Source organism: Pinus tabuliformis, chromosome 8 (assembly GCF_031772625.1).
Source record: "Pinus tabuliformis cultivar Carrire ecotype Pingquan chromosome 8, CPIR1, whole genome shotgun sequence".
NCBI classification, from domain to species: domain Eukaryota; kingdom Viridiplantae; phylum Streptophyta; class Pinopsida; order Pinales; family Pinaceae; genus Pinus; species Pinus tabuliformis.
Window position 1 is genome coordinate 1980841390 of NC_142294.1, and position 144179 is coordinate 1980985568.

Genomic DNA, 144179 nt, shown 5'->3' on the forward strand with positions numbered 1-144179 from the left:
GATAATTTCCTGAATGTGGTCAGGATGAACTCTTCCTGGAAGGCATATATCACAATTACTGCTAGGATTTGAGAAAGTACTTCGAGGGAAATTCTTCAAGCTCTCAATCGTTCTTTGAATTTGTCCTACTGATTGATTATCATTGTTTTGCAACATGAATCAGTACACAGGGGTTCTTACAGCACCACAAAAAATCTTTTGTCTTTAAAGAGAGTGAAATTTTAATCTAAGTGAATTAAAACTGTTAATTGCAATAAACATTACCAAACTTGAACTCCTCGCTTACTTGGACATCCATACTTTGGAGTGACCCAAAAGCAAAGTGGATGCGTGGCTCTTCACTCACGTCTTACTGTCATCTCTACCCTTTAGTTTCCCTGCAACCAAGATCACACCAAAAACTTGTGAAAGAAACTATGATCTAATCCCTTTAGCACCTCCCCGACAACAATACCAAAAATGATGGGGAAATTATGTGTTATAATTCCAACATTAAATTATCATCTGGGGACTCATAAGATTCGAGGCATAAGCATAGGTAATGCAAGATCAGAGCATCTAGCCTAAACTAACATCATGAAGTATAGAATAAAGAAACTTATTTTATTGTAATCCAATCTATCTCTAAAACTCGAATCACTATTCTATTTTAACTATGACTTATTTAACTCAAGAACTCACTATAAATAAAATAAGCAACTACTACTACAAATTCTTCTACACCAAACCAACAATAATCCTAATTGAAAATTATTGCATGAGCTGCTAAAAGATCATTGTACTATATCCAAGTTATTGCATACTAGTAACACAAACCACTGTACCAGTGATACAAATACAAATCGATATTCAAATTACAGCACATGTGATGAAAATTTACTGTACAAGCAATATCGATCACTTGCTCAAGAAATCCCCGGGGTTTGTAAACTAATGAAAACTCATAATAACTCAAATTGATTCCTTCTATTCTACGTGATTCACACATTGAATTATGAAAGACTTGAAAACCAAAATAAAACTAAATGACAATTGAAATTGATTCTTCTATGCTACTCTATTTAACACACTTAAATTCAAAAGACTTTAAAAGTAAAAGCTTACATTCTAATTAAAAAATGATCTAAATAAACTCAGAAAATATTATATGAAAAAGAAAAGTAACATGTGATCTAAACACGATTTCACTACAGTTACGTTGAATATTAGAATTATTATACCACTTGTAATATATTAACATATGATCTATATTAATGAATAGCATTCTGTTGATCCAAATGGAAAATGGCATCCACCCATGGTATTCATCCACCCATGGAATTTACCCATGGTATTATAGGTGGTATCCACCCATGGTATTGCAAGTGGCATCCACCCTTGGTATTCATTAACCTATGGTATTTTCCCATGGTATTATGACATCCACCCATGGTATTTATCCACCCATGGAATTTACCTGTGGTGTTGTAACCAAAACAACTATAAGTAACAAGTCCCATTTTGTAAAAGCACAGATTGTCCACCACAATGTATCCTTTATAGTTATTATATATTTTAATAAAAAAAGTTTCTTTATGGTTTTGTTATTTTGTGTTCTTGTATTTTCTTCTGGAATTTTAATTTTTCAGATCTTGAGGGCCTCCCCCCCAAGATCGATTTCAATTTTTTTAGATCTTGGGGGCCTCCCCCAAGATCCAGATCAATGATATCAGATTTAGGTTATGATTCCATGGGAATGAGGGTTTGATGCATATTTCAATTTCAAAATTTTGCAAAAATATTCAACAAACTTTAGGCACGTGTTACGACCACCACAAAGCACTTTCTTGGGCAAAGCATGAAGAATTTTTCTTTTTTCATTTTTTTGCAAGAATTTTTTTGGGCAGCAAGTTTGCAAAATCAGATATGAAACTTTCAGTGCAAAATTTACAAAACTAAATAGCATATCTGGATTCCTTGAAAACAAATACCCAAATTCAAAGAAACAATCGGCTGAATTGGAGTCAGGATGAGGGAGATATCGTTGATTTTAAATCAACTATGTTGTAGAAATGTTTCTGACGACAATTTGCGGATGATGGATCTCCTATCATGTTTTGTAGATTTTGTGAAGAATTTCAGAAAACTTATTGCAGATATGAGATGCTCTTGAAAAATCACCCAATTAAAAAAAAAATTTGGTTGAATCGAAGTTCAGATGAGGGAGATATCGTTGATTTAAAATCAATTATTTTTACAGAACTTTTGTGATGGCGGAAATGTTGCAGCGTGAATCTAGTTTTCAAGAGTGTCCAGATAGGGACTTCAAAAACATGGGAAGATGTAGAATGGTCATTTTGATTCCAAATATAGGCTATAATAGATATTTGAGTTATATGGACCATATTATGTCCATTTTAAATATGGAGCAACATTCAGAGCGGGTTCCCTTTGGAGTTGTGCCCTCCCACCCCAGGTTATGTAGGCATTTGTTATTACATCAACAGTCAACATTATGGTTATGGGTCAACCACACAAAATCCGTGTCATTGAAGTCCATTTGCTAGGTCGCACACTGTCAGTATCATAGTTGGTCACAAGAATTACATGGTATCTCTATTCTCGGATCTTCATTTTTCATGGTTATGGGTCATCCACAAACCCATGCTTTATCAAAGTCCATTTTCTAAGCCGCACACTATCAGCATCACAGTTGGTCACAAGCATTACAGGGTATCTCTATCCTCAGATCTTCATTCATCGTGGTTATGGGTTAACCACACAAAACCCTTCTCTTCAATGGCTCTTCATATTCAAAAAAAGCTTCTTAGGGGGGAAATTCACGCAATGGAGACCATTGCTTCTTAAGGAGGGAGGAATGATCCGAATGGAAAATGGTATCCACCCATGGTATTCATCCACCCATGGTATTTATCCACCCATGGTATTCATTCACCCATGGTATTTACCCACCCATGGAATTTACTTATGGTATTGTAACCAAAAACAATTATACCTAACGAGCCGCATTTTTTAAAAGGGAAGATTGTCCACTACAATGTAGCATTTACAGTTATTATATGTTTTAATAAAAAAAAATTGTCCACTACAATGTAGCATTTACAGTTATTATGTGTTTTAATAAAAAAAAATTATGTATGGTTTTGTTATTTTGTGTTCTCTTATTTTCTTTTGGCATTTTAATTTTTCAGATCTTGAGGGCCTCTCCCCCAAGATCCATTTTAATTTTTTTAGATCTTGGGGGCCTCCCCCCAAGATCTGAATCATATACCTTTTCTGTTTTTGGGTGTTCTATATAAAACACAATGCTATAGAACTTTTTGTTATTGATAAGTGCACATGATTTAAAATTATAAAGGCCGAATCGAATTTGAATCGACAAGTTGAGCTCATAACACAATTATCATTTTCAGAATTCGTTTGAAATTGGAGAGGATTTTTCTGAGTATTCTTAACTGTGGAAATATGACTGGGAAGTCATTCATGCACAAGAAATATTAATTAACGTTGTCATTTTATTCACAAAAGCTTAAAGACAATACGTTTTTCAAGATTCAAGAAAGAAATAGAGCAGTGGTTTAAGTACAGAATGTAAAATATTAAATCTAAGATCTATTTGGAAAAAAACTTTAAAAAGAGATATAAACTTATGAATCACAATATAACACACTTCCTATTATCTATATGATTACAGAACTTGTTTCCAGGTGGTGGTGGGCCCTTGCCACTTCACAAAGCAAGTCTAAACTAGCCCAATGCTTTAAGAACCAAAAATCATAACACTTATAAGAATTTAGATGTCAAATCAAGATTATGTATCAAGGTTCAACAGACCATAAGTACAATCTCTAATATCTCCCGAGCGTATAGCTTCTTGCAACAATATTACTTAACAATAATTCCATCTCTCTTAGATATAGAAAACATCGGGCTTTATATACATTTCCACTGATGAAAAATAGATGTAACTAATTAACTAGAAAAGGTAAACATATAACATCAAGACTAAAATTAAGCTGTATGAAATATTTTCGAACAAATTCAAATGGATCCTAGATGAGCTCATCTTGATCATAGCACGGTTGATGAAACCAACTCCTTATTGGGCATAAGGAGATTAGCTCTGGATTGCCAAAGATTTCACTGATCATCGCTGTCAAATAGAGTAAAGGAACAAATCGAAGCCAAGAAAGGAGAGCAGATCGAATGAAAATATTTCTAGAAGGTGCAAAAAACTGTCCCTATCATGGTCCTCCATGTGGTTGATCCAAAACTAGAAAACCCAGATTTTCTGTACTTAACCTAGAATTTCGGCACTAATTATGTACTTAATATTCCCCTGACCATAACTTCTTCGTGATGAGGAATTTTTCAAAATGGCTTCTATGTTACATAAATGAGGGTATTCTGAATAAAACTCGCATCTCAGAATCCTGACATCTTTCCCCATTTGATCACAAATTTTAGATTTTCACTTACAGGAATTCTGCATTCTATACCTAATCTTGTAGCAATTAGTTTAATTAACATATGAAGAATTTCAGCAATGGATCCCCGTAGTAAATAAACTTGGCAAAACCATCATTAGAAATTCATAGGAAAGTCATCTCTAATCATAAAAAATTCAAGAAAACTAATGATAATCAACAACTAAGTGTAAGATATGAATTGGAGGTAAGTTGTGAAATTATGGTATGAAATGAGTTCAAAATATAGAAATTTAGGTTATGAATAGTGGTATTATACAATGGAAAAATGGGCATATTTGAGGCTGTGGTAGCAGCTACGACCACCCTCCAAAATTTTGGCCTCAACCAATTTTGGAGCCTCCCTTGGAGAGTCTGACTTGATTACTGTACACACTCGAGTTCACTTCGTGAGCTCGTGTGAGTATTTACATCCACCTTGCTTGATTCATTGCATTCAAGTCTGTGCATGTTTTTGTCTAAGTCATGCTTGAGACTGTGTTTTGTTTATGCTCAAAGTCTTCGCTTCGTATGTGCTTGTTGTATTCGCTATGAAAGCATCTGTCGCACTCACACACGGAGCCACATTCACTGTTTCACAACCATCGTCTTGATCAATGAATGATCCATCATGAGTGTCGCACTTATCGCTTACACCATCAGTTAGTCTGGTTGAACATGTGTGTCTAGATGGTTTGGTTGTTTCGTCGTCAATTCATGCAAGTGTGTGTTCGTATAATCATCTATGCATCTTTCGATTTTTCACACACTTAGCCATTTTGGTTGAAGGACCTGACGACCTGACTCCTCTCTAATAGCCAGACCATCACCCTGCCATCAGCTCGATTGACTGTCAACCAGAACAGCACAGAGGCACCAAGCTAGTCTTTTCAAGTTGCACTGCCTGTAAGCAATCCAATCAACTCTCATGCTAGCCACCTGGACAATTGGACCCGACAGTCACCCCAGGACTAAATCCCCTCAGAAATTGCACAGAGGCCACTTACCTCACCTACTCAACTGACTGAGGAAATTGTGTAGATAGGCCGGACAGACACCAAGTGCCCGTCCTTGTCTCCCTCAGAGAATTTCGCAATTTTTCTAGTCAATCACCCTAAAAGTCAACCGACTATTCATCTTAGAAATTGTGCAGTTCTCATGAGTAGGCCTTCTGTTGCCCATTAGTCAACTCAGCTCATAAATTATGCAGAGATGATCAGCAGGCGGACCTCCAGCCTTAGTGCAGTTTTCCTAGCCAGTAGCTCCTAACAGTGGACTACTAGTTCTCTCCAGGAATTGCGCAATTTCTGCTGCCAGTGATCGAGCATCCAACTAGAAGTTCCCTCTGGGAATTGCACAATTCTAGCTACCAATGACCCAGTAGCCAACTGACAATTCCCTTTAGGAATTGCGCAGTTTTGGCTGCCAGTCCCTTGGGCAGTTCCCCATAAAAACTGCGCAATCCCTGCCTACTGACCCTTCATGCAGCCCGAACTGTTCCTTTGGAAAATTTCACAAATCTGGCTATCCATCTCCGCTACCCATTCGTTCTGAAAAATGCGTAGAGCATGCCTACCTTTCCTTCTAGTAGTCCAGACCGTTCCTCCCAAAATTTTCACAAGTTTACCTCCCAGCCGAGCCAGACCTTGCAGACAGTCACTGTTAACTCAGATTTCCTATCTTCATCTCTTAGTGACTCTTGCGCAATTTTCATTAGCAGTTTCCCAGAGCCATCATCCTGCATCACAGCCTTGCTACCTCTCCCAGTCACCTGCACCCGAATGATCATGTGTCATGGTAGACTAGGAGGTTTTGGATTTGATGTCATCTCGTCATGAGTGACTACAGGTATAGGTACACCAATGAACATGGCAAGATGATGAATGGGATGAACAAAGGGAGCACATGTAGAATGACAGGTTCACCAACAGACACACGAAAGAAGCATGCAAAGTGGATGAAAGCAATGAACATGTACCTTCATGAATAGATGAGCTTGTCAAGCCTTCCAACATGCAAGAAAGGAAAAACATGCTAAAGCTTCATCAAGTGAACCAAGAGCCATTGAATACTCTACACACTTCACCATGCATAGGTGAAGCTATGATACACCATGAAGACGTCCACCATCCAGCAACACTATAGCTCTACATGCACTCCAGCAGTAGCACGAATGTACCAGCATTGTCATGTCAAGTCATGTCGAGTCACGTCATGAGCCATGTCGCCCCACATCTCTACTATGGGATTGTTGTCAATCAATGTGATGTAACATGAAAGTCCAAGAGACGGTCATGAGGGTGGTCGAATAACCACAAGGGTCAGTTTCACCCTTGGCTATAAATACCCCCTCATTTGTACATGTAAAAGAATTTTTACCTCAGCTCCTCCCACATAGTCAAGAGAGTCTATAATCTTTTCTTTGAGGAGTAAGTAGTGGCTCCAACGCCCCACTGATGGGGTTAGTGATGTATGGTGGAACGCTGTTTCTTGGAACTTTCGCTTAATTCAGAAGCCTATTGACAGGCCATCGCGTTTTCACACATGTATTGTATCTATTGTAAGACTGATATTTAACACTTGTAATGAATGTTGCTTTAACCTATGTTATACATATAAACTCTTTCATTTGTTGTAATGCATAATCTATTAATGGAAATGTGTTGTATATGTTGTTAATGTTGTCCTATTCATGTTGACTGCTCTGCTGGACATCAGACAAATCTTTCACCTGAACCTTGTTGTAAAAACCGTTGCACTCATTTGGGTTGTTTTGTGAGTGTTGTACATGCTATCTTACCTTCTATGTTGTGACTACCACATCCGAGTGGACTGCTCCACTGGAAGCTATGTATGTCCTTTTGTGATGTGTGTTTCTAGCCGAGTTGGGATTGATCCCTTTCAACCTTGAACTCACCTTCACCTTCCTCCCCTCACAGTGAAAGAACCATTGACACAAGTAAACTTACACTCACCAGGCACGCTAACCTCGAAGACAAAGCGAACCACTCTCCTGTGCTGACAAGGAAGAGTTGAGGCAAATCCTTAAGACAATGGCAACTAGGCCATCATACTAGATGGGACTCCCACACCAATCGGTGTGAGGTCTAGTTGGGACTTCATACTGGGGTGATCCCCTAAATGTTGGCGGGTTCAACACCGTTAACATTTCTGGAACTAGAAGGAGGGAAACCAGTTGTACATGGCTGAAATTCCCCTCACACTCACTCATCAATCATCTGGTCAAGGCAATAACTTTCACTCCCTCTCACGTGACTCTGCAGTTGATCACTCCTCACCTCCCATAATTGAACACAAAATTCCATATCAACACCTTCGCTCTGTCTATCCCATCACTCGCCAATTCGTGAAAGAAGTTGGACTGATCCCAGGAATACAACACCTTCCATACGCATCAAAGAAGTCAAAATCCACTCCCACAGGAGTTTTTGTGTCATCAGTAGAAAAAAGAATTCTTTACTACACTTGAATTTTTGCAGAAGCCATCGAAGACAAAGAGGAACCTTTAGCCTTCTCACAAGGTGAACAAGACACTCTTGTGATCTTGGGATCAGACTCCAGTACAGAAGGCGGAGGGGCAGGCAACAGAGAAGGTGGAGGTCAAGACGAACTAACGGACTCAGAACCAAAGCCATCAGACTTCGAAAGAGAGGAAGAGGATGAAGAAGAAGAAGAGATGGCTAACCCAAATCTTGAATGGATGACTCAGGGACCATTGGCTCTCCCTGTTGTCTTGCACAAGATGTCAAGGCGAGTGAAGAGAATTAACATCAAGTTCGACCCTGACAGCACAGTAAAGGCGGAAGACCACTTCAACAACTTATACCTACAGCTACAGACTCTTGAGGTACGTTATGATGATGTAACATTTAGATGGTTCCCATGTAACTTGGACGGTCGCGCAGCTACCTGGTATCACAGCCTTCCGCCCAACTCCATATAGAACTGGGGTTCTTTCAAATGAATGTTTGTTGAAAATTTTGTTGATGACAAGACCCCAGCCATGCTGCTCAAAGAATTGGGAAGCCTCAAGATGGAGGGAAAGGAGAAATTAAAATATTTCAATCAAAGGTTTATATGTATATTGAATAAGTTCGCAGCAGAAACTAAGCCTCATGACTCCATCACCACTGAGTACTACATGTCCGCACTTCGAACCAGCATCGTGCAGTTCGTCAAGCGAGCTACGAAACCAACACTGTTGGAAAACTTTGAAGAGGTTGTCACTATTGAGAAAGACATGTGTGTAGTTGGAGTCATAAAGGATGATGAGTTAGCGAAAGACTCTAAGGATGCGAGTAGGAAGTCCCAAGCAACGGCGAGCAAGGGTAGAGACAAGGAAGAAACCAAAATTGAGATCCTCACTCATCTTTTCAAGACCTTGTCCACTGAAATGTCTGAACTCAAACAACGTAAGATGAACACATTTGCAAGCAGTCACCCACCTAGGCAGAGACAAAAAAGTAGTGCATAAAGAACAACTAGTTCATTTCAAAAACTACACAGAAGCTTGTGTTCCAACTCGAACAGTGTACCGATCCAAAATTTTGTTCCCTCCATAAAGATAATCATCCTTGAGAACTCTTGTTTGGGATGGAAGTGAGTCATGAATTCTTTTTTCAGTTGTACACTCGAGTTAGGGAGAAATATGTGGGAGAAACTAGAAGACACGGACAATGGCGAAGAGGTTACATCTAATGAGCCATCAAGCTTGGAGCATGTGGTGAACATGTATCAGTGCTCGCAAACAATGGCAAAGACGAACACCGAGAAGCAACCTTGAAAGAAAATTGACCATTAGAATATTAGAAGTAGGGGCTCCCCCCACACTTGGGGAGATGCAAGAAAAGATCAGGCTGTTGATAAGGAAGATCGATCCACCGGCTGGCCCAAAGCAAAAAACACAAAGAAAGTCTGGGAGGACAGCGGCGGACAAAAACACATCCATGAGCAGCAAGCTACAAAACACTCCATCGGATAACATGAACACTCGTTTCACCCTAGACACCTTGATAAGTCTACCACCTCTGGATTACAACATTATTGATGATATGAAGAAAACTCGGGCAAACATCAGTTTGTTCGAGTTGGCTAAGATCCAGAGCCAGCGAGATATCTTGTTGCATGCATTGGGACAGACAACACAGCCTCTACCAGTAGGGAAGCAAGCACACCTCCCAGATCACTTTCCACTATGCTCAATACACTCTGGATGGAAGAAGCACACTCATGTTGCCCCCCATTTCTGATATCTTTTGAAATTTTAAACTGCAATGTTAACCACTGTTTGGTTGATTCTGGCGCGGCATCAAACGTTATGCCACTCTCCATTACCAAGAATATCAATGCATAATGGAGCGAAACATCCATGAGAATCATCCAACTTGATAGAACGTCAGTACTATCCATTGGTGAGCTACAAGATGTGATCATCTGACTACCCCATGACAGTCGAGTCCACCAATGCAACAACATAGTTGTTGTGGACATATCAGAAGCATATGACCTACTACTTAGCAGAGACTGGTCCAACAAGCTAGATGGATATTTTGCTATAGATTGGTCTCACATGTGGCTTCAATACAAGGGCAAGTGCAACCAAATTCGGGTAGAATATGGGAGGTACATGAAGCATAATGTCACTCCCATCAATGGCGAGAATGAACCATTAGCTTTCGCAGAACTCATGTTTGGAAACTGCCTCCTTGAGACAACACTAGGGTGTTATCCTACATGGCCAGCTCCAACCCCACTAGACACACAGTTGGAACTCCTTCCTTGCCCAACTGATTGTAATGAAACATGTACAACACATTGTACGAATAGTAGCAGCATTAGCAACAAAAGTGTAAGAAACAGTACTAGCACATCAAGGGGTCTGTTGTTGTTGGGAAAAGTATCCAATACGGAATGACCCTATCCCACTCTAAGGGTGATAGTACCTCAGTAACAACTGAATGCAAAGCTATTCAAGATTACTTCTTTATGAGATGAGAGAGAGAAGAGAAGGATGATTCACTAACCATTATCTTGCGCTTAGTGGTTGATCCTATCTTCACTCCTTGCTGCTTGCCCCTAGCTCCTTGCTCTTTCACTGGCCCAGCTACACAAAGATCCTGTAAAAGCACAAGAAAAGGAAACTACAAGAAGCATACATCCATAATCGATTCAGGGATTAGCATAAATCAAATATACAAGCATCAATTCACCATAAAGACACATGCATATAGAAGAACCTCAAATGCTTTATTAATGGAAGAAGTAAAGTTCTGAGAGAGTTACAACCATAATAGGCCCAATCCAGCAACACCTCCCAGCAAAAATAAATCTCCTCTTCACCTCCTTCAAGAAATCACCCAATAGTTCTATACACAAACCAACAGCACTTCCTTACTTGCACAAAATTCCAGCCTCCTTAGACCTCATGAGAGAGCTCTATATATAGGATATTTGGAGAAAGGATGAGTCAGCTTGAGCTTGGCATGAAGCTGACTAGTGTCCTCTCCCACTTTAGTTATTCTTCAGTTCTTGAGTCCACTTGGAGATTCTTGCTTCCACTTGGAGATCAAGACCCTCTTACTCATCACAAGGCGAATTCCTTGACCCAAGTGTCAGTTTGGAAGCTTCCTGGGCAATTGACACCTTGCAGAATGACTGTGCCACTTGGCCAATCTCGCCCAGCACAGGTAGCCTTCATTGCTTTTGACATTCAGCGCAGGTATAGAGTGGAGCAGTTGACATGATCCAGAAACAGCTTGTTTTTTAGTGTTTTCAGGTGGAGAACTGATTTTCAGTGCTGTGGTTTGCTGACCTTGTTCCTCTAGGGGTAGGAACAACATGTTTAGGGACTTTGGATCCCTTAGATTATTGACATTTCATGCTTCATGCTGTTAGGAACAAAAATGTCTATAACAGTTGCCCCCTAAAGTATGAGGTCGTTTATCGGGTGAAATGCTTTATCAGGAGGATCCGAAGTTCATTCAATCGCTGAGAGGTGCCATGTAATAAGATAAAATACAATACATTATTTTTCATTCTGCTTTCATGATCTAGCTGAGGCGGGCATTCCCATGCTCAGCTTTATAAATTCATTTTGGTACATAGAACAGACGATCGTCTGGTGATAGATTGATAATTCTCTGCTGAAATTATCATCCTTTGAGTAGGATGATCATCTGCTGCAATAATGTACATATCAAATGTCTTTATATTTCCTGAATATATATCGCAGCCCGGATGGATGAAACTAGATCCGGGGTCTTCAATCTCGTTCGATCTTCACTCTAAGTACAAGTCGATCCATGTGAGAATTACGCTGAAGTCGAACATGGAAAGACATCGCTTGATTATCGGTCAATAATGTAAACCGTTAACAAGCGCGAGAGGAATCACCAATAATGAAAATGACCCTCAAGGTACTGCAGTACAATTCACGTGGTGTGAATAAAGGACTTGGCGTCGAACACCACGCAAAATCTTCTGGTCGAAGGTCATTGATGTATACCTATCGCCGGAAGTGAGAAACTTGCCATTGAGGCATGCAAGCTTCAAAGTATTGGGGGGGTTGTTCCTAGATCAACTTCCTGGATAATGAGCTGAAGTCGAAAAGAAGCGATCCGTCAAAGGAGGGCCTTAATGAATCCCACATCAGTGACACGGAACGGAGATGATGATTTTAGTGGAGGTGAAAACAATCTGTGAAATATGATTCAGGGTGGCGATCATGGGTGGATGAAAGATTATGTATGGCATTGGATGGGACACGGTTGACTCTTTCTGAACACACCTCTTGAACATATAACGACACTGATGTGATGGATCAGTAGCATTACCCCAAATGTGGATGGTTTGGCGAGGACCATGGTGATGAGACCGGTGAATGAAACAACCCAACCCGATGTGATACGGAGGACAAAGTGTCATGTTCAAAAGCGACTTGCTACCATTAAAGCTTCGAGGTTCTCCCAATTTTTCCCCAGTCATTTCTGACCAGTACCTCTTTATTTTTGTCAAGCTTGAGGAGGATAACATATGCTTGTTCTATAACCTGCCCTTTGGGCAAGCCCATCGCTATGTTTTAACGAGCTTAGCGATAGGGAAACTCGTTCTCGTCTAAAGACAAGTTTGTCGCTATTTAATCATTTTAACGAGTCTAACGACAAGGAAAACTCGGTCCTTTTCATTTTTAGAGAGTCTGAAAAGGTACAGAAAGTTAACTCCAAAATTCCTTTTTCGTCATCTAATCCCTTAAGTCCGAAAAAGTATAAAACAATACAGAAGGGATGAGTTTTCGATAATTTTAATGAGCCGAATAAAACAAGCGCTCGACCTTTTTGTGCAATAATCCCTCAGGTCCAAAAAGGTTAAAATCTAGAGGAGGGATAGCTCTTCCGGTCACTTTAACGGGCTGGAAGGCCAAAACTCGGCAAACATTTCATATTTTACGAGTCAGGAGAAAAGAGCTCAAAGAAGACTCGTCTTTTGAGGAACGAGTGATAAACAGGGATAGCAGCAGATTCCAGGTACAGGTTGGAATTTTCCAATCACAGCAGTGTCACAAGGATGGCTAAGTGAAATCACTCTTCGCAGCTGTTCCTCAAAATGGGTAAACAATCATATGGAGGTGAACGATTGGCCAAATAGAATGGAGGTGGCAGGTGCAAAACACGACCAAGGCTTTTATGGCTAATAAATTTATGATCACAATGGTTATTTACCGGTACTGGGTTCATTTTTTAAAGAGCTTGAATGCACCAAAACACTGCTCAAAAGCTTATGTTTATTTTTTAACAAGCATGAACTATGACGCTAAAACTGCTCGGATCTCGCTTTTCTATTTTTTAACGAGCATAAATTCCGCGGTAAAACTGCTCGATATACCAGTCATAAGATAAGAAATGTCTTTTGTGAGATAGCTATTTTTTATGGAGCTTTATCTCACGAAGCTATGCTCCTAATTTGGCAAATTTTGACCTTTGCCCCACATCCTTTCTTTATGTAAGTTAGGAAACGATCAATGACCACTCTTTGCTTACACTCCGAAAGGTTTGCATGCCCCCAGGTATAAAGTACAATTTCAAGGCTGCCCCTACTTATCCGATAAAACATTTGTTTTAAAGGGTGAGGCTTGCCTCTTTCAGGTTATCAAAAAAATGGTTTTATTTGCTGCCGCAAATGAAACTCTTTCTTCGGCGATGTCTATCATTAGGTTACTCAAAGGTGGTTACAATTTGTTGCAGCAAAGGAATCTCTTTCTTTGGAGGCTGCCCCTACTTATCCTTCAAAACATTCGTTTTAATGGGTGAGGCTTGCCTTTTACCCAAAGATGGTTACAATTTGCTGCCGCAAAGGAATCTCTTTCTTTGGTATTGCCTACCTATTTAGACAAAGGTGAATGACTAGAAATCATCAAACACATGACTTTGACAAAAGAATCTTGTTCTAGAACAACCCCTTTTCCTTCCACGGACGGGGTACGGACTAGTCATATTCCTTCGCGGAAATTCTACTTTATACCCAAGGTTTCCTCTGCCTGAAGCAGACCAGGATGCATGCCCCCTGGGTTCCAATCCCATCTTTCCGAATCACTCGCACTCATCGGGAAGGAGGACTGGGGGTGGAGACATTTCTTGGGTGAATAGACCATTGAGGGTTGGTATTTGACTATTTGCGATGCGTGATCCAGGAAATGAAAGTTGGTCTACGAGCTTGACCATTCTTCCTTCGTGTGGAAAACACATTACTCTAAAGAGTGAGGAGACTATAGCTCCCATGCAATATATATAGTCTCGTCCAAGGAGTAGGTTATAATCCAAGGGTCCTTGAACGACCATCACGTTCATTTGAACAGTCTTCCCTTTCAATGTAACAGGCACATTGGGGAGGATCCCTAATGGTCGACTGGTTCCTTTATCAAAACCCGAGAGATTTCTTATCTCAGGCAAAAGCACCGGGGAACCCAGCGCTTTCCAAGCAATAGAGGAAAGGATACTCATAGATGCCCCTTCATCAATGATAGTCCCAACCATTACCATTCTGTAGATTTGGACTATGATTCTGAATGGTATACTGGCTGGTAACCGGGGTCTGCCTAGTTGGCTCCAATCAAAGGACACAACCAGGTTGCTTGGTGGTGGGACCGAATATACGGCCGGATGTGACCCTGACGATGTTCCTTCCTGCGATAAAGGAATGGGCGCATTGCCCTGCTGCTCATCAGAATCTATGTTGATGAAAAGAATCTGGATGGTGTCATCCTTATTCTCTTCAGTGAGGGTGTCATTTGAGGATGAAACCTCTGAAGGAAGAACCGGGTCAACTGCCATATCGACCTTTAGACTTTCGTCTGGTCTGGATTCAGTAGGTTCATTTTCAATGAATGATGCTTCAGCTGATCACTTGAGCAGGCCAGCTGTATTTTCAACCAATGAAGGACTCGGCACGAGTTTTTTGTATCTAGGAGGAAGTATTACCGGTGAAACCGGACGATCTTCCAAAACTCTCTTCGCTTCGTCTAAGAAGGGACAACGTTGGATGGCGTGACCGCCTTCACACAGTCTATAGGGGGATCTTACTCCCCCTCTTTGTCTTGAACCTTCACTTTCGCTGGTTGACGGTACACAATCAACATGGTTATCAGAGGTTGATGCTCCCGAATTGTGCAAACGAGGTGACCAGTCCCTTAGTATCCGGGGAATACAGGGACAATCTCTATGGAAGTGGTCTCCTTTACATATGACACATGGCGATTTAGGCCCGGTCTGTGCTGTGTGTGGGTTTTTGTCAGATGTCTTTTGCTTGCCCCCAGTCGCCTTAGGCTCCTTCTTCTTCCTCTCTCTCTTCTTCTTCTCCTTCTTCTCCATGGGAGCTTGGCTTTTGCCAGCCTCACCTTGTGAAGATGAAGGATTAGAGGAAGAGTTATAAGAAGTAGAAGGCCGGTGGGCAGCTCTAGACTGATCTAACTGTTGACTCGACTGTTCAGGAACCATGGTGTTCTGAACTACATTGGTTGAGAATAGCCAAATAGGCAGGCCAATTGTCAGTCCTGGAAGCGACAATGTGGCCATGTGGGGCGCACCAACTTCTCCCCAAGAGGAGAATGGACTAGGATTTCCATCATGTGGAGTTCCTTGGTTGGGGCGTTCCATGTTCTCAACTTAAGATCAACGCGGGAATAGGAGGTGATTATGTTCCGTTTAAAATAAATTTTATAACGACGCTTAGACACAACTTGCTTTTTCACTTTTTAAGAGTCGAGAAAAAGCTAAAGATGACTCTAGTCTCCTTCGATGTTTTAACGAGCCCGAAGTGACAAATGCTCGGATGGACTTTTTCAGTTATAGAGTTTGAAAAAGGCCAAAAGAAACTGCTCTGGAGTTCTAGGCAGAGGGTGTGCCAAACTTTTCACAAAACCACAGAATACGTTTTACGGTACGAGTGGTCGATCTTCGTAAATGCTGTGTTCACTGCATTGCGATCAGTAGGGCGGCCGACACGGTTTCCTATTGGATAAAGGCTTTGTTCCTATAGGGATCTCCCAATATATACGCGATGGTACGTGGGAGCACAAGTCCGTATTGATACTTATCGCTTCATCGTGGAGGAATCACCCAACCACTCAACGCTAAGATATCACGTTTAACGACGCCGGAACACGTCTCTAGCTTAGACCTCTAGATGTTTGCGTTATGTTTCAATGCGTTGTTATGTAAATTCAATTTATTTTAAGGTTGATCTTGTTTAGCAGTTTGCCTTTATGGATCACCACGAGATGTATAGTAACACTCCTAAATGCAGTCTAAGATGATAAGCAAGCTTTTCAATCTTTCAACTTTGAAAACCTTAACTACTGAGGGAAAAGAAAGATAACACCTTTTCACACAGATCATAGAGCACACACTAATGCATTTTCCTTAAATCAACATGCAAACTGTCATAATGCACATGCACAATGCAAGTATTTCTTTTCTCTTTCTTAATGTTGGTGAAATGCAAAAAGAAAGCTGTTGTATAATTTTGAATTCAATTTCAAGTGAAAGCAAACAAGCTTGTCCAAAATCAAAATACACCTTAAGATTTACTTGTTTCGACACTAGAAATATATAAACTCAAACCAAATGACGAAAGCAAAAGCTCAATCAGCTATGAACAGCAAACAAACTAACTCTTAAGATCAAAACGACACTTTATCACAGGTCTAGATCTAAGAGGCCACAGCAAGACTAGTTCACTTTCGTTATGGGAAACTGTAAATGTACAAGAAATACACAAAGAACAAACACAGTTTCTTTATACAACCGAGGCGGAATAGTGACAAGGAAAGTTGGTTTCAGATAGGCCTATTGACTGGTAACAAACAGCAAAACAAGAGTGAAAACAAGGCAAGAAACAGCAGGAAACCCCAGCAGCACAAGGCAAGACTGGTCCAGCGCAGGTGGAACACACGCCTGTTTGACCTTCAGCGCAGGTAGCCCCTTCGGGAACTGCGCTGAAATGCAAACAGCCTTTGTACAGCCTGCACTGAAGAACGAAACTTTCGTTTCTGGTGGTTTCCGGGTCACAGATTGCTCAAAAATTCACAGTTTTTGCTCAAATCAGAAGCTATCAGTCAAGGACACACTAAGGGATGACAAGGAGGATGAAAAGCTATCACTAAGAGCTTATTAGAGTCCTTGTGGATCAGCTCTTCAAATCATAAACTTGCCCAGAAACTGAGCTAGAGTAGCTGCCCTCTAGTTTGTATTTGAAGGATTCAAATACAGTTCGATTCGGTACTCCCTTTGTTTATGAAATGAATAGCAAAAACACAAAAAACCAACAAGATACGATCCCCAGCGGAGTTTCCAATTTGTTGTTGGGAAAAGTATCCAATACGGAATGACCCTATCCCACTCTAAGGGTGATAGTACCTCAGCAACAACTGAATGCAAAGCTATTCAAGATTACCTCTTTATGAGATGAGAGAGAGAAGAGAAGGATGATTCACTAACCGTTATCTTGCGCTTAGTGGTTGATCCTATCTTCACTCCTTGCTGCTTGCCCCTAGCTCCTTGCTCTTTCACTGGCCCAGCTACACAAAGATCCTGTAAAAGCACAAGAAAAGGAAACTACAAGAAGCATACATCCATAATCGATTAAGGGATTAGCATAAATCAAATATACAAGCATCAATTCACCATAAAGACACATGCATATAGAAGAACCTCAAATGCTTTATTAATGGAAGAAGTAAAGTTCTGAGAGAGTTACAACCACAATAGGCCCAATCCAGCAACACCTCCCAGCAGAAAGAAATCTCCTCTTCACCTCCTTCAAGCAATCACCCAATAGTTCTATACACAAACCAATAGCACTTCCTTACTTGCACAAAATTCCAGCCTCCTTAGACCTCATGAGAGAGCTCTATATATAGGATATTTGGAGAAAGGATGAGTCAGCTTGAGCTTGGCATGAAGCTGACTAGTGTCCTCTCCCACTTTAGTTATTCTTCAGTTCTTGAGTCCACTTGGAGATTCTTGCTTCCACTTGGAGATCAAGACCCTCTTACTCATCACAAGGCGAATTCCTTGACCCAAGTGTCAGTTTGGAAGCTTCCTGGGCAATTGACACTTTGCAGAATGACTGTGCCACTTGGCCAATCTCGCCCAGCGCAGGTAGCCTTCATTTATTTTGACATTCAGCGCAGGTATAGAGTGGAGCAGTTGACATTCAGCGCAGATGCTCAGTGGAGCAGTTGACATGATCCAGAAACAGCTTGTTTTTGAGTGTTTTCAGGTGGAGAACTGATTTTCAGTGCTGTGGTTTGCTGACCTTGTTCCTCTAGGGGTAGGAACAACATGTTTAGGGACTTTGGATCCCTTAGATTATTGACATTTCATGCTTCATGCTGTTAGGCACAAAAATGTCTATAACATCTGTGTATAGATGAGTTTTGGACCATGTACCTTGACGGGTCAAAGATATAGGATGACTCAAGAGCTGGGTGTGCCCTGATTGACCCTTGCAAGAGGAAGCATCTAGTGTCAATCTGTAGGTTTTAACTCCATACAGAAATTACCTGCATACGAATTCTAAAACACAGAAAATAAACAATGCGAGAGCATAACACATAAAACACATATACACAGAGATTTTCCCCTAGATCCAAAAACCGGGACTACCAGCTTGATTTTTCATTATGTTCATTTTAATGTTACAATACATATCTATACATGTCGAAGCATCCAAAACCATGTGTGAAAACCATGCACAAAACCATAGGTAGGTCGCCCAACCTAATATAGCGTCCAAAACAAATTTCCTCGAGGCGTTGCCTCGGACCCCGTAGAGGGGGGCTACCCACCCCCCTCAAATCCCCTCCTCTGACCCCCCAGTTAACTACGTAGGATAGTCGTGGAAATAATATAACACAACCCAACATTTTCCCACTTGTTGTTTTCTTTCCACAAGAGAGCTTAGTCATTTATCCACCCCTGCAACGCCCATTGTTTCTCTACACCAAGAGAACTTCTCAGAGCTCACAAATTTTGTTAATGCATATGCAATATTCTTCAAAGTGTCCACCTTTACCAGCAACACCTTTTTGTCTTCTATCATATCCCTCACAAAGTGATACTGAATATCAATGTGCTTTGTATTTTAATGATAAGCAGGGTTCTTTGCCAAGAAAATTGCACTTTGGCTCTCACAGTTTATCCTTATAGATCCCTGTACTAACCCCATACTTGAACACAATCTCTGCAACCAAACTGATTCCTTGCTTGCATGAGTGGCTTCCATGTATTCTGCCTCTATAGTTGATAGTGCCACTATAAATTTTTTCTTAGTCATCCAACTAACTACACCTCCAAATAGGTTAAACACATACCCACTTGTAGATATTCTTTGATCCAGATCTCCAACCCAATCTGCATCAACAAAGCCATGAATATCCAACACTCTGTCCAATCCTGGTCTTCCTTGGTAGCACAAGCCATAATCACTAGTGCCACGCAAATACCTGAAATCCCGCTTCACTGTTTTCTAGTGCTCCTTCCCTGGTTTTGACATAAACCTACTCAATACTCCCACTACATGTGTAATGTATTGTCTAGTACAAACCATCGAATACATCAGGCTACCGACTGCACTTGAATACGAAACACAGTACATGTCCTCTTCCTCTTCTTATGTCTTGGGATACTGTTCAGCAGATAACTTTACACCTACAAGAATAGGAACCTTCACTGGTTTACTATCCTGCATATTAAACCTCTGCAATATTTTCTCCACATAATTCCTTTGGTTCAACCAGAGCTGCCTCTTTTCTCGATCTCTTTTAATTTCCATGCCCAAAATATAGTTTGCAACACCAAGATCTTTCATGTCAAATTTGGAGCATAATTGGGTCTTCAAATCCTGGATAATTTCTTTGTCATTTCCAGCCAACAACATATCATCCACAAGAAGACCAGATAAATAACACGGTCACCAATTAATTTAAAATACACACAGTGATCTTCTTTGCTTCTGGTGAAGCCAAGTCCGCGTATAAATGTATCAAATTTCTGATACCATATCCTTGGTGATTGTTTTAAACCATACAGAGACTTCTTTAACTTGCATACCAGTTCTTTCTTACTATTCACCGCAAAGCCTTTAGGTTGCTTCATGTAGATATCCTCTTCCAAATCCCCATGAAGAAATGTTTTCTTCACATCCATCTGTTCTACCTCAAAATCAAAAGCAGCAGCAACAGATAAAAGTAATCTAATAGAAGCTACCTTGGCAACAGGAGAAAAAATATCACCAAAATCAATTCTCGACACCTAGGAATAACCTTCTTCTACCAACCGAGCTTTGTATTTATCCACCTTTCCTTCTACATTTGTCTTCTTCTTGAACACCCATTTGTTGCCAATGGGTTTCCTTCCAGCCGGAAATTCCACCAGATCCTTTGCCTCATTTTTGTGCAAAGATGCCATTTCATCAACCATGGCCTCTTTCCAAAGTTTTCCATCCTCTGAAACTATTGCTTCCTTCATAGTTCTGGGATCATCACCAGTAATAGATAAAGCAAAATTTAAATAGAAAGTAGATGGATTATACATTTCTAGTTGCCTTCTTTCTCGAACTGATCTTCTCACACCTGGAGTTTGTGGTTCTTCATCTTCTGATTCCTCTTCTGCTATAGAGTTTGATTCTTCCTCCTTTAGCTCAAACTCTATCTTCTTAGGTTCCTTTGGTTGGAATTCATGTTTACTAACATCTTTAACCTCTCTGAACACCACATCTCAGCTATACAAAACCTTCCTTGTTATTGGGTTCCAAAGCTTATAACCCTTTAAACCATCCTTATACCCAATAAAGATGCACTTTTCAAATTTACTATCCAACTTTGTTATTTTCTTCTTTGGAACATGTACATATGCATCACATCCAAATACCCTAAAATGTGAAAGAGAGGGATTCTTACCAGTCCATACCGCTTGTGGAGTCTTATCCTCCAACGCTGATGAAGGTGACCTGTTGACCAGGTAACATGCAGTCTCCACTGCCTCTGCCCAGAATTCCTGTCCTAGACACCACTAAGCATGCTTCTTGACCTTTCCATCAATGTCTTGTTCATTCTTTTCGCAACTCCATTTTTCTTAGGTGTATATGGAGTAGTCTTCTACCATGCTATACCACACTTCTTATAGAATTATTCAAATTCCTTACTACAAAACTCTCCACCATTATCTGTCCTCAACACCTTTATCTTCTTCTCTATCTAGTTTTCCACCAAAGCCTTAAATTCTTTAGACCTGTCAAAGACTTCAGATTTCTTCTTGAGGAAATATATCCATGTATTCCTTGAGAAGTCATGTATAAATGATACATAACACATAGACTTACCCAGTGATGGAACCTTCATAGGTCCAAACACATCACTGTGCACAAGCTCTAATATTTGTTTCGCCCTCTTACCACCAAAGGGGAAACTCACCTGATTCTGCTTCCCATATACACAATTTTCACAGAAATCAAAATCCAGAGAGCTATTACTCATACCTTATACCATACCTTTACCATGAAGTATTTGAAGGCCCTCCCTCCAATATGTCCAAGCCTTTGATGCCATAGCATGGTCTTCTCTCCAAAAACCACTACATTTTTTGCTCCACTTTCAGGAACCACAGAACTGTTGCACCCATCAACAACAATGCTACCTTCTAGCTTGTACAAAGTTCTAATCTGAAATCCCCGCATCAATACCAGTGTCCCTAAACCATCTTGCAAGTATCCTTCTCGAAGATTGTTTTTACACCTGCATCATCCAGCTTGCTTACAGAAATCAGATTTCTAGCCAATGCATGAATATGCAAAACACTCGAAAGTGTTCTAATTCTTCCACCTTGCAACTTCAACTTTACTTTTCCATGACCAATGATTCTAGCCTTCCTATCATACCCTAAGAAGACATCACCACCATCGTATTTATCATACTCGCAGAACCACTCTATGTGGGGAGTGAAGTGAAAGGTGCACCTGAGTCAATCAACCATGCCTCATGATATACATGTGTACTTGAAGAGTCCAAGCTTTAGAGCCTAGATTTTCCTCAGGATGAAAAGACAAGGTTCTAGGTCCACATCAAACCACGCTCAGCCTCGTAGCTAGCCCTACAAGGACAGGAGAGGGCTCTCTCCGGGTCAATCTCAGCGAAAGATAATCGATGGGGCTGGAGATGAATGATTTAACAACTAATCTTAGGCTAGGTGTGAAGTGCAGGGATTTGATTTGAGTTTTTGAGGGTTTTGTTGGAAAAATGGACAGGAAAATTTTGGGTCCGGGAATGAGGCCAGATTTTTGCAGAGTTTAGGTAGGGGCAAGATAGGCAGTAGTTTTGATGCTTTGGATTGAATGAATGGGTGGATCAGACTGGTGAGGAGCTAAGGAGGGCAAGAGGGTCTCAAGATTCCTCCTCAAATAGCTGAAAACATGAAGAATTAAACAAAATATCAAGGCAAAGCATAGAAGTCCAATGAATTCTACCTTAATCACTCATTTTTTTAATTGCAGAAGACAAGAGAAGGGAAAATGATACACATAAACATCAGTAAACTTACAAATACATAGAGAAACACACCATCAAGACACAGAGCCACATAGATCCCAACAAGTGTTGCAAAACCCTGGTCTTTCCTTTGCCAAAATTGCAGAAATGAAATGTACAATAGAGTACCAAGCAATCCCAAGTATCCAACTCTGAAAATGACTGAGAAATTACATAATATAGACAAGCCTAACTCCTTCCCATGCCTCTAGGGGTTGAGCTCATCATTCTAGGAGCTATTTGAACCAATTCTAAACAAGGAACTGAAATCTAGGTAGTCAAACAACTTACCCCTATATGCTAGGACACTGATTCAATCATTTAATTTTCACCTTTTAGTGAATGAATCTTCTAGAACAAGTAAAAATGTGCCAATATTACATCATGGTTATCAAATTACATCATGCAAGGTCAAGAGTAACATCAAAAAGCAAAACTAGTCAAAACTGGGCGAATTTCTGAGCTGAACAGTGAAAAATAGGCAAAAATCCTCTATGTGCCGCGCCTGATTGTCCATGCATCATGCCACTTTGGAGCTGATTTTGAGGCACTTCCCGAAGTCCAAATTGATCTCACATGTGCTTGTTGGAAAGCTCCACTTGTTTACTTTCTAACCCAAGTGGAATTTCTAGATTTGGATGTCATTTTCTCCTCCAAACCTTCATTCTCCCGAGACTGCTTCCTGTGTCAAAATAGGGGCAGTGAGGTCATTGTTTGAGTGTTTTTGGCCTCTTGAGGACTCAAAACTTGCCCAAATTTCTTGGCCATGCACCAGAAACCATGATTTTTCATGCCAAATCCAGAAATGCAAAGTTTTTGTAATTTGGAGCTCCCTAGCAAAAGCGAGTGCCACGTGGCGCGGTGCATAGGGGGGAAAACCCTGTTTTTTAGTGTAAAAATTTCAAAATGTCAAAAATTGCTCCAAATTTCTTGAAATTTGCGTTGGACCTTATTTATCAAGTATCATGCTGAGATAAAGAGGCTTCAGCCAATATCTGAAGACGATCAAGCTCCTTTTGCCTCTTTTTCTTCCTTATTGCCTTCTTTAATTTTGCCTTTAGATTCCTTATTCGTGCCTTGCAAACCTTGTTCTGCGCCATGTAGTGGAAAGCCATGTGTCTCAATAATGCTTTGTCTTTGTTATCCTTTTCCAGCAGTCTCTCCAAATGGATGTTGACTCTCTCGAGCCAAGACTCTCGGTCGGCATTGATCTCCTGCTCAAGTGAGGTAAACTCCACCCTCCTCCTTTGGGCAGCTTGGCGATTCTCGAATATGTTTTCCACCTCTATGAGGCCTCCTGGGTGCATGTACCTCTGTGGTAGGGTCACTTTGGGTCCCCAATTCATAATCAGATGAATGATCGGATGCCATAACTCCTGATAGACAAATTGGCTTGAGGAAACAGGTGCTGATGTGTCAAACTGTGGTATATTGTTTTTATGATGTGCTTGATCTCTGTCACCAAGGGGAAAACAATGAAACAAGGGACTGTTAGGAGAGGGGAAAACTAGTGGAAAATTTGGGAATGTTGGGATAGACTTAGTTAGGGAAGTATGGGATGTTATGGGAATTTTGTATAGGGTTAGGAGTTTTGTATAGGGTTAGGGTTTGGGGACATTAGGAAATTTGGGAAAGGGAACTTGGGATAGGGGATGAATGAATTTAAAGGGTAGTGGAACTTAGGGAATAATGAAAACAAGGGAAAAATGAGATGAGGGAGTGAACTTGGTGACAAAACAGTGATTTGAAACCCTAGCAGCAAGTTTCCTTGAGGTATTTTAAAAGATAGGGTTTGATGTTTTGTTTTAACCATTACCATCCATCAACCACCATACCCTAGCACAACACTTGGATGAAACACAAAAATGGAGGCTCTACCTACTTGAGGAATGAATAATTTGCAATTTGGAGGAAGATTTCAATGAATTTCAGGCTTTTTAGCCCAATGCGCCGCGTCAGTGTATTTTTGCACTGAGAAATGCAGCCCAATGCGCCGCGCCTTCCCTATGCATAGCGCTTTTTCCAAGAGACTTTTGGAGGTCTTCCCGGTGTCCAAATTAGGCCCAGGATAGCTCGTTGGAAAGGTATTTCAGTCTACTTTCCAATCCAACTAGATTTTTTCAATTTAGAGTTCATTTTCCCTGTAAAAAGACAAATCTCCTAAGACTGGTCAAAATGTGCAAAATGAGGCTGCCTAAAGGCAGAGTGCTGTTGTAGTCAACTTTGAAGGGCTTCCTCAACTCCAAATTGAACTCATGATAGCTCATTGGAAATATTTTTGTGTCTAGTTATCATTTTACTTATCAATCAAATCATTTGGCCAACCAAGCTAGGAGAAAACTTGATTTTACCAAGGTCACTTCAGAGGTGCATTCAATTCTCTTGATGCAACGGTATTTTTGACATTTCTCTAAAACCATGAAACCTGTGTAAAAAATGAAGGATTTTTTTCTTCCTTGGCCTATTTTGGACAAAAACCTCTCTTATTTTCTTGACATTCATCTTTCCTTGCTCAGAAGCATCATTTGAGTAAAATCTACCCCGATGTGTGGAACATGGGATTTGTCGAAATGAAGCGAAATGAAGGGGATAAGGGGCTTCTAAATTCTTGAGAAAATTTTGGAAATTAAGGAGGGATGTTAGGAAGCAGGGGAAAGTGGAATTTCAAATATTGAGTGAGGGGAGGGGGTCCAAAAGGGAAAAACACAGGTCTAGTTTAGAAAATTGCCAAGTTGTAGCAAGAAACTAGGGTTTGTGCAAAAATGAGGAATTTGGGGGATCTCAGTGATGGGAAGTGTTTAATAAGGTACATTAAGGATAGGGGAAGATGTATGAGCATCAGGATACAGGTTTTGCTAATGATTTGACCATCCAAGAGAAATTGCCTTCAAAACCCTAGGAGAGGGAAATGAACCTTACCTAGGTGCAATTGAAGCATGAACAAGGTATAAAATGACCTAGTGGAACTTGACATGATGATGACAACCTCTGAATGGTGACATGGACCGACATTTGGACAACTTTGAAAGGAGTAAAAGAAAACTCTAGACCTAATGCCTAGTGACCAAATTTTGTTTAAAGACTCACTGAAATGACAAAATTTGACCTTGACACCTTAAAATCACTTTGCAAGAGCATGTTTGATCACTGGAGGAAGGCTGCAAATACTGAGACTAACATTGGCTCCAATGGGGATGGTAGCTCCTTGGAGGTGCCAAGAACGACAGATCTTTGGGAGAGCAGACAATTGCCTTCATCCATTGGGCAATGGAGTCAAAAATTCAAGCTGAAATGCATGACTAAAAACTGACGACTTGACGACACAAACTAAGTCTCACTCAACTAAAAACTGACTCGATACTTTAACACAACCAACAAATTGGAAAAGATGCTCAAGGTTGAGCTTATTCATCAAACATACTCTAACAGCTTCATTCATTAGCTGGTCAAGTGAAATGAAACAGCCAATGCAACCATGTAAGCATCCTGGCTGGTATTTGATTTCTTCCCAAATGCTTTCTGATGCGCAGGAAAAGGGAAGAATCGAAAGGCAACTCCCATGGAAACTTGGAATCAAGTTGACTGCTGATAAACTTGCAAAGCATGAATTGACTGGATGACTTCAAGAATACTGTGAAAGGATCTTCATAAACATCACTACTCATTTCCATTAACACATTACTGCTCTGGTCCAAGTAGTCTTCATAGCTGAATATTAAGATTTTCCTCACATCTGTGCTGTCTTTCTTTGGTGATAGCAGCAAGCTGTTAAAAGGATCTTGAATTTCGTGAATAACCAAACTCTGTTGCTGATTCCAAACAGAACAAAAGTCTCCTTTATCAATCTCCTCATATGACTGCAAACCTTGGTATGGGGTATGCAATGAACAATCTGTTAAACAAGACAATGAAGGTGACTTTTGAATCAGATTATTATCAACATTCTCTTCTGTCACATGGTTAGCTAATGGAGAAGAAATTTTACAGCACACATCATCCAACACACGAGAAATAGGATCATCAAAAACTTGAGAAGACTGCTGCGATGTATCTATTGAAACTATATGACATCCTATTGATTGTTCATCTTTTTCTTTAGAGATATTATGAAGATTCTGCCTTATAAACTGAAATGCTTCAAAACAAAAGGGTACAGAATCCTCTTGCATCATTAGATCATGTATTTCGGTTGCCACACCTTCATCTGTAATCTGACCTTCATCTTCAACATTAAAACTGAGAGATTGTTGATTTTCTACAGGCTGCTCATTTGAAGATTTACTATACAATTTACCCTTCAAAAACTGAAATGATTCAAAACAGAAAGGTAGGGAATCTTCTTGTATCATTTGATCATATGTGCCAACTTCCATGTCTTCATGTGCAACTTGACAATCAATGGCATTTGGGGGCTGGAAATCTGAATATGAGAAGTCTTGAACAAGGTTTTTATTGCCCTCAAGATGGTCCAAATCAAGACTTGTTGACAGTTGATTTCTGATTGCATGGAAATTGTCTCTGATGAACTAAAACGAAGCAAAACAAAAAGGCAAATATCCTTCACTTACTTCAAAATTTGTTGTACTTTCCTCATCATTTCCATAGCTGATATGCATTGGCTGATCACTGTACTCAAGCTGCTATAAGTGGACTTCTTCTTCCCACAAACTAGCTGTTGATTTGTCTGCAAGATTAGCTTCTATTTGGAGAACATAATCATCATCATCATACCAATCAAACTGAGGCAAATCGTCAGTATAAAACACATCATCAAGCATACATATCATATCAGCAGATCTCTCTTCTCCAAGATGTTCTATAAAAAAATCATTATCAGATCTATGACAACTGGGATAAGAAACAAAATTTTTTGGATCAACAACTTGTTCTTCTTCAATCAGCGAGCCATGGGCTTGAACGTTATTCTCATTCCTTGTGATGATCCTTTGCATCATCTCTTCCACTTCACTTGCCAAAATGTCAAGCTTTACTTCTAGAGATGTCCATTTCTCTGGATCTATGTTTTTCATCTCTTCTTCTTTCAACCTTGCCCTTCAGATCAGCAAGTGAGCCTCTACATTTACTGCATTGTTCTGCATCTCCTCAAGTGTTGCAAGATTTCTTTCTCTCAGCTGAAACTCCATTTCCGGATCAAAGGCACCCGGATAGTGCAAGAGAGCAGATCTAGGAGGAGGTCTTATATCAACCGACATTGAATAATAAACTTGATTAAATCTAGCAGAAAACTGTTGTACTGTCTCCCCTGGTAGTCTTTTCAGCTCGTTATACTCTTCTATAATCAAGAAAAGGTTTTGTCTAATCTCCCACCTGTTGAGCAAAACTTTGACGAACTGCTGGAAATCTGAGATGCTCGCATCAGGCAGGGCTTTGAACCAACTCTTGACTTTGCCTTGCAAAGAAAGAGAAAAAAGCCTTATACTGACATCTTCGTTATCAACTTCAAAAAGGTCTAGAAAAGACTCAAAATTCTGCACATGTTGCTCAGCATTGACATGGTTACATTCACCATCAAACCTTGGCAAGTATAGATCATAGTTTTTGGGGAAAGCATGAAGAACAGAAGGTAAAACAAGAGGTTTATACCTATCTGGGATTATAAAAGGTGTAGGAGTATATACAAGAGTGACGGGATCAGGTTTGTGTTCTTTAGGCTCCTCACACTAAAGAGAGTCATCATGAGATGTGGAAAAAGTAAGGAGTCTAGGATCAAAGGGAAACTCAGTATTTACACTTTTTGAATAGATCGATTGAAGATTTTGATCACCTTTATCATGCAAAAAATTCTGAAAAACTTTTAGGACAGCTTCAAGAACAACAAAGAAGTAATTTACAAGAAAGCAGAGTAGATCCTGAATTCCATTCCACTTTGGATACCTGAACTTTGTGTAATATCCTTCCATTTTCTCAGATAAAGAGCTAGTCCTCCAGTGGAGTCTCTACATTGAGTTGGAGTCACCAGGTGAATGATTTCAACCTTCTTATGTCTGATCATTGTCCACCATCAACCATCAGATCTAACTTGATACATGTACTGGGGTGATCGTTTAGATCAGATGTTCAGTTTATAAACTAGACCAAAGATTGACTGAAGCAGCTTTTATCTACTTGTGCTAATGCAAAGAAAAAGCGTTTCAAAGGCTACCTGGCTAATCTTCAGGCTCCGTCTGTAGTCTACAAAGCCAAACAATGAAAATAAACTTTCTTCCCAAGTATGGTCGCCACTATGTTAGAGCCTAGATTTGCCTCAGGCTGGAAAGACAAGGTTCTAGGTCTACATCAAACCACGCTCAGCCTCATAGCTAGCCCTACGAGGACAAGAGAGGGCTCTCTCTAGGTCAATCTCAACGAAAGATAATCGATGGGGCTAGAGATGACTAATTTAACAACTGATATTAGGCTAGGTATGAAGTGCAGGGATTTGATTTGAGTTTTTGAGGGTTTTGTTGGAAAAAGGGACAGACAAATTTTGGGTCCGAGAATGAGGCTAGATTTTTGCAGAGTTCAGGTAGCGGCAAGATAGGCAGTAGTTTTGATGCTTTGGATTGAATGAATGGGTGGATCAGACTGGTGAGGAGCTAAGGAGGGAAAGAGGGTCTCAAGAGTCCTCCTCAAACAGATGAACATGAAGAATTAAACAAAATATCAAGGTAGAGCATAACAGTCCAATGAATTCCACGTTAATCACTCATTTGTTTAATTGCAGAAGACAAGAGAAGGGAAAGTGATATACATAAACATCAGTAAACTTACAAATACATAGAGAAACACACCATCAAGACATAGAGCCACATGTATCCCAAAAAGTGCTACAAAAACCTGGTCTTTCCTTTGCCAAAATTGCAAAAATGAAATGTACAATAGAGTGCCAAGCAATCCCAAGTATCCAACTCTGAAAATGACCGAGAAATTACATAATATAAACAAGCCTAACTCCTTCCCATGCCTCTAGGGGTCGAGCTTATCATTCTAGGAGCTGTTTGAACCAATTCTAAACAAGGAACTGAAATCTAGGTAGTCAAACAACTTACCCCTATATGCTAGGAAACTGATTCATTCATTTAATTTTCACCTTTTAGTGAATGAATCTTCTAGAACAAGTAAAAATGTGCCAATATTACATCATGGTTATAAAATTACATCATTCAAGGTCAAGAGTAACATCAAAAAGAAAAATTGGTCAAAATTGGGCGAATTTCTGAGCTGAACAGTGAAAAATAGGCAAACATCCTCTATGTGTCGCGCCTGATTCTCTATGCGTTGTGCCACTTTGGAGCTGATTTTAAGGCACGTCCTGAAGTCCAAATTGAGCTCAAGTGTGCTTTTTGGAAAGCCCTACCTATCTACTTTCCAACCCAAGTGGAATTTCTAGATTTGGATGTAATTTGCCCCTCCAAAACTTCAATCTCCCAAGACTGCTTCCTGTGTGTCAAAATAGGGGCAGTGAGGTAATTGTTTGAGTGTTTTTGGCCTCTTGAAGAATCAAAACTTGCCCAAATTTCTTGGCCATGCACCAGAAACCATGATTTTTCATGCCAAATCCATAAATGCAAATTTTTTGTTATTTGGAGCTCCATAGCAAAAGTGAGCGCCACGTGGCGCGGCGCATAGGGGGGAAAACCCTGTTTTTTAGTGCAAAAATTTCAAAATGTCAAAAATTGCTCCAAATTTCTTGAAATTTGGGTTGGACCTTCTTTATCAAGTATCATGCTGGGCTAAAGAGGCTTCAGCCAATATATGAAGACGATCAAGCTCCTTTTGCCTCTTTTGCTTCCTTATTCCCTTCTTTAATTTTGCCTTTAGATTCCTTATTCGTGCCTTGCAAACCTTGTTCCACGCCATGTAGTGGAAAGCCATGTGTCTCAGCAATGCTTTGTCTCTATCGGCCTTGTCCAACAGTCTCTCCAAATGGATGTTGACTCTCTTGAGCCAAGACTCTCGGTCGGCATTGATCTCCTGCTTAAGTGAAGTAAACTCCACCCTCCTCCTTTGGGAAGCTTGGAGATTCTCGAATATGTTTGCCACCTCTATGAGGCCTCCTGGGTGCATGTACCTCTATGGGAGGGTCACTTTCAGTCTCCACTTCATAATCAGATGAATGATCGGATGCCATAACTGCTGATGGACAAATTGGCTTGAAGAAACAGGTGCTGATGTATCAAACTATGGTATACTATTTTTATGATGTGCTTGATCTCTGTCACCAAGGGGAAAATAGTGAAACAAGGGACTGTTAGGAGAGGGGAAAACTAGTGGGAAATTTGGGAATGTTGGGATAGACTTAGTTAGGGAAGTATGGGATGTTATGGGAATTTTGTATAGGGTTAGGAGTTTTGTATAGGGTTAGGGTTTGGGGACATTAGGAAATTTTGGAAAGGGAACTTGGGATAGGGTATGAATGAATTTAAAGGGTATTGGAACTTAGGGAATAATGAAAACAAGGGACAAATGAGATGAGGGAGTGAACTTGGTGAAAAAATAATGATTTGAAACCCTAGCAGCAAGTTTCCTTGAGGTATTTTAAAAGATAGGGTTTGATGTTTTTTTTTTAACCATTACCATCTATCAACCACCATACCCTAGCACAAACTTGGATGAAACACAAAAATGGAGGCTCTACCTACTTGTGGAATGAAGAATTTGCAATTTGGAGGAAGATTTCAATGAATTTCAGGCTTTTTAGCCCAATGTGCCGCGCCTTCCCTATGTATAGCGTTTTTTCCAAAAGACTTTTGGAGGCCTTCCCGGTGTCCACATTAGGCATAGGATAGCTTTTTGGAAATGTATTTGATTCTACTTTCCAACCTAACTGGAAGTTTTCAATTTGGAGTTCATTTTCCCTATCAAACATCAAATCTCCCAAGACTGGTCCAAATGTGCAAAATGAGGCTGCCTAAAGGCAGAGTGCTGTTGCAGTCAACTTTTGAAGGGCTTCCTCAACTCCAAATTGAGCTCATGATAGCTCATTGGAAATCGCATTGGGTCGAGTTATCATTTGATGTTTCAAGAAAATCATTTGGCCAACCAAGCTAGGAGAAAACTTGATTTTACCAAGGTCACTTCAGAGGTGCATTCAATTCTCCTAAGGCAACGGTAGTTTTGACATTTCTATAAAACCATGACACCTATGTAAAAAGTGAAGGAGGTTTTTCTTCCTTGGCCTATTTTGGGAAAAACCCTCTCTCATGTTTTCCAAATGCATCTTTCCTTGCTCATAAGCATCATTTGAGTAAAATCTACCCTGATGTGTGGAACAGGGGATTTGTCGAAATGAAGCGAAATGAAGGGGATAAGGGGCTTCTAAATTCTTGAGAAAATTTTGGGAAGTAAGGAGGGATGTTAGGAAGCAGGGGAAAGTGGAATTTCAAATATTGAGTGAGGGGAAGGGGTCCAAAAGGGAAAAACACAGGTCTAGCCTAGAAAATTGCCAAGTTGTAGCAAGAAACTAGGGTTTGTGCAAAAATGAGGAATTTGGGGGATCTTAGTGATGGGAAGTGTTTAATAAGGTACATTAAGGATAGGGGAAGGTTTGAACATTAGGATACAAGTTTTGCTAATGATTTGACCATGTAAGATAAATTGCCTTCAAAACCCTAGGAGAGGGAAATGAACCTTACCTGGGTGCAATTGAAGCATGAACAAGGTATAAAATGACCTAGTGGAACTTGACATGATGATGACAACCTCTGAATGGTGACATGGACCGACATTTGGACAACTTTGAAAGGATTAAAATCAAACCCTAGACCTAATGCCTAGTGACCAAATTTTGTTTGAAGACTCACTGAAATGACAAAATTTGACCTTGACACCTTAAAATCACTTTGTAAGAGCATGTTTTATCACTGGAGTAAGGCTGCAAAGACTGAAACTAACACCAAGTACACATCCCCACCTTCATCTAAGGTGTTTTCCGCCTTTGCAAAAGGAGCATCATCAGATCCCTTTCCTTTGTTAGGAGCTTTAGATTTACAGTCCCTTTTGTAGTGCCCTTCCTTTCCACTTTTCCAACACACCACCTTTACAGGTTTTCCTAGAGATTTAGATCTCCCAATTGATGAATTATTTCTGTTTTTGTTATGGGTTCGTCCTCATACAGACAAGGCATCACCATTCTGGCTCTCCATATTTTTCCGTCTCATCTCCTCTGCCAGCAAGGATGAGACTATTTCATCAAACTGCAAGGAAGTTGCATTGATACCTATTGTAATAACCAGACTATCCCACGAATATAGTAGAGAACACAACAAACTAATGCACTTATCTTCATTTGAAATTTTAATATCAACAGAAAATAATTGACTTACCATAGTATTAAATGTATTCAGATGCTCTATCACTGAGTCTCCACCTTTCATCCTCAGGTTATACAACTTTTTTCGTAGGAACAATTTATTCACCAAAGACTTAGATTGGTACAAAGTCCCTAACTTGTCCCACAAAGCCTTCGCCGTAGATTCCCCTGATACATTCAGCAATACTCAATCTGAGACACACAATCATATTGTGCTCTTTTCCTTCTGATCCAACTTCTTCCATTCTTCATCGAACACTCCCATTGGTTTAGTACCTAGATCTACCACGATCCACTGATCTTTATCCACCAACAGATCCTCCATCTTGAGTTTCCATAACTCAAAACTTTTACCATTAAATTTCTCGATCTCTATCTTTCCATTGCTCGCCATCTTCTTTCACCACCAGAATCGATCCCAGAGATCTCCCACTGAACAAGGTCTACCACAAGCCCGAGTGAAACCCCTCTGCAACAAAGGCATCCCCTTGAAGCCAAAACAACTTTGATACCAAATGTAGGTTTTAACACCGTACAAAAATTACCTGCATACGAATTCCAAAACATAGAAAATAAACAATGCGACAGCATAACACATAAAACACATATACACAGAGATTTTCCCCTGGATCCCAAAACTGGGACTACCAGCTTGATTTTTCATTATGTTCCTTTCAATGTTATAATACATATTTATACATGCCAAAGCATCTAATACCATGGACTAAAAACCATCGCGTCCAAAACCATATGTGAAAACCATGCACAAAACCATAGGTAGGTCCACCCAACCTAATATAGGGTCCAAATAAAATTTCCCCGGGACACTGCCCACCCCCCTGTGACCCCCACGCTGTGCAACCGGCGCAACAAAGGGGGGGCTCCACCCCCCTTCTAACCCCTTGGTTAACTACATAGGCTAGTCGTGGAAAGAATATAACACAACCAAACACAAGTCACTTGGAGTTCGAGTGTATGAACAATGTAGCAGAATATGAAGCACTGGTATTGGGCTTGCAGAAAGCCATCAGCCTCAATGTGGCCATGCTCAAAGTGGTAGGTGATTTAGAGATAGTGGTATAGTAGGTACGTAACACCATTCACTGTTTATCACCGCATATCAAAGGTTACCAAGAAGAGGTATGGTGACTAACCTCAAATTTCCAAGCGTTTAATATCATTGTTGTACCATGTGTGTGTAATGCAACTGCCCAATGCCCTAGCAAATGCAGCCTCGATAATGTCACCGATTAAGGATATATTTACTATTGAAATTTTGTATAAATAATCAATCCCGGACAACATTTCTAACTTATGCATGTTTAATGATGATCAACAGATTCAACATCTTATGGCCAACGCTAAAATTTTCAATGATGCAACAATAGACGATGACGAGCACGAATGCTTTCTGCAAGTAGAAGCTGGCGACATGAAGGGACACATTATCAAAAAAGGTGTGGCATCATTGGAAAAGCTATATGACTTGAAAGAATGGTTCCAAGAGCCAATGAACATTAAGACCCACAGTTCAACCATGAGGCACAAATTGATAAACCTGGGAATAGAACAAGATCCTAAGTTTGTCAATATTGGTACATGTTGTACACAATAAGAATTGAAATCCTTTATCCACTTGTTCAAACAGTACCGAAACGTGTTCACGTGGATGTAGGATGACCTGAAAACTTACGACATGCGGATCATCCAACATATCATTCCAATCAAGGAAGGGGTCAAGCCATATCAACAGAAGCTAAGAAAAGTACATCCATCGCTTGAACCCCTCATATAGAAGGAGCTTACTAAACTGTTGGATGCATGGATCATATACAAAGTTTGGTATTCTACTTGGGTATCCAACCTTGTGCATGTACGAAAGAAGTCAGGGGAAATCTGCTTGTGTGTCGATTTCTGGAATGTAAACCGCACCTCGGACAAAGACAACTACCTCGTGTCATCTATGGACCATATTTTTCAAATAGTATCTGGGGCACATATGTTCTCTCTCCTTGATGGCTTCTCAGGATACAATCAGGGTCTAGTAGTAGAACTTGACATACTCAAAACTACTTTCCATACCAAGTGGGGTACGTTCGCTTATATATGAATGTCATTTGGGCTTGTAAACGTAGGCACAACATTTCAGCCTACTATGGACATTGCCTTCCACGGACTCACTGGGCAGAGCATGGTGGTATACCTCAATGATGTGACTGTGTTCTCCAAAAGACAAGAAGACCACGTATGCCATCTAAAGAAAATTTTTTAGCGTTGCCAAAGATATAGAATTTCCTTGAATCCCAAGAAGAGCGCATTCACTGTGTCAAAAGGAAAACTCCTCAGACACATCGTTACCAAGAGCAAGATCAAGGTGTATCTAGACTCGGTCCAAGCCATCACTTTGATTCCTCACCCAATCCACAAGAAAGCCATGCAGTCCTTCTTAGGCAAGATAAACTTCCTCCGGAAGTTCATCTCGGATTATGTGCAGATAGTCAAGCCCATGCAGGACATGATCAAGAAAGATGTAGTGTACACCTGGGGTAAGAAAGAAAAGCATGCATTCACTTGGATTAAGTAGGCCATTGCCGAAGCACCTGCACTTTACAGCCCAGATTTCAAAAAGGATTTCCTGCTATACACCTTCGCTTCCAATAACTCACTAGCTGTGGTACTCACTCAGAAAGATGAAGCTAATGATGAATGTCCCATCTCTTTCATGAGTGCAAGCATGCAGGGACCAGAGCTTAACTATCTCACCATTGACAAATAATCTTATGCAGTTTACAAGGCGGTAAAACACTTCAAGACCTACTTGCTGAAGAACCACTACATAGTCTTCGTCCCCCACCCAACAGTCCGTACATTTCTAGTACAACAAGAGTTGGGAGAACGACATGCAAACTGGATGGCAAGTTTTCAAGAATATGATCTTGAAATGAAGCCAATGCACATGATCAAATGACATGGGCTCTGCAGACTTGCAGCTAAAGCAGTGCATGCTCTGGAGAACGAAGAAGAGCTTGTCGGTTGGGAGTAGGAGATTGAAATGTACGACATAAGGCGAACAACAACCATGGAAAATGGGACCTCTTGGTACACATATGTATGAAAATACCTTGAGCATGGCACCATACCCTCTCATTTTTCTATCAGACATAAGAGGGAATCACACCTAAAATCCATAGCATATCAATCGATGCATGGAGTACAGTATAGAAAGCACAATAATGGAGTTTTTCTCAAGTGCCTGGAGGCACAGGAATCAGAGAAGGTACTTCAAGATTTGCATGACGAACCCTCTGGGGGTCACTTTGTGGGAAATACCACTGAACACCAGGTTATGCGAGCTGGTTTTTACTGGCCCACATTGTTCAAAGATGCACATACCTATGCCCGCAAGTGCCTGGTTTATTAGCGATGTGTTGGAAGGACACGAAGGTCAGCAACCCCACTGCACCTTGTTGCAGTGACTGAACCATTCCAATAGTGGGGCCTGGACATCATTGGGTAAATTTTCACTCATTCGTCAAAACAGCACTGCTATATCCTAACAACAACTGACTACTTTACGCAGTGGATAGAAGAAATTTTTATCAAACAAGTGAATGACCATGAGGTCATTAGCTTCCTCCAATAGAATATCATCTCACGCTTCGGTGTTCCAGTATCACATATTTTTGATAATGAAAAATATTTTTCTTCCTTAAAACTCTATGACTTTGCATTATAGAATGGTATTGTGCTAAATCATTCTTCAAATTACTAGCTGCGGGGAAATGGTCTATCAGAGTCCACAAATAAAAACCTCATCCATATAATCAAGAAGACCATTTTCTCTGAGTAGCGTAACTGGCATACCACCCTGACGAATGCACTATGGGCTGACCGTGTAACACCTAAACCCTCTCTAAATACCTCGCCATATTTCTTGGTTTACGGTAAAGAAGCCATCCTCCTGCCAAATATCTACTTTCCTGCTCTTCAGCTTTCCCAGGAATCCCAAGGCGAGCCTTTCCAACTAGTTCGGTGTAGGATGGATGCTCTCCATAAGCTTCAGGAAGAAAGGATGAAAGCAAAGGAAAAATTCACACTCCACTAGAACCATATCAAGAGGTGGTTCAATAAGAAGTCTGCAGGGAAAGCTAGCTTCAATGTGGGTGACTTAGTTCTGAAATGGGACAAGCCCCATGAAGACAAAGGCAAGCATACAAATTTCTAGTCCCTGTGAGTTGGCTTGTACACAGTCCATGAGAAGCTTGTCACACACACGTATTGTTTGTGATCACTTGATAGGAGGATTGACAACCTTCCTATCAATGGCCAAGATCTCAAGCATTATTTTTAGTAGGTCGGGCCGTGCCCATGCCATGTACATAGTCTACTTGCTACTTGTTGTTTTCATCATGTTTGCTTTGCTTATTATCATTTTTTTGCTTTGCTTGATCATGCTTACTATTTTTGTTCACGTTCGTTTTGTTTGTTTGGTATATTACTATTTTTGTTTCCGTAAATAAGTGTTTCCAACTACTATGTCATGGTTTTTGAATAGAGTATGTGGCTGAAGTTTTAGGAAAATCATGACACTGCATCACTTGGCCAATCTTGTGTCTACCTTCGCTGTGCTTGGTTGTAACTTTTGGCCGATGAAGTCCTGATAGAAAATACGAAACATCTGCAAGGGAATTTTTGGTCCAACCATGAACCTATTTCCACACAGGGAAGCCCCATGCCTGTACTCAGGCTTTTGCTCTATGTGTTCAAGCTCATCCAACTAATAAAAATAGAGAAGGGGACAATCTAAATGAGCAAACCTATGTTAGAGGTCTTACATGCTTCTCTGAAGGAATAACCTTTTCTGCTCTCAATAAGTTGGGATCCCTCTTCTGCCCCAAAATAAATAAGTGCCTATGCACAATCCTCTTGAAAAAATACAAAGGTGTAAGAAGAGAAAGGCTTCCTACGCAGAGAGGTGAAGCATGCAACTCCACCGGGGTACTGACCAGGCTTGCTAGCAGTGGAGAAATGTATGTGTTCCTACATGACTCCACTGGGGTATTGTCCAGGCCTGCTGGCAGCAGAGCAACACCAAAGATGAAAACTTATACTCTGAAAATCTTCAACTCGTGAGCTAAACTACCCTTCTTGGATTCGAAACACTGAGATCTAAGTTGAACATTTGATTTTGTTTGACTGATTTGGAAAAGGGTGAACCATGTATGCCCATGGGGCAAGTGGGAAGCTAAAGTAACCCATATAGTGATCCAATACTCCTCAAAAGACCAAGGCCCTATGCTAGCAATGAACCAAGACAAAGAAGTTGGAGTTCTACGAGTGCGTCACCAAGTGTTGTAGCGTCTACAATCACCCTACAAAATTTTGGCCTACACCAATTTCGGAGCCTCCCTTCGAGAGTTTCACTTGATGACTGCAAACACTCGAGTTCAATCTGTGAGCTCATGTGAGTCTTTACGTCCACCTTGCTCGATTCATTGCATTAAAGTCTCTACATGCTGATGTCTAATCATGCTTGCAACTATGTTCTGGTTATGCTCAAAGTCTTCAATTCATATGTGCTTGTTGTATTTGCTATGAAAGCATCTATCGCACTCTCACACAGAATCACATTCATTGTTTCGCAAGTGTCGTCTCGATCAATGAACAATCGATCATGAGTTTCACGCTTGTCGCTTACACCGTCAATTAGTCTGGTTGAACATGTGTGTCTGGATGGTTTGGTTGTTTCATCATCAACTCATGCGAATGTGTGTTCGTATGATCGCCTATGCATCTTTCGATTGTTCACATGCTTAGCCATTTTTGTTGAAGTATCTGACGACCTGACTCCCCTCTGACAGCCAAACCAACACCCTACCATCGACTCAATCGACTGTCAACCAGAAGAACGTAGAGACACCAAGCTAGTCTTTTCAAGCTGCGCTACCTGCAAGCAATCCAATCAACTCTCATGTTGGCCACCCGGAAAGTCAAACCCGACAGCCACCCTAAGACTGACTCCCCTAAAAAATTGCGCAGAGGCCACTTAACTCACTTGATCAACTGAATGAGGAAATTGCGCAGATAGGCCAGACAGACACCAAGTTCCCGTCCCTGTCTCCCTCAAAAAATTGAGCAATTTTCGCAGTTAGCCACCCTGACAGTCGACCGACTGTTCATCTCAGAAATTGTGCAGTGATCATGAGCAAGCCTTCCACTGCCCATAAGTTAGCTTAGCTTAGAAATTATGCATAGATGATAAACACATCGGCCTCCTGACCTCAGTGTAGTTTCCCTAGCTAGCAGCTCCTAGCAACGAACTGCTAGTTCCCTCAAGGAATTGTGCAGTTTCTGCTGCCAGTGACTGAGTAGCCAACTAGAAGTTCCCTATAGGAATTGCACAGTTCTGGCTACGAGTGACCCAAAAACCAACTGGCAGTTTCCTCTGGGTATTGCGCAGTTTTGGCTGCCAGTCTCTTGTGGAGTTCCCCAGAAAAACTGCACAAACCCTGCCTGCTGACCCTTCATGCACCCTGGCCCGTTCCTCTAGAAAATTGCACAAATCTGGCTGTCCAATCCTGCTTCTAGTTCATTCTAAAAAATGCACAGAGCATGCCTGCTTTACCTTCCAGTAGCCCGGACTGTTCCTCCCAAAATTTGCGCAATTTTACCTCCAAGCCGAGCCAGACCTTACAGACAGTCGTTATTGACTCAAATTTCCTGTCTCCATCTCTCAGTGACTCTTGCACATTTTTCATCATCTGTTGCTTGGAGCCATCATCCTGCATCACAACCTTGCTGCCTCTCCCAGCCACCTTCATTTGAATTATCATGCGTCATAGTAGACTAGGAGTTTTTGGATTTGATGTCATCTCGTCATGAGCGACTATAGGTACAGGTACACCAATGAACATGGCAATACAATGAATGGGATGAACAAAGGGAGCACATGCAGAATGACAGGTTCACCAATGGACGAATGAACATGCACCTTCACAAATAGGTGAGCTTATCAGGCCTTCCAACATGAAAGCAAGGAACAACATGCTAAAGCTTCATCAAGCGAACCAAGGAGCATTGAAGACTCTGATGAACACCAGTGTTGCGGCAACAATGTTGCAGCTCTTAGGCTACCATCTTTACTTTATCAACCTAGGGTTCTGTTGAGGGCCCCGAAGTCGGGCCGACAACAAGGGGGATACCCACCCGGTCCGGAACCTGGTTGGCGGCTCCTTGCCCGTTTGGAGTAGCGGGTCCGACTGGGGGTAATGGGACCCGTTTCCCAATGTGAAGGGTGTGCGTGTGTGTGTAGAGTTTGATGATATTAATCTAAAAGGTCTCTCTGAACTAGTCTTAATTCTAACAGCTAAACTACTTCTATACTAATGTGATCTAATGAAGAGAAAACAATACATCTAATCTACGCTAACCCGGGGTGTTCTCTTTTGTTATGCGATCTAGAAAGATTTCTAACAACAGCTGGTAATAAAGATCATTCAACTGTTATAAGAATATAAATCGATAAAGATAAACCATTCTGCATAAGAAGTTAGGCAGAGTAGTTTTGAACAGCATATCGCATAATCAGTTTTCTATATGTCAAGCATAAATAAATGACTCCACCGTACAGAAGTGCCAAATGGTGATACAGACATTCATACAGTAACATATAAAGAACTCAGCTACATATCACTTTGGGGATACTAGCAGAATTTAGTCAAGAGATAAAAGTACCATTTATGACTGATTTCACTAATAAACTTCAAGCAATAATGATTTACTTCTACTTGTTCTAATATCTGTTAAGAGTACAAAAGTGCAACATCAGTAATAGACATTAAAATGCAAACATAAATAAATCTCGATCCATCCATTCATCAAAAACCTCCTCTGAGGGTGCAGAATTGCATGTTCTGAGGATAAGTTTTTTGATAGATTTCCGGACCCTTCTCCAAATGCCATGAGAAGGGTTAAATACTACTAGCTAGTTGATATTAATTACACGAATCTAGGGAATCAGCTTCAAATGACCGCCCTTTACTAAAAGCAAATTTATTTCTAAAACTTTAAATCTAATTTCTGACCGTTTCTGTATATTCTCTTTAGTGCTCTCAACTGCGCAACGCTTTCCTGGGAAGAGTCGGCTGACTGCCTTTTTCTTTTGCTCGGGAGATAAAAGTGGAAATAACAAGAGCTGACACCTCCTTCTAACAGACCAGAAGATATTTTCGAAAACCTTTCTCTAGCTGGGTGTATTCGCCGCGTGTATTCTTAGCACAACCCAGGTTCTTCTCGAACTGATTTTGCTGTTGCTGTTTCGGTTTCCTGGTCGTGCGAATGACTGAGCGGGTTAGGAGTCGCACTGTATGGACAACCCTCTGTTTCAAGAATTGTTTCCTCTCTTTGTTCTAGGCTTTTCTGGAGCGTCCTCCTTCTTTTGCGTTTCTCTTTTTGCTTTACCCAGTCTGATCTTTAAGATCTTTCGTGAACACGCTGCTTTTGTGCGCCTTTGACTCTGAGTTCTGGATAGTCTAATTTCATCAGCGCCGGTTGTCTGATAGTCTGGAATCCGCGGTCCTGCTGCATGCGGCATTCGTTTGCGGAGGCATCTTCTCTCTGCTATTTAATTGGCACTTTCCCCTTTCTCTCAGATGTTTCCTGCATATAGATTTATATCAGTTGCGTGTCTTGCAGTCTACGCAAAGAAGAAGGGAAATGAAAAGATTGACATAAAAGCATTGAACTCTAATGAATGCATAATCCTGACATGCATCATGACTTGACTCTTCGATAAATGTGATGCAATCATTCCTTGATACTTAAGCATGCGGTCATTAATTTCCTTTAAGGCGCGCGCTTGACCTTGGGTTTATCGTGTGATGAGTCTTTTCGGATCGCAGATCGCAGATTGCAGTTTACTGATATCGCAGATTGCAGATATCACAGATCGCAGATATCGCAGATCGCAGATTTTAGTCAATGGTTCATGGTGCTATAGCGTGACGTTTGCGATGTGCGAAGTCGCATATCGACGATCGGCGCTTCTTGGAGGTCTTCCTTTTAGAGCGCATGTGAGATGCATGCGACGCGATGAACTTCGCGTCGCTCTTTCATAGTTTTACTTTTCGCGCTTTAAGTAATGCTTTGACCTTTCTTTGCGATGCGATTTAAGCCTTAGGGAGAAAAATACAAAAATTTAACAAAATATTTTTTGGGATTTTTTGTTCAGGGTCCCTCCTTTGCTCAACGTTATTGCTAATATCAAGCAAAGAGGGGGGGTTGTTGGTGACCACAACAATGGCGATTCACTGTGAAGAACCAGTTATCTCTGCTTGTTCTATTGCATTTTCACTTCCAAAACAGAAAAAATTTTCTTATGTCTAAATTTTGTTATGGACGGATAGAGTATTACCCCTTATCCTGTCAATGATGTTTCGTCACAACTTTTTATTTCATTCCGATTGTTTGCTTCCTCTGGGTTATTTCTTGTATTCACACCTAGACATTACTCAGTCTTTTCAAAGACAAAATAAGGTCTTCTCTGCGTACTGGCTTTGTAAAGTATGCTCATTTGTCGTAGGTAGAGCCTCTGCTACCCGCAAGCGTCCATAGCCTCGACAGGGTTACCATATTATCCAGCAATGATCCTTTTTCCTGCTTGAGGTTATCTACAACGTTCCAGAGAAAAATCCTTTTGACACTTTTCTTTCTTTTTTTTTTTTTTTTTTTTTTTCTATTCTCTAAAGAACAATGTCTTGGTTTGATGGCCAAATTATGACACAATCATTCACTTGATTTACACTTTTGCTGAACAAGCTGGCTCGCGATGAGACCCTTGTCTTTTGATTGCAACAATCTTGAGTCCTTGCCCTGTTTTGATAGACAGTAGTGGCAAAGTCAGCAAGTTATAATATCTGTGATCATGATAAGCCGGCTCGTGATGAGACCTCTTATTCTTTGAGATATAGTGTTTTCTTGGATTGTTTCTCTAGATGCTGCGATTTTCCTTAACAGGGAGGAAGTCATTGTTTTTCCTTAAGAAAGCTCTGGAAGACAATAATAGAGTTTAAGAACAGCAGTTTTGCAGAGAATACTTATTTTTCTATTGATGGTACTTTTCATTGTGTTGGCATAAAACAAATTTTGCCAAAAGTTACTTTCATCCCAGATTTCTTTGTGAAGTTGAAACTAACATCATATTCAGGCTAAAGTTAACTCTATTTGTCAATAATAAAAGTCAGATTTTTCGAAAAATTTTACTATTTATACAAGTGAAATGAAAATCTGATAGAGAAATGGTATATTCTTCATAAATACAATTTATGATCACTCACAACCAACCTTATTTATAAAAATAAAACTAAAATAAAACTAAAATTATCCTACAAAAATTAGAAGGATAACCTTCTATGGAAAATACATTTTGAGGATTTGTCCATTCAAAGGCAGAGAATCTCTTCTGCCTGTCAAGGCCTGCAACACAAAAGTCGACGGGCCTATGACCTCTACAATCTGAAAAGGACCAAGCCACAGCTTCTGGAATTTCGTATGCTTGCCCTTTTCTTCATGTGCCTTATCCCACTTCAAAACTAAATCTCCCATCTGAAAGTTTTTTCTGGTCATTATGTTCGAATCAAAAGAGTATTTTATCAGCGCTTGGTGGTGAGCATGGGTTTTCTTGGCCTGTTCTCGTTGTTCTTCTAGCTTGATTATTTCCGTTTGCCTTAGTTGTAAGGGAGAAGTGGATACTTCATCAATGTATTGTACTAAGGACAAGGAGGGAATGACTAAGTGAGTAGGAAGAACTGCTTCTCTCCCGTAAACTAAATTAAAGGGAGAAGTGCCGATAGAGGCTTTCTTTGTAATTCTGTCTGCCCATAGGGCGTTTACTAGCGCTTTATGCCAGTTCTTTTGGCTTTGGTCGACTGTCTTTTTGATAATCATGATTAGGTTCTTGTTCGTTGATTCAGCCAACCCATTACCTTGCGGATAATAGTTGGCAGAATACTTCAGTTTGAACCCTCTTTTGAGCGCGAACTCAGTCATGGTATTTCCAGAAAAATATGAAGCATTATCGAATATTAAGGCCGTTGGCAATCCAAACCTAGTAATGATAAACTGATCTATGAATTCAATAATATTTTCAGAATTAGCTGTCTTGAGAGGAACTGCCTCTACCCATTTAGTAAAATAGTCAGTTTCCGTGAGGATATACCTATGCTGTTTAGAGGAGTGAGGAACGATCTCACTTATTATGTCCAGGCCCCATTGGCTGAACGGTTGTTCGATGTTAACCGGCTGCAGTGGCATGGATGACTTCTTTTGCTTTCTTGCAGCAGTCTGGCAGACTTGGCATTTTCTTACGTGATTGTACGAGTCTTTGAACATCGTGGGCCAGTAGTATCCTGCACGTAAGATTTTATGCGCGGTGGCTTCTCCAGCATAGTGTCCACCCGCTAGTCCATCGTGGAGTTCCTGCAAAACCTTTTCGGCTTCAGTTTTCTCAAGACATCTAAGAAGCACGGAATCATAATTTCTTTTAAACAGGACATCATTCACGAGTTGGTATTGTTTGGCTTTTAATCTCAGGGCTCTCTTTTTGATGTGATCCAGGTGAAATGGAGCATGCTCGTTTTTCAGGAAATAAATGATGTCAGCATATAATGATTCTGCATCGTTTAGGCTTACCTCATACGCGTGTACCTCTTCAGACGATTCTTCGGGGATTTGCGATGCTCCAGCTAACATCTTGCAGAAGCCTTGGCCTCGAACGATGTGTGCCGGCTTGATCTCCAGGTCGTATTCTTGCAAGGCGGTGATCCAATTCGCTCTATTTTTGCCCACATCCTTCTGTATCAGGAGATTTCTTACCACTGGGAACGGTACTATGACCTTGGTATGGGCCTTTAGCAAGAATGGTCTGAAATATTTAATCGCTTTAAAAACGGCATATGCCTGTTTCTCTACGTCCGAATATTTCAGCTCAGCACCTTGTAAGTTTGAGCTAAAGAATGCGATCGGAGCTTCTACCTTTTCTTGATTCGCTTGAGTCAAGATTGCAGCATAAGAATTCTCTGAGGCAAACGTGTATAAGACAAAAGGCTCTGAAAAGTTTGGGGTTGCTAGAGATGGAGCGTTGATGATGGCTTGTTTGATTAAGTTAAACGCTTCGTGCTCATCTAGACCCCATTTAAAGTTTGAATTCTTTTTTTATCATTTTTTGTAAAGGAGAAATAATACGTGAAAAATCTGGGACAAATCTTTTGACAAAATTGATCTATCCTAGGAAAGATTGCATGGTCTTTTTGTTATGGGGCATGGATATCTCGGAAATTTCTTTGATTCTGTCAGGTTCAATGTGAATGCCAGATTTGGACACTATGAATCCTAGCAATTTTCCTTCACTCAACGCGAAAAAAGATTTCTTCGGGTTAAGCGAGATCCCATACCTTAAACATCTTTGAAAGATTTGCTTCAAATCTTTGAGGTGGTCGTTTCGGTTCTTGGAGTACACAGTTATATCATCCAGGTAAATCACTACCGATTTGTTGACTAAACCTTTAAAAGCGATGTCCATGGCCCTTTGAAAAGTAGCGCCGGCGTTGATCAAACCGAACGGCATTTTCCGATACGCGTAGGTACCCCATTTAGTTCGGAAGGTGGTTTTTAACTGATCATCTGGGTGTACCAACACTTGGTTATATCCTGAAAATCCTTCCAGGAAAGACATTAACTCTGAGCCTGCGACTGCCTGTAATATTTGCTCCATAGGTGGGAGGGGAAAATTGTCTTTCTGACAGGCTTTGTTGAGGTTCCGGAAGTCGATGCAGATTCTAATATCTCTGTTTTTCTTCCTAACGGGTACCATATTAGATACCCATTTGGAATGTCTGACCGGGAAGATTATTCTGGCTCTCAACAATTTATTCAGCTCAGTTTTTATCTGACTTTCCAAGTTGGGGTGGATTTTCCTGAGCTTCTGCTGGACAGGTTTCTCGTTGTCAATCATGGGGATAGTGTGTTGAATGATAGAAGTGTTGTAGGTTTTTAGCTCATCATAATTCCAAGAGAAGACGTTTTTGTACTGTCGTAGAAGACGGATATATGCTGATTTTTCTTCAAGAGCCAGGCCTTGGCCTAGATTAACGTTTTGCGGCTTCTCATCGGTTCCTAGGTTCACTGATTCATAGTTCAGAGTCGAACTGTAAAGTTTGGCATTAGCTGACCTTTTGAACCGACTTTTCAAGTCGTATAAGTCTTCTAGTTTGACCACTGATTTGGGTATGCCATTATCAGTGTTATTTTGTTGTATCTGGTGATCATGACAGTCTTCGTCGATTATCTGGTTTGAGTAGGATCCTTCGGAGGTGAGGAAACTTACGATGTCTGGGTCGTCGTTGAATACTCTCCAGTTAGTGATGTTGTCAGGGATAGACGGTTTAAAAATCAATTCTATCGAAAACCTATCTGGACTAAAGTCTTCTGAGGGAATGAGTCTGGAGGCTACATTAGCTAACAGGTCTGCGCTTGCGTTGTGAAGTCTCGGGATTGACGAAATATTGAATGCTATAAAATGTGTAGTGAGACCTTGTACTAAAGATTGATAGTGCTTTTAATGATTAGATAGGCAGTGTATGGTGTTACGTACCTGTTTGACGACGATCTCGAAATCTCCAAAGACTTGAAGATATTTGACGTTGCAGCTGATTGCTTTGTATAGGCCTTGCACCAAGGCTTCGTATTCCGCTGTGTTGTTCGTGCAATCGAACTCCAGTCTGCATGTGAGCATGGTCTTATTTCCGTCAGGGCTAATCAAAACGCATCCTGCTCCCACTCCCTCGTTGGATTTAGAGCCATCAAAATATAATTTCCAAAATAAAGAAGTATTTACAGGGTTATCTAAGAAACTAACACATTTTGAATCATCAGTCTGGGAAAAGTTTTCTACTTGGGACAAAACTGAATTTTCTAAATATGGTGATATGTGAGCATTGAAATTTCCGAGGAAAGAGTCTACCGAGTAGTTGCCTATGATGCTGCTGTTGTATGCTATGGCTTCATTCTCTCCTTCCAAATCCGTCACTATGTATTTTTGGTGCAATTCTCGTTCAACCTTTATTTGATTTGGTTTCCCATTGAAGGGTAACCACATGTGCGACCAGTCGGTTGAAAAGTATCCGTGGAGTTTCTCGGACCAGTCCCTGCTAAGAATCAGGCCATAAAATTCAGGGATGTCAGCCACTAGGATGTCGATAACTTGGCATACCTTGGGGTTAGACGACAGTCTTATGGTCACTTGATTCAGTTCGCCTATTGCTTCGACTTGTGATCAATCAAGTTGAACTATGCGCACTGCGGATTTTTGCGGTTGAATGTTGAGTTTGGCACATATTGACTTGGGTAGAATATTGGTTGAAGCACCAGAATCAACCAAGCAGTTGTGCACGTTTCTGTTAAAGATTTCATAAGTGAGGAGGAAAGGAGGAGTATGAGATCTAGATCTTCCTCCAATCAAAGCGATGTCATTTGGATCGATTTTATTGATCGTGTTGATTGGAGGTCTTCCTATATTATGGGAAGCTACGGCTGTAGGTAAAGGCATGGTAGGTACGGCATGTAACTCTTTCATCATGATTTTCTGTTGGTGTTTCAATTTGCTCAACTCGTACAGGGTGATATTAGCCCTAGTCTTTTTCATGTCATCGATGATGTTATACTCCATTTCATCCGACACTATTAGTGTCTTTGATGGAGGCATTTGTTCTGATTGGACTGGGCTAAAAGAGGTCGCTTTAGCAGTTGTTTTCTTTGGTGTGATCCTTTCTTTTGTTGCAGGGCTTGCGCCCTTCTGTTTTGGAATATTCTGGGGAGGATCAAGCTGATTTCTGCTTCGTGTGCTGACCGGAAGTGCTTCTTGATCTTCCTCTTGTGGGAGGATGAAATCCCACATTCCTTGCAGTTCCACCACTTCTTCATCGTCGGTCTGCGTTTCGATGGTGCTCTCTTCTTCTTCTTCGTCAGATTCCACGTTTGAGACTACGTTGGGTGGCTTCGTCTCCATAGGAGGATTTCTCTTAAAACTCCTAAAAGGCTTTCTTGGGGACGATTCTGCTACTTGTTTCCTTATATCAATCATCTCATTGGACATGGCCTTTAATACCTTTTGTAATCCTTCCATGTCGAAAGGATCTTTCGTTTGCTTCTTCTTGGTGTCTTCTTTGAAAGAGATTTTCTTAGATTTACGCTCTTCGATTGTAGATCTCTTTTCTAGGGCTACTACGCGTCTTTCAACTCCCAACGCCTCAGCCAAATTTTCGACTAAGGTTGTCTTGCTCGCCCTATCTACGAAGATGGCCAAGTTTGAAGGTAAGGCCGTGATGTACCATTCTCATCTTACTTCCTCGCTGGGTTGAGAAGAAGCGGGGATTTTGTTGAGGATCTTGTTGAACCGTAAGTTAAAATCTTTAATGGGTTCTCTAGCCTTAGCTTTGAGATTGGATAAATCGTTGATTAGTGTCGTTGTCGATCTATCATCTCCGAATTTGATGAGAAATTGATTTTGAAAAATGTCCCAGCTGGTGATAGATCCGGAGGGCAGCGAAAAGTACCATGACCCGGCTGTCCCTTGCATTGTATAGGGGAAACGTCGGACCACGGCATCTTCGTTGGTAACTCCGTTGAGATTAACAGAAAGCATGAAATTATTGATATGTTCTTCAGCTAGCATTCCTGTTTCCGGATTGAATTTCGGCAGCCATTTCTCAGGATGGGCAGGTATTGGACTTAGGGGTGGAGGCATTAAAACCGCCCCAGGGTTGTTCCATGGAGATTGGGCCATCGCTGAGTGACTAGTTAACAAAAGTGCAGAAGATGATTTTTGATGTTGAGAAGATGGAGATATTACGACCTTCGACGATTGCGGAGGAAGGGTTGTGGGAGATGGATGAGTGTTCTGAGGTGACGACGTGGGTGGTAGACTTCGCGGAGAGGGAGTTGAGATGGACGAAGTGGATGAAAGAGTCTCTTTGTCAGACTCTGGAAGTGCTTTCCTTGCTCTTTTCCTAGTAGGGAGAGGGGTTTCAGTTGGCTGAATGCCAAACTTTTCACTCTTCAATCGGGTCAGGGGATGAGCAGGGTTGTATTGCGAAGTCAAGCTGCCTTTAGATTTATCAGACTTCTGGGTGAAAATAGAGAATCCCTGGAGTTTACGGATCAAAGTTTGAACTTCAGGGGAATCGATAATAGGACGGTCTGATGTATCGGGGTATATAGCAGCGGTGGATGTCCGAGCGACTTCTAGTTCCGAGTTTAGTCGTATTGGAGAAGTCAGGGAAGTTGGTGAGGGTGATTTGCTCTCAGAATGGTATTTGGATTTTGGATTATGCGCCATTCATAGCTCGAGCCCTCCTTCTAGCGGCAGAAATGTTGAGGGCCCCGAAGTCGGGTCGACAACAAGGAGGATACCCACCCGGTCCGGAACCTGGTTGGCGGCTCCTTGCCCGTTTGGAGTAGCGGGTCCGACTGGGGGTAATGGGACCAGTTTCCCAATGTGAAGGGTGTGCGTGTGTGTGTAGAGTTTGATGATATTAATCTAAAAGGTCTCTCTGAACTAGTCTTAATTCTAACAGCTAAACTACTTCTATACTAATGTGATCTAATGAAGAGAAAACAATACATCTAATCTATGCTAACCTGGGGTGTTCTCTTTTGTTATGCGATCTAGAAAGATTTCTAACAACAACTGGTAATAAAGATCATTCAACTGTTATCAGAATATAAATCGATAAAGATAAACCATTCTGCATAAGAAGTTAGGCAGAGTAGTTGTGAACAGCATATCGCATAATCAGTTTTCTATATGTCAAGCATAAATAAATGACTCCACCGTACAGAAGTGCCAAATGGTAATACAGACATTCATACAGTAACATATAAAGAACTCAGCTGCATATCACTTTGGGGATACTAGCAGAATTTAGTCAAGAGATAAAAGTACCATTTATGACTGATTTCACTAATAAACTTCAAGCAATAATGATTTACTTCTACTTGTTCTAATATCTGTTAAGAGTACAGAAGTGAAACATCAGTAACAGACATTAAAATTCAAACATAAATAAATCTCGATCCATCCATTCATCAAAAACCTCCTCTGAGGGTGCAGAAGTGCATGTTCTGAGGATAAGTTTTTTGACAGATTTCCGGACCCTTCTCCAAATGCCATGAGAAGGGTTAAATACTACTAGCTAGTTGATATTAATTACACGAATCTAGGGAATCGGCTTCAAATGACCACCCTTTACTAAAAGCAAATTTATTTCTAAAACTTTAAATCTAATTTCTGACCGTTTCTGTATATTCTCTTTAGTGCTCTCAACTGCGCAACGCTTTCCTGGGAAGAGTCGGCTGACTGCCTTCTTCTTTTGCTCAGGAGATAAAAGTGGAAATAACAAGAGCTGACACCTCCTTCTGACAGACCAGAAGATATTTTCGAAAACCTTTCTCTAGCTGGGTGTATTCGCCGCGTGTATTCTTAGCACAACCCAGGTTCTTCTCGAACTGATTTTGTTGTTGCTGTTTCGGTTTCCGGTCGTGCGAATGACTGAGTGGGTTAGGAGTCGCGCTGTATGGACAACCCTCTGTTTCGAGAATTGTTTCCGCTCTTTGTTCCAGGCTTTTCTGGAGCGTCCTCCTTCTTTTGCGTTTCTCTTTTTGCTTTACCCAGTCTGAGCTTTAAGATCTTTCGTGAACATGCTACTTTTGTGCACCTTTGACTCTGAGTCCTGGATAGTCTAATTTCATCAGTGTCGGTTGTCTGATAGTCTGGAATCCGTGGTCCTGCTGCATGCGGCATTCGTTTGCGGAGGCATATTCTCTCTGTTATTTAATTGGCGCTTTCCCCTTTCTCTCAGATGTTTCCTGCATATAGATTTATATCAGTTGCGTGTCTTGCAGTCTACGCAAAGAAGAAGGGAAATGAAAATATTGACATAAAAGCATTAAACTCTAATGAATGCATAATCCTGATATGCATTATGACTTGACTCTTCGATAAATGCGATGCAATCATTCCTTGATACTTAAGCATGCAGTCATTAATTTCCTTTAAGGCGCACGCTTGACCTTGGGTTTATCGTGTGATGAGTCTTTTCGGATCGCAGATCGCGGATCGCAGATCGCGGATCGCAGATCGCAGATTGCAGTTTACTGATATCGTAGATCGCAGATATCGCAGATCGCAGATATCGCAGATCACAGATCGCAGATCGCAGATTTTAGTCAATGGTTCATGGTGCTATAGCGTGACGTTTGCGATGTGCGATGTCGCATATCGGCGATCGGCGCTTCTTGGAGGTCTTCCTTTTAGATCGCGTGTGAGATGCATGCAACGCAATGAACTTCACGTCGCTCTTTCGCAGTTTTACTTTTCGTGCTTTAAGTAATGCTTCGACCTTTCTTTGCGATGCGATTTAAGCCTTAGGGAGAAAAATACAAAAATTTAACAAAATAATTTTTGGGATTTTTTGTTCAGGGTCCCCCCTTTGCTCGACGTTATTGCTAATATCAAGCAAAGAGGGGGGGTTGTTGGTGACCACAACAGGTTCATACAAAATTGGAGGTGACAATGCTATATACAAAAGTAAAAATGATGGTTCTGCCTTTTGTCACTTGTTCAGTTGATGAGAGACCATTGGGGGTTTTCAAGCCAGAATTCTATGGATTCAGAAGAAGCTTGGTTTCTTGATGAAAGAAAGGGAAATCTAATCTAAGAGAGAGCTAATCTATTACAATAATGAAGAAGACCGAAATTCAATGCTAAATCACACCATTTCTTAATTAACTGCTAAGAAACTGTGCTTTGCAATAATGCTAAATTAACATGAACCAAATGCTATTTTTTAAGTAGGGGAGTTAAAATCATCAAACATCACTATTGTGCAAGTAAAGGGACTAAAATAACTCTGTTTTGTCTTTTGGTTCTTTTCATGCAAAATCAAATATGCAAACTAATCTCTTGTTGTGACGTGGCAGGTGGTTTAAGGATGGTTGGAAGGTTTAGGAGATGGTTGGATGGTGTGGGAGACCCTTGGATGACCTTTGGGGATTCCTAGAGGTTTTCCCTCAATTCGGCCTCAAAACAGGCCACTACAAGAAAACCTACAAGATGTACTAGAAATCTACAAGATTCCTTGTATTTCTATAGGATGCACCCGTGAGAAAAACGATGGGTGTTTGAGGTGATGGAAAGCTTAGGGAATGTGGTTGATGGGTGGAATGGAGTGAGAAGAGACCTAAGATGACTCAGATGTCAACAACAAGGTTAGGGGATGGTTGGATTGGTTGAATGTTCTTGAAAGAATTTCTACGTAAAATGATGAATTTAGTGAAGGCAATGTTGAAAGCAAGGAATGATTATGGTGGATGAATGATTATTGGTACATGTTGTACACAACAAGAATTGAAAGCCTTTATCCGCTTGTTCAAACAGTACCAAAACGTGTTCACGTGGATGTAGGATGATGTGAAAACTTACGACATGTGGATCACCCAACATATCATCCCAATCAAGCAAGGGGTCAAGCCATATCAACAGAAGCTGAGAAAAGTACATCCGTCACTTGAACCCCTCATAGAGAAGGAGCTTTCTAAATTGTTGGATGCACGGATCATATACAAAGTTCGGTATTCTACTTGGGTATCCAACCTTGTGCTTGTACGAAAGAAGTCAGGGGAAATCTGCTTGTGTGTCGATTTCTGGAATGTAAACCGCACCTTGGACAAAGACAACTACCTCGTGTCATCTATGGACCATATTTTTCAAATAGTATCTGGGGCACATATGTTCTCTCTCCTTGACGGTTTCTCAGGATATAATCAGGTTCTAGTAGTATAACTTGACATACTCAAAACTACTTTCCATACCAATTGGGGTATGTTCACTTATACACGAATGTTGTTTGGGCTTGTAAACGTAGGCACAACATTTCAGCACGCTATGGACATCGCCTTCCACGGACTCACTGGGAAAAGCGTGGTGGTATACCTCGATGATGTGACTGTGTTCTCCAAAAGACAAGAAGACCATGTATGCCATCTAAAGAAAATTTTGGAGCATTGCCGAAGATACAAAATTTCCTTGAATCCCAAGAAGAGCGCATTCGGTGTGTCAGAAGGAAACCTCCTTAGACACATCGTTGCCAAGAGCAGGATCAAAGAGTATCTAGACTCGGTCCAAGCCATCACATTGATTCCTCACCCAATCCACAAGAAAGCCATGCAGTCCTTCTTAGGCAAGATAAACTTCCTCCGGAAGTTCATCTCAGATTATGTGCAGATAGTCAAGCCCATGCAGGACATGATCAACAAAGATGTAGTGTACACCTGTGGTAAGAAAGAAAAGCATGAATTCACCTGGATTAAGTAGGCCATTTCCAAAGCACCTGCACTTTACATCCCATATTTCAAAAAGGATTCCCTGCTACACACCTTCGCTTCCATTAACTCACTAGATGTGGTACTCACTCAGAAAGATGAAGTTAATGATGAATGTCCCATCTCTTTCATGAGTGCAAGTATGCAGGGACTAGAGCTTAACTATCTCTCCATTGACAAATAATCTTATGCAATTTACAAGGTGGTAAAACACTTCAAGACCTACTTGCTGAAGAACCACTATATAGTCTTCGTCCCGCACCCAGCAGTCCGTACATTTCTAGTACAACAAGAGTTGGGAGAATGACATGCGAACTGGATGGCAGGTTTTCAAGAATGTGATCCTAAAATCAAGCCAGTGCACATGATCAAATGACATGGGCTCTGTAGACTTGCAGCTAAAGCAGTGCATGCTCCGGAGAACGAAGAAGAGCTCGTCAGTTGGGAGTAGGAGATTGAAATGTACGACATAAGGCGAGCAACACCCACGAAAAATGGGACCTCTTGGTACACAGATGTATGTTAATACCTTGAGCATGGCACCGTACCCTCTCATTTTTCTATCAGACATAAGAGGGAATTACACCTAAAATCCTTAGCATATCAATTGATGCATGGAGTGCAGTATAGAAAGCATAGTAATGGAGTTTTGCTCAGGTGCCTGGAGGCACAGGAATCAGAGAAGGTACTTCAAGATTTGCATGATGGACCCGTCGGGGGTCACTTTGTGGGAAATACCATTGCACACAAGGTTATGCGAGCTGGTTTTTACTGGCCCACATGCTTTCAAAGATGCACATACCTATGCCCGCAAGTGCCCGGTTTGTCATCGATGTGTTGGAAGGACACGAAGGTCAGCAACCCCACTGCACCTTGTTGCAGTGACTGAACCATTCCAACAGTGGGGCCTGGACATCATTGGGTAAATTTTCTCTCATTCGTCAAAACAACACTGCTATATCCTAACAGCAACTGACTACTTTACGCAATGGATAGAAGAAATTTTTATCAAACAAGTGAATGACCATGAGGTCATCAGCTTCCTCCAACAGAATATCATCTCACGCTTCGGTGTTCCGGTATCACTTATTTTTGATAATTCAAATTATTTTTCGTCCTTGAAACTCTATGACTTTGCATTATAGAATTGTATTGTGCTAAATCATTCTTCAAATTACTATCTGCAAGGAAATGGTCTAGAAAAGTCCACAAATAAAAAACTCATCCATATAATCAAGACGACCATGTTCTCTGAGCAGCGTAACTGGCACACCACCTTGATGAATGCACTATGGGCTGACCATGTAACACATAACCCTCTCTGAATACCTCACCATATTTCTTTGTTTACGATAAAGAAGCCATCCTCCCGCAAAATATCTACTTTCCTGCTCTTCAGCTTTCCCAAGAACCCCAAGGTGAGCCTTTCCAGTTAGTTCGGTGTAGGATGGATTCTCTCCATAAGCTTCAAGAAGAAAGGAAAGCAAAGGAAAAATTCACACTCCACCAGAACCGTATCAAGAGGTGCTTCGATAAGAAGTCTGCAGGGAAAGATAGCTTCAACGTGGGTGACTTAGTTCTGAAATGGGACAAGCCCCATGAATACAAAGGCAAGCATACAAAGTTCCAGTCCCTGTGGGTTGGACCATACACGGTCCATGAGAAGCTTGGCACGCACACGTATTGTTTTTGATCACTTGACAGGAGGATTAACAGCCTTCCTATCAACAGCCAAGTTCTCAAGCATTATTTTTAGTAGGTTGTGCCGTGCCCATGCCATGTACATAGTCTACTTGCTACTAGTTATTTTCATCATGTTTTCTTTGCTTATTATCTTTTTTTTTTCTTTGTTTGATCATGCTTACTATTTTTTTTCAAGTTCGTTTTGTTTGTTTGGTATATTACTTTTCTTGTTTCCGTAAATAAGTGTTTCCAACTACTATGTCCTGGTTTTTGAATAGAGTATGTGGCTGAATTTTGAGGAAAATAATGACACTGCATCACTTGGCCAATCTTGTGTCTACCTTCTCTGTGCTTGGTTGTAACTTTTGGCCGATGAAGTCCTGATAGAAAATACGAAACATCTGCAAGGGAAGTTTTGGTCCAACCATGAACCTATTTCCACACTGGGAAGCCCCATGCTTGTACTCAGGCTTCTGCTCTATGTGTTCAAGCTCATCCAACTAATAAAAATAGAGAAGGGGAAAATCTAAACGAGCAAACCTATGTCAGAGGTCCTACATGCTTCTCTGAAGGAATAACCTTTTCTTCTCTCAATAAGTTGGGATCCCTCTTCTACCCCAAAATAAATAAGTGCCTATGCACAATCCTCTTGAAAAAATACAAAGGTGTAAGAAGAGAAAGGCTTCCTACGCAGAGAGGTGAAGCATGCAACTCCACCGGGGTACTGACCAGGCTTGCTAGTAGTGGAGCAATGTATGTGTTCCTACATGACTCCACTGGGGTATTGTCCAGGCCTGCTGGCAGCAGAGCAACACCAAAGCTGAAAACTTATACTCTGAAAATCTTCAACTCGTGAGCTAAACTACCCTTCTCGGATTCGAAACACTAAGATCTAAGTTGAACATTTGATTTTGTTTGACTGAGTTGGAAAAGGGTGAACCATGTACGCCAATGGGGCAGGTGGGAAGCTAAAATAACCCACATAGTGATTCAATACTCCTCAAAAGACCAAGGCCCTATGCTAGCAATGAACCAAGATAAAGAAGTTGGAGTTATACTAGTGTGTCGCCAAGTGTTGTAGCGTCTACAACCACCCTCCAAAATTTTGGCCTGCACCAATTTCGGAGCCTCCCTTGGAGAGTTTCACTTGATGACTGCAAACACTCGGGTTCAATCTGTGAGCTCATGTGAGTCTTTACATCCACCTTTCTTGATTCATTGCATTAAATTCTCTACATGTTGATCTCTAAGTCATGCTTGTGACTGTGTTCTGGTTATGCTCAAAGTCTTCACTTCATATGTGCTTGTTGAATTTTCTATGAAAGCATCTGTCACACTCACACATGAAATCACATTCACTATTTCTCAAGCATCATCTCGATCAATGAATGATCGATCATGAGTTTCACGCTTGTCTTTTACACCGTCGGTTAGTCTGCTTGAACATGTGTGTCTGGATGGTTTGGTTGTTTCATCGTCAACTCATGCGAATGTGTGTTCATATGATCACCTATGCATCTTTCAATTGTTCACACGCTTAACCATTTTTGTTGAAGGATCTAATGACTTGACTCCCCTCTGATAGACAAACCAACACCCTACCATCGGCTTGATCGACTGTCAACCAGAAGAACGTAGAGACACCAAGCTAGTCTTTTCAAGCTGTGCTACTTGCAAGCAATCCAATCAACTCTCATGTTGGCCACCCAGAAAGTCAAACCCGATAGTCACCCCAAGACTGACTCCCCTAAAAAATTTCGCAGAGGCAACTGACCTCACTTGATCAACTGAATGAGGAAATTTTACAGACAGGCCAGACAGACACCAAGTGCCCGTCCCTGTCTCCCTCAAAAAATTGAGCAATTTTCCCAGTTAGCCACCTCGACAGTCGACCGACTGTTCATCTCAGAAATTGTGCAGTGCTCATGAGAAAGCCTTCCACTGCCCATAAGTTATCTTAGCTTAGAAATTATGCATAGATGATAAACACGTCGGCCTCCTGACCTCAGTGTAGTTTCCCTAGCTAGCAGCTCCTAGCAACGAACTGCTAGTTCCCTCAAGGAATTGTGCAGTTTCTGATGCCAGTGACTGAGTAGCCAACTAGAAGTTCCCTATAGGAATTGCACAGTTCTGGCTACGAGTGACCCAAAAACCAACTGGAAGTTCTCTCTAGGTATTGCGCAATTTTGGCTGCCAGTCCCTTGTGGAGTTCCCCAAAAAAAACTGCACAAACCCTGCCTGCTGACCCTTCATGCAGCCTGGCCTGTTCCTCTAGAAAATTGCGCAAATCTGGCTGTCCAATCTTGCTTCTAGTTCATTCTGAAAAATGTGTAGAGCATGCCTGCTTTACCTTCCAGTAGCCCAGACTGTTCCTCCCAAAATTTGCGTGATTTTACCTCCAAGCCGAGCCAGACCTTGCAGACGGTCATTGTTGACTCAGATTGCCTGTCTCCATCTCTCATTGACTCTTGCACATTTTTCATCATCTATTGCCTGGAGCCATCATCCTGCATCACAGCCTTGCTGCCTCTCCCAGCCACCTTCATTTGAATGATCATGTGTCATAGTAGACAAGGATGTTTTGGATTTGATGTCATCTCGTCATGAGCGACTATAGGTACAGGTACACCAATGAACATGGCAATACAATGAATGGGATGAACAAAGGGAGCACATGCAGAATGACAGGTTCACCAATGGACGAACGAACATGCACCTTCGCAAACAGATGAGTCTGTCAAGCCTTCCAACATGCAAGCAAGGAACAACATGCTAAAGCTTCATCAAGCGAACCAAGGGGCATCGAAGACTCTGATGAACACCAGTGTTGCGGCAACAATGTTGTAGCTGTTAGGCTACCATCTTTACTTTATCAACCTAGGGTTCATACAAACTTGGAGGTGACAGTGCTATATACACAAGTAAAAATGATGGTTCTACCTTTTGTCACTTGTTCAGTTGATGAGAGACCATTGGGGGTTTTCAAGCTAGAATTCTATGGATTCAGAAGAAGCTTGGTTTCTTGATGAAAGAAAGGGAAATATAATCTAAGAGAGAGCTGATCTATTACAATAATGAAGAAGACCGAAATTCAATGCTAAATCACACCATTTCCTAATTAACTGCTAAGAAACTGTGCTTTGCAATAATGCTAAATTAACATGAACCAAATGCTATTGTTTAAGTATGGGAGTTAAAATCATAAAACATCACTATTGTGCAAGTAAAGGGACTAAAATAACTCTGTTTTGTCTTTTTGTTCTTTTCATGCAAAATCAAATATGCAAACTAATCTCTTGTGGTGACGTGGCAGGTGGTTTAAGGATGGTTGGAAGGTTTAGGAGATGGCTGGATGGTGTGGAAGACCCTTGGGTGACCTTTGGGGATTCCTAGAGGTTTTCCCTCAATTCGGCCTCAAAACAGGCCACTACAAGAAAACCTACAAGATGTACTAGAAATCTACAAGATTCCCTGTATTTCTATAGGATGTAGCCGTGAGAAAAACGATGGGTGTTTGAGGTGATGGAAAGCTTAGGGAATGTGGTTGATGGGTGGAATGAAGTGAGAAGATACCTAAGATCACTCAGAAGTCAACAACAAGGTTTGGAGATGGTTGGATTTGTTGAATGTGCTTGAAATAATTTCTATGTAAAATGATGAAATTAATGAAGGCAATGTTGAAAGAAAGGAATTATTATGGTGGATGAAGTGGAAAGTGATTGCTGGCTATGAGGTCTCTATCTTCTCCTGAAGCACCTTCTCTACACCAAACATCTATAATTTCTAAAAATTCATGTAACCAAGAAGCATTCTCATAAGCTAGAAAAGCATAATTAATGAACTAACTGTCTACCTTATACATGAGGAAAGTACTTGAAAGGAATGGAATCAAGGATGAGATCTACTACAAGAATGAAGATAGAAGAGATGGAAATGCAATCCTACTTTGCAAAACTAATCAAATTCTAGCTTAAATACAGTAAACTCTAAAGCTTATGAAAGAAATAGAAATCTGTGTTTTTGGGGCTGCATAAGGGTCCCTTCCTCAAATCATGATCCCATAGGGAAGAAGTGAGGCCAAGACACCTGTTGATAGCCTTTTGGTGCTTCTTTTATCCCTGCCAACCTGCTACTGAAGTAAGGCACAAATGGAAGCAAACTAATAAACAACAAATCAGATCTACACTACTTGCAATGAAAATACCTCTAAAGACAAATTAAGAACGAAGATATGAAACTAAGATAAACATACATATACAAAAAAGAGGAGCCTTGGATGCTAGGGTTGGGCCCTAACCTAAGAGCTTCAGCCCTCTGAGTTAACTCAGTGCTGGCTCAAAACAAAACTCATTCTTATTACCAAAATAGAAAATTACATCAAAATCTTCCACAAGTTTGGAGCTCGAAAATACTTAGAGTTTTACAACAAAATTTCAAATCCTAATGAGGCTCTAGACCTCTCTACTTATAAAATGGAAGTCCCTAATGACTTCCTTAAAATTATGGAGGCTTGGCTCCCAAACTCGATATAAACTAGCTCTTTGTCTCTCACTTGCTCGGCTGCCTTCCAATCCTCATGACTTCGCTGCTTGCACTTCGAGATGGTGCGATAAATGGAGGAATATTTGAATGGGGGAGAAGTAAATGAGGAGAATTTACCTCCTACAATCCCTCTCCCTTGTTCCACTCGAGTTTCAACCTCAGGCTTTGCCAAAATTCCTTGATTTTCTCCTTCAAACCTGCATTCAATGCATATTAGTCTGCTAGGATGATATCCCACTCTAACTCATCTCATAAACAAAATATAATCAAAAACATGTAATAAGTTTTGAGAAAAGTTGGTTTTACTAAGCTAGGAGGTGAATTAAGGCCCATATAATTTCCCAATGATGAGGCTCATCATCACCCCCTACTGAAAGTGTTGCTCATCCTCTAAGAAACTCAATCAATATCCATATCCTTCATGGCTCTATTGGCCTCCTTGACAACCCATGCCTCTACTGTGGTTTCCTCTTCTTGTTCATAGAAACCTACTTTCTTTTCTACCTCCTCCCACTACCTCTTTCCTTATTTTTCCTTCCTTCCTTCTAGCATTCCTAAGAGTAGTGGTGGACTGAGTTTCAAGCCAATCCAATTGACTTTGAGCCTTTGCATAGATTTCTTGTACATGGGTGTTTGGTTCAGTTCTTCTCTCATCCTTTGAGGAGAGTGGTACTCTCTTATCTTTAAGTTGTATGGCAATGTGTTCCATCTCCTCACACAAGCATGTATGCTATCATCCCCTAACAACCTGAACATGTCCTCAAAATGTGAAATTTCTTGCTCTTAGGTAGCAAGATACCTGGGTGAAAGTTGAGGATAATCTGCAATTAAATTATGTGTGTTGATGACAGCCATTGGATTGGACTACTCAGCTCTGATCATAAGAGGTTATGTTTGTTCTCTCACTAATATCCTTTTCATTTCTATAGCTCTTGCTTCCTCATGGTTTATCCATGATGCTAAGACCATCAACTGTAAATATCCTAACTTGGAATTAGGGTTCCTTACATTCATGTTTGTTAAGGCCATATTATGCAAATAAAACTCAGACATCTTGGCCCTATCTTCTAGTGTACTCTAATCACAAAGATCAATGAACTGCCTGTAGTCCTGAAATGGCATAGTGCCCCTCTGTGCTAGGGTCTTAAGTTGGAACTGAAACTGTTGTTCCTTAAGGTATAGGGCATAGGATTTATCTGGCATCCTACACTGAATTTCCTACAAAAAGAGACTGGCCATACATGCCAATTGATTCTCCCTTTCTTGCAGTTGTCCTTTCAACCATGCATTTTATGTCTCTAACTGATTTCTCATTATGGCCTCTCGGTCTCTCAAGCTACCTAATTCGCTGCCCATCTCCTTGAGCTTCTCCTCCATGTGAGCAATGTCTTCCACCCCCTTTGATTTTTCAATCTACATCCATCGATGAGTTCTGGCTCTCTCCCTCTCAAGCTCAAGGAATAGTGGAATAGCAATTTTTTGTCGAATGATCCTGCTCCCTTCAATAAATTTGTAGTAAGAGTCAATTTTAGGTTGGGGGCTAGGTTCCTTTAACTCTGGGTCCTCTTCTCTGGTTACTTGTTGTAGGCTTCCGTCCTTATCCAGTTTTTGAGGCTCCTATAGGTTTAATAGAGTATCCTATAGGACTACTTCAGCTCCTGTAGGTCCTGTAGTGTATCCTGTAGGATTGCTTTTCCTTTGGATGAGGTGGATCTAGTTATAGGCCTTCTCACATAGGTGATAGGAGACTTAGGAGGAGGCATTTTCTCTTGTTGTTTAGGTGAGTCCTCAATCACAATGGGAATTTTGGTTGGTGTTTGGGGTTTCCCCTGCCTTATCCTTGTGCTTTTCCTTGTCCTGAAATATAAGGGGGTCTGCCTCTGTCTTTTTCCTTTCTGTTTGATAGGGGTGCTAAGAGCAGTGAGGGAAGCTGCTACTTCTCTCTCAGTGGCCTCTAGAGACACCCTAGGTGACTCCTCCTTGTCTTTTGCCTCCTCTTTTTCATTGTCCTTTTCCTCTCTATTTTTCCTCTCCTCTTCTCCTTCTAGCTCCTCATCTTGTTTATCAGTCTCTTCTTTGTCATCTTCCTCTATTTCCTCATCATTCTCTTTCTCTTTCTCCTCTTCTTCTTCATCTTCCTCCTCATCTATCTCATCTTCATCCTGCTCTGCTTCTTCTTCCTCTGCTTCAGTCTCTTCCTCATCCTTTTCACTGATAGTAGGACTAACATCATATGTGAGAGCCTTGATGTCCTCCTTTGTCTGCATGTCTCTGAAAATTGATCATTGGATAGGAATTCTGAGGTTTTGGAGGGCATCTTCTATGATGATTCTAATTAACCCATGATGAGCTAATTGTTGGGAATTTCCCTCTTGCACCTTTATGCTTGTGTCTATCAGTGATTGCATAAGGAAGTATGGTATGTTGAGCCTATGGTGAGGAGGTGTTTCTGCTCCAAACCTCAACTCTTCAAGAAGCCTAAAGTGATATCCATAGACCACACCATACCCACCCTCACATGATATGTATTTGATAAGTTGATAGCTCACCTCATTCAATGGATATGGTAGGCTTTCTCTCCTTACTCCATTTTTATCTTCAATGGGTTCCTCAGCTTCTAAAAAGAATTTCCTCTTGGCAATCTTGCTATCTCCCTTGTCTTCCTTCCTCCATGGTACTCCTAGGGGAAGTGCGCTAACTTTGTTGATGATTTCAGGGGTGAGATATATGGAGAGGCCTCTTACCACAATAGTGGCATGGACTCTGGTAAGTGAAATGAGGGAGATATCAAACTCTCGGGCCACTTCATCATCATACCCTCTTAATTTTTCGAAATACCCCATCCAATTATGCCTTGTGAAGTTTTATAGCACCTGAGGGTGTTGTTGAATTCTCATAGTGCTAATGGAATCACTTCTATTAAACCCTCCTATCATCTTGGTTTGTGAAGTTTGAGGAAATAAGAGGGTTGATACAATTGTTAGATGCAGCAGTAAATGACTAAAATGACTGTGTGGACAATTCCCTTACACAACTGCCAAATTCACTCAAACTAGATGATTTCTTGTTCAATTCACTTGGAAAAAGGGAAGTAATTACAAATCCTACCTGTTTTCGGGAAAAGTGTCTATTCAGAATGACCCTATCCCACTGGGTTGTGACAGAGACCTCAGAAACAAATAGGGAAAACTACTCTTGTATTCTCCTTTATGAACTATAAACGAAGATGAATAGGATGAACCAACCTGTGTCTTGCGCTAGTCCTTTGATCCAATCTCTCCTCTCTTTGACAGCTTCCAACTACCTGCTCCCTTACTTGCCCAGTGTCACCAAGTTCCTGCAAGTTCACAGAAGAAGAAACTACACAAAGACATGGATTTATGTTCATAAAAAGCTTAGGATCAGATTTAAGCTAAACATACAAATATAACCAACATCAGTGATATACAAGCATGTAGGAGAAACTCAAGTAGTTTTATTGATAAAACAAGAAGATCCACGAGGAGTTACAACCGATGATTCCTGATCCAGCATCAACCTCCCAGCATAGAATCCCTTCTTCACCTCTAACAAATCATAAATCACCCAATACTCTGATATCTATCACAAAACCAACAACAATTCTCTACAATGTACAAAATTCCAGCCTCCGGATCTCTTGGTGAGGGATCCATATATAGATGTATGCAAAGAGGATGAGTCAGCTCATGAATTGATTAGTGGCTTCTCTCTGTCAGTTCTTGCTTCCACTTGGAGACTGAGAGCCTCTTACTCATCACTGGTCACATTCAGTGAGGCAAGTGTCATTGGAGAAGATTCTGGAAGCTTCCATTGTCTCTCCACCTCGTGGAATGACTCTGCCACTTGTCATTTCCCACTCAACGCACCCTGGTAGTGCATTCAAGTGCGTTGCAACGCACCTAGCTAGTGTATTTGGGTGCTTTGCAACACAGCTAGCTAGTGGAGCATCTGAAATGATCCTGATTTGACTAGTTTTGAGCAGTTTCTGGTGGAGAACTTCTGGTAGAAGCTCTAATTTTTTGACCTTGTTTCTTTAGGAGCTGGAACAACACTTTTAGGGACTTAGGATCCCTTGGTTTATGGACATTTCATGCTTATAGCTGTAAGGCACAAAAATGTCTATCACAGTTTCCCCCTAAAGTATGAGGCCGTTTATCGGGTGAAATGCTTTATTAGGAGGATCTGAAGTTCTTCTAATGGTGGGGAGGAGACCTGTAATAAGATACAATACATTACATTATTTTAATACTGTTTTCATGATCTAGCTGAGGCGGGCATTCCCATGCTCAGCTTTATAAATTCATTTTCATGTACATAGGACAGACAATCGTCTGATGGTAGACCGATGATTCTGATGAAGTCATCATCCTTTTGGTAGGATGATTATCTGTGCTGCAATGCTGTACATTTCAATGTCTTTATTTTTCCTGAATATATATCGCATCCCGGATGGATGAAACTAGATTCAGGGTCTTCAATCTCGTCCGATCTTTACTCGAAGTACAAGTCGATCCATGTGAGAAATGTTTTGAAGTCGAACATGGAAAGACATCGCTTGATTACCAGTCAATGATATAAATTGTTAACAAGCGCGAGAGGAATCACCGATAATGATAATGACCCTCAAGGTACTGCAGTACAATTCACATGGTGTGAATAAAGTACTTGGCATCGAACACCACACAAAATCGTTCGGTCGAAGGTCATTGATGTATACCTGTCGCCAGAAGTGAGAAACTTGCCATTGAGGCATGCAAGCTTCAAAGTACTGAAGGGGTGTTCCTAGATCAACTTCTTGGATAATGAGCTGATGTCGACAAGAAGCGATCCGTCAAAGGAGGGCCTTAATGAATCCCACATCAATGACACGGAACGGAGCAAATGATTTTGATGGAGGTGAAAATGATCTGGTGATATATGGTTCAGGGTGGCGGTCATGAAAGAATGAAGTATACTGTATGGTAGTGGATGGGACACGGGTGACTTCTCTGGATGACTTCTCTTGAACATGTCGGCGACACTTATGTGATGGATTGGTAGCATTTACCCCAAATGTGGATGGTATGGCGTGACCATGGTGATGTGACCGGTGAATGAAACAACCCAACCCGACTCTGGCACGGAGTGGAAGTGTCATGTTCAAGAGCGACTTGCTACCAATAAAGTTTCTTTGAGTTTTCTTCCCAATTTTCCCCAGTCATTGCTGACCAGTACCTCTTTATTTTTGTAAAGCTTGAGGAGGATAACATATGCTTGTTCTATAAATTTCCCTTCGGGCAAACCCATTGCTATGTTTTAACGAGCCTAGCGATAGTGAAACTCGTTCTCGTCTAAAGACAAGTTTGTCGCTATTAATTCTTTTTAACGAGTCTAACGACAAAGATAACTCGGTCCTTTTCATTTTTAGAGAGTCTGAAAAGGTACGTAAAGATAACTCCGGAATTCCTTTTTCGTCATCTAATCCCTTAAGTCCGAAAAAGTATAATACAATACAGAAGGGATGAGTTTTCGATAGTTTTAACGAGCCGAACAAAACAAGCGCTCGATATTTTTGTGCAATAATACCTCAAGTCCAAAAAGATTAAAAGCTAGAGGAGGGATAGCACTTCCGGTCGCTTTAACGAGCTGAAAGGCCAAAACTCAGCAATCTTTTCATATTTTACGAGTCAGATGAAAAGAGCTTAAAGAAGACTCGTCTTTTGAGGAACGAGTGATAAAATGGGTAGCAGCTGATTCCAGGTAAGGTTTGGAATTTTCCAATCACGGCAGTGTCACAAGGATGGCTAGTGAAATCACTCTCCGTAGCTGTTCCTCAAAATGGGTAAACAATCAAATGGAGGTGAATGATCGGCCAATGGAAAAGTGGAGTTGACGGTGCAAACACGACCAAGGCTTTAATGGCTGAAGTACTACATTCACAGCGATTATTTACCAGGGGATAGTTCATATTTTAACGAACTTAAACGCGGGTGGAAACACTTTCTCGGACTTATGTTTATTTTTTAACGAGCTTGAACTATGCGCTAAAACTGCTCGATCTTATGTTTATTTTTTAACGAGCTTGAACTATGCGCTAAAACTGCTCGATTAATCCAGTCATATGATAAGAATGTCTCATATAAAAACGGAAACTTTTAGATTTTTGCCCCACATCCTTTCTTTATGCAAGTTAGATGATGACTAATCCTACGAGTTTAAAGGGTTAGCCTACGGGTTTAAAGGTAGGACCTAAAAATTTAAAAAAAAAAAATAGTCGCCCTTCGCTAGCACTCCAAAAGGTTTGCATGCCCCCAGGTATAAAACAGAGTTTCAAAGTTACCTCTACTTCAGTCCGTTAAAACATTTGTTTTCCCGGGAGAGGCCTACCTCTTACAGGTTACCCAAAGATTTTTCTATTCACGGCGTAAACAAAACACTTCTTCGGCGATGTCTACCGAGATAAACAAAGGTGAGTGGTGAGATCAACCAATTCACATAACTTTGACAAAAGAATCTTATTCTATAATAACCCCTCTTCCATTCACGGACGGGGTACAAACTAGTCATATTCTCCCGCGGAAACCTACCCTATACCCGAAGTTTTCCTTCCGAAGCAGACCAGGACGCATGCCCCCTGGGTTTTAGTCATATCCCTCTGAATTACGCGCACTCATCGGAAGGACAGACTGGGACTTGAGACATTTCTTGCGTGAAGAGACCATTTAGGGACGGTATATGACTATTTTCTATGCGTGATCCGGGAAATGAAAGCTGGTCCACGAGCTTGACCACTCTTCCTTCGTGCGGAAAACACATTACTCTAAAGAGTGAGGAGACGATGGCTCCCATGCAATAAATATAGTCTCATCCAAGGAGTAGGTTATAATCCAAGGGTCCTTGAACGACCATGACATTCATACGAACTGTCTTCCCTCTCAATCTTATGGGCACATCGGGAAGGATCCCTAAAGGTCGACTGGTTCCTTTATCAAAGCCTGTTAGATTTCTCATTTCTGGCAAAAGCGATGGCGAACCAAGCGCTTTCCAAGCAGTAGAGGAAAGGATACTCATAGAAGCCCCCTCATCTATGATGGTACCAGACATGACCATTCTATATATTTGAACGATAATTTGGAACGGTATGCTTGCTGGTAGGCGGGGTCTGCCTAGTTAATTCCAGTCGAAGGAGACAACTAGGTTGCTTGGAGGTGGGACCGAGTAGACGACCAGGTATGGCTCTGACGAACTTCCTTCCTGCGGTAAAGGAATGGGTAGATTGCCCCCATGTTCGTCGGAGTCTGTGTTGATGAAGAGAATTTGGATGGTGTCATCCTTATTCTCTTCAGTAACTGTATCATTCGAAGATAAAACCTCTGAAGGCAAGACCGTGTCAACTGCCGCCTCGACCTTTTGACTTTCGTCTAGTATGGATTCAGTTGGTTTATCTTCAATGATAGGCGCTTCAGCCGACCACCTGAGCGGCCCAACTAGATTCTTAACTAGTGATGGACTTGGCAAGAGTTTTTTATATCCAGGAGGAAATCGTAACGGTGAAACCGGACGATCATCCAAAACTCTTTTAGCTTCGTCTAAGAAGGAACAACGGTGGAGGGCATGGTCGCCTTCGCACAGTTTACAGGGAAATCTAGCTTTCCCTTTTTTTCCTGGGGCTTCACTTTCACTAATTGACGGTGTGCTTTCAACATGATCACCAGAGGTTGATGACACTGGATTGTGCAAACGAGGAGACCAGTCCCTTAGTATCCGGGGGATGTGTTGTTGGGAAAAGTATCCATTCGGAATGCCCCTATCCCACTCTAATGTGTGATAGTGCCTTAGCAACAAATAAGGAAAACTATTTTCGTATTCTTCTTTATGAAATGTAAATAGAGAACAAGGATGTAACTAACCGGTGTCTTCCGCTAGTTTGTCGATCCAATCGCTCTTTCCTTTGTTCGCTTTCCGCTACCTGCTCCTTCACTGGTCCAGCTTCACCAAGTTCCTGCAAAGATCACAAGAGAGGAAAACTACACAAAAGACATAGATTTACATTCATAACTAGTTTAGGATCAGATATAAACTAAATATGCAAATATAACAAAGCATCATTGATATACAAGCATATAGGAGAAACTCAAATAGTTTTATTGATATGATAAGAAAGTCAAAGAGGAGATACAACCAAGTGAGTCCTGATCCAGCATCTACCTCCCAACAAAAGAATCCCTTCCTCTCCTCCAACAAAGCATAAATCACCCAATGTACTAATCTCAATCTCAAACCAACAACAATTCTCTGCAAAGTACAAAATTCTAGCCTCTGGATCTCTGGGATGAGGGATCCATATATAGATGTAAGCAGAGAGGATGAGTCAGCTTATGTTTTGACTTGTGGCTTCTCTCTGTCAGTTCTTGCTTCCACTTGGAGGCTGAGAGCCTCTTACTCATCACTAGTCGAATTCATTGAGGCAAGTGACATTGAGGAAGATTCTGGAAGCTTCCAATGTCTGTACACCTCGCGGAATGACACTGCCATTTGGCATTTCTCGCTCAGCGCACCATGGTAGTGCATTTAGGTGCGTTGCAACGCACCTAGCTAGTGTACTGGGGTGCATTGCAACGCAGGCAGCTAGTAGAGCATCTGAATTGATCCTGAATTGACTGTTTCTGAGTGGTTTTTGGTGGAGAACTTCTGGGAGAAGCTGTCATTGGTTGACCTTGTTCCTTTGGGGGCAGGAAAAACTCTTTTAGGGACTTTGGATCCCTTGGATTATGGACATTTCATGCTCAATGTTGTAAGGCACAAAAATGTCTATAAAAGTTGCCCCCTAAAGTATGAGGCCGTTTATCGGGTGAAATGCTTTATTAGGAGGATCCGAAGTTCTTTCAATGCTGGGAGGAGACCTGTAATAAGATACAATACAATACATTATTTTTCATACTTTTTTCATGATCTAGCTGAGGCGGGCATTCCCATGCTCAGCTTTATAAATTCATTTTTATGTACATAGGACAAACAATCGTCTGATGGTAGACTGATGATTTTGATGAAATCATCATCCTTTTGGTAGGATGATTATCTGTGCTGCAATGCTGTACATGTCAATGTATTTATTTTTCCTGAATATATATCGCAGCCTGGATGGATGAAACTAGATCCGGGGTCTTCAATCTCGTCCGATCTTCACTCTAAGTACAAGTCGATCCATGTGAGAAATGTTCTGAAGTCGAACATGGAAAGACATCGCTTGATTACCAGTCAATGATGTAAATTGTTAGCAAGCGCGAGAGGAATCACCGGTAATGATAATGACCCTCAAGGTACTGCAGTACAATTCACGTGGTGTGAATAAATGACTTGGCGTCGAACACCACGCAAAATCTTTCAGTCGTAGGTCATTGATGTATACCTGTCGCCGGAAGTGAGAAACTTGCCATTGAGGCATGCAAGCTTCAAAGTACTGAAGGGGGTGTTCCTATATCAACTTCTTGGATAATGAGCTGATGTCGACAAGAAGCGATCCATCAAAGGAGGGCCTTGATGTATCCCACATCAGTGACATAGAACGGATCAAATGATTTTGATGGAGGTGAAAACGATCTGATGATATATGGTTCAGGGTGGCGGTCATGAAAGAATGAAGGATAATGTATGGTAGGGGATGGGACACGGTTGAATTCTCTGGATGACTTCTCTTGAACATATCGGCGAAACTTATGTGATGGATTGGTAGCATTTACCCCAAAGATGGATGGTATGGTGAGACCATGGTGATGTGACCGGTGAATGAAACAACCCAACCCAACTCAGGCACGGAGTGGAAGTGTCATGTTCAAGAGCGACTTGCTACCAATAAAAGTTCTTCGAGTTTCTTCCCAATTTTCCCCAGTCATTGCTAACCAGTACCTCTTTATTTTTTTCAAGCTTGAGGAGGATAACATATGCTTGTTCTATAATTTTCCCTTCGGGCAAACCCATCGCTATGTTTTAACGAGCCTAGCGATAGTGAAACTCGTTCTCGTCTAAAGACAAGTTTGTCGCTACTAATCTTTTTAACGAGTCTAACGACAAAGATAACTCGGTCCTTTTCATTTTTAGAGAGTCTGAAAAGATACGTAAAGATAACTCCGGAATTCCTTTTTCGTCATCTAATCCCTTAAGTCTGAAAAATTATAAAACAATACAGAAGGGATGAATTTTCGATAGTTTTAACGAGCCGAATAAAACAAGCGCTTGATCTTTTTGTGCAATAATCCCTCAGGTCCAAAAAGATTAAAATCTAGAGGAGGGATAGCACTTCTGGTCACTTTAACGAGCTGGAAGGCCAAAACTCGGCAATCTTTTCATATTTTACGAGTCAGATGAAAAGAGCTTAAAGAAGACTCGTCTTTTGAGGAACGAGTGATATAACGGGTAGCAGCTGATTCCAGGTAAGGGTTGGAATTTTCCAATCACGGCAGTGTCACAAGGATGGCTAGTGAAATCACTCTTCGCAGCTATTCCTCAAAATGGGTAAACAATCAAATGGATGTGAATGATCGGCCAATGGAAAAGTGGAGGTGACGGTGCAAACACGACCAAGGCTTTAATGGCTGATAAATTTACATTCACGGTGGTTATTTACCGGAGGATAGTTCATTTTTTAACGAGCTTAAACGCGGATTGAAACACTTGCTCAATCTTATGTTTATTTTTTAATGAGCATGAACTATGTGCTAAAACGGCTCGATGAAGTTTGCATGCCCCCAGCATAATAATGCAAATCGAGGTGCATGCCCCCCAAGCTTCATTGCATTCAACTCGGTGGTTGGAATGAAGGTTTACCTTTGAGATTTGAAAAGGGGATTTGTTTCATTTTTTAATGAGGTTGACACAGTAAAAGAACTATCCTCATGACTCCTTGTTTCATTTTTTAATGAGGTTGACATGAGATAAGAACCGTCCTCGGAGTCCAGATCCATTAGATATAGAAGGTTTCATATTCCATTGTGGCCACTTCCGCCAGATTACTCGGAGGCGGTAGGACAAAAGTACCCATTAAGGCAGGGTCTTTTAGGAGACCTACTCTGATATTTTGGAGCGAATGATTGCTTCTATGGATCATTGGAATGCTTCCAGTAACTTGAGAACCATTTGGGAGGAAGTTTTGCTGATCGACGATTGTAATCCCTCCTTGAAAGGGAAATGCAATCTTTTTGAAATAGGTCGACACAACAGCTGCCATGGCATATATCCATGGTCTTCCTAGTAGGATGTTGTAATCAAGATTTCCATCGATGACTTCAACATCTATTTCTACTATTTTTCCCCCTAGTTCAACCTTCAAGCTATTTAGGATACCATATGGGGTATATGTCCTTCCGTCGAATGCTTTTAATGTCATCGAAGATCGCGACAATGTTGGAGATCCTAAAGTTTTCCAACAACTCATCGACATAATACATGTAGATGCCCCCTCATCAATAATTGTTCGATGAATAGTTTTGTTGAGGGCTTTCACTTGGAAAAGGAAAGCTAGTTGAGCTGGTAACTGAGGATCGTATCCTTTGTGGTCGAAGGATACAAGATTGGAATCCTTTGGGTCAACCCCACCAATGGCTGATAACAAAGCCTGCCTTTGGGGTGGGAAATTTTGTAGTACTTCAAGAGTCGACATAGCGGATGGCGATTGGGCCAAATCTTTCACTATGTTATAATGCTGCACCTCTCTAGCGCGAGGATTAAATGTCGACTTGTGTACTACTCCCTTCGGCGGTTTTATTCTTAATTCAGGAATGGTGGGTGGTACAACTTTTGTCGAAGTTGTTGTCGAACTACTTGGTTGATCTTTATCCTTGTTGTTCGACAGATGTGGATTCCCGTAATCTTTGTTCCTCGTCGAAATCAAAGCATCATTCTGTTGTTTTGAAATCGACAACATTAGCACTTGAGACGGGGTTTCCACTTTCAACCAGATTTGTTCCTGGATTCGGAAACGGATCAGTTAACACTGCTGGGGTTTTCGAATTCTTAAAGAATTTTTTAAGCTCAGCTCTGTGTGGACAATCTAAAGTCCGATGATCTTCATCGCATATCATGCATGGATATTTTTGTTTCCTATTTCCAGGAGGGTTTGAAGAAGATTTTTCAGGAGATGACTCATCCTATTTCTTCTTCTTCCCTTTGCTTTGTTTCTTCTTGCTTCCTGGTTGTTTGGTTTCTTTGCCCTTATCTGCTGATACAGCATTTACTTCCGAAGCAAGAATTTTGTCTTTTGCATTTTGATCTGAAATCTTACGGGCTTTCTTGGACGCAGCCTTTGTCGATTTCGCGTTTGTCGTGCCAATCACACCATCGCCGACATGAGAGTCATTGTTTTATTTAGGAGGAGGAGGAATTGAGAATTCCGGTCTAAGGGCGTCAGGTATTTTGTCGTAGAGCGTGCCAGACTGAGTATAGACCAAGTCTAGATATTGCGCACGAGCGATAACTTGCTCTTCTGTTACGACTCCCCCCTTTGCCACATCTTCCATTATAGCAGGAAGTAACAACTTGATAAACCATTCAGCTAATAACTGATCGGGAACGTACGTTTTTACCATCCTACGACGACGCCGCCACTCATGTATATGATCAGATATGTGAGTGGCCGTTGTCTGTTTGAAGTTGGTTAAGATTTTTGTTCCCGTTTCATACCTTATCGGTAATTGAAAATGGGTTAAAAAGGTCGTGGCTAAGGTGCTGAACTTGTCGAACGAAGCTCTAGGAAATTCAATATACCATTTTGCCGCTGGACCCGTTAACGTCCTCTGAAAAAGGCAAAGCCTTATCGAATCATCGTTTAGGGTGTTTGATGAACACCATAGATGAAATGTCATCATGTGATTCGATGGGTCTTCACCTGGATTTCCATTAAATTTAGGAATATCTGATGGAAGTTTATGAGGAATCGCTGGCCACCAAGGGGCGTAAGCAATTGGATCGTTTGTTAACCGGTGTAAATCGGGTAACTCTATAGTTGCCACGAATGGTAATTGTTGATTCAGGTTAGGCGAAGCATACCCAGGGTACGATGGAATTGCCTAAGCAGTTGGCCTTTGCATACCGGCATAATGTAGTTGATGCTGGTACGACTGATACGGCTGGTGGACATGACCATTGTAAAGTGGTTGGTTTTGACCGTTTTGAATGTATGGTTGTCCTCCGTTCGCAAAGATCTGCTGCTCAGAACCTTGGTACACTTGTTGGAATTGTGGTTGTTGGTATTGCACCAGCCACGGTTGTGAAGCCATGTTCTGTTGCGCTATACTAACCGTTGGACCAAGGTGTGGGGTAATTGTACCCGTTTGGACATGTGTCGTCCCACCAGTTGGCGATTGTGGTTGAGTCATAGGGTCAAGGGGTTGTTGCATTACAACCTGAGAAATCTGAGGTTGACATACAACAGGCAGTGTTTGAACTTGTGACACTGTTACAATAGCTAGTGTTGTCGGGATGTTCGACATAGGTACACATTGTTGCATCGAATATACAACCCTTGGTTGTTGGGGTAGTATAGGTACCCAACCACTTGACATAACTCCAGTATAACCTGAATACTGTTGTGAACTCCCGTATGGATATCCCCCTGGAGGGGGTAATGAAAGGGCATACTGCCCCCCATACGGTGGTAATCCGGAACTCAAGGGGATAGTCTGCCCTTGGGGACTGGATTGCCCAAATTGACCCCCAAATGGATCAATTTGTCGAGTTTCAACATAAGAGTTGCTGGATATTATTCCGGAGGAACAAACAGGAACGGACCATACTGTCGAAATAGTCCCTGGATGGAATCCTTCTAGCGGTTGTGAGCTAGTCGGGACAGATGGTACACCGGCAAACATTGTTGGAGTGACGGCAGGGAGTTCTGTTGTCGCTGTGTCAGTTGACACAGTCCTAGATGTTGACGGTTGTTCAGACATTTTGAGTCTATCCAAAAGATTACCTAGCGATTCTACAGGAACTTCCACTGGTGGTAGACTATCTTCTGATGTCGAAGGAAATAGAGTGACCCCGACTCCAAAATGTGTTGGAGTACTTGCTTGCGGATCTTCTACAATTTCCTCTATCGCAATCAAAACAGGTGGAAGGGGAAGACCGTCAGGTCTGTAAAATATTTCTGGTGCCGAAGAAAGGGTTGAATCGACAGCGACAGATGTTTGAGGAGCAAGACTCTCCGAACCGATTGCTGATGGAACTGGTTCAGTCACACAAGTGTTTGCTCTCAGACTAGGATCAGTATCACTGTCCCTCTGTGGCTGTTGAACTTCTTCTGTAGAGGCAGGGTTTCCAGAAATGTTTGGAGTAACCGGAATCTCGGATGTTGTTGGAACACTTGTTCTAACTTTAATGGGAGATTTCGAACCGGTTAAACGAGTTCGCTTTGTCCGTACTGTTTTCGATTCCGGAGACAAAGACGGTTGACTCGTAAGCCTCCGCGAACGATGGGGTTTCAATTGAATTTCTTCCATGATTGCGGATTACTCGATCAACCAAAATACAAAAAGGGGAAATATGTTTCTGAATTAAATGAATTTTAGACGCTTTTAGACACAACTTGCTTTTTCAATTTTAAAGAGTCGAGAAAAAGCAAAAGATGACTCTAGTCTCCTTCGATTTTTAATGAGCCTGAAGTGACAAGTGCTCATATGGACCTTTTCCGTTAAGGAGTCTGAAAAGGAACGAAAGGGACTACTCTGAAGTTCTAGGTAGAGGGTGTGCCAAACTTTTCGCAAAACCGCAGAATACTTTTTAGGGTACGGGCGGTCAATCTTCCCGAATGTTGTGTTCAGTGCATTGTGATCAGTAGGGCGGCCGACACAGCTTCCTATGGATGAAGGTTTTATGCCTATATGGGTCTCCCAATATATAATCGACGGTATGTGAGAGCACAATCCGTACTGGCACTTATCGTCTCTCAGGAGGAATCACCCAACCATCAGTGAGGCGACCAGTGACCAGGTTTTACGACGCCGGAACACGTCACTAGCCTAGACCTCTATGTTGTGCGTTAAGTTACAAAGCGTTGTTAAGTTCATTCAATTTATTTTAGGTTGATCTTTCTTAGAAGTTTGCCTTTTTGGATCACCACGAGATGTAGATACATTTCCTAAATGCAGTCTAAAGATGATAAGCAAGCTTTTATATCTTTTCAACAATGAAAATCCTAGCTACAAGGGGAAAAGAAAGACACAATCTTTTCTCAAAGAGCATAGAGCACACTGTAAATGCACTTTTCCTAAATCAATCCATACAAACTGTCAAAATTCAAATGCACATATGCATGTATTTGTTTTCACTTTCTTAACATTGATTCCTAAAAAGAAAGTTGTTGTACAAATTTGAATTCGATTTCAAGTGAAAAACACAAACAAGCTTCTTTTGAAATCAAAAAGACGATTACGACACTTTATGATTTTGAAGTAAATACTTGTTTCGACACTAGAAATTCATAAATTCAAACCAAAAGGCAAAAGTAAAAGCGTAATCAACTGTCAACAGCAAACAAACTTACTCCTAAGATCAAAACGACACTTACGATAGGTCTAGATCTAAGGGCGACAGTATGACTAGTTTACTTTTGTAATGGGAAACTGCAAATGATGTAACAAATACACAAAAACAAATACAGTTTCTTTTATACAAGTGAGGCAGAATTAAGGCAGAGAAAAGGGGTTTTCAGATAGGTACACACACTGATAACAGGCTGCAAAAACAGAGATAAAACTGAGCAAAAAGAAGCAGAGAACCACAGCTGAACAAGGTAAAGGCTGATCAGCGCACCCCTTGCACAGAGAAACTGAATTTCAGCGTAGGTAGCCCTCTCGGGACCTGCGTTGAAATGCAGAACCTCTTCACAAAGCCTGCGCTGAAGCAGAAACAAGAATTGTCTCTGGGTTCTGGGTCACGGTTTGCAGTTTAATCTACGGTTTTTGGCCGGATAAAAGCTATCAATAAGGTACAATTAGAGGGATGATTTAAAGGAGGACTAAGATCTATCACAAAGGGCTATTAGAGCATTTTTGGATCAGCTGTTCAGATCATAAACAGGCCCAATGAATGGACTAGAGTAGCAGATCTCTACTTTGCATTTGTAAATGGCAAATGCAGTTCGATTCGGCACTCCTGAGTTTATGAGAAGAACAACAAAAGAAACACAAATAAACTAACAAGATATGATCCCCAGCGGAGTCGCCAATTTGTTGTTGGGAAAAGTATCCATTCGGAATGCCCCTATCCCACTCTAAGGTGTGATAGTGCCTTAGCAACAAACAAGGAAAACTATTTTCATATTCTTCTTTATGAAATGTAAATAGAGAAGAAGGATGTAACTAACCAGTGTCTTCCGCTAGTTTGTCGATCCAATCTCTCTTTCCTTTGTTCGCTTTCCGCTACCTGCTCCTTCACTGGTCTAGCTTCACCAAGTTCCTGCAAAGATCACAAGAGAGGAAAACTACACAAAAGACATAGATTTACATTCATAACTAGTTTAGGATCAGATATAAACTAAATATGCAAATATAACAAAGCATCATTGATATACAAGCATATAGGAGAAACTCAAATAGTTTTATTGATATCATAAGAAAGTCCAAGAGGAGATACAACCAAGTGAGTCCCGATCCAGCATCTACCTCCCAGAAAAAGAATCCCTTCCTCTCCTCCAACAAAGCATAAATCACCCAATGTACTAATCTCAATCTCAAACCAACAACAATTCTCTGCAAAGTACAAAATTCCAGCCTCTGGATCTCGAGGATGAGGGATCCATATATAGATGTAAGCAGAGAGGATGAGTCAGCTTATGTTTTGACTTGTGGCTTCTCTCTGTCAGTTCTTGCTTCCACTTGGAGGCTGAGAGCCTCTTACTCATCATTGGTCGAATTCATTGAGGCAAGTGTCATTGAGGAAGATTCTGGAAGCTTCCAGTGTCTGTACACCTCGTGGAATGACACTGCCATTTGGCATTTCTCACTCAGCGCACCCTGGTAGTGCATTTAGGTGCGTTGCAACGCACCTAGCTAGTGTACTGGGGTGCATTTCAACGCAGGCAGCTAGTAGAGCATCTGAATTGATCCTGAATTTACTGTTTCTGAGTGGTTTTTGGTGGAGAACTTCTGGGAGAAGCTGTCATTGGTTGACCTTGTTCCTTTGGGGGCAAGAACAACTCTTTTAGGGACTTTGGATCCCTTGGATTATGGACATTTCATGCTCAATGTTGTAAGGCACAAAAATTTCTATAACAGATGCAAGGACAATCTCTGTGAAAGTGGTCTCCTCTGCAAATGACACATGGAGATTTAGGCCTGGTCAGTGCTGCGTGTGGATTTTCGTTAGACGACGCTCGTTTTCCCCCATTCGCCTTTGGCACCTTCTTCTTTTTCTCTTTCTTCTTCTTTTCCTTCTTCTCCTTAGGAACTTGGCTTTTAGCTTTACCAGTCCCGTCAAGCGAAGAGGAAGGAGGACAGGAAGAATTAGAGGAAGTAGAAGGCTGGTGGGTAACTCTGGACTCGTCTAATTGCTGATTCGATTGTTCAGGAATAGTGGTGTTCTGAACGACATTGGTTGAAAAGAGCCATACTGGCAAGCCAATTGTCAGTCCTGGAAGCGACAATGTGGCCATATGGGGCGCACCAACATCTCCCCAAGAGGAGAAAGGACTAGGATTTCTACCAAGGGGAATTCCTTGGTTGGTAGGCTCCATTTTCTCAACCCAAAGATCAAGGTAGGAAAAGGGGATGAATATTTTGCTTAAAATAAATTTTAACACGCTTTGACACAACTTGTTTTTTCAGTTTTAAAGAGTCAAGAAAAAACAAAATATGACTCTAGTCTCCTTCGATTTTTAATGAGCCTGAAGTGACAAGTGCTCAGATGGACCTTTTCCGTTAAGGAGTCTAAAAAGGAACGAAAGGGACTACTCTGGAGGTCTAGGTAGAGGGAGTACCAAACCAATCGCAAAACTGCAGAATCCTTTTTAGGGTACGGCAGTCAATCTTCCCGAATGCTGTGTTCAGTGCATTGCGATCAGTAGGGCGGCCGACACGGCTTCCTATGGATAAAGGTTTTATGCCTATAGGGGTCTCCCAATATATACTCGACGGTACATGGGAGCACAAATCCATACTGGCACTTATCGTCTCAAAGTGGAGGAATCACCCAACCATCAGTGAGGACAACAGTTACCAGGCTTTACGACGCTGGAACACGTCTCTAGCCTAGACCTCTAAATGTTGTGCGTTAAGTTACAAAGCGTTGTTAAGTTCATTCAATTTATTTTAGGTTGATCTTTCTTATGAAGTTTGCCTTTTGGGTTCACCACGAGATGTAGATGTAATTCCTAAAATGCAATCTAAAGATGATAAGCAAGCTTTTATCTCTTTTCAGCAATGAAAATCCTAGCTACAAGGGGAAAAGAAAGACACAATCTTTTCTCAAAGAGCAAAGAGCACACTGTAAATGCACTTTTCCTAAATCAAGCCAAACAGAGTGTCAATATGCAAATGCACATGTGCATGTATTTGTTTTTCACTTTCTTAATATTGATGCCTAAAAAGAAAGTTGTTGTACAAATTTGAATTCGTTTTCAAGTGAAAAACACAAACAAGCTTCTTTTCGAAATCAAAAGGTAGAGACGACTACGAAACTTTATGATTTAGAAATAAACACTTGTTTCGACACTAGAAATTCACAAATTCAAGCCAAAGGCAAAAGTAAAAGCGTAATCGACTGTCAACAGCAAATAAACTTTCTCCTAACATCGAAATCGACCCTTACGACAGATCTAAATCCAAGGACGACAGTATGACTAGTTTAATTTTGCAATGGGAAACTGTAAATGACGTAACAAACACACAAAAACAAATAAAATTTCTTCTATACAACTGAGGCGGAATTAAGGAAAAGAAAAGGGGCTTTTAAACAGACACACACACTGATCACAGGCTGCAAAAATCAGAGGCAAAACTGGAAAAAGTGAGCAAAGAACCTCAGCTAGACAGGGCTAAGATGATCAACGCACCTGCTACACAGAGAAACTGAATTGCAACGCAAGTAGCCCTCTCGGGAACTGCGCTGAAATGCAGAGTCTCTTCACAGAGCCTGCGCTGGAGCAGAAACGAGAATTCTCTCCGGGTTCTGGGTCACGATTTGCAGTTTAATCTATGGTTTTTGGCCAGGTAAAAGCAATCAGTAATGCACAATCAGAGGGTTGATTTACAAGAGGTTTAAGAGCTATCACAAAGGGTGATCAGATCATTTGTGAATCAGCTGTTCAGATCATAAACATATCCAGTGAATGGACTAGAGTAGCAGATGTCTACTTTGCATTTGTAAATGGCAAATGCAGTTCGATTCGATACTCCTAAGTTTATGAGATGAACAACAATAGAAACACAAACAAACTAACTAGACACGGTCCCCAGCGGAGTCGCCATTTTGTTTTCGGGAAAAGTGTCTATTCAGAATGACCCTATCCCACTGGTTTGTGACAGAGACCTCAGAAACAAACAGGGAAAACTACTCTTGTATTCTCCTTTATGAACTATAAACGAAGATGAATAGGATGAACCAACCTGTGTCTTGCACTAGTCCTTTGATCCAATCTCTCCTCTCTTTGACAGCTTCTAGCTACCTGCTCCCTTACTTGCCCAGCGTCACCAAGTTCCTGCAAGTTCACAGAAGAAAGAAACTACACAAAGACATGGATTTATGTTCATAAAAAGCTTAGGATCAGATTTAAGCTAAACATACAAATATAACCAACATCAGTGATATACAAGCATGTAGGAGAAACTCAAGTAGTTTTATTGATAAAACAAGAAGATCCAGGAGGAGTTACAACCGATGATTCCTAATCCAGCATCAACCTCCCAGCATATAATCCCTTCTTCACCTCTAACAAAGCATAAATCACCCAATACTCTGATATCTATCACAAAACCAACAACAATTCTCTGCAGTGTACAAAATTCCAGCCTCCGGATCTCTTGGTGAGGGATCCATATATAGATGTATTCAAAGAGGATGAGTCAGCTCATGAATTGATTAGTGGCTTCTCTCTGTCAGTTCTTTCTTCCACTTGGAGACTGAGAGCCTCTTACTCATCACTGGTCGAATTCAGTGAGGCAAGTGTCATTGGAGAAGATTCTGGAAGCTTGCATTGTCTCTCCACCTCGTGGAATGACTCTGCCACTTGTCATTTCCCGCTCAACGCACCCTGGTAGTGCATTCAAATGCGTTGCAATGCACCTAGCCAGTGTATTTGGGTGCTTTGCAATGCAGCTAGCTAGTGGGGCATCTGAAATGATCCTGATTTGACTAGTTTTGAGCAGTTTCTGGTGGAAAATTTATGGGAGAAGCTGTAATTTGTTGACCTTGTTTCTTTAGGAGCTGGAACAACACTTTTAAGGACTTAGGATCCCTTGGTTTATGGACATTTCATGCTTATAGCTGTAAGGCACAAAAATGTCTATAACACTACCTCTTCAAAGTGTTTGTTGTGGCCAACCCCCATGTTTTCCCCTATGAAACTCCTCTAAGCCAATCTTGTATATTGTGTCTGTGTATCCTGTAGGAATCTTATGTGAAATCCTATAGGATTTCTTGTGCAATCCTGTAGGAAGTCCTATGCAGAAAAATGATGGATTTTTCCTCTTCGGTAGGTAGCCTGGGTATGAGAGTGACTTTTTCAAGAGTGAGCCTTGAGGAAATGCATGAATGAGTGCATGGGGATCAACAAATATTTCTTCTTATCACCGAGTTATGTGAGGTGGTGTGTTGGCAGTGGAGGTACGTTTTCTATTTTTGGATCATTGGTCCCCACTACCACCTCATCATTTCCCCCTCCTCGTAATCAACTCCCAGTTCATGCCTCCGTAGACTTAACTGTTTTTGTCCTGCTCTTCTCCTTTTTTGACTTGACTATTTCCATGTGTGGGAGGACCAACTGTTTTGTCTTCGTCGACTGAACGAAGGTGGCCAAGTTAACTGGCCACCTTTCGCTTATAAACCAACTTACTCGTAACCTTTACATCTTTTGACTACATTATGCAAATGAGAGAGTGAGCAAGATACTTACCTGTGGTGCTAACCCTTGCTGCAGTTGTTGAAGACTGGAGGTGTTTGTTGTGTGTTGGTTGCATGCTATTTTTTCCTTTTTTATTTTGCTCCCTGATGATTCCTTTGATGTGCAAGTACCTGGTGTTGAAGATGTTGGTGTTGCTGCTGCTTTGGAGCTCCTTCTGCTCTTGGATCATTATGTTGGAAGCTTGTTGCAATCATGATTTGTATTATGTGGGATAGGCTGCTACAGGATTTCCTATAGGATGTCTTGTATCTGCTTCTCCTTCAAAACTCTTAATCATACACTCTATTATGATATTGAGGATGGTGACATGGATTGAGAGGAAGACTAGGAGTAGGTAGAAATGAGACATACTCAGGTGTTGCTCCCTTCTTCTCTCTGGTTCATGCTTTTTCTTTTTCTTTTTATTAAAGACTGTGACAAATTTTATTTTTTTTTTGAAACTAATTTTTTTGATGGTGACTGCAGGGGTGATGAATGTGGACATAGGTCTAGTAATGAAATCTTGAGGTAAGGGTGTTATTTCTTTGACATATCAGGATCATCATGTAGATTTTTAGGGGATCCTGTAGGTTTACAAGGAATCCTGTAGAAAACATAGTCCCCTTGTAAACTGAAGCAAAGTGAAAAAAATGGAAGAAATGGTGGAGTGATGAATGACAATGAGTGGAAAAATAACAATATGATTGAAATAGGTCCCTTTTTTATCCTCCTTTGTTCTCTGATCGTCTTCCTTGTTGACCTGCAAATAGAAATTTTCATGATTTTCTCTCTTTTATTTTTTTTGAAAACAACTAAGTTGCCTCTAAGAGGTTTTCATCCTAGTTGTTTGCCTTGGGCGCCTCAAGAGAGGTTTTCACACAGGGATCTTTTTATTTTCCTGCTTTTTTTTTTTACACCATTGGGTCACCCCAAGAGGTTTTCAACCCAATAGTGGGACTCAGGCGCCTCATGGAGGTTTTCACCTGAGTCCTTATTTTTCTTTTTTCTCAGTGATTTGATGAGGCATGAGCTGAAACTTGCTCCACTACCATCACTGTTTTATTGATACCATCAATGAACTCTTTCTTTGACAATGGTCTTTTGTAAACTTTCAATCGGTGCCCATTAACAAGTAAAGGAATGGCCTCTTCATCTATGGTTTTGATCTGCACTGAACCATTATCATGACATCTCTCTATAACATAAGGTCCTAGCCATCTTGTCCTCAACTTGCCCTTAAATTATTTATATCTGGAATCATATAACAAGGCCCAATCACCTTCTTGAAATTGTTTATCCTTGATGTTTTTATCATGCCATATCTTCCTCTGAAGTTGGGTTACCTCTGTGTGCAGGAGGGCCTGCATTCTGAACTCATCTAAACCATTTAACTGCAACAATCTCTCTTTTTGTGCACTGCTGAGATCTAGATCTAGTTGAGCTACCATCCTTAGTGTGTTATACTCAAACTCAATGGATAGCAGGGCCTTTTTCCCATAGACCAGCTCATAGGGTGTGAATCCAGTGGTGGTCTCCTAGGTGGTATTATAGGCCAAGGCCTCAACTAGTCTATCTACCCAATATTTCTTGTTGTTGTTAACCACTTTGGTCAAGATGACCTCCAACGATCTGTTGGTCACCTCCACTTTCCCATTATCTTGTGGGTGATAGGGGTTTGAGGTCCTATGATTGATCTTGTCCTGGCTGAGTAAGTATTCAATCATGTTGGAGGTAAACTAGTTGTCTTGATCAGTGACCAGTTCTCTAGGGTACCCAAATTTATAAAATACATTCTCCCTTAAGAACTCAGCCACCTTCACCTTTGTTGCTACCTTAATTGCCTAGGTTTCAGCCCACTTAGTCAAATAGTCAGTGCACACAATGATGTACTTCTTTTTCTTGGAAGGAGCATCAATAGGTCCAATGAAGTCCATGCCCCACTTGTCAAATGGCTCGAAAGTCACTTGAGGCTGCAGAGGCATTTCATCCCTTGGAGTAGGCTTTCCCATCCTTTGGCGCATATCACACTGACTGCTATATCTTTTCACATCCTAATGAAGAGTGGGCCAATAATAGCCTTCTTGTAACACTTTGAATGTTGTCCTCTTTGCTGCAAAGTGACCTCCAAAAGGCCCATCATGACAGGTTAGAAGGATGTCAAAGACTTCCTCCTCCCTGACACACCTTCTCAAGATTTGATCTGGGCCAAGTCTGAAGAGATTGCCCCCAATCCAAGTGCAGGGGGTGCTCTTCCTTATAATCTTGGTTTTCTCTTTGGAAGACAAGTTCGGTGGGAACTTTGCAGATACCAAATAGTTTGCTATGTCAGCAAACCATGGAGAGAGAACTAGAATGGAGAACAAGTTCTCATCCAATAACTAGTCATCAACCATTCCCTCTTCACCTGCATACAAAGTTAATCTGGACAAAAAGTATACAACAACATTTTCCTTACCAGGCTTATCAACAATAGTTAGATCAAATTGTTGTAATAAAAGCAACCATCTTATAATACGAGCATTCACATTGGGTTTATTCATTAAATATTTCATTAGAGCATGGTTAGCATGGAAAAATGTTTGATAGCCTGTAATATAATGCATAAATTTGTTCAATGAATGCACAACAGCTGGGAGCTCATTTTCATTCAATGTGTAGTTCAGTTCGGCCTTTGACAGATTCGTACTAATAAAGTAAATGGCATAAGGAAATTTTTCATCTATCTTAGCTAGGGTTGCTCCTATGGCTTTGTGTGAGGCATTAGCATGAATGTGAAAAGGAAGGGCCCAATTTGGGCCTCAGAGAATTGGGGTAGTGGTTAACTTGTTCTTCAGGATGTCCAAGGCCTCTTGACAACTTTTTGACCATATAAACTCAGAGTCCTTGGCCAACAACCCAAATAAAGGAGAGGCCAACTTGCTAAAGTCCTTTATGAACCTTCGGTAGTATCCATCTAATCCTAGGAAACTTATAACATCTCTCTGCTTCTGAGGAGGTGGGACCCTTTGGATAATAGCTATTTTGTTGGGGTCCACCTGCAGTCCTTATTGAGATATTGAATGACCCAGCACAGTCCCTTCAGTCATCAAGAATTCACATTTCTCGGGACTAAGAGATAGGTTCATCTCAATGCATTTATGCAGTACCTTACCTAAGTTGGACAAAGCCTCCTCGAAATCACCCCCATAAGGTGTGAAATCATCCATATAGATTTCTACCACATCATGGACCAACTCAGCAAAGATACTCAAGACTGCTCTCTGAAAGGTGGTAGGAGCATTGCATAGGCCAAAAGGAAGGACCCAATTGGCAAAATTTCCCCAAGGACAAGCGAAGGTGGTTTTATCCTGGTCTTTAGGGCTAATCTGAATTTGGTAATACCCACTGAATCCATCTATGAAAGAGAAAAACTTTTTCCCTACCAGGCCATCTAGCACTTGGTCAATGAAAGGTAGAGGGAAATGGTCCTTCTTTGTGGCTTTTTTCAGTTCCCTGTAATCGACACAAATCCTCCACTTACCATTTTTCTTGGGAACTAACACCAGAGGGGAGACCCACTCACTATAGGAGAAAGGATAAATGAATCCTGCATCTATAAATTTTTGCGGTTCCTCTTTGACTATATCTTTAAGAGTTGGATTCATCCTCCTTTTGGGTTTTTGGACTGGCGTGCAACCTTCCTTGATATAGATATGGTGAGTACACTCTGAGGGGCATACTCCCTTCATTTATTTGTAACTCCAAGTGAAGGCATCCAGATGTTCCTTTAGCATGTTGCACAACTTCCCCTCTTGGAGAACAGAAAGAGATGGATTGATTTTCAAATTTTTCTTACAACCGAATTCTATGGTTTTGACACAGAGAGGATTGGAATCGGCCAAGTACAGATCAATTGGATGGTTGTTTTGGGTTTCCTTTACTACTTCTTCTAGGGACAATGCACTAGGAGTTGAACTTTAGAGTAGGTGTTCAATCAAATTGTCCTCATCCTATGGTCCTCCTCCCATGGTTGTTTCTAAGGTATACAGTTGGGCGGTGTAAACTTCATCTTCTTCCTTCTCTTCCGCCATAAAGGTAAATCATGTTCTAGAGATGCATGAGCAGGAGGGTATAGGACTAACTGCTTGGACATATGCCCATTCTTGATGGTCATATTCCCAGCTCTGCAGCTGATGTAAGCATCGACAGTGGCCAACCAGGGCCTCCCAAGGATGAGAGGGTAACCAGTAAGCTTAGCCTTAGGCTAGAGAACTAGGAAATCTGCAGAGTACTCCCAAGAGTCAATGGAGACCATCACATCCTCCACAATCCCCTCAGGGGTCACTGTGGACTGGTCTGTAAGTTGCAGGACTGTTGTTTTCTTTCTCAATGAACCTTCAAGGTTGAGCTTTAACATGGTGTCCTTGGTCATCACATTAATGTTAACCCCAAGATCGATCAAATTATGTGGGACAATGGTTCCATTGATGTGCACATCTACTATAGGGCTTCCAGGGTCCAAATACTTTTGACTTATTACCTACCCCATCATTAAGTCGGACAATTGTCCAATGACATTAATGGTAGGGGCACCTTTTCTTCGCCTCCCTAGATGCTTGAAGCACTTCTCCTTAACAAAATTATTGTAAATAGGAACATCTTTTATTGCTTGGAGAAGTGGGACCTTTACACAGATTTTTCAATTCTCCCAGAAGTTCAGCCTCTTCTAGGGTAGGCTAGGGTGGTTGAGTTAATCTCTCAGGAAAGGGTGGATTTAATTTAAGAATTCTTTCCTATATTTCTTCTTCGACCTCCCTAGGGGGAGGTGGAGGTTGGTTATCTGGGAGAACTCTCCCAGATCCCAAGTTAATTTCTTGGATCTCCACAACATAAGCTATATGATGTCTCTCCATTGTATACTTGCTAAGCTTTTCTATTGTTCAGGTTTGTATTTGGCAGGCAAGCATCTGGGGTTGCTTAGGTGGATCAGAGTGTAACAACTGTGGTTGGGAAGGTGGTGGAGGCAATAAATCTAGAGCATCGTTGTATTAGGGCCTCCACTCTCGGGGCAGTGCATTCCACTGAGGTTGTGGTGGAGCATATGATTGAAATGACTGGTTGGCTGGTTGGGAATGATACTGAGATGCAAAGGACCGAGGAGGAGGTGTAGACTAGGAAGTATGGGTAAGGGGTCCCCAGGAAGGTATGGATATGGTCTGGTTGGGGTTATAATATGCATGGGATGACCCTTTCATGCCCTGCTGGTATGGCCTAGGCCCATGAGGTCTCCTTTCGTTTATGTAGTAGAGCTGCTCAGTGACCCCTTCAGCTCCTTGATATACAGCTTTGAGTCTAGGCAAAGAATAACACTTGTTTGTTGAGTTGTTTTCTTCATACACTGATCATATTTCAATAGAATTTAATGGACATTCATTCCTAGGGTGCCTCCTTGTGCACCTAGGATAGAAAATAGCCAAGGCTCTCTATGCTTCCTCCTGCTTTCTCTTAATATGCATAGTGTCCATTTGTAAGGAAATGGTTTGCATCATCTCACTCTTGAAATCCTCCAGCATGTTTCCAATTTCACCCTTGATGGATGAGTTGGAAGAGGATGTACTAACCATAGGTTGACTACCCCTACCCTTTTTCCTGGCTACCCTAGAATGGTTTCTAAAGACAGTCTTGATGTCCTCATAGGGTAACTGGTAGATATCTCCTCCTGCTAACAAGTGTAGGGTATCCAGAAGATCTTCCCTTAGTCCCCTACACATGACCAACTTTAGTGACTCAGGTTCAAGTGTGCACCTGGCCCTTTTGTAACTAAGCTGGAACCTCTCTTCATAATCCTTTAGGGATTCATCATTGCCTAAGGTCATCCTAAAAATTTCTTCGTAAGTATCCTTAGACCTACAGTAGTCTCGATACTTATTGTTGAAGTCTTGCTACATTTGAGCCCAAGTTGTGATTCTATCCCTAGGTAAACCCATGAACCAGTGCAAAGCTACATCCTTGAGGGTAGATGGAAATAATTTCAACTTCTGCTCATCATTTGTATAGTCATAGGTTCGTCATATAAAAACAAACTCAAATAGGAAAGTGTCAGGGTATTATGTGGTCAGGCCATGGAAATGATGAAGGGAAGAGGGGCTTATATTTTTCATCTTAGTGTCCCCATTGGTTTCCCTGATGGGGAAGGCACCCTCAACTCTCTCTCTATTCCCTCTATCATTTCTATTTTCAGCCATTGGCTTGGTAGGAATGGGTTCTTCTTCTTCCCCTGTAGGTTCTTCAAATATGTCTGGTTTCTCACCTAAGGGTTCCTCCAGTTCACAACCACCGAAGAAGAGGGAAGGTTGGTTATTGGATGTAGTGGGGGTATTTGGCAAAAATTTCCCTAAGTTATCCCTATTCCTATGAGGCATGAAAGGAAATGTTTTTGGTTTGGTTTTGTGATTTTTTCAAATTTTGAAAGTGCTTTGCAGAACTGAATTTGTAGATTGAATGAAAACTACTAACTGAATGAAAAACTAATTGCTAAATTGAAATCTAACTTGCAGAATTAAAATTGCAGACTGAATGAGAACTACTGACTGAATGAAAATATTAGCTAATTGCTTGAAATCTAACTTGTAGAATGGAAAGGAAAGCAAAGAATTCAAAATGAAAAGCAAACTAAATTACTTTTGTAGAAATGAAACTAATGGCAGAATAGTAGAAACAAGAAGTAGAAGAAAGAAAGAAATAATCACATATTACTCAGACACCTCCCCGACAACGGTGCCAAAAAGTGATGAACACCATTATTGTAGCAATAATTCTGCAACTCCTGGGCTACCAACTTTACTTTATCAACCCGAGGTTCATAAAAACTTGGAGGTGATTGTTATGGGTGAAACCACCCTAGGGCTTTGGGTTGAGAACCCCAACAGAGCAGAGGGAAAACCTCAACAAGAAATTCTCAAACAATCATCAAAAATCCTTATTATACTAAATCGTGTAGGAGTGTCCTTACTTGATGTCCTTCATTTGGGTATATCCTGCAGGGTGAAAACCCTCAGCTTTTCCCAATGATCTTGAAACCTAAAAATTATTCAAATAGAACATACATGACAGTAGAAACATAAAGGATATACATGTTGTTAACCTTAAATCATATGAATGAATGACTAATTATACATCAATATAAGATTCATAAATGAATTACAACATAACTTTGATGCATAAACACATTTCATATCGGAAACAGAACAACATTCCTTTTTATTGAAGTAAGTTACAGATAAGGTGGAGAAATATGACATGAGTCCTTCTCCGGCTCCAAGCAAAACCGTCCTCTGGATCTGTCCTTTCCCGACCTTCAACAATCTTCCTTCATCACCAAAACAAGGATATCTCAAGCAAGATGGGGTATGTCTATAATTAAGGAAACAAGGGTGCCGTGAAAAGCTTTGGGGAGTGCAGGAGGCATAGGGATTCTTTAGACTTGATCATGGATAATCTCACTATAGTGCCAATATCTCTTACTTTCTCCCTTAAGGCCTTCCCATGGAGGTTTATTTATACCTCTCCAAGTTAGTTTTTTTTAGTTGGGAAACAATTGGGCCACGAGAAATAGGAGGTGAGTAATAGGTAAAACCCGTGAACTCCACCCGAAATTAAGGAAATTTAATTTTTTTTTTTAAGTGTTTTAACATATGTGCGCGGGTTTGGTATATGCTGACCCACGTGTACACGATTTTATCACAGGGCAAAGTAGAGTATAGGGAATAAAACACTGTTTTTTAAGATTTTGGACCAAGTCTGGAAGGAGGGGTTTCCATAGGCCATAAACAGAGCATCATATCTACCAAGAATGGTAAATGGTGCTATAATAGATTCCCCCTAATATATGAGGTTAGAAGGGGTACATGATGGGCGAACTGTATTAAGTGTATGGAAAGAATCATGCCTAGACCAAGGAGGAGTTCACCAGAATTCAACCTACCAAGCCATCGAAAGAGATAAAAAAGAAACTGATGTCCGAGGTAGGCACACCCATGCTCAGAAATAGTAAATTATGTCTGCATATCAAGTACAAAAGTGGATCCAATATGTATACAAGTATAAAGGAACTAAAAGTACATAATGGATCAACTGATCATAATCAATAAAGTACATGTCTGAATATCACATATGAAGAGCTAATCAATGATGTTGAAGTATGAAGTTGATCACTGAAGTCAAGAAACTAATCCCAATAGTACCAAGTGAACATGATGGAATAAATGATACTACACCACAACTCGGGTGCCAACATATAAGAGTCGTTGTAAGGAATTGCAACATATAAGGTGGATGGCATCAACTAGTAGATGTAGGAGCAACTGACAAGTGAGCCAAAACATGTTGATGCAAACTTGAGGTCTTCACCGACTGCCGTAGTACGTTTCTACACAATGGGAATGAATGATCTGAAGTCGACCATGTGAGAAATCGTTTGATTATCGATCATTGATGTATATCATTAACGAACACGAGACTACTCACCAATAATGATAATGAGAGTCAAGGTACCTAGTACAATCTAACAAGTGCAAGTAAATGAGCTGTAGTCGAACACTTGAAAGAATCTATAAATCAGGAAACAATGATGTTTTCCCATTGTCGATAGTGAAGGAATCTGCCATTGATGACTGTAAACCCTAAGGTACTGCCAAATGGACTCTAGATCTCTTTCCCAAAGCAATGAGCTGAAGTTGATGGGAAAAGATTCGTTAGAAGGAAGGGATTAAGGCATCCTTCATCAATATAGCACGAGTGTAACCCGTAGGCTAATAATGTGGAAGGAATCGAACGAACAAAGATGTAGTAACCCAACTGAAGCATGTTTGCAGTGTACAGAAGATGTAGCTAACGCACGATAGAAACCCTCTGAACCAACCAATAATGAAAGCTGACACGGAGGTGAGGAATCCACCAATAGGGTCAAATGGAAACCAAGGCACTACACAAACCCTATTGTGTGATAATGAAAGCTGATGTCGAACACAAGGGAAACCACCCAGTCAAATACCCATGATATTGATCGATGCTAAGCACAAGGTGACCTATCAATAATGAAAATAGGGCCAAGGTGTGGCTCTAGATCTGCCCTCAAAGAAATTTTTCATAGTCGATAAGGACAAGATCCATTAGCAAGAAGTCAATGGAGACCTTCTCAAACTTGCACGAGCAAAGGACCAATACAACTGATGTGATAAAAAACATGACGCTAACAACCAAGGATGGCTGACTGAAAAATAGGTCAAGGGACACCACAGAGCGGCTGACTCGGGCTTACTTCCCTTGAACAAAAGCACGACTCAACTGTGAATATATGGCAGCATATGATAACTTTGTATAGGTTTGTCATGCAAAAGGCATAAGAAAACTCTCCATACGATTGGAAGAGGTAACCAATCGGAGGAGAACTGACTCAATAACAAGGTTAAGGCTCTCCTAAGTCAAACTAAAGCCCACCCCAATGGAGGAAAGACTTTCTTTTGAGTGCTTTGTTCAAGGGCGACACAAATGACTCTAGCTACCATCAAAATATGGAAATAATGTCCCGTTCCCGCTCTTTTTGGAATATATAATTTTTTTTGTCTTTTTCTTTTATATGAATATGGAAAAAGAGTAAACGAATGTTATAGTACAGTGGAAAGAACGAGTGTCGAAAAAATAGATGTTCTAGTTCCTGGGAGGGGCACATTCCTATGCTCAATGTAGGGAGGCAAAACTAGTCAAGGACACTCAAAGGGATGTTCTTTCCACGGGTAAAAGGGTGTGTCAAGTTACAAAAGCTAAGTGATTTCATGGTTGATTTTGCAGAAGACATGGTCAAAAAAGTGGCTTAAACACGAGTCCAAGTGAAGCTGGTTCAAGGCCAAAAGGTGCAAGTAGTCAATATGCAATGCAGCAGTACAACTCAACACAAAGGAGCCTCTAGGGTATAAGGCCAAAAAGCAGCGGAGAAGAACGAGAATGAGTCTTCAATGCATAAGTCATGGTGGGACTAAAGAGGACTCCCGAGCCTACTCAATATAGCAGCATGGGTAGCCAATGTCAGCGAGGATCTAACTAAGATTCCCATGTAAAGGTTGGCTCTACCATTGTATCATGACTTTTAAAGTAGGCGAGTGAAAATGGTTTGTGAACCAAGACGCGATGGAGTCGACCCTATGGCCAATGTATTGCAATATGGAGGCTAGTGTGAAAAATGCAGTGGAAAGTGGTATTCCCTAACCTATATGCTAGTAAGAAAATGATACCTACCATGACGGGTCTATGGTCATGGGACCAGAATAATGTCTTGAAGAAGTCTCCAAAATATCCTGTAAAGGCAACCCAGTCTCAACAGTCCAAGCCAAAAGGTCAAAAAATCCATAAGACAAAAATCAATTTTTGAAAAAATATTTTGTATTTTCCAACTTATATAAGGACTTTCGAACTCAAAGTTTTTTCATTTGAGTTTTGAGTAAGGAGCTGTGGAGACAAACTCAAGCAATCTTCCCTTGACCAATTGAACCATTCAAATCACTCCAAAGTTTCCATGTAAACCTTATATCCTGCTTTTAATGATTTGTCATACTTTTCAAATGTTTTTTTCAAGTTTTGACCGTGGGAAAATATGTCAAAAAATTCAACTCTGCATACACACGGGTTGAATATGGGTAACCCACGTATACGACAGCCCTACACGCAACTGTGTGTAAAGGGAACCCGCGTTTGTGCAAATTAAAATTAAAAAAAAAAACTAATGGTTTGAAACATCTTTTTGGATAGGATGACCATCACCTCGAGGGAAAGAGAGCATAGTGCTATAGATAATGAAGGAATGGACAACCCAAATGCTTTGGATGCTTTAAGAGGTTGTAACTTACTAAAATTCTTTAAGATGCTGAATATGAAAGCCAACACACAATTACTTGAGATTTTGATTCATTACTAGAGCGCAAAATATGATGCCTTCATGATCGATTAGATGCCTCTAATGATTGAGATAAAAGATATCTACTTTATTACCGGTCTTTCCTGAAGAGGAGAGGTGGTGCACTCGACTAGTCGGATGAGGGGTAGTCTTTTTATAGAAGACTATGTCCACATATACTGTCCCAGTCATCCAGAGAAGATTGGAAGTCAGATTCCAATCAAACACATAGAGAGCTTGTCCTTAAAGATTTTACTATTTACCATTGCCAAGGTAAATGGCTCAGCTTCTTTACATCCGACCTCATGAGTATCGATGAGCCTAGTAGTAGAATGTCTCACCACAGTGTTTGATTGGTGCACGCCTCTACCGACCAATATCAATAATCAACTGACCTCCATTCAGAAGGGTGAGACAAAGAATTTTGGGTATGCACAATATTATGTTCATTCTTCTTCGAGAAAGTACCTGGGCTTCGACCCAAGGTATTATTGACTATCAGCAGACCTAGAGATCCACGAATGGGTAGATGGGCTGATCTAATGAAGCACCTTGGGGGTGGTGACGTGCCCAGAATGACCCTTGATGATGATTTGTTCTCCTGGTGGGATCAACAAGTCATCACAGTCGATCACTACCTCTATGCTGGTATGGATTTCCGGGGAGATCTAGACTTAGTGTTACCACCAACTGTGGCATGGGGTGCCATAAGTAACAATTTTTTAATTTTTAAGCTTTGTTAATATTTTTTTGGAATTTTAATATAAATGAACTTAAAAATATTTTTTGATGAGACAAGACACTTACGAAATATATTGATCATGTTTTAGAGGTTGGACCAGTGAGACCTGACGGATTTCCAGGACACATGCATCGCCAAAGATATGTTGAAGAAGCTACAGCTGAGATGGAGAGAGTTCTCCATGCTATTCAAAGGAACTTGGTCAGGCTGACTCACCAAGTACTAATGATAGCCATAGAGGATATACCTGAGGAGATGCAAAGTCATGTGTTAGGAATACCACGGGACTAGGTGCAGTTATTCTAGCGTGTAGCCAATGTTGTTGTATATTTTCTAGCTGCTCATCCTGAGCTAGCTAGATAAATGATCAGAGATATTTATGATTGGACATGATGATGGGCATAAGCCCAAATTTGTAGGGAATTTTGTCCCAATTTTGTATATTATTTTTGAACATAAACACTCTATCTATATACAGGCGATTTTATGATATATACAGATTCGATTATTCTTGATGTTTTTTAATTTTATGAATGATTGATATGCCAATCTAATGCTTGATTAACAATAGAATCTACTAATGAATTCTCTGATCGTGGAATGTGAACATATGTGATATAAACAAATGATCGTTGCAATAATCTCACTCTCAAAAATTGGCGATACAAATATGGGTTGTGTACCCAATAAGTGTTATTCAACTGAGATACCACCAGTTGTGAGTCCAAATAAACCACTAACGAATCAATACCACGATATATTTCTTCATATAGCAAATTAATAACGGTAGTATATTCGGAAATATTATTCAAAGCAGGACCGATACATACTCCTCTCGAAACCATCAACTGGCTAGATGGATAATAAATCACCCAAGTCGCAGAAGCAAGGTTCTGGGTATGCCTACTTGCACCATCCGTGAATCCTAGATATACTTAATCGTCCATCAATACCTGTGAAAGCAGATTATAAATATCGATATCACTAAAACCATTAGATATATATGTACAAACATACGATATATACAAACAAGTAAGTGCTCGACCGAAGCCTAAGCAAAGTACTTCTTAAGGTAGAGCCCATTTCTGGGCTCTGCCGACTTGTTTCCTTCAAAGTCAATTAATTCATAAGCCCCATTTTTCAAAACACACTTGACTATAAAGGGACCGTACCACATATATTTGAACTTGCCTACCCCCAGGGCATCTTTGTCTTGATCATAGACCAGGACAAGGTCGCCTTCAGAAAAATTCTGAGGACGGACAACTTTATCGTACTGAGTTTTTATCCTTTTCTTATGGGCTTTGTTTATTATGGCAGCATCTCGACGCTGCTCATCAAGATGCTCCAAATGAATGAGGCATTCCTCGAGACTAGAAGTCTTTGGAAGAAGTTCTACAGCTAGCTTAAGAGAAGGAATTTCACATTTGATAGGAAAGATAGATTCCAACCTATACACTAGTTGAAAAGGAGTAAAACTAGTGGCAGTATTAACTGACGTTCAGTATGCCCAATGTGCTAGATATAACATGATGTGCCAATTGGATCGATCTTTGTCAATCATCCTTTGCAGGATGATTTTAAGGGACTTGTTCACGGCTTCAACCTTCCCATTGGCCTGAGGATAATATGGAGATGAATGATCTTGCCGGAAACCCAACTTAAGAGCCAACTCAGACATCAATTGATTTTGGAAGTGACCATAATGGTTAGTGACAATCGCTTTAGGGATACCAAATCGTGAAATAACCTAATTGAAAAGAAACAAGGTTGTTGTTTCACTGTCGTTTTTTAAATTAGGCATGGCCTTAGCCCACTTAGTAAAGTAGTCTATGGCTACAATGATGTACTTGTGATTTCCTGCCGAAGGCAGATTACAAGTAGTAAAATCAATGCCCCACTTCGTAAAAGGACCGATAGTGATAACAGGGAAAAGCGGAGCTAGATGTGCGCACATTTTCCGAGTATAGACTTGACAAGGATGGCATCTTTTGACCGCTTCAATACAGTCTTTGAAAATCGAAGGCCAAAAGTAGCCTGCTCACAAAATTTTTTGGGCTGTTGCAAGCCCTGATAGATGACCGCCACAAGCTCCACTGTGGCAATCATTAAGAACTGACTCAACTTCCTCCAAAGTTAAACAACGCCTAAGGATTGAATCAATCTCGCGATGATATAATGTGTCACCTATAATAACATAATTCTTAGCGAGGTGACACAACTTTCTACGCTCGTCTTTGGAGAAAGCAGGCAGAAACTTCGAAGTCTGGAGATATATAATGATATCTCCATACCAAGGATCTTGTGAAGAAATGAGGAATAAATTTTCATCGGGAAAATTTTCCTCGTAAATAACTGCTTCTTCACAAGGTAGCTCTAATATCAACTCTGTAAATACTAAATATTTCTTAGATTTAGCTGACATGAATTCCAGATAGAATTCTTGCAAAATAACAATCCATCTATTGTATTTTCCCCCAATCACTCGCCTACTAAGAACAAACTGAAATGGATTGACAGCCACTAAGACAAACATTTTTCGAAGCAGGATGTAATGTCGAAGCCGCTGGATAGCATGGACAACTACCAAAGCCAATTTCGCGACGGGGGAATAGTGTAGTTAAGGACCTACCAAGCCTTGACTTAAGTAGTAGGTTACATGCTCACAGAAAGCATCATCTTCTTGAACCAGAATGATACCAATAGTTGATTCTATAGCAGCGAGATACAAAAGGAATTCTCTGCTATAATCCGGTGGACTCAATAATGGAGCAAAGGTTAATGCTTTTTTCAAAGCATCAAAAGATTGTTGCGTGAAATCATCTCATAAAAATGGGACTCCTTTCTTAAGCAAATGCATAAATCCTTTTTTAATCTCGACATAATTTTCTATGAATCTCCTCAAGAAATTTTCCTTTCCTTGGATACTTTGAAGTTGATAAATGGAAGACAGGGGAGGCAACTAAAGTATTGCCTCAACTGTGAAGGGATCAACTCGAATCCCTTCTGTCAATACGATGAATCCTAAAAATCGATCGGATGTGACGGCGAAAACGCACTTATTTGGATTCAACCAGATTTTATAAAAACGACATTGTTCAAAGATCAACCGAAGGTGTTTAGGATGATCAATTCTCTTTCGAGAACGAGTAGCTAAATCATCCAGATATACTTTGATAACATGTTTGATGTCATAAAAAGCATAAGACATGGCCCACTGAAAAGTGTCTCCAGCATTTTTAAGGCCAAAAGGCATATTTTTGTATGCAAACGTACCCCAAGGATAAATAAAGGTTGTCTTGTGCTGATATTCTAGACAGATAGTAATTTGATTGTAACCAGAGAATCCATTCATGAACGAAAAAATTGCATTGCCCACACATTCATCAATAATTTGATCAATAAAGGGCATGGGGTAATTGTCTTTTCGACAAGCTTTATTAAGGTCCCTAAAGTTGATACATACATGGACCATTCCTTTCTTTTTATCTACGTGGATTGGATTAGAGACCCACTCATTCAGAGGAACGAGGTATATAAAGGCTGCCTTAAGTAGCTTTTCAGCTTCAACTTTAATAGTTGCTGCTTTTCTATGATTAACTGGTCGAAGTTTTTGACGAATAGGTTTATTTTTTTCGTATGTCTTGATCTCATGCTAGACTATACATGGATCTATTCTAGGCATTTCCTCATAAGACCAAGTGAACAAATCACAAAACTCATTGAAAAGATTAGTGTAAATTTGAATTTCCTCAGGGGAATAGTCATCTCTGATGAAGACATTTTCGATTATTTTAGGATTCCTAGAGATGTTCACGAGTACAATTCGTGAGATAACAGACATGTTACCTTCGGCAGAAAACTGTGCTGGAGCCAAAGGGTTTAAAACTGTATGAACATCACTAGTCGACGGACTGGACAAACTTGACTCAATTTCGCGCAAATGAGGGAGGAAATATGAACGATGATGTAAATCATCCCATGGTCTATCAACACCCATCATTACCTCTAGAATTGCTTCCTCAGATGGTAAGACTATATCTAGGCAATCCTGAGCTGAAGTTGAATCGAGGGTCTAGGTCAGAGCCACATCCCCATCTTGTTGAAAATAGCAACAAGAAATGATAAAAATAGAATCTAGAATATTCCAATTTTAATTTGTCCTTGAATTAAAATTGTGAATTAAAATCAAATTTAGTCTCACCAACTGCTTGGAAATAATTAATTAATTCATTATGGATTAATTAGTTGGAGAAATTCAAGTTAGAAGTCTTTTTGAAGTCATGCAAGAGTTATCCCTTAAATTGAGGAGATTATCCCTTAATTAAGGAGATAAGATTGAGTTATATTTGAGTTGTAATTAGTTAACTCAGTTTAGTTAAGTCCAGTTAAATTAGTTCAAAACTCTTTGAGGAACTAATTGTGATTTATCAGTCAGTTGATGCATGCATGCACTCAACTAGTGTACTCTAGATAACTGAAGATTCCCTCATCAGTAACTCATGCATGTCTATTTTGAGAAAGACCCAGTTGAGATTAAAGTCAAGGACAGTGTACTATCAGTTGCATGTATTTTCCTATAAAGGAAACTCATGCATGCAGTGAAATTAAGGTTACTTGAGGATTGCGCAGTTCTAACAGTGTGTTAGAGCAGTGTGTGAAAGTAGTTTTCCACTGGGTGAAGGAGATCATCCCAGAGGAACTGCGCAAGGAAATGGGAGCTTGGAGGGCAGAGAGTAAGGCTTGTGAGAATCCAGTTTTGCCTGTGAGCATCCAGGAGGATTTTACTGAGAGTTGGCTAGCTGTGAGAGCTAAGGCTTTGTATAATTATGATGTATTTCCATCTTGTATGATAATATAAATAGTGGGGTTTTATTTGAGGCTTTCCCCAAAGTATTTTCATGTGTCTCATATGCAGTGATTCTTCTTCTTCTGTTTATATTTTTCAGCTCTGATTCAGCTCGATCTTTAAGATTCTGAAAATTGATAGTAGAAGTAGATTATAGTATTTTGCTTCATTTATATTGCATTATCAAGTTAATCTACAGTCAAATTTTCTACATAGTCTTATAGTGATATGTGTAGAGAATTTGCAGAATTTATACATGGTATCAGAGCTAACTGATCTATAAAGAAATTTCTATATTGTATCAAAGCTAGCTGATCTATAAAGAAATTTCTACATCGTATCAGAGCTAGCTGATCTATAGAGAAATTTCTACATGGTATCAGAGCAAAGTTTATTGGAGCTGTGAACAATATACTGAGAAGAGAATTTCAAGTTTGAAGTTCAGGGTTGTAGGTGAAAATTGAATTCATATCATACTTCAATTGAGATAGGACATTATGCGACTAATTTCCCATCAAAGAAGTCCAAGAAGGGATCCTCAGAAGGATCGGAAGGTGAGGCATTAGCCTCTCAGTTCGAAATGGACTTTACCCTCATCACATGCATGGTGTCATTGATGATAGGTTGTGTTTGGTATTTCGACAGTGGAGCCTCATTTGACATGACCAGTGATAACATTTTATTCAGTACCTTGGAGGAGAAAGACCTTAAGATGCGAATAGAGATGGGTGACGACGAAAGGTATAGTGTTTCAGGAGTGGGCACAGTTGCTTTTCAAAGGGAGCATGGAGCTCCTATCACCTTGACCGATGTGAAGTATGTGCCTGGACTGAAGAAGAACTTGGTATCGGTTGTGATGTTGGAGGAAAAATGCTACGATGTTGTATTTAGTAAAGGAAAGGCGTTCCTTAGACACATCACCATGGGACAGGTGAAACAGATCAGTTCACGAGTTAAGAACCTATATGCTCTTGAGGTTCAAGATGCATGCAAAGCCTTGAGGAGCAAGGAAAATGTTAGAGACTTGGTGGTTGAGAGGGAGAGTAAATTACCTCTCAACATGCAGCCCCAGAATAAGTCTCAGACAATTGTGGAGGAGCCATAATTGGAGTGGGCAGAGGGATCACATGCAGCCATACCTCCAGGTGTGAGGTGGGGTGATGTGAAGTGATAGTCCCAAGAAGGCTGAAATTGGGCAGGGTCCATTGAGAGGTTTTATCTCATGGATTGTACCTTGCTATGGGAGCCCAAAGTACATAGTAGCGGGAGGAATCAGTGGGATTGATGCAGTCAGAGATCAAAGTGATAGAGGCTAGAGCAGTCAAATACTGAAGAGCATAGAGAAGGATTGACAATAGTGCAGAAAGGTTGAGTCAGCAGAAGCGCAAAGTTTTCAGTTGACAGAGGCAATAGCAGTCAAAGACTTTGATGACAGATGCATCATAATGATTTAGGTTGGATGTTTTTTTTTGTTTCTGGAGTTGCTGGAGCAACAACACTAGAGAGAAGTGTTGCATGCATAACATTCCAAAGGTTCATGATTGAGATTGAGTTGAATTCCTTTCTTGTTGAGAGGGAGTGTTGAAAATAGCAACAAGAAATGATAAAAATAGAATCTAGAATATTCCAATTTTAATTTGCCCTTGAATTAAAATTGAATTTAGTCTCACCAACTGTTTGGAAATAATTAATTAATTCATTGTGGATTAATTAGTTGGAGAAATTCAAGTGACAAGTCTTTCTGAAGTCATGCAAGAGTTATCCCTTAAATTAAGGAGAATATCCCTTAATTAAGGAGATAAGATTGAGTTATATTTGAGTTGTAATTAGTAAACTCAGTTTACTGAGTTCAGTCCAGTTAAATTAGTTCTAAATTGTTTGAGGAACTAATTGTGAGTTATCAATCAGTTGATGCATGCATGCACTGAACTAGTGTACTCCGGATAACTGAAGATTCCCTCATCAGTAACTCATGCATGTCTATTTTGAGAAAGACCTAGTTGAGATTAAAGTGAAGGACAGTGTACTATTAGTTGCATGTGTTTTCCTATAAAGGAAACTCATGCATGCAGTCAAGGTAAGGTTTCTTGAGGATTGCATAGTTCTGACAGTGTGTTAAAGCAGTGTGTGAGAGCAGTGTTCCACTGGGTGAAGGAGATCATCCCAGAGGAACTGCACAAGGAAATAAGAGCTTGGAGGGTAGAGAGGAAGGCTTGTGAGAAGCCAGGTTTGCCTGTGAGCATCCAGGAGGATTGTACTGAGAGCTGGCTAGTTGTGAGAGCTAAGGATTTGTATAATTCTGATGTATTTCCACCTTGTATGATAATGCAGATAGTGGGGTTTTTAGCTGAGGCTTTCTCCAAATTATTTTCATGTGTCTCATGTGCATTGATTCTTCTTCTTCTGGTTATATTGTTCAGCTCTGGTTCAACTCGATCTTTAAGCTTCTGCAAATTGATAGTAGAAGTAGATTATAGTATTTTGCTTTGGTTATATTGCATTATTGGGTTAATCTATAGCCAAATTTTCTACATAGTCTTAGAGCGAGATTTGTAGAGAATTTGCAAAATTTCTACACATATAACTCCTTTGGTGAGAAAGGAGTTGGATGGGATTCTGTATATTTAACGATATACCGATAAGTGATTTTTGCTGCATACATGGGGAATGCCATTCCACCTACTTGTCCTCCATCTAATGTGGTAGTAGATGAAGGTAAGGGCCAAGGGTCTGAAAAATAATGAGTTCGAAAGAACTCTCTTTGAGAAGGTCCCCTGGAGGATGAAATAGCATTGATTCTAGCTGAAGGAGCAGGGAGATCAAAAATACCCATTAAATAAGAGTACATCCCAACTCCTAAATTCTCAATAGGTTTCCTGGGATTGTCCACTAATGGAACAGTAGAGTCAAAAGATGTGTGAGAGTCACCTGGAGAATAATCCATCTGATCAACTCTTACAATCCTTCCCTCATGAGGAAAACACAGGATGCAAAATAATGATGAAACTATGGCATCCATCTCGTAAATCCAATTCCTTCCTAAGAGGAGGTTGTAATCCAGGTTCGCATCTATGATTTCTACCTCAATATTTACCACCTTTCCCCCAACACATATGGGAAAGGCTGGAATAATCCCATGCGGCCTATGAGAATGTCCATCAAATGCCATCAATAGAGTTGGTGAAGGAACAACTTGAGGTGATCCAATGGCCTTCCAACATGACATGGACATCACGCACGTGGAAGCTCCCTCATCTATAATGGTTCGAAAGATGTTGGTCTTTCAGTATGTAGACTTTATCTGGAAATCCATATGATGGGGAAGTTTCTTTTTGACATTTGACATATCAAAAGTGAGCACAAGAGAATTTTTAGGATCTACTGCTCCGATTGCCAAGAGCAAAGCACTTCTCTGAGCGAGGCACGACTGGAGTACCTCTAATGCTGACATAGCACAAGGATTTTGAGCCAGATCTTCTACAATCGTTCTAGGTTGCCCTAGCATTAGGGTTAATGGTCGAGCACTTCGCGAAGCCTTTCGGCATCTGAGGTATAGACTCAACAGAGGGCCTCTCAATATGGAGCGGCTCTGAGGCATTGGAAGCAGACTTAGCCTTAGATGATTCTGATTCACCGTAATCATGTGATCATGTAGCGACGTCGATATGTGAGCTCATCATATAAACATTTGACGAATTGTCCCCTTCCTGGTTGCCCCCTGCAGGGGTACCAGCATTAGAATTTGTGCCAGCAAGTAATTGCTGCCCTTGGGGAAAAGGGTTAGTGAGAACAACCTGGGAGCTAGAAGACCCCTGTTGTGCTAATAAGCGTTGAGCGTCTTGGATCTTAGGGCAGAGATGAGTCAAATGATCCCCATTGCATAAATTACATGGGAATTTTACCTTTTTCTTGGACTCTTTCCTACCCTCTTTGACACCATTGTCGGGTTTGTTTGCATTACCCTTGCCATACTGGTTCTTCTTCTTGCCTCGTCCTTTCTTCTTTCCATTGGATTGTTGATTTCCTTTGGGGTTAGAATTTTGGATGACGTTTATAGACATAGGTTGGGAAGGTGTAGATACAGACGGTGATGCCTGCATAGAGGAAGTAGTTTGTAGAGACAACTACTGCAATTGATTCAGCAGGTTCACCGTGTTAACATCTATTGATCTGACTAGACTGTCAACATGGGGACCTAGTTTCGGTTTGGCTATATCCACCTTGGATCTAGGAGCATCAAGTAGAATTTTTTGAAGAACCCCATATTGAGAATAGATCAGTTATAACTGTTGGGCCCTCAAAATAGCCTGCTCTTTAGTGAAAACACTCGAGAGGGACACGTCCTAAGAGATCTCAGGTTGTAATGATTTAAGAAACCATTCAAGAAGGAATTCTTGTGGGATATCAGCTTTGCTGAGCCTCTTCCTTCTCCTCCATTCCTAAATATGATCGGAAATTTTAGTTGCCTCATCTTGTTGGAAATTAACCAAAAGCTCAGTTTCGGTATCATATTAGACATGCAATTGAAACTGGTTCAAAAAGATAGTAGCCAAATCACCAAAAGAAGTAAATGTGCCTCGTGGTATCTCTATGTACCACTTAGCCACATTTCTAGTTAGGGTATGTTGAAATAATATCAACCTGATTGAATTGTCTATCAAGGAGTTGGATGAACACCATAAGTGGAAAGTGGTTACGTGGTCACCCGGATCTTCACCTGTCTTCCCTTTGAATTTTGGGATATTGGAGGGAAGTTTGGTTGGGACCGGAGGCAAAACCGGGTTATACCTAATCGGATCATTAGTCAATTTAGTGAGATCTAGCAAGTTTAACGTTGCCAGAAAAGGGAGTTGTGGCGGACCCTGAGGATTCCACCCGGTGTGGGTGGAACTCCCAATGTTATGAAAAGAATGACCTAGATTTGTGAAGGCACTAGGTTGCCCGAAGTAATTCGTAGACCCAACTGAACCATAAGGAGATCCTTATGATCCAGCAAAATTCAGAGTTTGACCAACTCCTACCGCAAATCCTCCATAACTAGTAAAGTTACCCCCTAACGAAGTGTTAAAAGGAGTAGAAATCCCCTGATAAGGATTCCATGCGTTAGCATAGGGAGAAAAGTTTTGAAAAGAATTGACAGAAGAATACAACATATTCCCTTGTTGACTGAAATAAGATTGATTCCTGGCTCCTAAACCACTAACTGCAGGGTTTGTCCAACTTTGAAATGGATTATTACCTTGACCTGTAAAGGAAAAAGGCATTGATCCTACTGTTGGGTTGGAATGTGGTATATGACCACCCCTAAATGGGAAACCTTGAAAAGAAGTCGATCCACTCGCCATGGATGTGGAATTAGATGAAAAAATACTCAAAGGAATTGAAGGAAACACGTTGGTTGGAATTCCAAAAGGGAAAAAGCCAATGCCGGAGGAAACAGCTTGAGAACTTCCACTCGATGATGGAATTGAAGTAGAACCAAATATAGCAGTGCTAGGAGTAATAGAAGGTATAGAAATTGTTCCTCCTCCTTGTACAGATATGGGAGTCTACATACTCATAACACTTGTCATGGATGCCATGCTTCCAGCAGTGGTCATAAAAGTAATAGAATGGTGTAAACCTGAGCTTAAAGGCATGTTGGTCGGAGTTCTGACATACAAAAGAACGTCTGGATGATCAGGAGGAAGAAGAGAATTAGGAGCCACAATTAACTTAGAAATATCTTCAACCTCAATATTATCTTCTGACTGGAAGAGGACTCGAGAAAGAAATGGATTGTTCCTCTCTAACTCTCTACTTGTGCCAAGGCTGTCTTGTGAATGAATGACTCCAACTGGAGGACCAATCTCTGATGCACCTGCTGCCACTGGTTGAAAACAACTAGCAGTATTGCTCCTATGCCTTCGAGGAGAAGGGTCGAGACTCGTAGCTGATAGCCCACAAAGTCTCCTAGACTAAAGAGCTGGTCGATTAGCCAACTTGAACTATTTTTAAGAAATCTACTTAAAGACTAAAAAAAGTTATAAAGCTAGGCCAACTAGGAGCAAAGAGCACTCTCTAAAAGTCCCTAAAGATACAAATAATCAAACAACTTTTAATTATTTCTGCTCCAGGTGATTATGACCAGACACAAAAATACAAGAAAGCCAAAATAAAGGGCCTTCCAAAAATAGACTAGGGTAATTACGCCCCAAGTCTACTAGCGAAGGTATCAGAAGCAGTTACGCTAACCTCCAAACAACATCCTTTGTCGGTGAAAGCACCCAAGCTTCACAAGGGTATCCTCCAGAAGCACTACTAAACGTGATGCAACGTCAGCCTTAGGTGCCACGAGATTCCCCTCCATAGCCACCTACGTGATTCCTAGGATAGGCAACTATGGATACCAACTCGTATCAAAAGTCGGGCGGAACAGTTGTGAGGTGGGATACAACAAGTTGGAGAGGGGGTATCTCTTTTGCTTGTCTTCACTCTCCCTCGTGCTTAACTCCAAATCACGGAGCTTTCCCAATCTTTCTAACGATATTGGGTTTCGCTCTTTATAGCGGCCTTGGAGAGTTAACTCTCCACTCACCTAATCCAAGGCCCTAATGAACCTAAACTTGTTGGTGTTTGTTTAACGACAAAAATAAAAGTTATAGTTCATTTTATTAACCGCTTGATCTTATATAGTTGTTCTTTAAGTCAGGGGAAATTACGAGAGTGAAACTGATGATGTTTTTATGACGCAAAAGAAATCAATAGAAAACTAACTATATGAATGGAGTCATTTTCTTCGATAAAGAGCGATCTATAGTTGGGTTCTATGAAAACTTTATATAAAGGAAAATATTTTCCTTTTCTTTTCTGAAACAATCTTCACAGCCCCCAAAAAAACTAAGAATGCCTTAAAATGCAATCTATCCTAATGCAAGTTACAATGATGAAGAAAGATCCTAAACAACATTTACAAGAAAATGAAATTCTTTATAGAAACAATGAGTCAACTTAAAACTGAAGAGTACAAAAATTTGACAACAAATCTCTCTTCAAAGCAAGAAGAAAAAATTGTAAAAGATTGCAAGTCATGTTGGAATATTAATTCCTACCTATCTCTAGTGTGACTTTCTATGTAAAGGAGTCTGTTCCTAGCCTATAGGAGTGGTTTCCCTAGTTTGGTGTGTGGTTGAGATATTCTCTCAACCAACAGATTGCATGTCCAAGATAGTTCTCCTATCTCGAGACAATACTCTTGTATATATGTAATTGAATATCTGATTAATAAACATAGATTCCTTTGTGGAATTTTATCATGGTATCAGAGCCCCTGAGGGCCTGGCCCCTCCTAAGCTGAGGGAAATAGTGAATTTGGTCAATGTTTGTTTTTAAACTTATGTCTAATTTGTTTTTCCATCATTTTTTTTAATTACCAGTGTGAATTGGATTTTCAATGGTATTTTTTTGTATGAGTCATGCCTGTGAATGAATTTCTAGAGCTGTTAGAATGCATTTCTAGAGCTTCTGGACTTGTATTACCGCACAAAATTATAGTGGAATGTTGTTGCCTCTGTATGAATGACAGGATGGAGACACGTTGAAGCTACAAAGTATGAGCCAAGAAGATTGTGTTTGATTGAGCGTGGAACTCTGGAGCCAACTAGATTTTCCGAGATACTCAGATTTGTGGAGCTGAGAGCTTGGACCTGTGTGAACATGGAGCTAACTTGTATGGTTCTTGTGGAGTTGACACAGAATGGATTGGGCCAGTGGTGTGCTATGAAGATCTATTCTAAAGTCATGAGTTTGAGGCGTTAAACATCAAGCTTTTCAGAGGAAGAGTGTTCAATTGCTGGATCAGAATGGGGAGTTAGGTCATTGAAGATATCACAGTAGGCTATGGTGGATCAACGTGCTTATCACTGGTGTGGCCGCAATATTTCATCTGAGAGGAGTTGTGGAATGCTACCATGGATCTAGTTATCTGTCGTATTGTGAATCCACCATCCCCTCGAGCTGCACATATTGCAACTACTGTTGAAAACAAGAACTACAACATTAATAATAACAACCACATCAACAATGAAAGCATGCGCAGAGGAAAAAGGGTTCCAAGGGTGATACCAAGAGTGCCTAGTCCCAAGTGGTCCAAGTCCCCAACACAGAGGCCGATGGTGCATTTAAACCCCCTCACCTAAAATATAGGTTAAATCTGGAGCAATGTGAGAAGGAGAATGCTGACATTTCGTCTGACAAGGGTAAACAAGTGGAGGAGTTGAACTCTAGCAGGTCCAATGATCAAGACGTCGAGGAAGTTGGCATGAAGTTAGTTAATCCTGCATGGAAGAAGCCATCTGATGGATTGAGTTCAATGGCTCAGCAAGGGGGAGCGACGGTGGTGACGGACGTAGTGATAGGAGCAAAAGCGGAAGCATGGCTGGCGGTTACTAATGCCCGGACTGGAAAAGGTGCAGATCCTCCAAAGATTGTGATGCAGGGGACTTAGATCATGTCGGTAGCAACATAGGCATCTGTGTTAGAAAAAAACATCAGTATAAACCATACTCAGATCCAACCTGCATCTTTAAATCGACAGAAGTCAGGTGGTAGGCATACGGTTGTTGCAAATGGCATGCCACCAATGGTGCTTACACTACCCATGTTTCCAATTGCATTTCTCATCACTATAAATCACCTTGATATTGAGATATGGATTGTTAAATGCTCTTTATATTGAGGGATTTCGTGTTGGTTGTCGTGCGGCCAGGTAAATTGACTTCACTGCATTATTTTACTGGTGTTGATCATCATTTGGAATGTCCTTGAAGACGGTCTTGAGGAGTAGCTTGTGAAGCAACTTGTGAATCTGAGTTGGGTCATTGAAGAGCAGTGTACAAAAACTCGTCCTATATGGGTGAAAATCGAGAAACCAACTTTTCCACAATGCTCCATACTAGTATTCTTAAATTTTTAGTTTTGTAAGTGAAACATGTTGAGCCTAATCAACTGAACATGTAAATGAAATTGGTTAGAAGTGATCACTCTAAAAATTGCTAATTGAATTTAATTAGATTCAAGATGAAAGAACTAAGTATGATTTTAGAAGAAGATGGTTGATGTAGTGATAAATGGACAAACAAGGTAAATATTGTGTGTTAAAATAAAGCAGATTCATAGTATATGTCACATACATTATTAGTCAAGTCTAAGATGTTTTGTAGTGTCCGTTGTAAAGTATGTACCTGTTAACTCCAAGAGCTGGAGTGTGAAATGTAAGCCTGATAAAAATGTGTACCCCCACAATTCGTGGTAATCTAAGAACCACTTTGTATTTGCAGTGTCAGTTTGTGGTAATCTAGAAACCACATGTAAGAGTGAAGTGGGATAGAGATTCCCGTTGGCATGGTTTAGGGTTACTGAGAAAACACTCAACCCGATTGAGTCTAGTCTTTGGTGAGCCTAGAGTGGTTGGAGTGCCCTAGTGGCAAGTTTGTAGCCCATATTGGCTAGAGTGCCCTAGTGGCAAGTTTGTAGCCCAAATTTGCTGGAGTGCCCTAGTGGTAGATTTGTGGCCCAAAGCAGTTGTGTTGAGCCTTTGTGGCTGAGTTGAGCCTTCATGGTTGTGTTTAGCCTGGATGGATGAGGGCCCTTGGAGGCATGGTTGAGGGTGATCCGATAAAACCCAAAGCATGGTTATGGGTAACTCGATAAAACCCATGATGATATTGGAGGGGGATTTATAGGTACAGGTACAGGTGTGCAATTATAATGGTTGAAATAACCATGTATGCAAAGGAAATCCTACAAGACTGATGGTTGCAGTAGTTAGTAACCATGCATTCTGGTGGATGTTTGCTCCTTTATATTAACATCAACATATTCTTTTATGTTTGACCACAACTAGACTTTGCAGATTGATATTGAGAAAAGTACTCATTAAGGGGGTGTGCTGGAATATTAATTCCTACTTGTCTCTAGTGTGACTTTCTATGTAAAGGATTCTATTCCTAGTCTATAGGAGTGGTTTCCCTAGTTTGGTGTGTGGTTGAGATATTCTCTCAACCAACAGATTGTATGTCCAATATAGTTCTCCTATCTTGAAACAATACCCCTATATATATGTAATTGAATATCTGATTAATAAACATAGATTCCTTTATGGAATTTTATCAATTCACTTTTCAACAATAAAACAAAAGAAACCGTAAACCAAAAACTTGGAAAAAGAAAAACACAAGAAAAGTTTTTTAGGAATTTTCGTTTAAGGAAACAAAACAAATTTTTGAAGTCACAAAAGTTCCACTAAAACTCAAAATATCAATAAATAAGCATAAGGAGTCTTTTAATATTGCAAGTTATAAACTCTAAAATGAACGAAACTTGAACAAGAAAGACTACAACTTGTACAAACTGACCCAAATAGTAGCAAAATATTTTGACAAACTGACCAAAAGTGCAAGAAAGAAAAACTTTCGAACTTGTCAAAAAGAAACTCTCAAAAAGAAAGAAAATAAATAAGGCCACCAAACAAGGGAAAGCAAAGCAAGAGAACTTGAAATTCAGGCTTGAAAACGAAATTGAAAACAATTTCCTGTTCTGGAAGACCAGAAAAACCAAGAACTTCAAAACGAAGCCTTGAACACCAAGATACAAACTACAAACTTGCTTAAGAAGCAAACCTAGTCCAAATCTTTTTAGTGAGAAAGAGATTTTGAAAAATAAATCTTGCAGGAAAATTAAATTCTCCAGACATCCAATGACCATATAACAAAAAAAATCACCAAGCAGCAAACCTAACTGGGTAGAAAGATATGAAAAAATAATCCAAAAACTTGCATATGCGACTATATAAAGATTCAGAACTGTGCACATGCGTTTCTAATATAGGAAACTTGTGTATACACAATTCTTCTTTACAAAAACCTATGTGTATACGCTACTGTAAACAAAGTAAACAACGTATACAAAGCTTTATATGGAAAAACAAAAATCAATGTTTGATTAAGAAGATCAGACTTGATGCCTGGGACACTAATGGAGAAAACAATACTATAAAAGCAAGCAATCAAGAAAGTGAACCTTGATTGAGAACAGACAACCCTAACAAGGAATAACAAGATTGTTATCCCCAATGGAGTCGCCAATTCTGTTACGGGTGAAACCACCCTAGGGCTTTGGGTTGAGAACCCCAACAGAGCAGAGGGCAAACCTCAACGAGAAATTCTCAAACAATCATCAAAAAGCCTTATTCTACTAAATCGCGTAGGAGTGTCCTTACATGATGTCCTTCGTTTTGGTAGATCCCGTAGGGTGCAAACCCTCAGCTTCTCCCAATGTTCTTGAAACCTGAAAATTATTCAAATACAACATACATGACAGTAGAAACATAAAGGATATACATGTGGTTAACCTTAAATCATATGAATGAATGACTAATTACACATCAATATAAGATTCATAAATGAATTACAACATAAATTTGATGCATAAACACATTTCATATCAGAAACAGAACAACATTCCTTTTTATTGAAGTAAGTTATAGATAAGGTGGAGAAATACGACTTGAGTCCTTCTCCGGCTCCAAGCGGAACTGTCCTCCGGATTTGTCCTTTCCCGGCCTTTAGTAATCTTCCTCCATCACCAACACAAGGATATCTCAAGCAAGATGGGGGATATCTATAATTAAGGAAACAAGGGTTTCCTGAAGCTTTGGGGAGTGCAGGAGGCACAAGGATTCTTTAGACTTGATCAGGGATAATCTCACTATAGTATCAATATCTCATACTTTCTCCCTTAAGGCCTTCCCATGGAGGTTTATTTATACCTCTCCAAGTTAGTTTTTTCAGTTGGGAAACAATTGGGCCATGGGCAATAGGAGGTGAGTAATAGGTAAAACCCATGAACTCTGCCCGAAATTAAGGAAATTTAATTTTTTTAAGTGTTTTAACATATGTACGCAGGTTGGGTATATGTTGACCTACGTGTACATGCTTTTATCACAGGGAAAAGTAGCGTATAGGGAATAAAACACTGTTTTTTAAGATTTTGGACCAATTCTAGAAGGAAGGGTTGCCCCAGGCCATAAACAGAGAAACAGATTTACCAAGAGTGGTAAATGGTGTTATAACAGTGACAGTGTTGTATACACAAGTAAAAGTGATGGTTCTACCTTTTGTCACTTGTTCAGCTGGAGAGAGAACACTGGGGGTTTTCAAGCCAGACTTCTATGGACTTAGAAGAAGCTTGGTTTCTTGATGAAAGAAAGTGAAATCAAATCTAAGAGAGAGCTGATCTATTGCAATAATGAAAAAGACCGAAATTCAATGCTAAATCACACCATTTCCTAATTAACTACTAAGAAATTATGCTTTGCAATAATTCTAAATTAACATGAACCAAATGCTACTGTCTAAGTATGGAAGTTAAAATCATCAAACATCACTATTGTGCAAGTAAAGGGACTGAAATAACTCTGTTTTGTCTTTTTGTTCTTTTCATGCAAAATCAAATATGCAAACTAATCTCTTGTGGTGATGTGGCAGGTGGTTTAAGGATGTTTGAGGATGGTTGGAAGGTTTAGGAGATGGATGGATGGTGTGGGAGACCCTTGGGTGACCTTTGGGGGCTTCCTAGAGGTTTTCCCTCAATTCGGCCTCAAAATAGGCCACTACAGGAAAACCTACAGGATGTACTAGAAACCTACAAGATTCCGTATACTTTTATAGGATGCAACCGTGAGAAATACAATGGGTGTTTGAGGTGATGGAAAGATTAGGGAAGGTGTTTGATGTGTGTAATGGAGTGAGAAGAGACCTAGGATCACTCAAAAGTCAACAACAAGGTTAGGAGATGGTTGGATTTGCTCAATGAGCTTGGAATAATTTCTATGTAAAATGATGAAATTAGTGAAGGCAATGGTGAAAGCAAGGAATTATTATGGTGGATGAAGTGGGAAGTGATTGCTGGCTATTAGGTCTTTGTCTTCTCCTGAAGCACCATCTCTACACCAAACATGTATAATTTCCAAAAACTCATGTAACCAAGAAGCATTCTCGTAAGCTAGAAAAGCATAATTAATGAACTAATTGTCTACCTTATGCATGAGGAAAGTACCTGAAAGGAATGGAATCAAGGATGCGATCTACTGCAAGAATGAAGACAAAAGAGATGGCAATGCAATCCTACTTTGTAAAATTGATCAAATGCTAGCTTAGATACAGTAAACTCTAAAGCTTATGAAAGAAATAGAAATCTGTGTTTTTAAGGCTGCATAAGGGTCCCTTCCTCAAATCATGATACCAGAGGGAAGAAGTGAAGCCAAGACACCTGCTAAAAAACTTGTGGTGCTTATTTTATCCCTGCCAACGTACTACTAAAATAAGTCACAAATGGAAGCAAACTAATAAACAACCAATCAGATCTACACTACTTGCAATGAAAATACCTCTAAAGACAAATTAACGATGAAACTATGAAACTAAGCTAAACATACAGATACAAAAAACAGGAGCCTTGGCTGCTAGTCTTGGGACCTAACCCAAGAGCTTCAACCCTCTAAGTTAACTAAGTGCTGGCTCAAAACAAAACTCATTCTTATTACCAAAACAGAAAATTACATCAAAATCTTCCAAAAGTATGGAGCTCTAAAATACTTAGAGTTTTACAACAAAAATTCGAATCCTAATGAGGCTCTAGGCCTCTCTACTTATACAACTGAAGTCCCCAATGAATTCCTTAAAATTAGGGAGGCCCGGCTCCCAAACTTGAGATAAACTAGCTCTTTGTCTCTCACTTGCTCTGTTGCCTTCTAATCCTCATGACTTGGCTACTTGCAGTCTGAGATGGTCTGATAAATGGAGGAATATTCGAATGGGGGAGAAGTAAATGAGGTGGATTTACCTCCTACAATCCTTCTCCCTTGTTCCATTCGAGTTTCAACCTTAGTCTTTGCCAAAATTCCTTGATTTTCTCCTTCAAACCTCCATTCAATGCATATTAGTCCAGTAGGCATGATATCCAACTCTAACTCATCTCATAAACAAAATATAATAAAAAACATGTAATAAGTTGTGAGAAAAGTTGGTTTTGCTAAGCTAGGAGGTGAATTAAGGCCCATATAATTACCCAATGATGAGGCTCATCAGACTCTGCGAACTTTGCCATGTGGAGCTTCAATACACCATGAAGACATCCATCATCTAACAGCACTATAGCTCAACATGCACTCTAGCAACAGCGTGAATGTATGAGCATTGTCATGTCAAGTCACGACGAGTCACGACATGAGTCAGGTCACCCATGTCTTCACTATGGGCGTATTGCCAATCAATGTGATGTAATGTGGAAGTCCAAGAGACCCATTTGTTGAACAAAGAATCATGTAAGTCGAAGAGTCATGGAGGTCAAACGGTCATGAGGGTAGTCGAACAACCACAAGGGTCAATTTCACCCTTGGCTATAAATACCCCCTCATGTGTACATGCATAAGACTTTTCACCTCAACTCCTCCCACATAGACAAGAGAGCCTATAATATTTTCTTTGAGGAGTAAGTAGTGGCTCCAACGCCCCGCTGACGTGGTTAGTGATGTATGGTGTAACGATGTATCTTGGAACTTTGAATTAATTCAGAATCCTGTTAACATGCCATCACATTTTCACACATGTATTGTATATGTTGTAATACTGATCTTTAACACTTGTAATGCATGTTTCTTTAACCTGTGTTCTACATCTGAACTATTTCATTTGTTGTGATGCATAATCTATTAATGGAAATGTGTTGTATATGTTGTTAATGATGCTCTGTCCATGTTGACTACTCTACCATACATCAGACAAACATTTCACCTGAACCTTGCTGTAATTGTTAGGGCCTAAATCTACCTTAGGCTGAGAAAGACAGGTCTAAGATAACATCAAACCACGATTAACTTGGTAGCTAGCCCTACCAGGTCGGGAGAGGGCTCTCTCCTTGTCAATCTGAGGAAAATATAGCAAATGAGGCTTGAGATGATTGATATAAAAACTAATTTTAGGCTAGGTATGTTTGCTCAGAAGAATTTGATTGATTTTAATGGTTGGTTGTTGGATCAAATGGGGAAGGCAGCTTTGGGTCCGGGAAATCAACACAGATTTGCAGAGGTTTCTGTGGGGTGAGGTAGGCAAGTGTTTTAGCACTTTGAAATGAGTGTAATGGTGAGTCTAAAGACTGGTGAGGAGTTAGAGAGGGCATGCAAAAGTCATGAGTCCTCTTCAAATAGTAGAAAACATGTAAAACTAAATAAACCCCAAGGTAGAGCACTAAAACACCAATGAATTCTACCTTTTACACTTGATTCATTTAGCTATGAAGAATAAAAGAGATGATGGCACACATAAACATAAGATCACTGAATAACTGAGAAGGAAACTATGCTAATTCACATTACCACAAGAATCCCACAAAATGCTGCAAAACCCTGGTTTATTTCCTTGCCAAACTACAGAAGTGATGTACAATAGTGCTCAATGCATCCACAAGAGTCCAACCTTCTGCCAAATTCCAACCTCTACACTATGAAATTCATAAAATATATACATTTAGCTCATCCTTGTATTAAGGGAATTGAGCTCAACCATCTTCTTCAAAATAGAATCAGTTAAATTAAACTTGGACCGGATTTCTGAAAATAGGTGTTGAATATGAACTCGTATCTCCTAAACCATAGCACCTGTTACAAAACTGAAAAAGGTTTTTGTAGATAAGATCATGTTGGAGAAAAACATCTCTCAAATTTTGGAAATTCTTTTCCAGTTTCTCACAATATGTGCCACAAAAGCATCTCTAAAACAGAAAATCATTAAAAATTTAAATCTGTGAAAATGAGTTGTAAAGATCTAGTCACATATCCCAATTCATGACACCTGTGAATAAACTGAAAGAGGTTTATAGGTGGTTTCCTTTATCATTTCATCACATTAACAGTAACATCCATTGTACTTGTTCCTTCATCACAATGGAAATGCTTATAGGTGGTTTCCTTTATCATTTCATGGCAGTAATGACTTCATCCTCTAAATAGAATGCTAGGAGAAGACACTATAGAGACTACCTTTATTAATACACCATAAGTATTTTCTTTTACATGATCTTGTAATAAGAGTATAATTCTCTTCTTTATAGTAATGAATGGAAGGAAAACATAAGGATAATGATTTATGAAAGATGAAATGCATGGAATGAGAAGTATCGAATCATTAAGTTTCCTAAACCTTCTAATAAATTAGAGAATTTTAAGCCAAATTTGCCTCAAGTTTTATCATTGATGTGCTTGGTGCCACAAGATGAAGTGGAGGATGGAATGGTTGGAGTTGATGTGACTATTGATATGAACTGAACAGTTGAAGGATGATCAGAAGTTCCCCTTCTCCCTCATGCTTGAGGAGTTGTATGTCCCCAAACAACTGAGGAAAGGTGACTGATGCTGCAAATGAATGGCTAGGATGCTATATGGGAGCCTTTACTAAAATGAATATATCATTGCAAATGAAAATGGAAATGTTGATACAAAGATCCAATCTATTGCAAATTTGTGTTGAGATAACAAAACCATATACTCTACAACCGCTACACACCCATGTGAAATCTTGCATGTGTGAATAAATAGTGTCAATGTCGAACATAAGAAAGAATCAATGGATTACCAACCATATAGGAGGGTTGTTAACCAATGCTAGATATCCCACCTTTGATGTCAATGGGCCTCAAGGCACTAGGTACATTCTACTAGCCATGAATGGATTTATCGAAGTTGAATGGACCACAGAATTCATCCACCAAGAAATATTGATGTATTTCCTTAGTAGATATCAAGGACATCTGCCATTAAGGCATGCACGCTCCCAGGTACCTTATCTAACCCTAAACTTGGTCCCAAATAATTTATCAATGTCGATGGGACAAGGCTTGTTGGAAGGTGGGTCTTAAGGTATCCCACATCAACCAACACAAGTACAAGACATAATGACTTTAAAGATACATGACTTGAAGAACTCATACAAATTTAAAAACTTTATTGGGAACCTTGCCCACTAGTTACCTAGTTTTTAAGCAAAGTCCCTATCCAGTTGCACTAGACAAGCTGGTTTTCACAAAAGGACTTATTTTTGCTTTACTATTTTCATTTATTTATTACTAAGTTTCCTACTCTACTAGAGAAGGGATGTCCTCTTTCAAGTGAAAGAGTACTTCCAATGAAGCCATGTGCAGATCAGGTACAAAGATATATTCATGCCCAGATTTAACATATAAACTTTAGAAGGTACATGAGCATGAAAAATCAACAGTTTTGAAAGATGTGATATAAAGAGTATTTGAAGATGAGAGTGGTACTTTGACTGGATTGTGATTTGGAACCAATGCTCGATGTAATCCTGGTGGTATTGGCCCATTTCCTCATTTTGACTACTTTGAAATTCCTACTCGATCATGCGAGGAAAACATGGATAATTGGTCTCAGGAATGCATACAAGGCTTGTTGTTGGGCATGGTGAAATTTTTGCGATCTTAGGTTCAACTAGATTCTTCCCATTAAATTTGGTACATGATTTATCAATATCCTTGGTAGATAGGCAAGAAGAATCAAGGGAGACTTCCAAATCCTTTTATGGCCGTGGAGAGATAGATAATTTCCTAAATGTGATCAGGATGAACTCTTCGTGAAAGGCATATATCCCAACTACTGCTAGGATTTGCGAAAGCACTTCGAGGGACATTCTTCAATCTCTCAATCTTTCTTTGAATTTCTCCTATTGATTGATTATCCCTGTCTCGCAACATGACTCAGCACACAAGGGTTCTTACAACACTCCAAAAATGTTTTGTCTTTAAAGAGATTGAAATTTTAATCTAAATGAATTAAAATTTCTAATTGCAATAAAACTTACCAAACTTGAACTTCTCGCTTACTTGGAAAGCCATATTTTGGAGTGAACCCAAACGAAAGTGGATGCATGGCTCTTCACTCATGTCTTACCCTCATCTATGCCCTCTCGTTTCCCTGCAACTAAGGTCACACTGAAAACTTGTGAAAGAAACTATGCTCTAAGATCTTTAGCACCTCCCCAACAACATCACCAAAAATGTTGGGGAAATTATATGTGTTATAATTCCAACATGAAATTATCAATCCAGGACTCATAAGCTTCGAGGCACAAGCACAGGTAACGCAGGATCAGAGCAACTAGCCTAAATTAACATCATGAATTACAGAATGAAGAAACCTATTTTACTATAATCCAATCTATCTCAAAAACTCGAATCACTATTCTATTTTAAATAAAACAAACAACTAGTACTACAAATTATTCTAAACCAAACCAACAGTGATCCTAATTATAAATTGCATGAGCTACCAAAACATCATTGCGCAATATCCAAGTTATTGCAACTAGTAACACAAACCACTGTACCAGTGATACAAATACAAATCATTATTCAAATTATTGCACAGGTGATACACGTTTACTATACAAACAATACCAATCACTTGCTTAAGAAATCCCCAGGGTTTGTAAACTATTGAAAACTCATAATAACTCAAATTGATTCCTTCTATTCTACCTCATTCACACATTCAATTATGAAAGACTTGAAAACCAAAAGAAAGATAAATGACAACTCAAATTTGATTCTTCTATGCTACTCTATTTAACACACTTAAATTCAAAAGACTTTAAAAGTCAAATCTTATATTCTAATTCAAAAACGATCTAAATAAAATTAGAAAATATTCTATGGAAAAGAAAACTAACATGTGATCTAAACACGATTTCACTACAGTGACTTTGAATCTTAGAGTTATGCTACCATTCTTAATATATTAATATATGATCTATATTAATGAATAACTTTCTACCTTTTCGGTTTCTGGGTGTTCTATATAAAATTCATTTCTATAGAACTCTTTGTTATTGATAAGTGCACATGATTTAAAATTATAAAGACCAAATTCAATTTGAATCGACAAGTTGAGCTCATAACACAATTATCATTTTCAGAATTCATTTGAAATTGGAGAGCGTTTTTTTGAGTATTCTCAACTATGGAAATATGATTGAGAAATCATTCATGTGCAAGATAATACGTTTTCAAGATTCAAGAAAGAAATAGAGCATTGGTTTAAGTACAGAATGGAAAATAATAAATCTAAGATCTATTTGGCAAACAAATTTAAAATGAGATATAAACTTATGAATCGCATTAAATTACACTCCCTACAATCTATATGATTACAGGACTTGTTTCTAGGAGGTGCTAGGAGGTGGTGATCCCTTGCCACTTCCCGGAGCATGTCTAAACTAGCCCAAGGCTTTAAGAACCAGAAATCACAGCACTTACAGGAATTTAGATGCCAAATCAAGATTATGTATTAAGGTTCAACATACCATAAGTTAAAATAACAAATACATCACAATATCCAATGTCTCCTGAGCATATAGCTTCTTACAACAATATTGCTTAATGATACTCCCATCTCTCTTACATATAGAAAACATTGGGCTTTATATAAAGTTCAGCCAATGAAAAATAGATGTAACTAATTAACTAGAAAAAGTAAACATATAACACCAAGACTAAAATTAAGGTGTATGAAATCTTCTCGAACAGTCCAAAGGGATCGCAGTTGAGCTCATCCTAATCATAGCACGATTGATGAAACCAACTCCTTATTGGGCATAAGGAGATCAACTCTAGAATGCCAAAGATTTGACTGAACGTCCGCTGCCAAATAGAGTAAAGGAACAAATCGAAGCCAATTAAGGAGAGTAGATAAAATTAAAATATTTCTAGAAGGTTCAACAAACTATCCCAATCGTGGTCCTCCACGTAGCTGGTCCGAAACTGGAAAACCTAGATTTTTTGTACTTAACCCAGAATTTTGGCACTAATCTTTTACTTAATATGCCTCTGACCATAACTTCTTTGCGATGACAAATTTTGCCAAACGGTTTATGGGTTACCTGAATGAGGGAATTCTAAACAAAAATTGCATCTCAGAATCGTGATATTATTCCCCATTTGATCACAAATTTTAGATTTTCACGTATAGGAATTCTACATTTTGTACTTAATCTTGTAGCATTTAGTTAAATTAACTTATGAAGAATTTCGCCAATGAATCCCTGCAGTAAATAAACTTGGTAAAACCATCACTATAAAATCATAGCAAAGTCATCTCTAATCATAGAAAAGTCATGAAAACTAATGATAATCAACCACGAAGTATAAGATATGAATTGGAGGCAATTTGTGAAATTATGGTATGAATTGAGTTAAAAATATAGGAATTTAGGTTATGAATAGTGGTATTATATTGTGGAAAAATGGGCATATTTGACGCCCAACATGGAGAAACACAAGCAGGTTACCCATAATGATCACACTGGAAAGGGGAAATTATAGATTGATCATGATCTGTTAGGTCCCTATACTACTAGTGTAACCCCTTATTGTTATTAGTACAACCCCCTTATTATATTTTTATGCCCATGTAGTCCTCATATTGTTATTCTTGTGCCCCATTGAAGCCCACTATTGTCATTATTGTGCCCTTACATTATTATTGTTATTTCAGCTCTGATTATATTATGACCCCTTAGACTCCTATATATAGAAAGGAGGTCTTGTCATTTGTATCATCCAAGAATTGTTCATTTGTGAATGTAAAGGAGGTTGCTCCCTCGAAGAGGCTTATTTCTAAGGCATTCATCTATATTTTCTATGTTTTTGTGAGTTGGTTTCATAACATTTGGTATAAGAGCTTTGGATTCTAGGGTTTCGTTGCTCCAAACAGGTCATCGTGGCATTTTTGCTATACCCTTTTTTCTGTGACATTTCAGAAGCCAAAAAAAAACCCATTTGAGAAGAACTCACGCTGAACCTTGTGTCTAAATGTTAGAGCTTGTCTTACTATATTTTCGGATAAATGATCGAAGGAATGTAGGGTTTTTGCAAGCTCCATATTTTCAACTAAAATAGGCCATCGTGGAGTTTTCACTATAACTCTTTCGCTATGAAGTTTCAGAAGCTAAACAAAAAATAAACCCATTTGAGACGAAATCGGTCTAAACCTCGGCTCTGAATTTTAGATCCTGTCTCACTATAGTTTCAAAGATACAGACTGAGGAATTTGGGGTTTTTGCAAACCCCCGAATTACATTCCAAATAGGTCACCTTGGGAAAATCGTCATAATTGTCTCTCTGAGCATCAAATTGAAATTTCGTAAGAATTTACAGAAAGAGAACGGATGGTAGTTTCCTGTATATGTTTTTTAGATCCAAAGGTCAAAAAAGTGACACGTGGCACTTCATACAAGTTCACTCTTCTGAAAAGGTATATAATCAGGTCATCTTGGGAGATTGTGCATAAATCTTTCTTGGAGAATCCAATTTCGATTGGACTGGTGACATTGGAAAGAGGGATTTTCGCTTTATAGAGTACCCATATAGAATTAGTGAGTTCAGTTGCCTACCTAAGAGTTCCGGCAAAGGGCAAGGATTTGTTTGAGATTGAAAAAGGAGGGCTTTTGCAATGGGGCATGCGGCATCTGTGGTCATTCCCCCACAAGAAACAAAACGAAAGGATGAGGATGTAGAAGAATTGTTTTGTGCTATTTCTATTATCCAACTAGATTGGATAAATGAAGCAAGGGATGAATGGAATAATGACGTTAGAAGTGTGGCCACTGATTCAAAAGTTGCAGAAGGTCCCAGTTCAAACAATATTACCAAAACTTGACGAGGAAGGGAAAATCATACTGGAACCTGGAGTAGTCACAGAAATAAGAACTCAACAACTACGAAATTGATTAATTTCAAAGTCTCGCATCAAGTGGAAGAAATTACCGGCTGAAAATTCCACATCGGAGGACAATAATTTTATAGAGAAGCATCAAGAGCTACTCAAGCGTTGAGGACAACACTTTTTGAAGGAGAGGGGCATGTTATGTCCCTATACTACTAGTGTAACCCCTTATTGTTATTAGTACAACCCCCTTATTATATTGTTGTGCCCATGTAGTCCCCATATTGTTATTATTGTGCCCCATAGAAGCCCACTATTGTTATTATTGTGCCCTTACATTATTATTGTTATATCGGCTCTTATTATATTATGACCCCTTAGACTCCTATATATAGAAATGAGGTCTTATCATTTGTATCATCCAAGAATTTTCCATTTGTGTAATGTAAAGGAGGTTGCCCCCTTGAAGAGGCTTATTTATAAGGCATTCATCTATCTTTTCTATCTTTTTGTGAGCTAGTTTCATAACATGATCCTAAGGGGGTGCCCAAAGAGATAAATAATACTCAAGGAGGGGTTCTTCCTTGACACTTTAATCAGAAAGGGAAAATGGATCATGGTAACTTGAGATCATATGAGAGTAGGAGCGGGAATCACTCTCAAAATGATGAACAAGAGAAGAAGGCAAAGGGGAGGGTGGAGTGTTATATCCAATAGGTTTCTCTTCCCCAAAATCATAATCTAAAGGTTCAAGTGACTTTAGTATAGAATTATAGGTAGGAGCCTTCTCGATTTCTTCACTATTGGCATCAAAATTTTGTTTTTCCCTAAAATGAGAATCAATTACTTCCAATTCCCCTTTTCGTCCCAGGGAAAATAATAATTCAACTTCCGAAGGGTATCGATGGATATGTGATAATAAGTAATTCCCGAGAGAAAGGAAAAACCAATCTTAGCCTCATTCTCTTTGTCGATATCATAAATGGGAGCAAAATCAAACTGAGGCCTAATGATTTTCCATTTCTCCTTTTTGATACGGAAATAATATTCAATGTCATCTTCCAAGTAGCTCATGGGATCAACTTCATCAAGGTTCTCAAAACAAGAGTTATCAGAAGTGATATGCTTGAGAAAGGTAAGGTCAGCCTCAACTATACTTTTCATAGCCTCATCATCCTCAATACATGTTTTCTCAAAATCATCCCGTTCATCGTGCAGACCCAACACGAACTCATATTCCTACCCATCAGCTATATCCTCAAGGGTATCTTCATCTTGGTTAGTTGACAAGCGAGATGACTCTTCTTTCCTCTTCTCTTGAAGAACAAAAACTAAGGTATTTGTTACATGATTTTGGAAATATGCTTCTAGGAGGAGAGAATTAGTGGGTTTCTCTTTATACTCACATTATATCTTATGAAGCTTTACCTCTTCTTCATGTAAATGAAACAAAACTTCATTACAATTACATTCCTTTACTAACCCCTTGCATGACCTACTATATTCATCCATTCTTTCTTGTGTGATTTGGAGGCTCACAGGATCCAACTCTTCGTCATCATCAGAGGAGATTTTCCCCTTCTCATTACCATTGTCTTCCAATTATATTTTCTCATCATCCTCGCTTACATTTGAGATTTCTTTGATGTCACCCTGACCATCCAATTGATTACCCTTTGTGGGACTTTGTACTTGGTTATAGTATTTGTCTTTGATCAGGTTATCCAACATATTCAAAGAATAGGTCATAAGAGCAAAGTCAAGGAGGTGACTAGGATCCCTCTCATATGAACACCTTACTATGTTGAGTTGTTCTTGTTGCGACCTATAAAACCTAAGCATGAATTCCATATCCATACCTTATAATATATTTTGATAAGACTCTGCATATCTATCAACATTCTTTTGCATTTCCTCAATGTCTTGATTATTGAGTTTTGCAAATGCAGGACCAAGATAAATATCTCTTTTCTAATAGTCCATTTTTTATGATTTTTCATATTAGGATTAAAATGGAGCCACCGGGGTGAAATGAAGTGCCTTGATAGATGCTTGCTTCACCCTACAAGCATTAACTTTGGAGTACAATGAATAATTAGGGCTTAGTTCTTCCAATGGAATCTTCAATAATGATATGTCAATATCACGTATGGGGAACAAACACATGTTTCATGTCCCCAACAATGATGCCAAAAATATGACCATTCAAACTAGCAGGGGTCCTAAAAGGGGATCCTTGGAGGGCTACTACCATGTCAAGGGAAACAATGGAGCAATAGCCCACTGTCACCTCGGTTATGGCTCCCTACTCTTTATGGACTTTCACCGATGGGAGGAGGCCCACTATATTAAGGATCACAAAATGAATGGATCAATGATAGTGTGAAGGGGTGATCCTAGGGGTGCTATTCACAAGAGACACTGAAAATCATAGCTTGCTTTGTTTGGAAGGCAGGGTTGAAGGCTTGGATTCCAGGTGATCTTTGAAGAATTATCCTTAATAGTGTGCGGGACCACGCGAGAACAAGCAGACCCGAGGTTAGGTCAAGGGTGTAGTTTTTAGTAACCAATGATATATTTGACCTAATCAGGGAGAAGAAGGGTATCAAGGAAGGAATTTTCAATGAAATATAATGCAATGATCCCAATGAGGTTTCTAGCTTAAGTAAACTAGGGGCAAGAATTGGTCTTCAAGCTAGGGCTTGCGATATCTCAAGGTCCTACTATTAGAATCTCATGAAATTTGGAGAGCTTCTTGTGGACACACCAATGCAGTTGTGGAAAAAAAATAGAAGTGTTTGGATGGATATATTGTGAGATAATTGATTCCGTGGGTGACATATGTAGGTTAGGCCTAGAAAATAAGGGAAGGTGAAAGAAATAAGCTTTGAGGTGATCACCTATGGAGGACTAGTTCCTAATCCTTTTGGGGATATTGGATTCAGGTACAATAATGACTATGGACTTTGGATTTTCTATGTCAAGGAGGACTCAAAGAAAACTTCGCTTAGCATTACTGCAACAACAAAAGCAGCTTCAAGAGCTTTATACTTCGTTTTGAAAAATAGATGGATTATCAAGATGAATTTCAATAATGAAGCATCTTTAGGAGCATTCACTCATAACACATGGCCCATACATGAATAATTACTATCTAGAAACAAAATTTCCACAACGTCGCATAAATGGATGCAATAAAGTAACCCTAGTATAGTGAAATCCCAACAACAATATATGTGATAAAATAGAAAGAAAGAATAACATTAAATTTCACTTACATGTATTAATAGTATATCCAACCATCAAAAAATTTCCACTTAAGAATCTCCAAGACAAGAGAAAATGATCCAAACATCAAAATTCATTCCATGCTCGTCCTTCGAGAAGGATAGTGAAGTTCTCTAAAGAGATACAAGTCCAATCCAAGTGATGATGCTAAAATTAATTCACATCACATGTATTTATACACTTATAATGCATTTAATTTAGCTAATTAGGTCGACATTAGCCCCTAGAATAAAATAATGTGCAAAATAACTAACTTTTGGTCACAAGCCCACCAAACTAGCTCATAAACAATAGAATAAGCCTCTCAAGAGGCCGAATGATCAATAATACAAGTTGTTGGGCCTTTTAAGAGGCCTGATGAAGTCTATAGGTGTCATAATGAGAAATAGGACTCCCAAAAGTAGTGGACAAGGGGTTGGCCCCTGGTTCTCCAAATAAACCTGTGTTTCTCCCAATGGGTGTGGGGGAACACACATAACATCATGGTTATCCAAGTATGTTGAAGATGCCTGTAGATGATATGTAAGGGCTCAAATGATGGTGTAAGTGATACCACATCAGCATACAAGTCATGGGTCATCTTCCAATTGCATGGTACAACTATGGGTTCGATTAGGTATGGTGAACCAAATGCATCTTCCTCATTCAATAGGTGAATCCCGAGCAATCTCTAAACATCTCTGGGGATCCATCGAATGTTGTCTACTGTTGTGGAGGCCCATGGATCTCTACACACACCCTACATGTGATAATGTAGCCCTCTAGAGAGTTAGGACCCCGTATAGGGAGACAAAACTCAAGATGGAAACACCCTGCAATCTTGCATAAGGTCCAATGTGTCCCCTAGTCCTCCAGTACAACAATTCATTTAAAGTAATTGAGTTAAAGAGATTACAAACCATGGACAACCAGTGGGTACTTTATAACGGCCTGCCCTTCCATAGTGGGCTTTCGCATGTGCTAATGTCTCCAAGCTCCAAAGGGGTTATCCAAGTACCTTATTAGGTGGTTTCTACCTTTAGAGGGGATAATATTTCCAAGGTACATCCTTCAAATGGTGGTGGCATGTGATAAAGAGGTGAGTGGAATAGGGAATGAAAGGGGTGATCCTAGGCCACATATCTGCGTACAATGGTAGGTAGTAAAAGGGAAGCCCACACTTGGGTATAGAATGTATAAGAGGGAGAAATTGTGGTGCATGAGGTTCCCTGACATTGATTTTACCACCTTTATTTATATTCCTTTTTCCTTTTATGATTTCTTCTTTGGTTAGATGCTCAGGGCTCAAAGGACAAGCGAATGATATGTAAGATATAGCAATCGATACCCCCTACAAGGTAGGGTGGTTTATTTCCCACCAAGGGTTGGGACAATATGGGTTCTTGAATGATAAAGGGGGCTCATCTAGGGCCTATGGAACCAAGGTGATGGCAATGGGTATGGAGTAGATCTCATGCATTGGCTTTTTCCCACATGCTAAATATGTTTGTCTTGGCCATCCTTTTCATCTTGTGTTACATTTCCCTATTGAGTGTGGCCAATTATTCTTTTAATTTTTTTTATTTTCAACTACTTCAACCTCCAGGGCATATCATTCCAAGCTTGATCCAAGGTGTGGCCATGGTGAAGGGGAGGCTAACCCTATATGGACCCAGTGGAGCAATGTGGACCCGAGTGGGAAAAATGATGGATGGGGTTGTAATAAATGGAAGGGGAGTGATATATGTGGATGGTGAAGTGGGACCATGTAACCAAAATTGGGGTTTCCAATGTTGTACCACCCTAAAACCTAATGGTCATTAAAGGAGATCCCATGGGGCTAAGATCCAATGGCAACATCAAAAGTAGGTCTAGGGGATATAAGCATAGACCTAGCCCACTCTTTCTGCTGAATCCCCCCATTATTCCATGCCTAGAGGTGTTCGTGATAAGAAAAATGAATACTCAATTACCAATGGATACCTTCATGTTCGAGAAGCCCACCTTCAAACATACGATCATGATAGATGGGTGAGTGACCACATGGCTAGCTCAGGTGGTGGAGAAATGGCACAACGAGCTAGTTAGTGGTAGCAAGGGGCTACAGGGTACTGATTGAGGACCATCTTGGAGAAAAAATTTCTCTTGGGGATATCAGCCACAAAGTGGTAGTTAACATGTATCATATGCATGTTAGAGTAGGATGCGTTACATATTTATTTTTGCATAACTAACACCATCATATCATGTTCTCATGTTAGAATCTAGATGTATTTAGATTAGATTTTCAATTTAGCATAGATTTTATTATTTTATGTATGGTTTGATTATTTAATGAAAACATGGGTGATAGAAGTTCACCTAGGACAGATGCTTCCAACAATTATTTGTGATGTGTAGGATAACATGGCTATGGTCCCATGTGATTGTTGGTGTTATCATGACCTCCCCGTTCGAGAACATGGTTTGTGCACTCTACAAAAAACTCGTCATGTACCAGTTGGAGCCAAATGTTACTCACCACCAGTGGGTGACCATATAGGAGAATTTTTCTCCTAGATTTGACTTCAGTCAACAACCAGTAGCCCCTGACAGCCACCAATGTAGTCGATTTGTGCAAGTTGATCTCTATTCTCTGAGCCAATCATATGTCCCCTTGCCCATCTATTGAGAGAATATGTTTGAAGGTAGGTGTTATAGAAATATTTGGGCACATCAACCCCAAACTTATATGTCAATTTATTAGTGCTCATCAACCCCTAAAAGAGTTGTTTCATACCCTAAAGGAACATAGTCATTTGAATACATCATTCCCCAAAAGTTCCATCTGAGAAACCATCCAAAAATTGCATAAATTGAACCATATTGACTGCTCCACTGGAAAAATGCGATGCATACTGAGTGGTACACTACCATGGTGTGATGCATACTATTTAGGCCTTCTATAGGGTGTGATGGGCGAGGATGGACAAATTTCTGGGACAATTTGTTAGTTGGTTGCTCATGGAATCTTCTAGAAACTTCTCCTGTGCCACTTGCCTCTCTGAATTCGCCCAAGGATGAACAAGGGAACTAGGAAACCATCTTCAATCCCTTCTCTTGTGGAACCAATTGTAACAAGTGGAATGACACTAATCAAACCCCATGGATGACTCACACCCTCGCAAAAATCTATAAATTGATCTCCCATCCAAGAGATCAAGGGAGCTGGAATGTTGTGAATTGCAAGTAAGTGTTGATAGTTTGTAATTGAGGAGAGAGCATTGTATTCTTGTTGGAGTGATCTTGCTATTTCATGAGGTGAAGAAGGATTGAAGCTGGGAGGATGGCGCTAGATCAGACAACTGGGTTGTAATTCTCCTTTCTATTAATAAAGCTCTTCAAGTTTTCTCCCATATGATTGTGCAATTGTGAATGTTATCATTTGTGAATGCTATCATTTGTTCATTATATATATGATTCTGTAATGTTTATGTTGTAATAGATCACAATGCTTTGACAATTCTGTGTTGCCGTACTTGTGCAGGTACTCTCCAAGCGTGTTAAGTACGGGGAGGAGTTGCAGGATCTGCCAAAGGAGAGAGAGATCAAGCAAGGGATTAAGTGGAAGCTCCAGGTTGGTTCCACTATCTTTCTCTTATCTGTTACACATAGGAAAAATCATTGATTTGCTTTAAATTGTTGTTTCTAGGGTAGCTGCCAAACCTAGAGGGTTAGTCATTCGACAAGACACTAATTTTCCCAGAAACAAATTGGCGACTCCACTGGGGAATGAACAGATGTTTATTTTTTGTTATTGTTTGTTTTATGTTCAATTTGATAAACTATAGACAAAGTCTAAAGCCAACCAGGTAGCTTTCGAACTGCTCTTGCTTTGCAACTGCATAGTAGATGAATGATGTTTCAATCAATCTCTGGTTTAGTTTATGAATTAAACATTTGACTTGCAAGCACATCTAGATGCCATTTTTGGTAGCTCATTAAACTCTCAAGACATTCCACCATACTTTGCTCATTATTGTTCATCAAAACCAAGCTTGATTTCATTGAAAACTGCTCCACATTTGAGCCAAAAACCTTTTCAGTTGCGCTCCCTGGACCATCGCACTGTCTTCCACTATGACTCAGTATGCATAGCACCTCCCGAGTGTAGAAAGTGTGATGCATCTCAATTTCTGTGAAGCCTAGGTGTGATGATTGACTGAACTCTTTTTCCATCTAGAAATTGAGGGTTTTTTATTTGTTTTCAGTTTTGTTTGGTTGTTTTGCTGCAAATGAACAGTGCCTCTTCATTGAAGCTTACTTGCATCACTTAGATCAGCCTCAATTACATTAGGATTAGTGAATGTTTTTGTGTATTTTTTCCTCATTTACAATCCTTTGTCGAAAAGTTGTTTTAGTCGATTTGTCGCTTTGATACAAAAGTGTTGTAATTGTCGTTTTTTGTCAAAAAGAGAAGTGTCATAAATTCTTCCTTCCCTTGATAATCGATTAAACTTTTCTTGATGCATTTGGTTTGATTTGTTTACATTCAAAGTGTCGAAATCATTTTTATTCAAAATTGAAAGTGTTGTTTTGAGTCTTCATTTCTCTTTTTGAAGAAGAAATTGTCTAAAATGTCATTTTGAGAGAAATATTTCAGATCTTTGCTGCTTTTAATTTTCCTTTTTGCATCTTTCACATTAAGGAAAGCGAAAACAAATACATGCATTTTCATTTAGCATTTTATGATTTGTGTGCGAAAAGATGATTTAGGGAAATGCACTAGTGTGTGCTCTTTGCTCTTTGCTTAAAAGCATTGTTATCTTCTTTCCCTAGTAGCTAGGATTTTCATTGCTCAAATAAACAAAGATTGTTTATCATTGTAGATTTCATCTTAGGAATTTCAAATCATCATTACGTGGTGAACCATTGAAAGGAAAACTCTAAAAAAGATCAACTTTAAAATGAATCTCAATGAACCTAACAATGCTTTGGAACTTAACACAACATATCTAGAGGTCTAGGCTAGTGACATGTTCAAGCGTCGTTAAAACTAGTGGCTATCATTTTCATTGAAGGTTGGGTGATTCCTCCTCCTTGATATGACAAGTGATAGCACGGACTTGTGCTCCCCGTACCGTCACGTATATATTGGGAGACCACAATAGGCTTAAATCCTTTATCCATAGGAAACCGAGCCTATCGCCTTATTGATTGCAATTCACTGAACACAACATTCAGGAAGATTGACTGTCGTACATAAGTCCTTGGTAATTTCTCTTTAATTTATCACTAAGGTGTATATTGCAATTTTACGATTGGTTTGGTAATCCGTTTGTCTAGATTTTCCAGAGTAGTCACTTTCGTTCCTTTTCGACTCTCTAATAGAAAAGGTCCATCTGAGAATTTGTCCTTTCAGGCTTATTAAAAATCGAAGGAGACTAGAGTCATATTTAGCTTTTTCTTGACTCTTAAAAACTGAAAAAGAAAAACTGTGTCCAAGCATCATTAAAATTAATTGAAATCGGAATAAAATCATTTTCCCCTTAATTTTGAGTTGATCAAGTAATCTGAAATCGTGGAAGAAATTCAATCATAACCCCATCGTTCACGGAGATTAGCAAGTCAACCGTCTTTGCCTCCGGAAGTGAAGCCAATCTGGACAAAATGGTCTTGTTTAACTGAGTCTAGTTCATATGGTTTAATTGAAACTTTTGTTTCAACATCGTCAGAGACTCCAGTTACTCCAATTATTTCTGGTACATCTGCCTTCAAAGAAGAAGTTCCGCAGTTACAAGAGGACATTATAACTGATCCTAGTGTAATGATAGGCACTTTTGTATCTGAAACAACTCCATCTAGAGTTGATCCAGAACCCATCTCAATTCAAACCGAGGCTACATTCAAACTAGTAGTTGTTCAAGAACATCCCTTTGAGACTAAAGTTCATTTACCTGAACATCTAGACTTTGAGTTTCAGTATTCAGAAGGTGTCACCCCTCCAGTATCTATCATTGTAGAAGCTATACCTTCTTCAGCTCCAAAATTATTTTACAAACCTGACAGTCTACCTCTTCCACCTGGTTTGATTGCTATAGAGAAGATAGTAGAGGATCCCCCATCTAGTACCCTGTTTCATTTTGGAACTGGGATTCATTTGTATCCTTCTACTCCTGAGTTTTTTCCTTTTAATCCTCTTTCATCGCAAGTTCCTGTCGAATCGCTTGGAGAGGTTTTGGATAGGCTAACCATGTCTGAGCAACCATCAACATCTAGGAATGTTTCATCTGATGCAACTGCATTGGAATCTCCTACTACTATTCCTACAATGTTTTATGGTACACCTGAGTCATATTTATACGGTACACCATCTGTTCCAGCTGGTTATCAATCATTAGTTGTAGTCCACTTAGGGGTTGCTTCGGCACCATGGTATGCTCCCATTTATTCATCTAGAGTCCCATCCAGTTTTTCTTACGTGGAAACTCAACAATTTGATCCTTCATACCAGTATCAATTTAGACAAACCCGTTTTCAAAGACCAATATATCCTTTAAACATTGGACTGCCACCATATGGAGAGCAATATGCCTATTCATTGTTTCCTCCTGGGGAACAACCATATGAGAGTTTCCAACAATATTCAAGTCAAACTGGAATTACATCTAGTGGTTGGATACCAATACTGCCAGAACAACCAAGGGTTATATATCCAACGCAACCGATCCAACCTATGTCGAATATTCCTACTACACCTATTGTTCCAATTCTGTCGCAAACACAAGCACAGCCTGTTGTGTCTCAACCTCAACCTGCTCCTTCTTCCTCGCAACCTCAAGTTTCGAGGTAGAAGACTTAAGTCTCTCAGGTTGTGATACAACAACCACTTGTCTCTACGGCTCAATTTCAATCTCAGGTTAGTAATTTTTTAGCTGAAACGACTCAGGCAAAACGGGTATTGTCAATCCGCAACTTGGTTAATCTTCCGGTATTGGGCAACAGCAAACAGTCCAACAACCGTGGCTAGCACAATACCAACAACCGCAATTCCAGCAAGCCCAACCTTGGTTTGGACTTGGTTCACAAGCTCAGACTGGATTTGGTCAATATCAAGCCTACCGAGGACCTGGGCAACAAGGCTTTGTAGGTTATGGACAGCCACCTTTCCAAACCAGTTATCAACAACCACCCTATACTGGTTATGTCCAACAACCTTATCAAGGTTACCAACAACAGATGCCTTATGTTGGTATGCAAAGACCTACTGCTCAAGTGATTCCATCTTATCCTGGGTATGCTCCACCCAACCTGAATCAGCAGTTGCCTTTTGTAGCAGCTTTAGAACTACCAAATTTGAACCGGCTCACGAATGATCCAATTCCGTACGCCCCTTGGTGGTAGTTGATTCCTCATAAACTCCCCTCTAATATTCCTAAGTTCAATGGAAATCCAAGTGAAGACCCATTGAATCATGTAATGAATTTTCATTTATGGTGTTCATCCAACACTCTGAATGATGATTCGATTAGACTTTACCTTTTTCAGAGAATGCTTACTGGTCCAGCAGCAAAATGGTATATTGAATTGCCTAGAGCTTCGTTTGATAACTTCGCCATCCTTGCCACTACCTTTCTAACCCACTTTCAGTTACCCATCAGGTATGAAACTGGAACAAAACTTCTTACCAACTTTAAACATACCACGTCCACTCACATATCTGATCATATTCATGAGTGGCGGCGTCATCGTTGAATGGTAAAAATGTATGTTCCTGATCAGCTTTTAGCTGAGTGGTTTATTAAGTCCTTATTGCCATCTATCACTGAGGACGTGGCGAAAGGAGGAGTTGTCATAGAAGAGCAAGTCATTGCTCGTGCCCAATATTTAGATTTGATCTATACACAATCTGGCACACTCTACGACAAAATTCCTGACACTCCTAGACCAGCTTTTTCTGTTCCACCTCCTCCTAAATCGAGTAGGGACTCTCATGCCGGTGATGGTGTGATTGATTCCTCAAGCACGCAAACCACAAGAGGTCCATCTGGTCAAGCTCTTGCTATTTCTAGTCAAAATGCAAATGACAATTATCCTGCCTCAGAGATTAATGTCGTGTCATCTAACAAAAGCAAAAATCCAAAGCAACTAGGGGGCAAGAAGAAAGGGGAAAATAATAAGAAGAAACAGGAGAATTCCACTCCTAAAAAATCATCTGAAAACCCTACTACGGAAAGGAAACCTCCTTGTTATACATGTTTGATATGTAATGAGGAGAATTTTATGAGAGATTGTCCACATCGATCTGAGGTTTCAAAACTTTTGAAGGCTTCAAATACCTCAGCAGTGTTGATTGATCCGTTTCTGAACCTAGAAACTCATATGGTTGCTACCGATAATGCTTCCACATCCCAAGTGCTTATGCTATCCATCGCAAACAAGCAAAATGATGCTTTGGTATCAACAAGGAATAAATATTATGGGAATCCATCATCATCGAACAACCAGGCTACTGATCAACTTAGTGCTTCGACAACGACTTTGCCAGAAGTTGTTCCACCCATTATTCCTGAATTAACCATTAAGCCGCCAAAGGGAGTCGTACATAAATCGACATTTAATCCTCATGCTTGAGTTGCTCAGAATTATAATATAGTGGAGGATCTGGCTCAATCACCATCCGCTATGTCAACACTTGAGGTATTGCAAAATTGTCCCTCCCAAAAGCAGGCTTTGTTATCAGCGATAGGTGGGATCGATCCAACAGATTCCAATCTTGTGGTCTTTAATCATACTAGATATACACCACAGTTACCAACTCAACTCGCTTTCCTTATATAGGTAAAAGCCCTCAATAAAAATGTTCATCAAACCATCATTGATGAGGGGGCATCTACCTGTATTATGTCAATGAGTTGCTGGAAAACTCTTGGTTCACCACCCTTGTCACGATCACCAACAACACTAAAAGCGTTCGATGGAAGAACGTACACTCCATATGGGATTTTAAGTAGCTTGCAAGTTGAACTGGGGGGAAAAACAATAGATATTGAAGTCGAGGTCGTTGATGGACTCCTTGATTACAATATTTTACTGGGAAGGCCCTGGGTTTATGCTATGGTTGTCGTTGTGTCTACATATTTTCGAAAGATTGCATTTCCCTTCAAAGGTGGAATCACAATCGTTGACCAACTAGCCTTTTTTGCTAATAGTTCACAAGCTACTGGAAGCATTCCATTGATCCATGGAAGTTCACAATCACTTCAAAATGTTGGAGTAGATCTCCTAAAAGATCCTTCCTTGATGGGTACTTTTTCCCTCTCGTCTCCACCAGGTTTCGCGAAAGTAGCCACAGTGGAAACCTGCCACATGATCTCTTCTACATCATCTGAGTTTAAGAAGAGTTCTGACTATTTTGAAAGTGATGATCATCGCGAGGCATTGCTGCCAAGCCCCATCAAATCTTTGTAGCAATCAATCTTTTGGGCTTGTGCGGAAAACCTGAATTTGCACTCAACAAGTGTTTGGGTAGATAGGTCTTTAGAATATGGTACCTCTTCTGATCCTTGGTCTCGTATACATTCTACAGATGAAGGAATCATCCAATCAATGATGATAGAAGAGTTGTCATGGGAAGATTATCATCATCATTCCCACCTTCGAGCTGATAATGAAGATTATTCAAACGACCTCAATCACCCTTCAATTGTTGATTTTTTATTAAATTTTGTAAATACAGTAGATTCTGGGTGAAATCTATCCAACATTGAAGAAACTATCTCCATTAATATTTCGACCAAACCTAATATTGTAGAGAATATTCACGTCGGCAAATCTTGTTCTCCATCAGAACTAAATAGCTACTGTGCTCTTTTTCGTGAATTCAGAGATGTCCTTGCATGGTCCTATGAAGAAATGCTAGGCATTGACTCGAGAATTGTTGAACATGAGATCAAGATGTATCCTGATGTCAAACTAGTATGACAACGGCTTTGACCTGTTCATCCAAAGAAAGCCACTGCCATTAAAGCAGAGGTTGAAAAACTTTTGTGTGCTGGCTTCATTTACCCTGTACCTCTCACTGATTGGGTATCAAATATTGTTCCTGTGATGAAAAAAAAAGGAACGATAAGAGTGTGCGTCGATTATAGGGATGTAAATCAAGCATGTCCAAAGGACAACTATCCTACACCCTTCATCAACAAGATAATTGATGAATGTGCCGGATGTAAAATATTTTCATTCATAGATGGATTTTTTGGATACAATTAAATCAATATCTGCCCACAGGACCAGTCAAAAACTGAATTTATATATCCATGGGGCACATTCACATATCATAAATTACCTTTCGGTCTGAAGAACGCAAGGGTAGCATTTCAGAGGGCAATGAATTATGCTTTCCATGACATCAAACACATTGTTCAACCATATCTTGACGATCTGCCTCTCATTTGCGAAAACGGACTGATCATCTACAACATTTGAGAGCCATATTTTTACGTTTCCGACACTACAAGATACGACTCAATCCACACAAATGTGTGTTTTGTGTTGGTTCTGGTCAACTGCTTGGTTTTGTAGTTTCTAAGGACGGAATTCGACTTGATCCATTAAATTTTCAGGCAATACTTGACATGCCTCCACCTTAAAATTTACTTCAGATTCAGAGACTCCAAGGGAAAGCTAACTTTTTGAGGAGGTTCATTCCAAATTATGCTGAGCTCGCTAAAGGTTATACACATCTTTTAAAGAAAGTGGTACCCTTACATTGGGATCAGGTCATGAAAGCTTCCTTTGATGCTCTCAAAGATTCCCTGATAAATGCCATTAATGTATGCTCCTGACTATAAAAAAGACTTCAACCTGTATCTCGTTGCTGCAAATACAACCATCAGTATGGTTTTAGTGCAAGAAGATGATGGAATTGAAAATCCTATATATTATCTAAGTCGTAATCTTAATGATACAGAAAGCAATTACTCTTATGTTGAAAAGTTTTCTTTAGCAGCCGTTCAAGCAGTACAAAGATTTCAACACTATATACTCCTTCGCAAAACTACCATTGTGTCAGATTGTAACCCTATGACATACATTCTGTCACGTCAATTGCTGGGGGGGAAATATTCCAAATGGATAGTCATCTTGCAGGAGTTTGATCTAGAATTCATCAAATCCAAATCAAAGAAGTCTCTCATCTTTGCAGAGTTACTTTGCGACCTTCCCTCATCCTCCAACGATTTAACATCAGAAGCATCAATCATGGATGAGACTCTATTTCTGATATCGTCAAGTGATCCATGGTATGGGGATATACTGATCTATCTCTAGACCCAAGCTTTTAGGCCTAACACCTCTCGCTTTGAACAACGACGTACTCGATACCAAGCCAAAGATTATTTGATCATTGGTGATACACTTTATCGTCGTGGTGTTGATACGGTTTCGCAAAGGTGCCTCACGCATTAGGAGGCAGAAAAAGTTTTGAATGATTGCCATTCAAGTGCTTGTGGGGGGCATCTATCTGGTTACGCTACTGCACAAAAGATCTTACGAGCTGGTTACTTCTGGCCCACCATATTCAAAGATTGCATACTTGCAGTCAGAAGTTGCCATGCTTGTCAGATTTTCGATCGCAAAACCATATTACCACCTGCACCACTGCATCCAGTCGTTGTTGTTGGCCCATTCGCTAAATGGGGCATTGATTTCATGACATGTAACCCCACCTCAGCTGGGGGGCATGGGTATATTATAGTCATTGTCGACTACTTTACAAAATGGGTCGAGGCGATGCCTACATTGAACAACAGCGGCGAAACGACTGCACTCTTTTTTTTTCAATCATATAGTTTCTAGATTCAGTGTTCCATAGGCTATAGTCATAGATCATGGGTCACATTTTCCCAATCACATGATGATCGAATTAACTACCAAATTAGGATTGTCCCATGATAGTTCTACTCCATATTATCCATAGGCTAACGAACAAGTTGAGGAAATCAATAAAGTCCTTAAGTGCATGCTGCAAAGAATGATTGGAGTCCATAAATGGAATTGGAATTTAATATTGTACTCAGCTCTATGGGCATATAGGACTTCAGTGAGAAATGCGACCGGATTTACGCCCTTTCAGTTGGTGTATGGTCTGGAAGCAGTCTTACCAATTCAGTGCGAAATCTCATCCCTCAAGCTTACAATTGACCTGCTTCCCGAAACTTCTGAATAAGAAGCTCGTTTCTTGGAATTAATCCATCTAGATGAAACCTGTCATCATGCCGCATTTGCTAACGAAGCACATAAGAAACACACCAAGGCACAATATGACAAAAATGTTAAGCCTCATGTCTTCTCAGAAGGTGACCTGGTCTTGCTTTACGATCAGGATTGTGATAAATTAGGAGTAGGAAAATTTGAACCACTATGGATGGGCCCTTATATTTTTAAATGTGTATTGACAAAAGGAGCATATGAGCTAGTTGATTATGATAGGATTTCACCGTCGCAGCCCCAAAACTGGTTGTATCTTAAACGTTACTATGCTTGATTAAGTGTAGTAAACTCATTGTACATATGCTTTTATTGCATTTTTGAGTGTTTTCTTTTAGAGTTGTCAATTTTTTTAGGTAATCTACTTCAAATGTGTTGCAAATGTCATACTTTTTGGAACCATTTGTTGGGTATGCCAATAGAGCTAGTCGTAACACGCAAAACCTATCTTCTGCGGCCTAGGCCATCTTCACTCCAAGCGGCGAGTTAGTGAGTTTCAGGGGGATATGTATTGCTCGATCGACGAAAAACCTCGCTGAGTATATCGCATTGATCGAACTTCTCTTTGATTCCATTTCACATGGCATACGCCGACTCATTGTCAGGCTAGATTCACAACTCGTCATTCTATAGCTTACAGGCGTTTATTTCGTTTGGAGCCTAGCTATTCATCGTATGTTGCTAAGAGTTAGTATTTTGGAAAGACATTTTGATTTCATTCAATATCACCACGTTTATAGAAACTTAAACACATTTACTTATTCATTAGCAAACTATGTGTTAAATAGACATTTGCAGCATATGTAAAGAAAGCATTTCATATCAATATTTGCATATGATTTCATCACTTAGCCAAAATAAAATTCCAAAAATCAAAGTAGATAGTTGTTCATAATTTTTCATAAAATGTTTTGTGTCCAAAGACAAAATTGGTCATCTGACCCATAAACTTAAAGTAAATGCAGAAAAACATCCTAAACTAGTGATGCTCGTGATAACATGTCACTACATGTGCTATCATGCGCAGGAGCCTAGTCCAACGACTCGATACACCAATAGTATGGCGTTGTAGCCTCATCGGTAATTCATCCATCCAGACATCTGGAATACTAAGGGTCAATCCCTCTATCTGATCCTGCAGTAATGCAAGGGTCTCCGCTATGTCCAGGCCCCTAAGGATTTTTATCCCACTGGAGCATCCTCCTCTCCTGGGCGTGCCACTGGTCGAACTAGTCTAATATCTGCACACACATATGAGTTTTTCTAATCTTGGTAACATCAAAAACACAAAAATAATAGAAAACTGAAAAAAAAAATGTAGTCAAATCATTTTACCTATATCACTCCACTGCTCACCGACTAGTAATGCCAAATCCGGATCGCCTCGAAAATCCATCCCGACATATGGATACTCCACAAATACCATCTCCTAGCGGTTGAACCACTCGAAAAAGGCATCTGAGAAGGAGATCTGTGACTGGCCAGCATGTCTAGCCATAAGGTCCACCCATCTCTGCATCCGTGGTTCCCTCGGTGCAGGCAATCCCAGTGAAATGTTTTGAGGTTGCATCAGTGGAATTCTTTCCAAAGAAAAAGCAGTCAATATGGATCCATAACCAAAGTTCTTGGTTCTTCCATTCTTTACTTTGGACAGTTGTTCTTTTATGACAGGAAGTATCACCTCACACCAATTGAACACCTTCAGTTCCAGGCATTCCAAGGCATACTGCATGTAGGATCTGTTCGCTAAATGTAAGGCCACACTGCCAGCCAATCTAGCAAAGGTAAATAGAATGGTCCTCAAAGGTCAATCAATAACATCCTGGATATTAATCTTACCATATCTATTGGGTTGAGATCCATCCTTACAGAACTAACAAATGTAATATTTCACAAATTCCCCCCCCCCAGTAAATCCTGATAGTGAAAGAAGGGCACCACGCCTCGACAAACCCATCAGAAAATAAATATCCTTGACTGCGAAAGGAATAGATTTTCCTATGATATGGAATACCTGGTCAATAGGATCCCAAGCATGAAGGAGATACTGCAGCAAACTTATCTGTTGTCTCATGCTGGATATGCGGAAAAACTTCAGTAAACCACAGTTCCTTAGTGCATCCACTGTGCCCTGGTCATGTAAAGCAATCATATCCTCCTCTTCATGTTCTCGTTCTCACCATGTGACGACCATCTTCATCCAACAAATATCTGAAATACAAACATTAGGTGAGTTAGGATCCCTTTTTGAGAAAAAAACAGTACAAGATTTGATAAAAAACACTGTATGAAATTGCCTTTCTGCACCCATCGCACTTTGCCTTTGAGCAAGGTGAGATGCATACTGACTGTCCTATTGGCAGCTCAGTATGCATTGCACCTTTTGATACAAGCTAGGTGCGATGATTGGGGATCGAAATATTTAACCCCAGGGGCCCAGAAAAGTGAAAAAACTTGCCCAGAATTGAGAAAATATGGAATGAAAATGAAGAGCTTAAGGATAGCTCCTACTTGGTCCTGACGGTGTGAAGAATGGTCCATAGGATCTCCCAAAATCGACTAGTGAAATTTGAGGGGGAAAACCGCTTCAGAGCTCCAAATCCCAAATTTGAAATGAAATGATGAAAATGAAATGTTAAAACTACTTTTTATGTTTACTTTTCATGTACTTCAAAGTGAAATGTTAGTTTTAGTTCATTTTTCGTCCATATATATGTATTTCTAATCAATTTGATGGAGTTTTGAGTAGGTTGAACAACTGATGAAAGAATCTGATGTGCTAAACAGTGAATTGAACATCTTTGACCACCAAGAAAACTTTTTGTCTTCTTTTTGAGCTTTGATTCAAAAATGAAAAGAAAACTATAGAGTCCTCTTTAAACCCTTTTCAAACTCGTTAAACATGAAAATATTGTCGAGCACTTGTCCTTTCCAGCTCGTTAAAGTATTGGAAATGTCATCCCTGCTATATTATTTTATCCCTTTTCAGACCTGAGGGATTATTTTACAAAAAATAACTTATGGAGTTTTCTTTTCGTCCCTTTTCAAACTCTCTAAACATGAAAAGGACCGAGTTATCATTGTCGTTAAACTCCTTAAAATAATAGTGACAAACTTTTCCATCTAGACGAGACCAAGTTTCACTATCGTTAGACTCGTTAAAACATTAAATAGCAACAGGTTTGCCCGAAGGGCGAATTATAGAACAAGCATATGTTATCCTCCTCAATCTTGGCAAAAATAAAGAGGTACTAGTCAGAAATGACTGGGGAAAAAGGGGAAAAAACTTGAAGAATTTATGGTAGCAAGTTGCTCTTGAACATGACACTTTCATTTCATCTCCATGATTGAGTTGGGTTGGGTTATTCTGTTCACCAGTCATCATACCATTGGTCTTTCATACCATCCATCTTTTGGGGTTAACGCTATCAATTTATCTCAGTGTCACTAACATGTTCAAGAGAAGTCATCCAGTTGAGAAGTCATCCAGTTAATGTCTCATACACTGAAATACATCCTACATTTTTTCATGACCACCATTCTTGAACCTTGTGTCGTCAGTTCATTTTCACCTCCAGAAATCATTTGCTTCGTTTTGTGTCGTAGATGTGGGATTCATTCAGGCCCTCCTACGACGAGTCGCTTCTTGTCAACATCAGCTCATTATCCAAGAATTTGACTTAGAAACAACCCTTTCAGTGCTTTGAAGCTTGCATACATCAATGGCAAGTTTCTCACTTCCGACGACAGGTTGACATCAATGGCCTTTGACCGAAAGATTTTGCGTGGTGTTCGACATCAGATCATGTATTCATACCACATGAATTGTACTATAGTGCCTTGAGGATCATTATCATTTTCGATGATTCCTCTCACGTCTGTTAACAGCTCACATCATTGGCTGGTAATTAGGCGATGTCTTTCCATGTTTGACTTCAGAACATCTCTTCACATGGATTGACTTGTACATTGAGTGAAGATTGAACGAGTTTGAAGACCCCGGATCTAGTTTCATCCATCTGGGCTACGATATATTCAAGGATATAAAAACATCAAATGTACAAAGGCTCTACACAGATGGTCATCCTAATCATGGATTGCGACTTTATATTTGTAGAATCACGAGTCTGTATCTGCAGATGACTATCTGATATATGTACATGAAATGAAATTTATAAAGCTGAGCATGGGAATGCCTCCCTCAGCTAGATCATGAAAATCATATTATGATGATGTATTGTATTGTAACTTATGCAGGTCACCTTCCAGTTCGAAACTTCAGATCCTCATGATAAAGAATTTCACCCGACATGAATATTTACAACCTCATGCTTTAGGGGGCAACTGTTATAGACATATTTGGGCACATCAACCCCAAACTTATATGTCAATGTATTAGGGCTCATCAACCCCTTAAAGAGTTTTTTAATACCCTAAAGGAACATATTCATCTGAATATATCATTACCCAAACGTTCCATCTAAGAAACCATCCAGAAATTGCCTAAATTGAACCATACTGACTACTCCATTGGCAAAATGCGATGCATACTGAGTGGTACACTGCCAAGGTGTGATGCATACTATTTAGGCCTTCTATAAGGTGCGATGGGCGATGATGGACAAATTTCTGGGACAGTTTATTAGTTGGTTGCTCATGGAATCTTCTAGAAACTTCTCTGTGCCACTTGCCTCTCTGAATTCTCCCAAGGATGAATAAGGGAACTAGAAAACCATCTCCAATCCCTTCTCTTGTGGAACCAATTGTATCAAGTGGAATGACACTAATAAAACCCCATGGATGACTCACACCCTTGCAAAAATATATAAATTGATCGCCCATCGAAGAGATCAAGGGGGCTAGAATGTTGTGAATTGCAAGTGCTGATAGTTTGTAATTGAGGAGAGAGCATTGTATTCTTGTTGGAGTGATCTTGCTATTTCATGAGGTGAAGAAGGATTGAAGCTAGGAGGATGGCATTGGATCAGACAACTGGGTTGTAATTCTCCTTTCTATTAATAAAGCTCTTCAATTTTTCTCTCATATGATTGTGCAATTGTGAATGTTATCATTTGTGAATGCTATCATTTGTTCATTATATGTCTGATTCTGTAATGTTTATGTTGTAATAGATCAAGATGCTTTGACAGATCTTTGTTGCTGTACTTGTGCAGGTACTCTCCAAGCGTGTTAAGTACGGGGAGGAGTTGCAGGATCTGCCAAAGGAGAGAGAGAACAAGCAAGGGATTAAGCAGAAGCTCCAGGTTGGTTCCACTATCTTTCTCTTATCTGTTACACATAGGAAAAATCATTGATTTTCTTTAAACTGTTGTTTCTAGGGTAGCTACCAAACCTAGAGGGTTAGTCGTTCGACAAGACACTAATTTTTCCATAAACAGTAGGCCATCCAATCATAAAGGTATGTTTTTCATTGTGAAATATGGTTCTTATGCTTGTTTTTCCTTGGGCACACTTGGGTATGGAGTATTGGGTGACTTGGAAGGAGGAAGGGTTTTTCTTGTAGTCTTGTTCCCTCACCTTAAATGGTGGGTTAATCCTCAAACCTAGTCCCATGGTATCTCTCCTACTAGCTTATTTATTTAGGATGGGCACTACTTGCGAAACCCCAATTTTGGTAGCGCACTCCCATTTTCTTGTTTCATATTTTTCACTCCCCTTCTCACATTACATGCCCTATTTCATCATCTTCCCCTTCTAGGTCCACAAGGTTTTGGCACACCCCCTCCCCTTGTCCACATCTCTGGTTCGGGCCTAGAACATTTCCCCAGAGGTTTATGTAGCTAATAAAAGGATTAGAAGCATATCATGGCTACATACAAAAAGAAATAATACTATAAAATGAAAAAAATGGTTGTGAAAATAGAAATTATTGTGTGGGAAAAATCCAAACATGTGCTCTACTGCTTATCATTATGGCCATTACCCTAGCTCCTAGGGTCCCCCATGAGTGCCCGCTGCATCATTAAGGAACCCAAGCATGTCCTAACCCCTAATGGGTGATGAAATGCCCTACCTTAAATGGGTAATCACTGCTTATATCACACACACCATGTTATCATCCCCTAGATCCACAAGTAGTAAAATATAAGAAAAAATCAATAAAAGGATAAAGGAAAATGAATAAGGGTCGAAAAACAAAGTTCGGGGTAACTCATTTACCACGATTTCTCCCTCCTACATTCATACATCCAAATATGTGGGCATGCTTCATCATTATCCACATGACACCCACCACTTGAATTATGTACCTTAGACATGTATTTCCCTTTATTACGGGTTGGGAACACCTAGTAGGGTTTTTATTAACCACTCATACCCAAGAAGGTAACACCATTACATGCTCAAAACCCCAAATTTGGAAGGGAATCCCATTATGAAGCCTCATTTGTGCCCTTGACTAACAAGCTTGGTTCACTTAGATGCACTAATGAATTATTGTACCTGATGGTGAGGAGACACATTAGATCTTATGCGTAATTGGCAGGTGGTTCATCATGGGTTGGGAATCTTAACTAGGGCCTAAGCCCACCAAAGTATCATATTTACACTTGTAGGGGATGCATTGAGAGTCGTGGGTTTCCATCATGTGACAATGTATTATCTCATGCCATGGGAAGCCTCAACAACTTCAACAACTTGTTCATTTCTCCTCATTATATGCAAGATGATGCACTTGGACTAGCAATGCCCCCAACCATCTTAGTAGTACATAAAAGGTTTTCCAGCTGATATGAGGCCCAAAGGAGGTTTGTCTCATCCTTGAGACATGGGAGGGAAAAACCCATCTTCTTTGCCTTCATTTGGTGCAGTATACAGGCTTATTTTTCATCAAGAGACCCATGAGACCATTACTTGTGCTCCATAGCCATTTTAGAGCACCACATGATCATTTACTTAGATATTAAGGGGCCAACCCCTTGTCCATCATTCATGGAGCCCTCTCTTTCATTATGGCACCTTGAGGATTCAAATATTCCTTCCAACAATCCTTCTACATCACGATTTCATAATTTCGACTCACTTATGGATGGCTTCTTCATCACATTGTGAGCTACTTAGTGGGCTTATCGCTAAAGACTTATTATTTGAACATTATTTTATTATTTTTGGGGCTAGTAGGATAATTAGAATTAAGAAAGGGATGGTATAAATATAGATGACTCTCATTGTGAGAGATCATCATCATCACACTTGGATCTCTCTTGACAAATCATTTCACATTTCTTCTCCTTGGACAAATTGGATGTCTTTGATGCATTTCAATATCTTTGGGAGCTAATTTCGATTTCTCTTGGAGTTACTTCTTGATATATGATTGGATATATCTCTTGTTATCTTGTAAGTGCTATTTGTTGAATTTTTTCCTTGAAATAATGTCTAATGTGTGGAATCATTGCAACTACATAGATAATGGATTTAACTACATAATGTGTGGAATCATTGTAACTACATAGATCTTTTGTGCCCTAATTTTATTGAATATCATTGTAAATATTGTTATATTATGAAATTTCACATGTTACTCATTGAAAAACAAGTAGATGAATGTTCCTAGTGGATTGAACTTTTTTTCCATCCATGAAAGTACATAGATCTTGGGTGGTATTTCTTGAGAAGTGATTACTAGGGAATCACTTTTTAGCCTCCTTGAGGAATAATTTAGCAAAGTCTGAATCATCATTAACTCTATAGAAAATGGAAGTAGGCATTGGTCAAAGAAAAATTGGTGGTCACCCTTCTTTTCCTTCTCTTTTCCCTCTTGTCCAAAATTTCAACCCCTTTTCCTAGATGGGCTAGCTAGGGCAACATGTGAAATTCCTTAGAGCGGGTATGTTTCAAATTCGTTTGGACAATAATCTATGGTGGCGTCTCCTCTAAGGATTCTATTAGTACTAGGTTTCTACCTTTCCAAGAGGTCCAAATGTTTTGATGATCAGTTGACAACTTCATTTAGAAATAGTGAAGGGTTAGGTATTGAGCTATGTTAAAAACAAATTATGGAAGGGTGACATAAAGCTTATAAATATTTCAAAAGATTTTATTTAAGTTATATATAATATTTCCCTAAGTTTTACAACAAATCGAAGCCTATCGAATGCCTACAGCTGGTGCTACGAAAATATTTTGCAGTGCGCTACGAAATATTTTCATAGCACCTATAGAAAGTTTGAAAATACAAAGTTTTAAACTGCCTTTCCTATCATTTCAAGCGCCCAAACCATTTTTCAAGAATTTTAACCCGTGTTCAAGCTTGATGTGACATTTTGTGGGATTTCCAAGCCTTAGAGAAGGTTTTAAAACTAAACCCTAAAACTACAGTTTTTTGTAAAAAGGTCATTTCCAACAAACCTAGAAAATCATGTTAAAGAGAAAAAAAATTAGGGTTTATGAAAGAAAAACAAAAATTTAGCACAAACCAGTACAATAATATGAGAAATCAAAGCATAGAGCAACATAAGACCAAAAGGGAAAACGTTCAAGCAAGAAGACAGAGGATATTAGCAGAGAAGCAGAGCATAGGGTAAAAAAGAATTTGTAAAATGAGAGAAAAAGAAACCCTATCAACTAGAAAAAGCATTCAAGAGAGTAGAGGAAGGGTTACAAGGACAAAATCAAGTTAAAATAGGTTGATCATGCTTGAGAATAATGATCAGGTCTACCTTTTTGACAAAGCAATACATGAATCTAGAAAACAGAGAATTTAATTTTGCAGTAAAACCCTAATTTTGACTAAGTTACTGATGAGTCCCAATTTTGGTACAATTTGGGCTCATTTTGGCCTATTCTGCTTGCTCAAACCATTCATTTTTTATTGCTTATGCATGCATTTCTTAGTTTGTTCATGTTGTTTGTAGGAAGAAGGGTAGGCACTCTATCTACGTGACTAATGTATTTTGATTCCAGGTTTTGGCATTAAAAGGGAGCAAAAGACAACGAAAAAGGAGACAAGGAGACAACGAGGTGGCACTGCTGGTTTTTAGGAGAGGATGTCCACGGTCTTGGGGACATTCCTCGTGATTCCCACCAAGAACTCCGAGCTCCAATCCATCTCCCCTCTGAGCTTAGAAGCAGCCAGCTATTCTACAGGAATAGCAGTTACAACTGTTCTACAGGAACAACACTTATGACTGTCCTACAGGATCAACAGTTAAACTCTAGTTGGACAGCCGAGCTCCTAAAATCAAGGACACTTGTTGGATCACTGTTTTGCATAAGTATAGAGGCCGTAGCCTTTGATAGGTTGTTGAAACTTTCGCATTACTATTGTAATTTTGGAGCACAGCTCGGTGTTAGTTCTTGTTGTAAGCCAGTTTTGGCATAACATCAGATTATGAATAAAGAAGGCAGATTTTGATCTAGCTCTGAGTTTTCTTAAGGAGACTATAGCTCTCAGGTTAGGGACTAACCTGAGAGCCATAGATCCCCTCTGCTGTAGTGTTGTTTTGATTTCGTTTCAGCACTCTGAGTTTTCATTTTCACATGCAATTTGAATTACAGGTTGTTGAATTAGTCTTTTTCATGAGCATAGATAGGACTAGTTTATGGTTGAATTGCTTTCGGTTGTTTAGTTATATTAGCAGGTTGATAATACATTGGAGCTCCAGCAAAAAAGGTTGAGGAAGTCTCCACTGCCATCTCCGTTTGGAGATTGGAGTGCAGCCTATACCAGCCACAAAAACACGCAGTTCTTCACTTCATACATGCTGCAACATAGTCTCGTTATGATAGATCTTTCC